Source organism: Halichoeres trimaculatus, unplaced genomic scaffold (genome assembly GCF_033239565.1).
Source record: "Halichoeres trimaculatus isolate MK-OKI-2021-1 unplaced genomic scaffold, fHalTri1.1 fHalTri1_scaffold_10, whole genome shotgun sequence".
Lineage (NCBI taxonomy): Eukaryota > Metazoa > Chordata > Actinopteri > Labriformes > Labridae > Halichoeres > Halichoeres trimaculatus.
The window spans coordinates 33,485,355-33,626,530 of record NW_027437187.1 but is presented as its reverse complement, the minus strand read 5'-3'; the positions used below and the strand labels follow the sequence as shown (position 1 = coordinate 33,626,530).

The 141,176-nt window shown below is 38.0% G+C and overlaps 13 protein-coding genes across 14 annotated transcripts; all 13 read right to left on the bottom strand.

Annotated features, from left to right (window-relative positions):
• Positions 1-1,653: 1,653 nt before the first annotated feature.
• LOC141796727 (troponin I, fast skeletal muscle-like) lies at positions 1,654-6,426 on the bottom strand. The gene is made up of 7 exons (XM_074677982.1): positions 6,195-6,426; positions 5,074-5,106; positions 4,863-4,899; positions 4,350-4,478; positions 2,362-2,451; positions 2,104-2,277; positions 1,654-2,005 (listed from the first exon to the last, which is right to left on the bottom strand). Exons 2-7 carry the CDS (start codon positions 5,079-5,081, stop codon positions 1,928-1,930), a joined length of 516 nt encoding a protein of 171 aa, XP_074534083.1. The 5' UTR covers positions 5,082-5,106; positions 6,195-6,426; the 3' UTR covers positions 1,654-1,927.
• Positions 6,427-8,616: 2,190 nt separating this feature from the next.
• LOC141796728 (troponin I, fast skeletal muscle-like) lies at positions 8,617-14,866 on the bottom strand. The gene is made up of 6 exons (XM_074677983.1): positions 14,807-14,866; positions 10,925-10,961; positions 10,712-10,840; positions 10,521-10,610; positions 10,157-10,330; positions 8,617-8,694 (listed from the first exon to the last, which is right to left on the bottom strand). The coding sequence occupies exons 1-6, from the start codon at positions 14,812-14,814 to the stop codon at positions 8,617-8,619; spliced, it is 516 nt and encodes a 171-aa protein (XP_074534084.1). The 5' UTR covers positions 14,815-14,866.
• A 3,473-nt stretch (positions 14,867-18,339) lies between these two features.
• LOC141796483 (troponin I, fast skeletal muscle-like) lies at positions 18,340-19,357 on the bottom strand. Its single transcript, XM_074677639.1, has 6 exons — positions 19,350-19,357; positions 19,226-19,265; positions 18,935-19,063; positions 18,753-18,842; positions 18,500-18,673; positions 18,340-18,417 (listed from the first exon to the last, which is right to left on the bottom strand). The coding sequence occupies exons 1-6, from the start codon at positions 19,355-19,357 to the stop codon at positions 18,340-18,342; spliced, it is 519 nt and encodes a 172-aa protein (XP_074533740.1).
• Positions 19,358-25,630: 6,273 nt separating this feature from the next.
• Positions 25,631-33,147, bottom strand: LOC141796430 (troponin I, fast skeletal muscle-like). The gene is made up of 7 exons (XM_074677539.1): positions 33,068-33,147; positions 31,323-31,355; positions 29,253-29,289; positions 28,585-28,713; positions 26,263-26,352; positions 26,002-26,175; positions 25,631-25,912 (listed from the first exon to the last, which is right to left on the bottom strand). The coding sequence occupies exons 2-7, from the start codon at positions 31,328-31,330 to the stop codon at positions 25,835-25,837; spliced, it is 516 nt and encodes a 171-aa protein (XP_074533640.1). The 5' UTR covers positions 31,331-31,355; positions 33,068-33,147; the 3' UTR covers positions 25,631-25,834.
• A 14,267-nt stretch (positions 33,148-47,414) lies between these two features.
• On the bottom strand, positions 47,415-56,467 carry LOC141796748 (troponin I, fast skeletal muscle-like). The gene is made up of 7 exons (XM_074678006.1): positions 56,388-56,467; positions 51,233-51,269; positions 50,848-50,884; positions 50,642-50,770; positions 50,467-50,556; positions 48,168-48,344; positions 47,415-48,086 (listed from the first exon to the last, which is right to left on the bottom strand). The coding sequence occupies exons 2-7, from the start codon at positions 51,238-51,240 to the stop codon at positions 48,006-48,008; spliced, it is 522 nt and encodes a 173-aa protein (XP_074534107.1). The 5' UTR covers positions 51,241-51,269; positions 56,388-56,467; the 3' UTR covers positions 47,415-48,005.
• A 3,309-nt stretch (positions 56,468-59,776) lies between these two features.
• LOC141796747 (troponin I, fast skeletal muscle-like) lies at positions 59,777-66,701 on the bottom strand. The gene is made up of 7 exons (XM_074678005.1): positions 66,632-66,701; positions 62,368-62,400; positions 60,936-60,972; positions 60,713-60,841; positions 60,524-60,613; positions 60,087-60,263; positions 59,777-60,004 (listed from the first exon to the last, which is right to left on the bottom strand). Exons 2-7 carry the CDS (start codon positions 62,373-62,375, stop codon positions 59,909-59,911), a joined length of 537 nt encoding a protein of 178 aa, XP_074534106.1. The 5' UTR covers positions 62,376-62,400; positions 66,632-66,701; the 3' UTR covers positions 59,777-59,908.
• Positions 66,702-77,938: 11,237 nt separating this feature from the next.
• Positions 77,939-82,145, bottom strand: LOC141797105 (uncharacterized). Its single transcript, XM_074678529.1, has 4 exons — positions 81,226-82,145; positions 81,058-81,138; positions 80,765-80,949; positions 77,939-79,505 (listed from the first exon to the last, which is right to left on the bottom strand). The coding sequence occupies exons 1-4, from the start codon at positions 81,311-81,313 to the stop codon at positions 78,624-78,626; spliced, it is 1,236 nt and encodes a 411-aa protein (XP_074534630.1). The 5' UTR covers positions 81,314-82,145; the 3' UTR covers positions 77,939-78,623.
• Positions 82,146-88,083: 5,938 nt separating this feature from the next.
• Positions 88,084-94,555, bottom strand: syt8 (synaptotagmin VIII). The gene is made up of 9 exons (XM_074677925.1): positions 94,487-94,555; positions 91,480-91,658; positions 91,158-91,330; positions 89,960-90,055; positions 89,384-89,551; positions 89,136-89,303; positions 88,802-88,919; positions 88,548-88,681; positions 88,084-88,382 (listed from the first exon to the last, which is right to left on the bottom strand). Exons 1-9 carry the CDS (start codon positions 94,504-94,506, stop codon positions 88,146-88,148), a joined length of 1,293 nt encoding a protein of 430 aa, XP_074534026.1. The 5' UTR covers positions 94,507-94,555; the 3' UTR covers positions 88,084-88,145.
• A 3,369-nt stretch (positions 94,556-97,924) lies between these two features.
• On the bottom strand, positions 97,925-111,112 carry dld (deltaD). Its single transcript, XM_074677807.1, has 14 exons — positions 110,988-111,112; positions 109,258-109,333; positions 108,422-108,501; positions 106,898-106,966; positions 106,573-106,642; positions 105,428-105,528; positions 105,194-105,337; positions 104,964-105,065; positions 104,657-104,847; positions 104,396-104,566; positions 104,001-104,190; positions 103,754-103,891; positions 103,431-103,520; positions 97,925-100,763 (listed from the first exon to the last, which is right to left on the bottom strand). Exons 1-14 carry the CDS (start codon positions 111,024-111,026, stop codon positions 100,698-100,700), a joined length of 1,527 nt encoding a protein of 508 aa, XP_074533908.1. The 5' UTR covers positions 111,027-111,112; the 3' UTR covers positions 97,925-100,697.
• A 1,581-nt stretch (positions 111,113-112,693) lies between these two features.
• On the bottom strand, positions 112,694-117,039 carry LOC141796591 (nuclear factor 7, brain-like). The gene is made up of 2 exons (XM_074677806.1): positions 116,941-117,039; positions 112,694-114,684 (listed from the first exon to the last, which is right to left on the bottom strand). The coding sequence occupies exon 2, from the start codon at positions 114,673-114,675 to the stop codon at positions 113,098-113,100; it is 1,578 nt and encodes a 525-aa protein (XP_074533907.1). The 5' UTR covers positions 114,676-114,684; positions 116,941-117,039; the 3' UTR covers positions 112,694-113,097.
• Positions 117,040-118,435: 1,396 nt separating this feature from the next.
• On the bottom strand, positions 118,436-120,082 carry LOC141796568 (E3 ubiquitin-protein ligase TRIM21-like). 2 transcript variants are annotated; one of them, XM_074677770.1, is made up of 2 exons: positions 119,411-120,082; positions 118,436-119,287 (listed from the first exon to the last, which is right to left on the bottom strand). In XM_074677770.1, exons 1-2 carry the CDS (start codon positions 120,080-120,082, stop codon positions 118,436-118,438), a joined length of 1,524 nt encoding a protein of 507 aa, XP_074533871.1. The 2 variants fall into 2 exon arrangements, with proteins under 2 accessions (XP_074533871.1, XP_074533870.1); XM_074677769.1 differs by having other exon boundaries at positions 118,436-120,082.
• Positions 120,083-127,983: 7,901 nt separating this feature from the next.
• Positions 127,984-140,367, bottom strand: LOC141796887 (E3 ubiquitin-protein ligase TRIM21-like). Its single transcript, XM_074678192.1, has 2 exons — positions 140,315-140,367; positions 127,984-129,639 (listed from the first exon to the last, which is right to left on the bottom strand). The coding sequence occupies exon 2, from the start codon at positions 129,628-129,630 to the stop codon at positions 127,984-127,986; it is 1,647 nt and encodes a 548-aa protein (XP_074534293.1). The 5' UTR covers positions 129,631-129,639; positions 140,315-140,367.
• On the bottom strand, positions 136,365-140,379 carry LOC141796888 (E3 ubiquitin-protein ligase TRIM21-like). Its single transcript, XM_074678193.1, has 2 exons — positions 140,315-140,379; positions 136,365-138,017 (listed from the first exon to the last, which is right to left on the bottom strand). The coding sequence occupies exon 2, from the start codon at positions 138,006-138,008 to the stop codon at positions 136,365-136,367; it is 1,644 nt and encodes a 547-aa protein (XP_074534294.1). The 5' UTR covers positions 138,009-138,017; positions 140,315-140,379.
• Positions 140,380-141,176: the final 797 nt, after the last annotated feature.

Here is a 141,176-nt window from a genome sequence, read left to right as displayed (position 1 = left end):
TAATAAAATAAATTCCTTGAAGCAATAAAAAGTCAATAATAAAAAAAAATCCCTGAAGCAATAAAAAGTCAATGACAAAAAAAAAAAAAAAACTTGGAGCAACAAAAAGTAAACAACAACAAAAAATTCCTGAAGCAATTTAAACTAAACAAAAACAAAATAATAATAATAATAATAAAATTATGAAAAAGAAGAAAAAGAAAGACAAAAAAGTCTCAGTCTATATTTTAATTGAACTGATTAAAAAAAAAGCTTAATAGATGGATGCTGGTTGGAAGTCAAGTAGCTTAAAAGTACGTTACTGCTACTTACACGTTATCCTTATGTTTCTATAGAGGTGTTTTGAAGTCCAAAGATGGAGATCTCCAAATCTTAAATCTTGACTCAATGATATTTCTGCTCATGTAGAAATTGTCAGGAGGCTTGAGACCCACCTGAGCTCCACCTCTTTGCCTCAGGCCAACAATACACCCACCTGTCAGAAACTGTGGTTGAACCCATGATAAGACGGTTTTCTGCTTAACTCGTTATCCTCAACATGATAAACAAAAAAATCACTGATTGTTGAGACTATACCCAGGCTGTAAAATATTAACCTCTGCCCTAGAAATGGGCATCTAAACCAGCATTGTAAAATGGAGATTGACTCACTTTTTGAGACTGCCTCAAGTGGCCATTGGTGGAACTGCAAACACTAAAAGAAGAAGCGCTCGGGGCATACTGTGACCTACTTTGTTAAAAATAAATCTTTCAGGTGCCGTGCTAACCCAGCTGCCACTCCTTGTTTTTCCACTCCAGTCCAGTAAGGGGCAGTAATGACAATTAGTTCCTGAAGAAGCTCAACATTTTTTTCTTTCTTTCTTTCTTTCTTTCTTTCTTTCTTTCTTTCTTTCTTTCTTTCTTTATTTATTTACTTGTTTGTTTGTTTATTTATTTTTTAATTTGCAGTGATGCATACCATTCAGATAGATGCTTCATTTTAGTATTTTTTTTATGTGAAACACAGAGAGTCTGGTAGTGTTTATCAAACTAGATTTTGCTGATTTAGCTTAACACTGATGGTATATTTATTTTGTCAGCTTATGACCTTATTTCACCAAAACACATTTAGACTGTGTACAAATCTAGTCAGACCAATGGAGTTTACCTGCTAAAAATTTAGATAAGACTCTTATTTCAAGCTAACTCTGCTAAAAAAAAAAAAAAAATAAAAAAAATTAAACAATATATAAAAACAGAAACGTTAAATATATATATATATAACTTGTCATCCTTATAAGTACTGAAAAAATTATATGTTTTAAGAAAAATTAATTAATTAATTTATATGTAAATAAACAAATACATAAATAACCTATTTGTCCCAGTAATCAAAAAAAAAAATAAATAAATAAATAAATAAAAAGTTAAAAAAAGATCAAGAGTATTTACTGGAAGTTCAATATTTAATTCGTGCTGCATCTATCTTTCCTGAGTCATTTATATACATAAGATACATTATAAGCAGCAAAATAAAGGTGTTTCAGTTTTGTATTATCAAAAAAAAGAGTCAAAGGTTATTTGTCGAAATATGTTAACAGTGCAGCCTTGTTCCAGAAATAAAGACACAAAAACAAACCCAGACATTTTCTTCCATATTGGACTTTATTGTTCTTCAGCATGACTCCGTCTTGTGTGTGAATGTTTGGCTACATGTGTGGAGTTTAAGACTTGGTGGTGTTTGTCAGTGTGTGAACCTGCAGAAACTCTCCACACGCCTCCCTCTCCCTTAACAAAAACAAAAAAAAAGGAATAAAATAAAATCCTCAAACAGAGCGACTCCTCCTTCACAGTCACGCTAACCTGCTGTTGCAACGTCCGGATCAAATCAACACATATGAGACACGTGGAGTTCGTACAAAGAGAGCAAAAAACAGCAGCAACCCATTTACGCAGACTCGAACATCTTCTTCCTGTCAGCTTTGTCCTCAATGTTCTTACGCCAGTCGCCAACTGCTTCTGTGGGCTGCACACGAAAAACAAAAACAGTGTTTGAACGCCGTGAAGCTCCGCTACAGCCACAAATCTCCCAAAGAAAAGTCATCTAAGAAACGCTGTACTCACCTCCTCTTTGACCTCCTTCTTCACCTGCTTCAGGTTGGCCCTCAGGTCCATGTTGACTGTGTGTTTGGAGCCCAGCAGAGCCTTCAGCATGGTGTCAGCAGACATACGTACTTTCTTCAGAGCGGGTTTCTTCACGCCAGCCAGGTCGACCACCTTGATCTTCAGGTCCTCAATCTGTGAGAAGAAATTACTTTTAGATTCTTCGTCTTCTTGAAGCTCTTTATCGTTCTTATTCCTGCAGGAGCAGAGAGCGTTTACCTCTTTGTCAGCCTTCTGAACCTTGGCCTCGATGTCGTACCTGTCCTCATCAATCTTGTCAATGAGAGCGTGGAGCTTCTTGCAAGTTTCCTGAAGATACACAAAAAAAAAAAAACAGAACTCCCCCAGTTAATACACGAGCGTGGATCTCTTTAAAACAAAACTTCCAGACTGTTTTTCAAACTTTTGTATTTTGATATGCTAACAATGCTAATCCCTTTGTCTATGAGCAGCCAACACTAAATCCCTCTCCCCATAAGCTTATTTATTTATTTGTGCATTTATATTTAACTTATAACAAAGTAGAAGTCTGGGAATGCTGATAAAATGGCAAACATAAATTTTAGCTTAAGCGTCAAGGCTAGTTTGTTTTAGCTTCCTCTAAGTTAGCACAACACACTTTAGTTTGATGAGGACAATTCTAGTTGAAACAAAGTAAACCAAGCATGCGCTAGCCTGAATAGCAGCTAGAATTCAGATGTCAACATGTATTGTATTGTATAGCATTGCTAGCATCCAATCATCAAATATTTTCTGAGGGAAAAGTTGGGTTGACTTTTTTCTCCTTCTTTTGTTTAGTTTTAGTTTAATAACATTGATATTTTTGTTGGTTTGTATTTGTTTTGGAGTAGATTTGTATTTACAACTCAAATTCAGAATCATAGCTAGCTAGTAAATCATAGCTAAAACAAGCTAATCAGTTTGCTTTCTGTTCCAGCTCTCCATAAAACCATTTTATATCTTATATGGTATGTTTATACAAGCTAATGATTCAAGCTAATGATCCAGAAAACCACATTCTTTTTTATTTAGCTCTAGGAAAACAAAAACTGGTGAACTAGCTTGAGAAACACAGCTTGAACTAGCTTGAAATACACCTATTGTATTATAAAACATTTGCTTACATCCAATTATCAAATATTTTCTGAGAGGACCAAGTTGGGTATACTTTTTTCTTCTTTTGTTCACTTTTTGTTTAATAACACTGATATTTTTGGTGGTTTATTTTTGTTTTGTGGTAGATTTGTATTTACAAATCAAATTCATAATCAAAGATAGCTAGTAAATCATAGCTAAAAACAAGCTAATCAGTTTTCCTTCTGCTCCAGCTCTCCATAAAACCATTTTATATCTTACATGGTATGTTTACACAAGCTAATGATCCAGAAAACCAAGTTTATTGTGATTTAGCTCTAGAAATACAAAGACTGCTGAACTAGCTTGAAATACTCTAGTTGTATTGTAAAACATTTGCTTACATCCAATTATCAAATATTTTCTGAGAGGACCAAGTTGGGTAGACTTTTTATATTCTTCTTTTGTTCACTTTTAGTTTAATAACACTGATATTTTTGGTACTTTATCTTTGTTTTGTGGTAGATTTGTATTTACAAATCAAATTCATAATCATAGCTAGTTAGCAAAACAAGCTAGCCACTTTTCTTTCTGTTCCAGCTCTCCATAAAACTATTTCATATCTTAAATAGTATGTTAATTAACAGTAATGGGCTAATGATCCTGAAAATCAAATTCATTGTGATTTAGCTCTAGGAATACAAACACTGCCGAGCTAGCTTAAGAAACACAAGCTAGCTAGAACAGTAGATAGAAATCTAGCTCTCATAAGCTTTTTAACTTTTGTTTGGGGACAAATCTTTGCCATTTTATATATTTTTGAAAGCATGCAGTTGATTTTATCTTATCTATGGGTAAAAGTGTGATTTAGAGCTGATAAAGTGTTAAGAATTGTGTTTATATCCAAGTATTTGAAAGCTAATAGCCTAACTTAGCTTTAGCTCAACAACAAAACTGTACAGAAAACTTACTTGTGTACTAATATACCAGGCTAACACGTTCCCATTGCTGCGCTTCTTTGAGCTAAGCTAGGCTAATCATATTCTGTACTATACTATCATTTTGTTTTTACTTTCCTGACTAAGCTAAGTGTCTCATATCTTTCTTTCAAGATTCCTGTGATCCTGTCTCACCATGAGGGCAGCCTGGTCTCCGCTCATGTCAGGGTCGGGACAGTTTTCAGACATGTAGGCCTCCTTGGCAGCAACAAGGTCTTTTTTCTCCTGCTCCAGCCAGTTCTGGGCGATCTGAAGGATCAGACTCTGCAGGACAAACGACAGGAAAAGGACACATGAGAAACCTTTGGTACTTTCTTTTATTACAGTTTGGCACGCTTTGGTTATTAAAGTGTGGGACATGTGAAACCTGATGAGGAATGCAGTTTATGAATTGAGCTGCAGCTGAAAATAGGGCTCAGTAAAATGACGAACTTTGAGTCATTGACAGTTGAGTCAACAGCTGTTAGGGGGAATTCCTTTGTGGAGATGAAATGAGAGGCTGTTGGGCGTCCCTTTGGACTCATATTGAAGGATATTAAATCTTACTTTAGCAGCTTTTTTATGCTATTACTCATATTTTCTTGAAAATATGTAGTTCTGTTTTTCCTGAGTGGTCGGAAATGTCAATGTAACGAGTGATTTGTTTACCTTCAGGTGATGCCTGCGGCTGGAAGTCAGCTTTTTCCTATTTGGAGAAAGGTTTGTCAGATTCAAACCCTCTAAAAACACTGTTTTAATTTCTTTTTTTTTTAATGTGTTATATCTAAAGTAAAACAGCAATTTTTTTATACTGTTATGAAAAAATATAAACTGTAAAATGGAAACATCTTCAATCTGGCATTCAGCAGTTCAGACTTACTCAGACATCTTGGCGTTTTTTGCGGTTCACAACCTGCGAAAAAAAGTCACACACAAAGACCACACTGAGCTGAGGAAACATTCAATTTATTTTTGACCCCTGCTGAACACCGTACTTGTTCAGATCAGGATGTCAGTGTGAGGTTCTCTGAGATCAGCATGTTCTGACGAAGATGGACGGATGGGAATATTTGCGCCGTAACGTGATCCGAGGCCACAGCTGAAGAGCAGCGACGTCGACTGAACTAAACTGGGACGCTCGGGATCGGGTGTCACGTTTAGACACTTTACAACCAGGTCGGGTTAAGGGTTAATTCAAAATATTCTTCAGGGGTGGATCGTCAAATAAAGTTCAAGGCTGATATCTTTTACTTTGAAATGTCGAAGAGATGTCCTCATAATTAGTTAATAGGATTCCAGTTTCATATTACTTTCTGTTATTTTACCAAGAGTTTTCAAAACTGTAAGCCATGCAATTTTAAATCTTCAAGAAGATAATCCACCAAACACTAATTGAACATCTTCACCAATTCATGAAAATCTGCACCAAAAAATAGCGCTCCATTCCTCTTCAGCTCATTTGTTTAAAGCACTTTAGATGAAAATTGTGGCTCTTCATAACTAAAACAAATGACTTTTTCTGAACCACAGCTTTTTGGTCGCTTCATTCATTAAAAAGCATCATTTTCTTGCAGCCAAACGATGATAATCTAAACCAGAATCACTGTTAGCATCACGTTCCACTTTACAGGAAACCTAACGACAGGACAGTCTGCTTCAGCGTTCAGCCGAGCAGTTTAAAGCCCAGAAAGTCTTAAATTCTCAAACAGTCCCAGGACCTCGAAACCTGCCACAGTAACTCCCATAAATCTCCGATCTGTCAGGAGAAGGTCAAATGTCAGAAACAAACATGTAGAAAGCGAGCTCTGGATGTCAGGATGGGTCAAAGGTGGAGAAACAAGCGGCTGTGATCCCCCTTTAAAAGAGGATTTTTAGAAACAGTCTGATTGGCATGTGGCTGCACAGATTTCTGTTCCTCCCTCTGATTAACAAAAGATGCTGCTCTCAGAGAAGCTGCAGTACAAAAATAAAAAAGAGATGAAATGAAATTAAAATTCTCACCTGTTGAGGAGGAAGACCAAGACAAGACACACTTGGTGGAAGAAAAGGAGACACTGCCAAAGCCACACAGTGAAAAATGAAATACGGTATATATGGTGGGTTTCGATGTCTCAGCAAAATACTCTGATCCTCTTTATGGAAATGGATTCCCGGGCAGACCAATGGGTCTGCGAGCTCCTGAAATATACCCAACCCAGCCCTGCTCTCAAACCGCCCTCCCTGTGAGCAGCTTCAGCCTCTCCTGAAGATCCACATTCAGTGTTTGAGTTAAATATAAAGACCATGAACAGGAAGAGTAAACACCAAAGAGTTCTTAAAGCAGGAACAGTAAATATTTCAACACTTAGATTCTCTGGTGTTTTAACTGGCTTTGATGTTGTTCTAAGTCGTTCTTAATGCCTTTGGTGTTGTTCTAAGTAGTTTTACATTTTTTCTTTCAAGCTTTGATCTTGTTCCAAATGATTGTAAATGTCTTTGATGTTGGTTTTAAAATTTCTTAAAACAATTTGTTGTTGTTGTAAATAGTTCTTGGTGGATTTGAAGTTGGCCTTGGTGTTGTACTTTGTAGTTCTAATTAGCCTCCATGTTGATTGAAGGAGGTCTTAATTTGTTCCAAGTAATTTGAGATAACTTTGATGTTTCTAATTGATTTAATGTTGTTCTAGAGAGATCTAAGATTGTTAGAAGTAGCTTTGAAGTTTTTCTAAGGTGTTCTCAGGGGCCCTCATAGAGCCCTATATGTAACGACAAAAAATGTAATTAAAAAAAAAATTTTTTTTAAAAAGGCTAAAGACCATCATTTCGACCACAAAATGCAAAAACTGACCAAAAATGAAAACAAAAGTGCTGAGCCCAAAATATAATGACTGACCTAAAATGTAATAATAATAATAATAATAATAATAATAATAATAATAATAATAACAATAATAATAATAATAATAATAATAACAATTATTATTATTATTATTATTATTATTATTATTATTATTATTATAAAATTAATAATAATGATAATAAAATAATAAAAAGAATAATAAAAAGAATGAAAATAATAAAAATAAACATCATCATCATCATCATCATCATCATCACCATAATAATAATAATAATAATAATAATAATAATAATAATAATAATAATAATCATAACAATAATGATAATAATAATAATGATAAAAAGAATGAAAAAAAAATAATTATACATTTTATCTATAGAGCACTTTTCAAAAACTCATACTAATGATGCTGAGTCCAAATTTTATTTTTTTTTCCCCAAAATGTAGTTACTTGGTACATTTTGGATCAGCTGTTACATTTCAGGTTTTATTTCCTTTTTTTTTTTTTACATTTCAGCTTGTTTTTTTGTATATATATATATATATATATATATATATTTGGTTCTTGTAACGAACTGGGCTCCAACAACCTAGTGGTTGAAGACTCACCTCTTCATATTTGCCTTTACTCCAAACATTAATAGACTTGTCAAACACTGAAAATGGACTTTTGCTTTTTAAACTGAGGACTTAGTTTTAGGAGGAGTAAATTAATCCGGATCTTTAATTGAAATATTCTGATTTTTTTTTTTTTTTGCAATGCATGAAATTGACTCAATTTTACAATAAGCGTATGGCTGCATAGGGCTTCCGTATGTGAAGGAGAAAAAAGGTTTATCAGTGAACTTTATTGGGCTTCTGAGGTTATTTTTTTATTGTTTCCTTGAAACAGGGAAAAGAAGCAGTTTTAACTGTTTTATTTATCATGCCAAGCTAGGCTAAGCAGATATCAATTTACTGAAGTAGCTCTGTTGAACTATTCCTTTAAGATACTCGAAGGAAGAAAGGGAAGAAAAATCAAAGGTCTTTAAAAATATCTGCTGATTCTTTTGTTTTTATCTAAATCATTTGAAACTGATCAATGTGTTTCTTAAATTTTTACACTTATCTTCTGAAAAATGTTGCCCTTACATTAGAAACTTGACTATACCTTCTACTTGCCCTCGCTTTAGGCATAATTGATGTAATTTAGGGCAGACAGAGTTAATTCGAATGAAGTTTTCAGAAGTGTTTTCTGTGGAAAGACTAAATGAGGAATGACAAATAGTGAATATAAATATACCAAACAAATTTTCCTTATTCCAAAACATTTATTTCTAAAGACTCATGAAAAGCTTTACATTGTGAAATGATGTTTTTTTCTCTTTAAGACGTTTTATCTGCGTACATGATGACCTGACCTTTGTTTCAGTTCAGTCTCCCTCGGTGGAGACGGAATCTCAAAAACCAACCAAAATAACAAGAATGTGTCTAAACTCTCGTCCCTGTGTGTCCTGCTGGAACTCAGAGACACTTTCAGTCACTCAGACCTCAGGCGGAGACGTCTCCCCCCCCAACTGTCCTCCTCCATGCTGCAGGAAACTCTTAGGAAGTCTCGAACATCTTCTTCCTGTCAGCCTTATCCTCGATGTTCTTACGCCAGTCGCCGACAGCCTCTGTGGACTGTGAGGAGAGGAAGAAGAGAAGTGAGAATATGTTTCGTAACTTTCATTTTCTGAAGCATAAAAAAATAAATAAATAAAGATAAACTTAAAGAAACAATAAAGAGTACAACTTCTTTAGTATTATGCAACCCTGACCTGAAAGAAGTTCAAAAAAATCTCTTTGAGCCAAATTTTTTTTTGATGATTTTTTTTTTTTTTCAAATTCAACTGAGTGTCAATTAATTATTTAACTTACTTCACTTTAATTCTTTCCTGATCTTAATGTTAACCTCTGAACCAGACAAAATTAACGGAAAAAAAAGAAGGTTATTATAGGCATTTTTTTATTTGTTTAGTTCTGTTTTTATTTTCTTATTAGCAAAAATTACATTATGAAGGGGATGCAAGGTGCAAAGTTCATATCAGATTTTTTTCTTTTTTATATATTATATGTTTTTATGCTTATTTTTAAAGCATGTTTCTTTTGTTGCTGTTGACATTTTTGTTTTTCATCCTGTCCAGCATTTTTATTTTCTCTTAGGATGAATACTGCTTAATAAAAAATAAAAAAAACTTGCATTCTTTTACTTTGTTGCTGCTAACATAAAAACGGCCACTAGGGGTCCCCACTCTTTTAATCATTTATAATGAATATGTGATGCCATGATGCTCATAGGTCATAAAGGCTCATTATGTATAAACTAAAAGTAGTAAAAGTCAATCAATCTTAATTTATTTAGCCCCAAATCACAAAAAATGTTATCTGAAGCATGTCCATAACTTCTAATGATGTATTATAAACAGAGACCCAACTTTAAGACAATCCCACAAAGTGAGAGGACACTCTTATGCTGTGTCCCAAAGCCTGTATGTCTTAACTTACACTTCCTATTTTGAGTGCAAAGGTGAGTTTACACTAACGGGATGGAAAAACGCCCTCAGAAATTTGAGGGTGAAACACTTCTCACACTCAGTGGTCGCCATATGGGCTGCCTAGAGGAAGCTGCGTTGATCTGTTTGGATCAAACGATGGTTGATGTTTTTAATCAATGACAAGCAGAAGAACAACTGTGAACGTCAAGATTCTGTGTCCAAATCCAACCAGATAAAAGCACATGAATTTGATCAGCTTGGGAATCTAAATCTCAGGGAGCATTGAAGGAACATTGTGGAAAACAGGATTTTACTTGCTAAAGAAGCTGAGCACTTCACTGCAGGACTGTAGATATATATATATATATATTAAAAAAAAACAGTAAGAGGCAAAAACCCACCCCAAAAAAATAATAAAAAAGATAAAATAAACAAAGATAAAAAAAATAAATAAATAAATCAAATATAATAATAATAATAATAATAATAATAATAATAATAATAATAATAATAAAATTAATAATAATAACAATAAATAAATAAATAAATAAATGAAAATAAGCTAATAAAAAACCTACAAAAATCCCAACAGTTTCCCTTGTCCTCACCTCCTCTTTGACCTCCTTCTTGACCTGCTTCAGGTTGGCCCTCAGGTCCATGGTCACCTTGTGTTTTCCTCCCAGCAGAGCCTGAAGCATGGCGTCAGCGGACATACGCACTTTCTTCAGGGCAGGTTTCTTCACGCCAGCCAGCTCGACCACCTTCATTTTCAAGTCCTCGATCTGAAGACAGCGAAACATCAGAACGACTTTGTAGAGGTCAAATATAAAAATATAACCTGAGTTTTTAAGAGTTCTTGCTGTTACAGAGCTTTTTTCACTGAGTATCATGTGTCAGTTTTTAGTTGAGTCAGTTTTTAATTGAGAAATAGACCAGAAAACGGAGGTCACCTTAGGTCATTTAGTGTCTCACCTCTTTGTCTGCCTTCTGCACTTTGGCCTCAGCGTCATACCTCGTATCGTCAACCTTGTCGATAGCAGCATGGAGCTTCTTGCAGATTTCCTGTTGAGACATGAATAGACAAATACTGTCACTAAGTCCAGCATTTAGTGGTGAAAGGTAAAGGTCAAAAAGGTAGAAGAAAATCCACGGTCGTCCCTCACCATGAGGGCGGCCTGGTCTCCGCTGGTGTCAGGAGCTGGGCAGTTCTCTGCCATGTAGGCCTCCTTAGCTTCCTCGATTTCCTTCTTCTCCTGCTCGATCCAGTTTGCAGCGATCTGAAGCATCAAACTCTGCAGAGAAGCCAAAGATAACCAACGTGAAGATAAACTGTCCTGGTATCTCTTAAAATAAGAGCATGATGGTTTTTTTCTTACCTTCAGATGATGCCTGCGGCTGGAGGTCATTTTCTTTCTGGAAGAAAAAGATCAGAAGAAGAAGAAGGGGAAGAGACAAATTAAGAATATTTCAGAGAAATTTAGAGCGCTAAAGCTAGCAGCCTGTTAGCCTAGCCTAGCATAAAAAAGAAACAAAGACAAGACAACTAGCCTGAATTTATCAAACTATAACAAATCTTTAACCTTTTCCCAGTAAGAAGTTTTTAAGGCAAGTAACCAGTTATGTTGTCTGTTAATAATACAGTAAGGAACTAATTAGCCTAGCTTAGCATTCAGACTTTCAACAGAGGAGAAGAGCTATCCAGGCTAGTTGTTGGGAATAAAACTGTCAAATATGTTTACAAGCTTCTTATTAACGTATTTATCAATGTTTTGTTTACAGCCAGCAGGTAGTTAGCTTAGCTTAGCTTAGCTTAAATGTAAGGACAACAGCAGAGGAGCTAGCTAGTAAAAATGTTTACAAGTCTGATTCTTATTACTATTAATAGTAGTTAGCTCGACATAGAGAAATAAAACTTTCAAAAAATTTTAGCTTGCTTTTTAACTGGTGAATTAGATTTTTGAATGAAGCTGGTAGTTAGCCTAGCTTAGCATTGAGACTGGTGTCAGTGGAGAATATCCACCTTTGCAAATGCTATTTGTCAATAAAACTATCAAAACATGTTTAAAAGCTAACTTATTAAAAATTTGTTGTATTTTTCACAGCAACCATGTAGTTAGCCTAGCTTAGCATATAGCATGTGAACTGAAGAGATCAGCAAACCTATAATTATTACAAGCAAGGAAATCCAGTATCAAAGGCTCATTGTTCAACTGGTTTATCTTATTGAAGACACATCTTACATTAGCTAGCCTAGCTTAGCATTGAGACTGGTTTGAGTGGGGAATAGCAACCTTTGCAAATGCTACTGGACAATGAAACTATCAAAACATATTTGGTTATTGGCAAGCTTGGTTATCAACATTTTGTTAGATTTTTCTCAGCAAACACGTAGTTAGCCTAGCTTAGCATAAAAACATGGAAAATGAAGAGATAAGCTAATCTATAATTGGGTTAGCTTATCTCTAGTTAGCTTAGCATAGGGAAATAACATTGGGATATAAAACTGTCAAAACTATTAACAAGCTTGCTTTTTGACTGGTTAATTAGATTTTTTAAATGAAGCAGGTAATTAGCATAGCTTAGCATTGGGACTGGTTTCAGTGGGGAATAGCCACTTTGCAATTGCTTTTTGACAATAAAACACTTAAAAACATATTTACAAGCTTGTTCATTAACATTTTGTTGTATATTTTTTACGGCAACCATGTTGTTAACCTAGCTTAGCATATAGCATGGGAACTGTAGAGATCAGCAAACCTATGTTTATGACAAGCTAGGAAATCCAGCATCACAATAAGCTCAACTGGTTTATCTTAATGAAGACTCATCTTGCATTAGCTAGCCTAGCTTAGCATAAAGGTGGTGAAAAGGTGAAACAATGTAAAGTTAGTTGGGATAATTGGGATGTGACTTGCTCTGTGGGCACAGCTGACAACCCTGACAGGGAAAGAAACACATCCCTGCTCTCAGAAACCTTGATTTAAGATTTAAGGCGGTAAAACAGTTTGAAACCATGTGTTGCATCCTGCTCGATCAGGTTTCTTCACAGACATTCCAGCAACACTACAGCAGCTGTCACATGAGGCTAAAGGCTGACCTTCACACTGAACTGCAGCCTCCACATGTGTTCAGATCAGTTTTAGACGCATTTCAGACGCAATGGGAGCGCCATTAGTCCACCGGAGTTAGGTTTATTTATTTGTTTTAGGATTTACAGTTGGACTACCCAAGACTCTCTGAAGATTATCAGCTGTTTTAAAGTTTTGTCTCTCGGTGATGTCTTAAAATACTCCAGAACTGGCCTCTGACATGTCCTACAACTTAAATCCACCAAAAATAGAGCAAGAGGACATTTAGCAGATACTAAACAAAAAATAGCAACACAAGAATTATAATGGATAAGATAAGATAAGATAAGATAAGATAAGATAAGATAAGATAAGATAAGATAAGATAAGATAAGATAAGACAAGATAAGATAAGATAATACTTTATTGATCCCCAAGGGGGGAAATTATTTTGGTGCAGCATACAACAAGAGAGAAGTAAGAGCAGTAATTAGTAGTTAATTAGTAGTAGTTAGTGGAAATAACAGCTGCAAAATAAGTTGAAACAGAATTAATAGAAGGAAAGAAAGTTATAAAAGAAGATAAGGATAAAGTGATAGAAGAAAAAAAAGATGGAAGCATGAGTAGAAGAAGGAAAAGAAGAAAGAAAAGTAACAGAAATGCACATAAGATGGTTTGTCCTGCCTCACCTACCATAGTTTCTCTTTTCTGTGTCTCTAGATGGTTTTATCAGCAGTATTGTCAGAAAGACGCTAAATTAACGCAGCTGATATTTCAGATATTTCACTCAGTATTATAAAATGTGGAGATTGATTATTAGCATCAGGCAATAAGAGACATGCTAATGGATTTCTGGGTAATCGGCTTCACTACATGCTACAAATGTGTAAACAGGAAAGGGAAACCAATAATCTGATCACTGATATCGAATGTAGGTTAGAACAAAAAATCTTGCAAATGATTATTTCGTTGGGTAGCTACTTTGAAGATGTTGCTAATTTTGTAGATAAACAAAATAAGTGCATAAAATTGCTAGTAGCAATTTGAACTAAGTGTGTAAAATGTCAAACCTATTAATTAGTATTTTCCGATGCGTATTTTTGAATGATATGAATTTTGTAAAGTCTTTTTAGTATTTTTGATGTACTTCAAGTTTTTATTTATTTGGATGAGGAATTCCATAAATTAACTCTTTTAAACGATAGACAATGCAATTTGGCATTTGTTCGTGTCTTTGGTTTTTGAAGAATGAATGCACCCCTTAATGTAATGTAAGAATAAATAGAAAAATTGATAGAAATAAAATAAAAAATGAGGAAAAACAGGAGGAAGAAGCAGCGGCAAAACATGACCAGGGGAGCGATGGAAGGTGTGAAAACAGAAAAATTAGTTGAATAAAGAGAAACTTATGTAGTTGAAGTAAAAGATGAAATACGAGACAGCAGGAGAAGTAAGAGGTGTAGAAAGTTGCAAAACACCTTGCACTCACAAAATGTGTATTCTAATTTATTGTATACTGCCACCACTTTTTAAAAAAAAAATAATTTAATTTTATTTTATTTTATTTTATTTATTTATTTTAAAATTTTATTTTAATATTATTTTTTTTGTAGAAGATATCTTGATCTCAGTGGGTTAAATAAAATACAATAAATTATTTAAAGCTCCTGTTGGAGATTTATGGCACCCCCTGTGGACAAAGCTGTACACCTCGTTTCTTGATGATTTTTTCCTCAGCACACCAAGGCAAGATGTTTGACCTAATATTTCTCATTCCGCTTCCTCTAAGCAATCAAATATTGAATTTGTGCTGTCAGCCATCAGCTTTGACACCTACCCCCTCATGTTGGTTACAGATTTTAAAGATGACTATTTAAAAACTTTTATTTCTGCTGCTGAATGTTTTGTTTGCTGCCATAGGTCGAGAAAAAGCATCCCTGTGTTTTTCATCTGTTTCACATGAAGTTAAAATCTTCCAGCAGGAGCTTTAAAAGTGTAGAAAGAGAAGGAGGAGCATTCATAGAGATAGGATGAGAAATATTAGGTGAAGAGATAAGTCAAGAAAAAAGAAATATGACACAGGAAAAGGATTTCAGAAAAGGGAGAGCTCAAGGTGAATATGTTAAAGAGGAGAAAGGAAGATAAGGGGGGAATTTTAAAGGAAGGATGTAGAAAAGAAGAAGTACTCACTCAGACATGTTGGCGGTTGTTGCTCTTCACGCCCTGTTCAGAGACAGCAAACAGTCATCAGTTAAACACGAGCAGACAGCTCACAGAAAGCTCTCTGACTGTCCACAGCTGATCTCTACGGGTCCGGTTCCCTCCCCGGTTATCAATCAGTGACCTCTGACCTCCCGGCAGGAAACACGATACGCTCCACTATCATGGAAAACCGGCTGCCAGCGATCACAAACCGGCTAATTTTGGACAGGCGGGGTCAGGAGCAGGGGAACAGTTGCCCCTCTGAAGACGTTCTGCCTGGAATTCAGCTTCTTCCAGCGAGCCGAAGGGCCCAGCACGAAATGCCACCGGCAGAGGCTCCAAATGTGGCGCGAAGCACGCGGTGAGAGCCGTTAACACCAATGCCAACATCCTGGAAGCATGCAAACGGCGGGCCGGCAGCGAGGCGAGGCCAGAAACAGCTTCACACCTCAATTTATGAGATTAAAACAATTAAAACGTATAAATAACATCAACGCAGAGGCTGGAAAGCCTGAATGCAGATCATCTTAAAGGCCTTACAACACAATCTGTTTACCTTTGTGCTTTTTTTTTCTTGTTTAATTCAGCCCAAAGTTGTCATCCATAACTCAAAAACACAAAACTGCAATCCAGCTAATCATCTCTAATCACAACAAGCGTCAAGTTACAACCCAAATAAAACAGGATACGTTCAATCGATACCAAAATATTAATCTTGAAGAAGCAAATTTAACCGTTTCTGAAGAAAAAATGGATCCTTTTCATGCTCCTCTGCAGATTTCTCTTGAAAATATTCAATTTGTCCCAAATATTTGGAAATTAAATGTTAAATTTGTTCATTTCTTTCAAAATCCTAAAGGACAGTCATCAAATAGTTGCAGGAATTTCAATTGTATCGATAATTTTTGTGTAAGTAATTGTTTTATCTTTTTAAATTTTGAAATCCAGACTTCCATTTTTTCAATTTTAAAAAACTTAGCTTTAAATTTCTCCAAACCATGCAAAACTTCCAGAAAACGCAATAAAACCAGCAACCTGTAAGATTTTCATCTAACAAACCAAACGTGACAAACTCCACCGTGCAAAAATGAAACCACAAACTAACGACTTGGCTTCAGCTCGACTTTAATATTAAGTTTCACGTCCCACGATTACTTCCACGTCCTACAGCGTCCTTCAGAAAGTCCAATAATCTCCTCCTGCCTCAGAGGTCAGAGGTCACACCTGTAGCTGCTCCTCCACAAACCACACGAAAACACCTGTGCAGAAAAAAACACACAATCCGAGTCCCACCTGTGGACCGGACCTCAAAGAGACTCTCTGTTTCCTACCGGAGAGAACGGAGCTACAGGGACCAGGACAACGAGGACGACGGACACGGAGAAGAAGAAGGGGGGGAGGCTCTGCCAAGTCCTAAACAGTAAAGATTAAACAGGGTATATAGGGTGTGAAGTGCTGGCTCAGCAGAAAAGTCAGCCCTCTTTATGGTAACACACACTTTAGACCAATGGGCCGGCAGGCTCCAGAAATACCGCAGCAAGTCTCCAAGGAACCTCGTAAATTTGTGCCGCAGGAAGTGGCCTCAGTGGACAGGAGGCGCTATCAGGTTCCCCTCCCAGACAGAGAATGAAGGGAAGGATGGAGCGATTGTTACACAACATGAAGGAGGAGCTGGTTAATGCTCCCAGATTCAGCACCTCAAACCCACAAACCCACAGCTTAGCAGAGGGAGCATCAGAGCAGCGTGAAAAGCTCAGTCGTAAAACATCATCACAACAAGTCAGAAATAATATCATCACACAGGAAACCAGTTAGAAATCTACAAAGAAGATTTTGTCTTCTGAAGCAAAGTGTGTAAATCCAGCAATAAAAAAAGAAAAATACTTTACTTTACTTTTCAATATCTCCCCCAAATGAAAAATTCTTATGTAAAGACGTCTTTAGTCTAAGGCAATGGTCCCCAATCCCCGGGCTGTGGACCAGTACCAGTTCTTGATGCCTAACTCTCAATCTAGCAAAATGGAAAAAAAAAAAAAAACATCTTAGGAAAGTTTCTTTAGGCAGTTTACAAGAGCCAGTGAAGAGACAGAAGAAGAAGCATTCAGTGAAAATATTGTCTGACATTAAACCGGTCCGTGGCGCAAAAAAGGTTGGGGACTACTGGTCTAAGGGATGTTGTGCATGTTGTGTCCTGTTGAACAGGACCTGTATGAAGCAGAGAAAGAAATCAAAGTGGAACTATTTAAAAGCGCAAAAGCAGTTGCATTAACCAGGAATCCCTGGACGTGATCGCAGAATATCTGCGCATCACACCAAGACATTTTGTTCATGCTCTGCAGCTTATTTCTAAAGGAGTTGCAGTTATCATTTCAAATAAGAGGGGATAGAAGACAGGAAAACAAGAAAATAAGGAAAAATAATATTTCTGAAATTGTGAAACTTATAATTTTTAAGTATTCGTATTCTATGAACGGTGCAGATGATTTCAAAGCAAGTGAAACTCTCTCAGAATAAGATGGTTTGACAGGAAGTCATGCAATAAAAACCAAGATAAGAATAAAATAAACAATACTCACCATCTGTTGAGCTTCAGGTCGCTGCAGCTTCTTTTGGTGGTGAATTTGAATTGTTTTCTTGTTTGTTTGTTTGTTTGTTTTAGAGAGAAACTTTGGGCTCTGAAATACAGCTTCCCCTCAGAGTCAACAAAGATGATAGTTTGCTAAAAGGTGACCCTGACAGAGAGCGTGAGAGGCTCTCTGCTGACATCCTGTGGTTCTTTCTGAGCATAACAGTCTAAATTATAGCCGTGAAACCTGTTTTCTTTAAAGGTGGACTATATTATTTTATATTTTTAGCTTTGATGATTGATTGGTAGAGAAAAATTGCTTCGGTAACAGGCTTCAATATCTGTGACCAGTTCCAACATCTAGATAATATAACAGAGAATTAGGGCTGCTAAAAGAAAAACAGTTTTTAAGTATTGTCATAAAAAATCTCAAGAAATTAAATCATAACTTTTCACCAAAAAAGCAAAAAATGGGGAGAAAGAGTAATCAATTGTATGAAAAAATGAGAAAGGTGGATAATTTAATTATTCTTGCTAAAATGTAGCTTTAAAAAAAGAAAATTCCTTTTTTGGCCACTTCAGGACTTCACAGCTATAGTAAAATACTCAATAATTGCCCACTTACTATATTATCTTGTAAATTTGCGACCGTATTCTTCTAATACTTAGACTTTTCTCATAAAATTAGGCAGAATTTTTGTAATTCAACCATTTTTTTGTAGTACATTTAAAATGCCACGCTCATAAATTGCTCCAATAAAACTCTGTATCTTTAATGAAAAAAAAAAAACAACTAAAACTAGGTCTAAACTTCCAAACATCGGTCGGCAAATAACGGCAGTGTGACAGCGGTGCCTTATTCCAAAAAAACAAATTTAATGGCACGAGTATTCTTCCATGAAAAAGGTCAGATGTAACAGAGGAAAGGGAAGCAGAAGCCCAGATTTGAAAGTCTTTAAGAAGTCTCGAACATCTTCTTCCTGTCGGCTTTGTCCTCAATGTTCTTACGCCAGTCGCCAACGCCATCAGCAGCCTGAGAATGAGACAGATCCAACACGGTGAAGCAGCTCGTGTGTCTGTAACAGGTTAAAAGTGTGAGGATGTGTGCGACTCACCTCCTCCTTGGTCTCCTTCTTGACCTGCTTCAAGTTGGCCCTCAGGTCCATGGTCACCTTGTGCTTTCCTCCCAGCAGAGCCTGGAGCATGGCGTCAGCGGACATACGCACTTTCTTCAGGGCAGGTTTCTTCACGCCGGCCAGCTCGACCACCTTCAGTTTCAATTCCTCGATCTGAAAGTTCACAGAGATAGTTCAAGAAACTGCTGCAGGATGCATCAACCAAAAATAAACATGTCCTCTTCAGAATTACCTCTTTGTCTGTCTTGGCCACCTTGGCCTCGGCGTCGTACCTGTCCTCATCGATCTTGTCCAGAGACTGGTACAGCTTCTTGCAGATTTCCTAACAGAGACACAAACATTTTCTGAGGATGTTTCTCCTCTTTAAAAGAATGAAAGTCACATTTTTTCCCTGTTTAACAACGTTTTATTTACGATCAGAGCAGCCTGGTCTCCGTTCAGGTCGGGGTTGGGGCAGTTCTCGGCCATGTAAGCTTCTTTGGCGGCGGCGATTTCAGTGGCTTCCTGCTCCAGCCAGTTAGCAGCAATCTGCAGCATCAAACTCTGCAGGTCGAGAAACAGAAAACATGCTCAAGTATTACACAAACTCTTCCACAATACGCTCACATTTTAACATTTCATGTTACAGATTTAACCCCTCAGATATGATACATTTGTGTCCACGTTTGGGATGAATTTAGTTTATTTTCTCATGTTGTTTGTTACCTTGAGATGATGCCTGCGGCTCGATGTCATCTTCTTTCCCCTGAAATGAAAGAAAACTGAGTTAATGCTCATTCTGGTTGTACAAGTTGCTGTTACTATAAAATCATGATGAGATCATACTCACTCAGACATCTTGGCTTCCTTTTTGTTTCTCTCTCTGCTGTAAAAATAAAAAACAGAAAAAAAAACTTAAAACTGAATTTCAAACGCTTAAAACACACCCATTTCTTTTGGTGTACTGCAGTAATTTTTTTTTCTTTTTTTTGTCACAAATATGTTTTTTTCATTAAAGAGATCTCCGACATCATGTATATGCTGCCTAACACTGAACAGAAATACACATTAAGGGTCTTGAACAAATCAAAAAAAAAAACTCCAATACTGCACAAAACATCAATCACTTTGCAAAAATGAGTAACTTTTCGAAAATTATTTATGTATTTATTGATGTATTTATTTGTTTATTCATTTATTTTTCTGTATTTATTTTTTTTATGTATCTATTCTTTTTTATTTTTTCAGAAGTCACATTAAATTAAATTTTTTAAATCAAATTTTGAAATTTCATTGTCTTATTTCTGTCATTAGAGGGCTTCTTTCTCATAAAATTAATAAATAAATAAATAAATCAAAAATAAATAAATAAATAAAGAATTAAATAAATAAATAAATAAATTAATTAATAAATTAATAAAAAAGCCTTGTTACAGTTTGTCCAATTAATTTTGTTTGACTTTATTTATGTTTATTTATTTATTTATTTATTTATTCTATTTTTTAAGAAGTCACATTAAACACACTTAAAATTCAAATCTTGAAATTTCATTATCTTATTTCTTCCATTAGTGGCCTAATTTCTCAAAAATAATTAAATAAATAAATAAATTATAAATGAATAAATAAAAAAACTTGTAACATATCATCCAATTAATCTTGTTCGAATTAATTTATGTTAATTTAACGACTAAATTATTTATTTATTTATTTTGTGATTTTACCTTTTTTCTAAAAGTTCAAATAGCTTTTTTTTTTTTTTGTAAAAAACAATCAATTTCAGAGCGAAATAGTGTATCACATTTATAATACAGTTTCAGAGAAATAGCATGCTAAATGTCAAATCTTGTTTTCAAGGACGGATCTGGGTGTTTTACTTCATCTCTGCTTTGTGAAGCTACATGATACTTATTTTTATTTTCATTGTTAAATCACAAAATATAATTTGAAATAGAATTATATAACACATTCTGACTGTATATCAAATAGAAAAATCCCAAGCATAAAAGTTTTAATGGTTTATATAATAAAGCATTTTCAAAGATGTCAGAGTTGGAGTATCATGCTGTTTCAAAATGTAAAAATAGACGTTAAATTAAATTGTTGGATGTTTAATACTCTATTTAAGTCTTAAAGTGAGATGAACTGAATTGCGTGTAGGAATTATCTCAGTTTGAGACTTCAGGCTGATCTGACTGGTTGGTTCAAAATAGACATGCTCATTGGTGGAAGAGCAGACACACAGTTTAGGACCAAAGGAATGGAATGATAGGAGGATTCTAGAATGTTGGGTTGAGTGTGTTGGGTTCTAGAATGTCTGGATTGTTAAAGAGACAGTAGCTGAATTAAGCGTTTACAAAGACAGCAGCCTCGAAAAATATGAGTTTTTTGAGCTTCTTCTACAGAGCTACCTCTGGGACAGTGTAGAGCCTGAGAGTTGAGCAGAACACCCCCCTTTTAAAAACTCTCTGTCAGTCCCAGAGCTCCTCCACCTGAAGTCTGGGGCCTTTCTTGGGGCCCATCTTTTGCATGGGGGTCTTATGTCATTTCTCTGTTTCAGAAATAGAAACCTCAGGATTTGGTCACCATGTTGTTGACCCAAGACCTGAAGCAATCAGGTCAATGCTAATCCCGGCTCAAGGGTCAAAGGTCAACGTTGACATTTATGATGATTTCTTTATGAGCAGCAGTAGACACTGAGTTAGAGCTTACCTAACAGCAGAGATGAGTCAAAAACGATGAGACAAATTGTGATTGATTACAGCTTTAAAAACCAAGCTTCATCTATAATGTGACTTTCTCTTCTTTTTCTTTAAAAAATTATTTAAAAGTTTTGTTAATTACTTTTTTCACTGTTATCTTATTTGTAAAAAGTCAGTTTGAGAGATGTTTTTTTTTTTTGTAGGATCAGTGATTTCTGACGTCATCACCTGTCACCTGTAATCCGACACTGAGGCTATTTTGCACCTTAAAGTAATCTGACACAGCGGGGGTTAATGAGACAGAAAAGGTGGAGCAGAGAAGAAGCATCCACACCAAACTCTGACTTCTCTACAAATGCAAAAGTTAGAAAACAAAGCATCTTTAACTAAAAGAGAAGATACTCCACAGGGCTCTTTTTGAGGTTTTAGATATTAGAGAGTCGAAATGGGGGAGAAATTTTGAGAAGTTCAATTTCAGAGTAAATCTTTAGTTTAAAACAGTAAAGACCGAATGAAAATATATTTCAACTTTTTAAATAACCGTTTTCATCTTGGCATAGCCACTTCTGGGAAACTTAAGACTTATAGAGTAACATCAAATTTGAATTTTGGTCCTTTGATTTTGAAAACCAACAGGAAATACTTTGATTCACCTCCCCAAACCAATCTGCAGTATCATGCTTAAGGCCTCTTGGTTCTGAGCATCACTTCACTTCCCTTCACAGCCATAATCTAATCTACCAAGTAAAAGAGTTTCTCACCTTCAAAGTGACGATGAGGAGGGCGGCAGAGACTGACACAAGGACAGGGAGACAGTGAGGGAGTCAAAGACTGAAAAAAAGTCCTCTCCGGGGGTATATATGTGCTTGGACCAGGTTTGGAGGTTCCTCTTTATGGCCACGAGGAACTCAGAGACCAACCAGGCCAATGAGCTCCTGAAATACCTTCATCCTTTGACCGCTCAGCTCGTAAATTGCCCTTTTCTGACGCCTGGTCAGTGTGAAGTGGTCAGCAGTCCTCAGAGGGACAGGACGTGAAGGGATCTGGAGAAGAGCAGAGATAAACAAAGACTGTTGAGACTTTATCACCTCCTGGATCATAGATCATAAACTTAAACACTGCTATGGATTATTTAATCCATAACTATTTATTTTTCCCCTCTGGTGGAGAAATGTCTCCTGCTTTACCCCTTAAAAATCCCTATTCTCAGATTGGGCTGGTTCATGTTTTGTCTGTTTTCTCTTATTTTCTTATCAAACAAAGCAAATAAACCCACTTTAACTAATCAAACATGACTTAAACAAAGGCTAACACTGAAAAAGTAAGAACAATATGGCAGACAAAAGACAGTTAAACAAAGACATCAAGCTGAACTAGGATTCAAAGATTTTGTAAAGCTATGATATTAAACTTTAAAAGTTGGGAGTGTTACCGGATTACATTACCAGTGAGGATCAACTGACACAAGAAAGACTCTTTAGCTCATTTAGAGGTACGTAGACCTGGACCCTTTCTGAAAACTCCAGAAGAAGCTCCTCTGTGAGGAAAAAAAAAGCTTATAAAAACTGAAAGAGCTGTCAAAAATTTCACCTAAGGAATCAGGAATACTTTATTAATCCCAGGGGGGGAATTTGGTTTTACCATTGCTCTTTACATGAAACAAAAGTTGGAATAAGAAGAACAGAACTATTTACATAAGGATGTAGACAGGCAAGATGGACTATTCTGAATGGATATTGCACTAAGTGAAGGTATTATACAGAATATTGCTCTTAATGAGGTGTGTTAAACAGATATTGCACTTAAATAAACAGTATTTAAAATGGCATTGCACTTAGGTATGCTGAGATTAAACCCATATTGCATTTAGTGGGTTGTACTGACAGATATTGCATAAAATGACATGACGACAGGTATTGCAGATTAAGTACCAAGAAGGGTAAGGAAGGGTTTGAAGGGTGAGCCTAAAATGCCCTGAATGCCTGAAAATGTAAAAAAAAATTCATTTATCTTATGGAAAGTAAAAAGGAACTACAATAGAGCCCTGAGGGACGCCAAAACCGAGTGCTGCTGGAAAGTAATGGCCCAACTCAGAATACAGAACTGAAGGATTATTCAGTAAATCAAAAGTTCATGTAACTAATAATAAAATGACAGCATTATATCTCAAATATGAAGACACCAGGCAAAAAGTAACATACCTTGAAGTGTTGCTGCTGTGTGAAATGAGTCACTGCAGTCCTGGATTAAGACGATCACTAAAAATACAACAGGAGCAGAAACTTGGTTAAATAACTTTGAACAGCTGCTGATTCAAACAACATAAATCAGAAAATAAAAAGGGAAGTCACTCACCCTTTGACTGACACAACAGTTTCCATCTCTGATTCATTAAAACAATTTTACAGCAGAGGATGAACCAGGTACAAAACCTTTCCAGTATGAATTTCTGAGCCAGTTTGACGTCATTTTACCTGCTCAGCCAGTCAGATATTATTTAAGTTGAAGCTGCTAAAGCATTTTATTTATTTTTTTATGATTATTTATTTATTTTAAATAATAATAATAATAATAATAATAATTGAAATTTTAAAAAAGCAGCTAAATCATTAAATAGCATAAAAACATATGAAAAAGTAATTTTTAGATTTTTCCTAGAAGGAAAAGTTTCATTAAAAGAAAGTTTAGTACCAAAACTCAAGATAAAGCGAACGTGTTCCCACATTTTTGTCAAAGAACTTGATACATTTCATCAAATTCTACTCAGAATTCTAATCATCAAAAAAATTAAGTTGGATACAACATAAGGTATTTTATTTTACTGCCCGTTAAATATAATAATCTGAATCTATGAATTTATCAAAGTACTTCAGATAGATTTAAAGTTGAGATGAAGCTGGCATAAAGTGACACAAATGTGTCCCCATACTTTACTTAAAGCTTCTGTGAGGAACTGTCAGTTTGTATAAATACTTTAAATCTTCTTACTGATTGTTTTTCTAGGTCAGAGAGAGGCATCAGTATCAATTTCAGTCTGTTTCATAACCTGTTGAAAACTCCTCACAGGAGCTTTAAGTACAGTTCTTACAAACTGTGATGCCACTGGTTCAGATGCATGTTTTTTACATCACTAATCAAACTGTCAGAGGTCACAAACGCAGGTGTTAAACCAGTCTACAACAGCTCAGCTCTTTTAGGCCTTCTCTTCCAGCAGGGTCTGCTGAAATCGGTCTTTTCACTGGGTTCTAAGTCCTCTGCTGACACCTTGTGGTCAGACACAGTAATAACGCCAGGACACTTTCAGCTAATGTACTTGTTCTGTGGGCATCAATACACTGAGCTTAACATTAATAACAATTACAAGTACAGAATTATAGCATTATGTGTTAGCAAAAGAATTTACTTGTTGACTTAAACTGTAAAAGAAACTTTCGATTTATAACTTCTTAAATATACTGGAACACACCAAAGGTATTTAGAATGCTGACTCTAGAACGCTAATGTCCAGAATGCTGCTGGGTTCTAGAATGCTGGATTCTAGAATGCTGGGTTCGAAAATGCTTGGTTCTAGAATGTTGGCAAGGAATGATATTGATCACTGGGTGCAAGTTACAATCAGTTGGAGCATTGTTGCTTTAAGTTAAAGGGTTATGCTAAAAGGTCATGCAAAAGGGAATATCAATAATGTTTAAACACTGGTATTATTGTTCATTTTTGACACCAGGGATCAAAAACTGAACTTGTTTTCATTCATCCTGAACTGAAAACCTTTCTTGCTTTTCTGAAACTTTCAATAATCTCACTTTAAAGACAACTTTAAAAACAGTGTGATAAAGAAAGTTAGAAAGCACCAGAAAAGCTCGTAAGTAAATCTTACATTTAGATTACTAGCTCACAGGTCACAGGCGTAGGGTTATATTTTCTGTTTTAAAGAAACAGAAAACCAAACTTTTTCCTGTGATTCTATAAAGCTTGACCAGTTAAACATTCACTTTTCACATCCTCCTGGGCATCAAAACGTGGTTTCAAGATACAGATATTGTGTCTCAGCTCTCATGACATGCACAGCACCACAAAGAGCACAACACTACCCGTTAAAGCTCGAAACAACCATCAAACAGAACTCATGTGATGATAAACAACAGGTTAAATCTAACCACCAAGTTTGGTTCCAAAGTTGCACATAATTTTTGTAAGGAAAAATATCTTAATCAGGGTTAAAAAACAAGCGTTGGTTCTGTTTGAGGGAGTTTTTCTTTAACGTCTGACAAAAACAAACAGAAACAAACCACATGTTGAAGTTTAAAGATCATTCAGGTGCGTCAGTGTTTTGCTTGCAGTGTTGTGCATCACGGAGTCAAAGACAGAATACCTCATGACCATCAGGAGTAGGAAACAAAACACATTTATTTCAAAACACTATCAGCAGGAAGTTGTCAAAAGTGAACAGGAAGAAGAAACGCTATCCAGCGACACTAAGGGGAACTCCTCGTCTCTACAAATGTACAACAGCAGACTGAGCTGAAACTGACAGATTTAATGAAACAAAAGGTCTTTTTTGAATGCAAAAATCCACAAATTTCATAAAAAGTCCTAGCAGCTCAGAGCAACTATGAGAGCAAAGCTGATTTCCTTAGGAGGTCTCGAACATCTTCTTCCTGTCAGCTTTGTCCTCAATGTTCTTACGCCAGTCACCCACCGCCTCCGCCGGCTGAAAGACACAAACAGGTCACCGTCAGACCAGCACTTATCTGTTTCCGCTCTCTTTACCCATGTGACTCTGCTTCTCTGAACACTCACCTCCTCTTTGACCTCCTTCTTCACCTGCTTCAGGTTGGCCCTCAGGTCCATGTTGACTGTGTGTTTGGAGCCCAGCAGAGCTTTCAGCATGGCATCGGCGGACATACGCACTTTCTTCAGAGCGGGTTTCTTCACGCCGGCCAGGTCGACCACCTTGATCTTCAAGTCTTCAATCTGCAAAGCGATGGAGATGTTTAGAAGTGACATTGGCTTCTTTTTTTTCAGGCTAGCTGGGCGGCTAAAGAGCAGGCGGAGTCATACCTCTTTGTCGGCTTTGCCCACTTTGACCTCCATGTCGTACCTTTCCTCATCCACTTTGTCGATGAGGGCGTGAAGCTTTTTGCAGGTCTCCTAAAGGTACACAAAGATATCATGTTACAGACAACCTGATTGATCTGTACGTCAAACAGTCACCTGTAATCCTCAAGACAGAAAACATCCTTACACTGAAACTACAGAAAAAAGTAATGAATGATCATCCACAGGTATGTTTTACCTGAAACTCCACAGTTCAGATGAGTGTCTGCTTGGTCTGGGGTTAGAATTAATGTGTATGGAGAATTTTGTTGTTCATTTCAACAGAAAACGAGGCATAAAGGGTCAATTTCATCCTGGCTTTAACTAAATTATTTACTGTTTTAGAGTCGTTGCTGTTTCTGCGTTGTGTTTATCTATCGTTTCCCTTTTGAATGGTGTAGTTTTTACCTGCATTTCTGGTGTATGGGAGTGACTTACACTGCAGAGTCATGTCTTTTTTGAAGTTATCATCCATCCAGTATTTGTTTTGATTTTGAACATTGATTTCTACAGATTCTCTAAATCTTTTATGGGATTTTTTTAACCTTGCAGAGCACATGTACCAGCCTGATTCAGTTTCTGAAATCCTGCAGATCCATCTTTCCAGGCTCTGTTGCTTAACGGTTTCACTCGGCTTAATTCCTAACGGCCCAATCAGGGAAGAGAGGCGGGAAGTGCGGGAGCAGCGGTAGTAACGAGAAGACGTGACGTCAGCAGACTTTCGTGCCTAGCGTTCCTTTGATCCTTAAGTTAATTTTACAAAAACGGCAGCTGTCGTCTAACGCCATTATCACGGCTTTTTCTCCTGTTTCTGTAGGCTAGTTGTTCGTCTTTTGTTTCTCAGCGGCGGCGCACATACGCTACGTCATATCGTGGCTCGATGTGGATTGGTCTGTGGTGAGTGTGTCAATCAGAACGGGCGTCCAATCACCAGCTACTGATTTTTCTGAAGGTCCCGCCTCTGAAAACAAAATTCGAAGAGCTGCTGCTCAGATGGGCTAGTGGAAACGAGTCTATCACAGCCAGGTAAGGCCAATTTACAACCCCACTCTTGGTGAATATCACATCTGAAGCCTTCAGTTGTATCATGTAAAACATTATAGGCCTATTAATTAAGGTTTATCATTTTGAATGTGACCTCAATTGTGCATATGAACAAACTGGGTACTAAAGAGCTTGGTGAAATTAAATAACAAATAGCTAACTATCAACTGCTTATTGGGAAATTCAATTATTCACTTAACATTTCAAAGGTAATTATCAGAGGAAACAATGAACCTAACTTCTGTGTTCAAGAACTAAGCAGCTATTTCTCACCTGCTTCTCTGGAAATAGCAGAAACGTTTGGTTACTTCTAAAAACATAAATTATGAGCTGATCGTCAACTTCTTACCCAGCAATTTGGAGTAAATAAATTTAAAAAAAAAAACAGTTTATTTTTATTTAATTAAGTTCTAACTTTAAAGAAGTTATGTGCTAATTTTAAAGAAATAAGAAAAAACTTTGTCCAATTATTACCGAAGTGTGATGACCTCAAAAGTAAAGTGTTACCTTTCATTGTCCCAGTGTTTCAAACTTCTTACAAATTTAAAAAAAGAATGTACTTGTCTTGAATCAACATTTTCAACATTTAATATAATAGCAGTAATATATGTAATGTAATGTCTGGTCTTTGCATTCTTTAAAACTTTAAACAATTTTCAAACACTAAAATAGCTCTTTTAACTGACATGTTTCACAAAAATCTGGCTTTTTTTGGAATTAGTGCTGTACGCAGGCTTTGGCAAATTTGGCCAGGATCTCTGCTGTGAAAGGCTGTGAACCATTTCAAGCACATTTCACAGTTTTTCAGTCAAATAAAGGTTGATATAAAGGCTCAAAACTGTAAAACAAGATCTCCCTGAGGCATTTGTTCAAGTTTTCCCCCCTCTATATAATACTGGTGTTAGCATTTTAGCTAACATCACTGTTTTGTAGAGGCACAATTACAAAACAATTGTTGTTAGCAAGAACATGGGCTCTTTCAGGCACAAATTGTTGACTGTGAGATAAAAGTGAACATCGTCAGCGTAACAAGTGATGCAGCTATCCAAGTTAACTATAACATAAGTAAACTCTATATTATGACCTGGGAAGCTGCTCTGGTGAAGCATGTGCTCTGATTTCTGGAGTATTTGACTAAATAACAACATTTTAGTTCATGTAAACAGCAGAAAAACATGCTTACATGTCACACATATTGAACCTCCAGTACTAATAATTGTGATTAACTGTTGAATTTCTCACCATGAGAGTGTTGTGGTCTCCGCTCAAGCTGGGCTGAGGGCAGTGCTCAGACATGTAGGCCGCCTTGGTGGCTACAATGTCCTTTTTCTCCTGCGCGATCATGGTAGCCGCGATCTGAAGCATCAAACTCTGCAGGAGGGATTCAGTGAGCGGTCAGTGAAAGAGAAAATCCACCTTAAAGCTCTCATAGGAAACACTTTCCAAAGCAAAAATCCAAACACTGCTGAGAATTTTGCTGAAAGTGTCATTTTGTCATGTAAAGAGTCAAATTCAACACCTGAAAATATCTTTAATTTTTGTTCGCGTGCCATAAAAAGGGGATCAGCTCAATCTATTCTTAGGGGCTTGACTTCTCTGAGAAATTTGGTAAATTTCACTGAGTCCACTGTGTGTCTGACAGATTTCCCCAGCAGGGGGCGCCACAGAGCTTGTAAACAGTCTAGAGTTATCTTGAGAAAGTATTTATATGTAGAAATTGGCACATTTTTGTAGTTTTAAATGATTCTATCATCTTCTGTTTTTATTAACATTTAACAGAGTGTCAAAACTTTCTCAGATATGTGGTATAACTTCCTCCAATCAGCAGCTTTGATTCTTTGGTAAAAAACAGTCTTATTCACCTTTTCAAGCCTGGATATATATATTTATATAAAAAGATCCTTTCTTACCTTCAGATGATGCCTGCGGCTCGAAGTCATCTTTTTACTGGAAGGAGCAGAAATAATGTGGTGTTAGTAATTTTCTTTCACTTGTTGGTTTGGTTCAATAACTCTGAAACAAGGATGGATGTCATGCACTGAGGTCTGGAAACTAAAGCAGATGTAGAAGTGTCTAAACTTTGTTTTTTATTTGGAAGACCTGAAGGGGGCGACTTCGCTTGTCTTTAACAAGAAGTGTATGCAAGACTAAATATTTATCAAAGATTTATAAATATGTGCTTAAATTTCAAAATATTTAGTCAAGATTTCTAAATTTTGAGCAAAGATTTAAGATTTAAGATTTGCTTAGAGTTCTACATCTTGAGGTATGATTTGTAAATATTTAGCTAACATGCAAATGTTAGCCGCCAGAAGTACCAAAATAAGAGCTGGAGGAAGTGGTCCAGCCCAATGGGATTTTGAGAAAGTCAAACACAGTTGGCTAAATCAGCCATTAGAAATAAACATAACAAGTTCTGTGATGGTACTGTTGAAGATTTAAGGATTTAAAGGATTTAAACCAGGCCAGCATCGAAGAAGTAGAGTTTGACATTCTCAGAATTGCGTCCTCTAATTTCTATTTTGGCACTACCCGACGGGCAGGAGTGTGAATTAGCAAATTAGCTAAATATTTAGAAATCGTAGCAAAATATTTAGAAAACATAAAGTCAAGATTAAGAAATCTTGACTTAATATTTAGCAATCTTAGCAAATATCTTGAAATCTTTGCAAAGATTAAGAAATCTTGACTAAATATTTAGAAACTTTTGCTAGAGATTTATAAATCTTTGAGAAATATTTAGTCTTAGCTAAATATTTAGAATGAAAAGTAAATGTTTAGAAATGTAGCTAAATATTCAGAATCAGGACATTTATTTATAACATTTATATTATATATATTTATATTTAGCTATGTTTCTCAACATTTTGTTTTCATTCTGAATATTTGGCTAAGACGAAATATTTATCAAAGATTTATAAATCTTTTGTAGAGATTTCTTATATTTAAGAAGGTTTCTAAATATTAAGTCAAGATTTTTAAATATTTAGCCAATATGCTTATTCACTCTACTGCTGCCGAGTAGTACTAAAATAAAAGTTAGTGGAAGCGATTTTGAGAATGTCAAGCTCTACTTCTTTCAATGTCGGCCGGATTAAAATCCTGTAAATCCTTGAATCTTCAACAGCGAGATCACAGCATTTGGTTCGTTAATTTTTTCTAACGGCTGATTTAGCCGACTGTCTTTGACTTTCTCAAAATCCCACTTGGCTGGATCGCTTCCTCCAGCTTATATTTTGGTACTTCCGGCGTGTGGAGTGTGAATTTGCATGTTATCTAAATATTTACAAATATTTGCTTAAGATTTAGAAATCTTGACTAAATATTAAGAAATCTTTGAAAAAAAAGATTTTAAAATCTTTGAGAAATATTAAGTCTTAGCTAGATATTTAGAATTAAACTAAATGTTTAGGAACTTAGTTAAATATTTTAAATCAGGACATTCATTTATAACATTTAGATAAAACGTCCAACATTTATATATAATATCTTACAAATATATTTCAAAAATATTTCTCTAAATCTGCAGAAAAAGTGGTTTTAGAGCTAAATGTGGAAAAATGTTATTTGTAGTGTGTGCAACTTTGCAATCAGTGCCCCATACACAGGGTGTGTGTCCCGTGAAGTATTTTCCATATCAAACACACCTGCAGTGACCAATCGCTAGGAGACGCCTGTTGAATAGGATTTAAGCCTGAGATGCACACCCTTAGTATGGGCGGGGCACACTTTTCAGAAACCTTCACCAGGACATGATGCAGGTGTTTTTTTCTCCCTTGCACTTATATAATCTGTGTATGACCATCCACCTCTGATCAGACATGCACCCAGCAAACATACTTCATGCCAGAGCTGGGGCACCCCAGATAAACAGTCTAGACACGCCCCTGCTTCCCTGAAATACATCTTCATTTAAAAACAAAACAGAAAAACAACTAAAACTCCCATGCTGGATAAGAGAAAAGGGATTGGACACTCACTCAGACATGATGGCGGTTCGTTTCCTTCACAGCCTGTATGAAGAGAAAAAAAAGAGACTGAGCAAAGAGCGAGAGAATAAACGCTGCCATCATCTGCTCTGAGCTTAAATATCAGAATCCTCTCTATGAAATGTGAGCTATTAAAACAGTTGATGAGCAGCTGAGTGCTGACAGCGCTAAGTTTGGACTTTGGGGGTCAGATGTTGCTTGTGACGCCTGCGATAAGCTCCTTTACAGGTGTTCAAGTCTGAACCTCCTCTGGGAGTTAACACTTCAATTCCTTACGTGGGGAGGAAACCCTCCAGCAGAATGTGCTGCTGCAGCGCGTTCGATGCCAGCACAGCCGGCTGTCAATACACAAACACACACAAACACACACAAACACACACACTACAGAACAAACCCCTGGGGGCAGGACTCAGATTTCAAGTTATTTTACACTATAAATAATCAAGGCTTCGGTTTTCCATCTCATTAAGTCAGAATTTGAAGGCGAAAAGGGAAAGTTCAAAGATCACACAACACAAGCTCAAGACTTGTTCCAAGAAACATTTCTCCATCTTTAAAACCAGAGCGCCAAAACCTACAAAACAATCCAAACAAGCGTTGAGAAACTGGCAACACACTGTAAAAACACGCTTTGTTAAAATAAGTACAATGAAAGCTTTTTTTTTTTTCCATTCTAACATTTCCAGACCAGAAAAGGTCACATGTGGAAGCAAAATGTCAAAATTTTCCAAATAAGGTGTTTTTTAAATGAAACTGCACTGTAAAAAGAATAACCGTCAAAACAAGTGATCTGCTTCCTTTTGTTTTGAGTGTTTCTCAAGCCAACTTTAAAAATACGTCAACTACATTTAATTATTTATTAAGATTTGATGCAAATATCAAAAGAAAACAATCTTCACAACAACAACAAGAAGTGAAAAATTATTTCTTAACTTCAAAAAGTATCAATAAATTGATCAAATAATGGATTTTTGGTCATTTATCAATAAAACGAGACTTTTTTGGCTTATGTTTTTACCAATTCACATCAGTTTATTTATCATTTAGTTATTATTATCATATTTTTAAATGTCCTTAAAAGTCAAATTTCACTGTAAAAAGTGCATTCCTAAAACTTCAGAACATGTAAAAAGCTTCAAAAGCCAGATACAATCACATGTTAAAAATAAATAAATAAATTTGAAAAAAAAAAAAAAAAAAATCCACCTTTGACTTCCTGACATCCTAACACCACTGAATAAAATATTAAATTTCTAAAAAAAAAAAAAAAAAAATGAACAGAAGAAGAGCACAAACATCACAATCCTTTGGCAAATTTATGTAACGCTCTCAATCTGAAAATCTCAATCTCAAGCTCTCAAACAAAACCAAAAAAGAGAAAATTCAGAAAGCTTCTGATTAAAATGTTGCAGTATAAAAAAACTCAAATTTTCTTTCAGAAATCATTTAAAAAGAAAATTCAACAAAATCAAGCAGAAGTCAGCAGCATCTTTCATCCAAAGCTCCGTCATCGCTCTTCAAACTCAGCGCAGCGTTCAGCCCTCTCCTTCATCCTGGATCACATTCCTATTCACTTATCATCAAACCCCAGAGGTCAGGACTTTTATCGCATTAGCAGGTCTCCCCAAAATCTAATAAACTCCACTCAGCTGCTCTGGATCAAGAACCAGCTCTGCTCAGGCATGCAGGGAGGACGAAGAGGAGGAGGAGAGGAGGAAGGGGAAAAACGGGCTCACCTACAGAGAAGACAGAGACGAGGAGGACACAGAGGCCAGGGGCGGTGTGGAGAAGTCCTCCTCAGGGTGTTTATATATGAGAGGGCTCAGTCATGGATATGGAGCTCCTGTTTATGGAAATGCAGGATCCTCAGACCAATCCCCCCCCGCCGGCGCCTGAAATATCATCATCCCCTGCCAGCGTCCTCCCTGTAAATCAGACCGGCTGAGGAGGAGCCTGATATCATTTTAGGAGTCCACTCTGTGCCACCGAGGCGCTATAAAAAGGTGGAAAAGGACTATAAAACCATCAGAGTCCAAACGGTTCGCCAGATGAAGAGAGAAGTGGGGCAGTAGAGTCAGGTTTTGTTTCAGGTGGACCAGATCAAAAACTACACTGGAGTCAAAAGTTGTTTTTCTCGGAAAACCATAAAAAACGCTCGAACAGGGATCAGGAATGATGACTTCAGGATGGATTATCTCGCCACGCTTGGACTAAATGTTCGACAGAATCTCAAAAATCCTTCCCATTTCTACCAGCTTTAGCTTTTTATAGTTTTTACCAAGTTTTTGTTGAAATTTCAGGGCACAAAAAATCAGTTTGTCTGGACGACACTTAACTCAGCAGGCAAAATATAAATGGCAGCTCCAGTCTGACATCTGATTACAAATTAAAGTTTTTTATTCGTATTTTTGCTCCATTTCAGAATCAGAATTGCTTTTATCTGCCAAGTATCTCAAGAATACAAGGAATTAGACTGTTCAATTATTATAAACACACACTTAATATTACAAAAATAGAAAAAATAGAGTGCAAAGTAATAAGAAAAAATAAAGATAATAATAACAAGCTTTGTTCAGAAAAAAATATATATATACACATATGTTGAAATTAGATTAAAAAAAATTAAAGAATTAAATAAGTAGACTGAAAAGGATGTCAAAGAAAAAAAACTACATAAAGTGGGGAAACTTGCACTGAATGGTTAAATCACAGAAGAGATCTCTGATCCTTCTTCTCGAGCTTTTGGAGATCTCTTATCACTCGTCAGATGTAGTTTCCCTCTCGAATGACTCATCCTTTTTATTTGGCAACAATCCCCATCGGGGCATCTTCCCACCGTCGCCTCCATTTACAGGTTTCAGCTCGGGTAGTTTCTCACAGAGGAAATAACCACAGCTGCCCGACACCCCGTGAATATACGACGAGGCCAAAGGTCGGCAGGCATGCTAACTAAGAGCGAAGAGCCGAGATATTAACACATAGAGTTAAAGTGTCAGAGCGTCATGAAATGTTCACCCTCCTGCTTTTTCTCATGTTATGTCCCTCACTAAATGTTATGTAATGGACAAAAACCACTACAGCTTTATGTTGCAGAAATTATTTAAGTTAAAAACTTTGGGGGCGGGGCCTGCAAGCTGAACATTTCTGATTGGTAGAGCAGCCACAGTGTTTTTATTCCCCCTCCTTCTGTACACAATAAGACGACCCCCACCTGTGATGGACTTGGTTTAGTACCTCCTAACCAGTGGTCTTCCTTAAGCCTGATAGAGTGAATGTGTCTCTGTCAGCTCCCGGTGTTCCAGTTTAAAGAGTGACCCTGTAAACTGGAGACCTTCAGCTGAACGTGTCAGTGGATATCCAGTTTACAACAGCTGATCAAACCATTGACCATATATAGAGGGATTATTTGTTTAATTTAATTTTTAATCTAATTTAATTTATTTATAAAGGGACCATGTACAATATTCAACATAAATGTCACCATTTGATGCATTGTACCAGAGTTATCTTAAAGCTAGTTTACATCTGCAGTCCCTTGGCAGGTCACAATTAAAACATCACAACAAAAACATGGGTGCAGAAGCACTGCGGAGGATAATGGTTTGTCAACCAACATGGGGAAGTTAACCACCAAAATACACATTTTTAAACTGAAAATCAGACAGAAGAGATCAGCATGTGGACAGATATTAGCTGGACAGACGTTTTTTAGCGGAGAAATCTGGCATGTACCCAGAGAGGAAACACACAACTGACACTTGATGCGCACGACAGCATTATCTGTGGACACTAACCAGACTGTGACAGACCCGGATGTAAACGTGTGACAATAAATTAGAAACCCTCCCAGACCAAAAAGGGCACACAGACTGCTAAGCCTGAGACCCGGTTCGTAATAAAAGAACCAGAAAACTATGCCTAGAGAACTGCACCAGATCAGGATATTAATGGTTGAGTATTTCAGGGTTAATAGACTGGTTCATCATTTCATAATATTATGTAGTTTTAATTTGGTCATAAAATCTGTTTCTGTTGATACAAATTTGTAGGTTCACTCATTATTTACTCTCTATATTGAGTCCATGTTTGGTCATAATCTTGGCCTCAAACTAACTTTTTTATTTAATAAGCAAAGTCAAATCTGTATTTTGAATATCAGCAGTTAATGTTGCTTGTTTGTGGTCAAACCTGGTGAACTAAGGTTGGATTAAAACGACACATTTAATTGCACACCTGCAGATGTCGCTGGTGTTTCAATGTAAAGTGTGATCCTGTTGACTTGTGACTCTCACTGCTCCCGCCGCTACCATCAGCTGAAAGTCACCAGTTAGCATGGTTGCTATTAGCTCCGAAACACTGGTTGTGCTGTAACGGTCAAAACTTGACAGGAGTTGCCTCTGTTGTATAGTATTGTTTCTGACAACTGACTAGAGAACAACCGTACATTTTGATGCTGATAACAGGTTGAATTTAGTGTTTAAAAAACGCTAACTCGTCTGAATGAATGGAGCTAAACACTGCTTCTGCGGTCAAGATGCACGCGCAGCTTTATGATGACGTAGACTGGTAATCCCTGAGACAAAGACAAAGAGTGGACAGTGTGGCTCAGCCATTTACCATTGTACAGTTTTGAAGCCAAAATTCCCCCGTCACAGGTGGCGCCATTGGTAGCAGTTTTGCAGCCAGAGTCTGTGCAGTAGTGGCTATGAGGGGTTCAGAGAGAATCTGAGTGGAGCTGGTGAGAAAAATAACAATGACTGGGGAGATGGATTTTTTGAGCTATACTGCAGCCAGCCACCAGGGGGAGCAGTTTTGTGGCGATTTCACTTTGTGCCGCGCAAGATGACGTCCATTTTTTTACAGTCTATAGTTCAAACACAGAAGAAGTCCTGGGGAATGCATGCTAGTTTAGTTAAGTATTTTATGATAATCTGGTTCGTTTTTAGGCTTAAACATTAGTTGTTTTCTACCTTCTACGTGTTTTAGACGGCAGAGCAGTCCGATGTTTTGCCAGTCAAAGTTGTTTTACAGCTTTTTGATTGGTGATGGCTTTGCTACTAGAGCTGGTCTCCTCTCAAATGTCATCAAATCCATCTGTGCTGCAATAAATCAGAATCAAAACCAGAATAGGCTGAATACCCTCCATGCTAACAGGCTAACTGCAGTGCTGTCTTACTGCCCTCTGCTGGTCTGGTTGTGTGCCTGCAATTACTTTTATTTATTTTTTCCTCATGCATCCCTGGCCTGATTTACTTAACCTACTAGAGTCTTTGGAAACACAGACACTGGGCCACAAGAACCATTTAGTTCCTGGAACTAGTTCACCAGGAACTAAATGGTTTCAGACCCTTCTGGTTGAAAACTCTTCGCTCCAGACGTTTCTTGATTGACGACAAAAATCCTTTTGCCATCTCTCGGCTTTCATTCTCATCTCACTTTTCCTCAAATATCCCCCACACACACACACACACACACACACACACACACACACACACACACACACACACACACACACACACACACACACACACACACACACACACACACACACACAGGAGTTAAAGAAGCATCCAGAATCCTCTGAGAAACAATTCGATTTTAAGAAACCTCCGCAGAAACTTGGCTTACACTTTCAACTATTGCTCCAAATAAATATCTGAACAAGCTCGCATTTCTGCCGTCTAAAAATATCTAGCAATCGTCGGCTGGCCTGGTTAGCGTTTCATCTTGGATTGCTTATCCGGGCTGTGGATCTGCCCTCCTTCCAGACCTTTCTGTGGCTGCGCCAGTCCCTCTCATATTAACTCAGTGTTATAAAATATGTGGGCGAGATGTCAAAGAGGCAGCCGGGAAAATTTTCCATGAGGATGATGTTACTCAGCGACTTGCTCGTGAGAGATTCTTTCTCATTCGCTTCAGATTCCTCTGCACAGTGATTCACCTGATCGAATATTTCCTGCAACATGTGGGATTACCTGTGTTTACGTCAAGATTGAGCCATCTCTTTGTGTTTGGTTAAAATAAGGTTACAAGGTTTTGAAATGTCTGTTGTGTAGTTTGTCTTGAGCTTTTCATCGAGTGCCAGGTCAAAGTGACCGTCTCAGACTAATTGGTGAAACAGCTGTGGAATAAAGGACGTTTCCACCAGTCTGTGAATTACAATGCTGCAGGGGAACTTTGCACAGCGAGTAAACAGTGTTTTCCAAAACAGAGAAGATTCATTTTGATTAAATTTTTATGGAAAAGTTTTAAAAGTCCTAGTTGCTGCTGGTGTCAGTCTTCTCAGATCATTTCTGGGTCAACGACAGGCCCTGTCTGCAAGTTGCACCTGTTGTGAAAACGTAATATCAAGTGAAAGCAACTTTGTAATCAGTCTTTATCAGATGTGCTGCTGCTGAAAATTATCAAGGGATCAGTTTCGTACAGAAAAGAGAGAAAAGAGTCACAGGCTAATATATGGCTCATATACAGTTGACGTGTTTGCTTTTTCAGGCGTAAATAAATGAATAAATAAAAACAGTGATTGGTGTAAATGGCTCTATCTTTTCTTTTGTCCTTTCACAAAAAAAAATATCAAGTAAAGGAATGAAGCAAAAAAAATAAATAAAAAAATTTGATAGCGAAGACAGTCAAAAATGTTGTGCCTCTCCAGCCACACACACCTGGGTTTGAGGTTTTTCCAGGTTCCTTTAACTGATTTATCTTCTTTGCCAAGAGTGGCCGCAACTTCATACCATGAATTATTCACCAGCATGGACTGTAAAAAGAAATGGACGTCATCTTGCTAGGCTCAAAGTGAGGTCTCCACTAAAACTGCTCCCCCTGGTGGCTGGCTGCAGTAAAGGTAAAAAAAAATCCATCTCCCCAGTCATCCCAGAGGGGCTGTGGTCAAACTTTGATCAATTAATACACCTCGTAGAAATGTTTCTCGCATCCAATTGTTGTGGTAATTTGAAGATATAATTTGGCTGTCTTTTATTCAAGTCCACTTTTTTTCTGAAAATTTTCATTAGTTATACAAGGTTAAAAATGAGGTTTTACGTCACATTTAAAGATGATTGACAGATGCTGTTCTTGTGTATTTTTTCAGGGATTGTAAAATATGTCGGGAGGTAGAGTAAGGAAGTGATTAGACTCTCGAAAGAAAAAAAATAATCATTATTTTTGTCACCCGGCCCCACTCAGATTCTCCCAGAATCCCTCACAGTCTGTACTTTGCAGACTCTAGCTGCATATATATACAGTCTATGTTTACTAGAGATCCCATTCTTTCACGTTCTTGTCCGCGCGTCTCCGTACTGGAGGTTAGAAATTTTTGCGTTTACGCGGTGTGGAAATTTTATGCGTGAAAGGGACTGTGTGTGGGGCTTAGGTGCGAAAATAACATCAATTAGCCTTTAAGATCACCAACAGCACACATGAGCGCACACACCACCGGCTGTGGCAGTCAGAGAGTTCGAAAATGACAAAGTTTGGGAGACTCACACAAACAAAAAACGAAATACAACAAATGGCTCTAACAGGGCGTAAAATAAAATCTGTAAACACAGCATAAAATAATTTGGGGGTTCATTTGCATGCTTTCAAACTGCAACCTCCAGCTGCAAGAAATGACAAAGACTGCAGTTCCTTAAGTGTCCACCAGGGGCTGGAATCAGAAGTGTCAGAAACCACATACACACCCATTCAAAAAAGTTGATTTTTACAGCAATTTTAAGCATATTCACAGCCTGGTTAGATAAAATAAATCTGAGTACCTTGTTTCCTTATCAACACAGACTCTACAGGGGGTCAGTGTTTTTATATATCTTGTTAAAATTCTCTCATGACATTCAGACTGTGCTTAGTTTGTGTTAAAACAAAGTGATAGTTTTATTTAAAAATTGTTGGTATCCAGTCCAAAGGTTTAAGTTCCAAAGAAATGCTTCAAGATTTACTTTACAGCTCTCCTTTGTCAAATTTAGAGGTTGTCAATCAGTAACAGGAGCCTCTGTCAAAGTCACACCCTTTAACACCTTCCAAATAAAACAGGTGCTGTTACCAGCCCCGGTGCTAAAGCGCTAAGTTGGTTATTGAGTTACACTTTTAATTACAATCAAAGGTGAGAAATAGTTTTTAAAGTGTTTTTATGAAGATAACAGAGCTTCATCACCTTTTTAACCACTCACTCTTTTTACATGAAGGTCCATGTGGAGGTGGGAATGTTAATCTGCAGGATTTCGAGTGGTGGCCAAAATTATGAGAATGTTTGGCATATTTAAGAGGTTAAAGCTGTGTTTGTTGAATTGGCTGTTAAGATCCCAACAAAACCAATGAAGCATTTACAAAGTCATCGCAATGCTCAATATACCAAAGAAAAGAGCCAAGCCATGGGATAACATGAGCGTTGAAGCTCCCGCATTGTCCAAAGGAGGACAAACGAAATTTTAAAGTTGAAGTAGATAAAAACAGAAGGAATCACTTCATCTGATTATTGTAGAGCGCAGAGCAAACATCTGCATGTTTCAGAATCAGGATTTTGTATCATGGATTTAAGTTATGATAAACATTAAGTAAATGTCTTTTACGCCACAGAGGTGGAAATGTGTGTGTTTAAATTCAAACACCGTTTATCCTCCTGTTCACCTCCAAGCTCACTGAGCTGATGAATTTCAGTGATGGGAGATAGAAGAAGGTGAGTTTCTGGAGGAATAAAATGACACCAGGCTCAGTTACTCCTCTCTGAGGTTTGTGAAGACCTGTGTAATCCTATGTGGATCAAACGGCCTTGTCCAAGTCTTGGGTCTTTTCATAGGATGCTGGGATGTCCTGCCTCTTAAGAATCCCCCACACCCACCCCACACCCACCGGCCCTGAATCAGACGGTCAATCCCAGCCCTCACACTTCTCTGAGTCTTTAGCGATTGAATAGACATTTGGTAGTAGTGGGAGAGAATATACAATGTATCGTGATTTTTTTTGTTTGTTTGACGATATATCAAAATTGGGATTCTTTGTCGAAAAGATGATCTTATTACTATTTTTTTTTTTCAAATTCAAATTCTTCATTCTAGTCTTAGGCTGTTTTCCAAAGTACATGTGAATGTAGTAGGACTGTTCTGTTAGGTCTCTTTTGTAGTATACTACTCTAGTGTCCAGTCTCGGAAGGCGGAGCTACAGATGATGTTAGTTTTTTGGGCAGATCTCTGCATTTTAGTTATTTTGTTAATCATTCTATAGCAGAAGCATCATATTTGATTTTTAATCTTACACCAAAAATTACATTATTAACTGAAAATAATTCTGGATTTTTAGTTTTTACCAGTGGCGATCGCTCTAAGACTGCAAGGGAAGTTCAGCTTCCCCTAAAATGTCCCCCAAAAAAGTGTTGATATGTTCTGCTGTGTTTAAATTTCATTGATAAAATCTGAGCTAGAATTCCTTCATCTTTAGTTCAGAATCAGCTCCTATCACTGGTAACTGGCTCCACCTCCTTCTCATTCATCCCTGCAGCGTTTCAGCGCTTTAACACAGTCGGACGCTGAGCATCTTCTGACTTCAGCGGGGAAGCGCAGAGTGGGTTGTTCCACTGTGGAAACTGGACGGTCATTGGATAAACGCTGGGCTTTGTCCCGCCCATCGGACGCTCAGCGTCTCTGGGGGTCTATGAGACAGTGGGCTGGCCTGGACTCTGGGCTTCTGCATGATGATTGGATGATCAGTCAGAGGCTGAATCCCTTTTTGATTGACAGTGAAATGATCCAGTCAGAGATCTTGAAGTATAACCCTCCACAGGAGCATCTTCTGAGTTTTATATTCAGTTGTTCTGGACTGATCCAGAGGCTTTATCGATCCCCAGCGAGTTTACCTTTCTTAAAAACGACGAGCGTTGTGTTTAAAGATTCTCTCTCTTTTCACCAATAAGCAGCTACAGCTACAGCTGTGGAGCTTCTTCCCCTGTCACTCACACTTACAGCCTGTCGACGACAGGGTGTCTTTTTTTTTTGTCAGTGCATTTAAACCATTAATAACAATTTGTGTCAGCTGCTTTGATGAACTCCTTCATGATGAACTTTACTACTTTCTTTTTATGCTGTCTGGTACTTTAAGACCATCAAACGACAAAGTGTCACCGTGATAACATCCACTGGTTTATATTTGAAGCTATCTGAAGATATTTTTGGAGAAGTTTAGATGTTTGAATTAGATCAGCATTTTATGTGTATGTGGTCTAATAAGTCTGATTTATTGTGATGTATATTTGTCACATTTAATCCCTGGTGACAGGCGATGAATCTAAAAGCAGACCGTCTCTGCAGGTGGCCGCATGTCGGCGTCAAACAGAACCAGATGGTGAATGACTCCAAACAAACCTCCACTACATTAAGCCCATGAATCAAACTCCATGTAAACATACACATATAGTTTTTAAATCCCTCACATAGTGAGGAAAGGCCACACGCTTCTCTCGCATTTCCAAACTCGGCCGTTCAGAACATTCCTGAGGCTCGAGTTGTACGACGGCGTCCTGGTAGAAAAGAGCGGCCCGTCACTCTGACAGAAACTGACCCCCAGCATCACCCTCCAGCGCCACATTCCCCGCATGACTCCATCTTCTCTGCTGTCTGCACGCCACGCAGATCTGTCAGCACCTTTACCACGCAGCCTTCGCTCCTATAGTCCGAGCTGCTAAATGCTCATCTCCAACACCTCCACCGGTCGGAGGTGATTACTGGTTCAGAGTTAACGCCCTTCATCACTCAAAGAGATGTTGATGAATTTATAGCTCTAGACAGGTTTGTGTTTTTTCTTTGTACACAGCAGGTCTGGAAACAAACATGTTAAAACATTCATCTTATTCTGACAATACAGGTCCAAAGACTTTTGACCACAAAAAATGTTTAAAAAGAGTTTTAAACTGAAAAATATGGTGTATGAAATATGAATCCCTGTGACAAGATATTTTCTCTGAAGTTTTTTTTTGTTTTTTTTTGTCTTAGGGCAGTTTTAATGTTTGTTTTTTGAAAAGTTTGATTTTGTCCCTGAAGTTTCTACTCCATTGTACTACATGTGCCTGAGCATTTAACATAAAACATCATGAACTTGATGTAAAAATATTTTTTGTTGTTGTTATTTTTGTAATTCCATGAATATTTCTTTCTAAGCTTTACAATTTTTTAAAGTATTTCTGTACACTTGAACTTCGTATGTTTCAAGGCTGAAAAGCTTTTTAACTGTCTGTAACATTCTAAAAAAAAAAAAAAACTTGATTAAAAAATCCAAAACAATTGTTAACACCCATACACAAATAATAGCACTTGACACAGGCTGATATGCAGTTCCACAACCATTAGATTTAGGGGAAAGTAACTTTATAACAGCTGTCTGCTGCAGTGACCACGGTTCACCAGAGGGTTAATTTATTTTATGTTGTTCAGTTTATTTATTTAATTTATTCAAAGTTTGTATATGTATGGGAACCAATGCTCATATCATAATAGTAATAATAGTAATGATAATAATAAAATAATAACAATTAAAATTATTATTAATGTGAATAATAATAACAATAATAATAATAACTATTATTATAATATTATTATTGTTATATTATATAATAATAGTAATAATAATAATAATAATTATTATTATTATTATTATTATTCTTAATGTGAGTCATAATAATATTAATAATAATAATAAAAATATTTACAAAACATTGATTTTGTACAACTATAATGTATTAATAAAAATAACAATAATAAATATTAACATCATGAGTAGTAATAATGATAATAATGAAAATAATAATAATAGTAATAATAACAATGGTATATTAATTTTGTAAAGTGCTTTTTATATTCCAAAAAAAAATGATGTAGTCTCTGTGAGGTCATCCATCTGTTCCTTTAGCCAAATAATCGAGGGTTGTATGTTGAGAAAGGCTGGTTTCACATAATTCTTCAACCAAGCCCATAATTGTGGAAATAAATGCAAAAGTCCCAGCCTGAAACAGTCTAATTTCAATCACTGAAGAGTTCATCATTTCAAGGTGTTTTACAGTGACTAAAAACATAAACAAGTTCTGAACGTATCGGAAAAAATGAATTATATAAAAAAGAATCTCTTGCACAAAATAAATATTGTATTATAATAATATAATAATTAAAAAATAATAATAGTAATGTAGGCTGTCAACAAACTCAGTTGCTTTAAAAGGGGGCATGAAACATTGGAGCCAATGAGGATCTCTTGGCTTTTGCAGGTGGCCTCTAGTGGATGTTGAAGAAACTTCTGCTTTTTGCACTTGGGCTACACTCAATAATCACCCAGATAACCCTTAATATTTATAGTCACATGCAGGGAGAGCACATGCAAGGAGAGCAATTCCATGACAACAACATAATGATACAGAAATTCAAATGCTAAAACCTGCAGTTCATCAAACGTCCACTAGAGGCTGGCTGCAGAAGTACTAAAAACCACATACTATACACAAAAAGATGATCTTTACAGCAAAAATAAGTATGCTTACTGCTTGGTAAATGAGGAGGTCACTTCTCTTTCTTATATCTTCTTTCTTATTTTTTTTGAGTGATCAAACGTGTGTTTTTTGCCCGCATTAGGTCAGGGCTGATTTGATTGCACAAAGTCTCATCAAAAGCCAAGTTGAGTCAAACTATTAAAAGTGGCCCCCGTTAATGATAATAATTTCACTTCAAGAGATCTGGGGGGTTTTCTTAGCAGTTGAAGTGGAAAATTTCACCTAAATTAGTCAAACTTTTCTTACCTGTCAGTCCGAAGATTTCTTTTTCCCGGTGTGATCCAGACTCCAACCAGGATCGCAGTCATCGCTCACCTCCTGCCTGAACAGATCGGAGAGGTTTCCATCAGACCCTGGGCTGGCACACATTTCTCAGAATACAGAGTCATCTTTCAGAGTTTGGTATAAAATGTAAACTTTTGCAGCTCGGCTCATTCCTTCAGTGTGTCTGGTGTCTTAAGTGCAGAAGCAGCTGTTATCTGAGGATATGATCCGGCTGTCAGCAGAGGTCAAATATAACCTGGCGTAACTCTGAGGAATAAGATATCAAACACAGGACATTGTTGAGGCTGTGTGTGTATGTGGGCTCAGAGTGACACGCAGCACCAAATAAAAAGAGGAAACTGTGCACATTATTTACACATTTTACCCACTTTATACCTTCAACATGTGAATTATGAAACGCAACAGAGTTCAGCTTAGAGAGGAAGATATTCTAAACAATCACTAGATGAAAGCTCGTAATGTTGTAGAGTTCAGATCAGGAGTGAGGGGGGCCATGAAACACAAGCCCAGGGTCTAAATGTTTGAGAGTCTTGTTTTATAATCCTCTGGCACAACAGCACATGATTCAAAACAGTTTGCTCAGCAGAAATAAAGTGTAACACTTATTTATACGAGATGAAGAAAGGTCAGAGAGGTTGAATGCTCCTTCTGCTTATTGACTCCAAGATAAGACTCCATATGAACGTTTAGGGAAAAGACTTATATTAAGTTTATCTGAGAACATGTTATAGCCGTACCTCTGCAGCAAACCCCCACATGGTGGCGCTCTGATACTCTGTGGGAAGGAAAAAAGAGCTAAAATTAGATCAGTGTGGTTTAGATACCTGCATTTAAAATCAGAATAAAAGAGTTTTTTACTCACCAAATTAGGCCAACTGGGAAAAGACTATACCCTCTGTTATCAACCGTTTATTCTCCACAGCTAACATTCATAAAAAACATTTCCTCCTCCTCATTATTACTATTATTATCATTATTATTATCATTATTATTATAGTTAATGTGAGTAAAATTTCAAAACTTTTGTAACAAATAAATTTGACCAGTTATATGCTCTACAATAACACCCCTAAACATCTCTGTTGCTGATGCTAACAATCGAAGAAAATGTTTGCTAACAGAAAAATTTAATTGATAATCATGACTTGAATTCATTTTGAGAAAAGCATAAAGTAAAATAGCAAAAATCATGGATGAATCAGTAGCTGCCTTTATGCTTGTATAAGAAAACACACATCTTTTATCCTTAGCAGAAAACATTAGGATAGTAGATTAGGAGGAATTAGCGTTAGCAGGAACAATGTAATGATGGCGTTAGCAGCTTTAGCAGAAGTTGTGAGGAGTGACTTGAGCTTTATTTTTCTATACCAGGAATCAGATTCAGGTTCAGAAAGGTTAAAGCACTGTTCAGGGGATCATTTTCTCATTTGTAGCATAATGCTAACATCACTGCTTCACATTATTCTGCCTATCTCCAGATGATTCAATAATCAGAACAAATTCCTAAAAAAAAAGTTAGACAACTCCAGACTAACTGTGCGTTCACACCAAAAGAGGCAAAAGCAGCAAGCATGCCAGAAGTTAACTCATTTTCAATGAGAGCCCGGCGTCCTGAGCGGCTAAAGCAGCTAAAGTGGCTAAAGCTGCACCAGATTTGTAGTTGAGCCTCAATCAACTTCATGGTAATTAGCTATGACGCATTTTAGCGGCAAACAGTGGCAACCAATCAGAGTAGAGATGTCCTTCGACCAAGCAGGCCCCAAAGAACAACGCATGTAACTTCGGTTCCTAGTTTCGTCTTGGATACTGAAAAGCTCATAAACTGTGTTTGAGGTCATCCTTTTCTTTTTAATGTCCGCCTTTTTGGCTACCACGACCAACAACAAAAAATGTTGCCTGGGATCGTGTCGCAGAGGTGAAAGGTTGTTCTGGTGAGTTAAAAAAAAAGTGCAGTGATAGCAGAAAACAGTGAAGTGAAGTGTAGTCTGTGGCAAAGATGTAGCCTAGCCTAGCATACAAGCATTTCTTGCATCATCTGAATGAGATGACAGGGCTCCAGGCTAACTTTTTTCAACAACGATCTGAGGTTTACACTGGGGGCGCAGGTTACTTTTATTATCAAACAGTCTCTGCTGGATCCTTCTGGATCCTTCCATGGATGGCTTCGTATGCTTTAAACTGAAGTGGAACAGCAGCATGAGACGAGCGGCCATAGCGGCTCAAATATTTTGCTACTTTGGCCGCTGTCTGCTTTCTCGGGCGTGCTTGCTGCTTTGGCCACTTTTGCCTCTTTTGGTGTGAATGCACAGAAAGACAGTTTAGGACCTTTGAGCATGTGTGGATTAAAAAGCAAAGAGTTATAGAAAAAAGTCAACAGGACCATGAAGAGCATGAACATGAAGCTCTTGTGTTTAATGAGACAGCAACACGACAGATAAAGTACATCACGTCTGTTTGAACAGTTTAGAAAAGATGACAGGATGTAGATTAGTACAGACAGCAGGCTGAGGAAGACTTCTGCCAAAAAGACTCATGTTTGCTCCAAGTGTGGTCAAGAAAAATGGACACTTCTGACAGTAAGCTTGCTAGGCTTTCGTTAGCATGCAAGGCTAACTCCTCAGATTTTTATTTCCCATTTTAAAATAAATCATGAGTATCCAGGCAGAGGATCTGGATGGCAGGAGAAGAAGTAGACCAATTTATTTTTATGTGAATTTAGTCAAAAGAAACTTTGTAAAAGTATAAAAGCCTTTAAAAAGAAGACAAATTTCTTTGGAGATGGTTACAAATCTGCATCTTATGTTCACAGAATACTGATTTTAATTTTTATCCTTTGATGGAGAAGAGATAAATCATTCAATTAAGAGTCAGTGGTTTAAAGTAGACAAGTACAATTCTTAATATGTCTATTTTGCACGGGCTTAATAAATAAACTTGACATTTTTGGTATAAAATCCAATAAATTATGTGACTTTTCACCTGATTTTTGACATCAACCAAACCTGAAATCTACCTGAGCTAAAGAAAAAAAAAAAAAAAAAAAAACGTAAGTGGGAGTTTGATAGTTAGAAAAGTATTTTCATTTATTCTTCTTATTAAATTAACTAAAAAAAATTAAATTAACTAAAAAAAAAAAAAAAAACACTTACAAAAGTGTTGTCTGTATTCCCGTATCTTAGTTTTAGTTTTTATAATTCAAAGAAATCTGTTGTTAAATATCAGCCAAAAGTTTGTGTCACTTTTGTCTTAATAATAATTTATATCATATTTTAGATTAAATGGAATCAAATCTTAAACTTTATATTTAAAAAAAAAAAATTCTGATTTGAGTCGCAAGATGTGTCGAGTGAAATGCTCATTTTCTCAGACGTAACGCAGGATAAACACTCTCTTTAAGCAGGAGTATATTTCAGCCTCTGTGAAACAAAAGCAAATGTTTGATTCTCCACTCGTGTACTAACTGACATCAGAACACACGTTACAAATACATTACATAACAATGAAGAAAAGGGCTAAAGCAGACGGCAGTTTAACGCAAACTGAGGAGTTCATTTCCAGGTCAAACAGTGCCTCATCTATTCAATTTCAAATTAAAGCTATTTCCCCTTCATAACATTCCTGTAAACCAACAACTAAAGCCATTTATCACTTCCTGTTTCATCTAACAAGCCAAAAACAAGCATCTTCTCAATTATATGATCCTTACGTTGTTTCTCACTCAGACCTAAGTGAATGTTGTCATTTCTAAAAGAGTTTACAGTGAATCTGCTGCATTTTGGAAACAAACTCCTCAGTTTCAAAGACATCAGACCTGAACTCTGTCCTGAAAACCAATCCTAAGCCCAGAAACCAAAGACGCATCACATTTAACTATCGAACATCTTCTTCCTATCAGACTTGTCTTCAATGTTCTTACGCCAGTCTCCCACGTCACGGAGCTGCTTGTCCTGCAAACACAGATAAGACTAGACTTAGAAAACAAGCCTGATTTTATAAAACTGATCATCCGTCAATGAGTAGTTCCTCACCTCCTCTTTGACCTCCTTCTTGACCTGCTTCAGGTTGGCCCTCAGGTCCATGTTGACCGTGTGTTTGGAGCCCAGCAGAGCTTTCAGCATGGCGTCGGCAGACATACGCACTTTCTTCAGCCTTGGTCTCTTGAACTTTCCCCTCAGATCCACAATCTTTATGTTCAGGTCTCTGACCTAAAGGAGGATTAATACAGAGGCATCAGGAGTTTGTTATGTATATTGATATTGTTGATATGTAAACAAGGGAACGTTTGTTTTGGATTTTGAAAACTGCTTTTTAAAAGAATGACTTTTAAACAAGTGGTAACATCCAGTCTAAAACCCAGGATCCCCATGCAGAAATGCTAAAAACTGCAGTTTTTTAAAATCCTGCTTGAGCATAAGAAATCCAATCAAGTGTCTTTGAGTCACACTTAGCTGACAAGTCCATAAAATGTTTTATTTCAAGATAGTAGAAGACAAAAATGATGCTTAAATTGCTTGTAAAACCTAAAATAAAACTGCCAGTATTGTAAGAGAAAAATCGATTTGTGAGTTTCTTGAAATAAGAAACAAAACAAAATGCTAGGCACCGCCTTGTTGGCTATGGCTGCCTTTTGCAGCAGCTCTCTCTTTTTGGTACGTTTCTTGTAATTTTTTCATCTCTTTTTTGTAATCTTTGTATTTGGAGTGGATCATTACTTTGTATGGTTCATTTGTTAGTCATTGACACCGAACTTTTTGTGGCTTAAGTGATATTTTTACTGCTTTTCTCCTGTGTTTGTCTGGAGATCCTACATGTAACCATGGCTGCATTGTTCACATGTGAACTCAGCTGTTAGCAGCCTGTAGCATGTCAATGATAACTAGTGCAAGGCCGGATGTTTCCCACAAGTAGAGGAGAAGGAGGTGAGGACGACAAGCTGGTTCTCAGGTGTGATCTAAGAAGTGACGACATGGACCTGTCCTTCCATCCATCGTTATTGGGAACGTAAGATCTATCTTCACTAAGATGGATGGGCTAGCTGTGCTAACCCAGCAACAGAGGGAATACCAGAAGGCAGAGTAGCATCATGCTATTCACAGACATGGCTAACAGAGCGAACGCCAGACACCAACGCCACATTGGAAGAGCTTCACCTGCTGTGAGCAGACAGGATCCAGGAGACAGAGACTGAACAGACTGCTGAAGAAGCTCAGTCCTGGACCCTGTGGAGGTGGAGGCTGGCTGAACTGGACAATGATGGACAAGCTGTCAGCATCTATTTTCTTATGGAGCTTTTTGTACTTTCTATACACTTTCTCACTTTTGTTTTCTTGATTGCTGCTGTGCCTTCAGTTTTGTTGTACTTGTTACAATGACAATAAAGTTCAATTCTATTCTAAAACCAGGTACATTTTTCTTACCTTGGTGGAAAATTGTTTCACTTTTTCTAAGCAGTTCAGGAGTCATTTTTGTCTTTTCATATCTTAAAATGAGATATTTTTCTGGGCTCACTGGTCAGCGTTGCCCATTTTAAGTCTTAAACAACAACTTTTTTTTTCTAAAAATAAAACCTAAACACTTGTTAGGTTTCTTTTTTTGCATGTAAGAGGATCACCCAGATGGCTGTTAGTATTTCCTAGTGGTTTTCAAAGTGGAGGCCGCCAAGAGGCACTAGGGGGGCCTCAGAAAATTGGAGGGAAGGGAAAAAAACAGAATCTCATTTTTTTTCCAATAACATTTTGTCCTGAACATGTAACACAGAATGTGCCGTAATCGTGGGATACTCAAGTTTCCGGTTGTACCTAAACGCACCACATGACAGCTGCAACTTCGGCTTGATGATGTTATGATCTGTGTCAGTCAGGTGGTTTGCGCCTGTTTTCAAGCTATCTAAGCTAAAAAAACTGAAGTCAACTTTGAGGCTCTTCCCCTGGCTAACTACTGGCTACATGTAAGAAAGGAGTATCCCACCTATTTTGAAGAATAGTCTGTTAGTGTCCAAAGGGGGTCCCCGGCCGGAAGCTAATGCTATTTGGGGGGGCCTTGGCATAGTAAAGTTAGGGAACCCCTGGTATATACCATCATATTATCATTTAATGCCACTTTAAGTGTTTACATCTGCATGACCTCTTAAAAATGCACCTGGAGCAATTAATTAAGTTGTTTGAACTGAGCTAGCGAGTTAAAAAAAGTTGCTGAAGAAACAAAAGAAGACCTAAACAAGAGCCCTGAGGGACCCCACTTGCCATTTTCCCTGTAGAGGATATTTAACATACTTATCATAATTTTTCCAAATAGTAAAAAAAAAGAAAGAAAAACCATAAATCTCACCTCACTCAGAACCATGTTTAGCTTGAACTCTATGCAGTATCTCTCCTCCTCGCTCAGGTCTATCTCTGCGTGAAGTTTCTTGCACAGCTCCTTGAAGAGAAAACAGAACTTCATGTGGTTAAAACGTCTAAACCAGGTGTTAAAAACACTGAGAGACAGAATCCTCAAACTGTACCTCCAGTTCGTCTTTGGAGTACGGCAGCTCAAGAGGAGGACACTTCTCTGCCAGGAACTTCTCCCGCTCTGTGGCCTTCACGTTTGACTCGGCCTCCAACAAGTTCCCAGCCACCACCAGCATACAGCTCTGTGGATCACAGCATCGTTAAACTCTGTAGCTTCAGCTGATCGGTGAAAGTCAGCTCAAAGGATCCTGGTCCTTACCTTCAGGGTGTGCTTACGCCTGGCTGACAGTCTCTTCCTGCAGAAAGGACACAAAACAGGAGTCAGACTGGATGATAAGAGCAGCATTATGCTATCAGTAGATTCATAATTATAATGATTAGACGAGTATTTCTAATTTCAGCATATGATGATTGTCCAAAATGTGGGAATCTGTTTAATTTATGAACTTATGAAATAAAGAGACATGGCTTAAAAGCAACTTATTTTTGATTTCAGGTTTGTTTACTAAAAATCAGTCACTTTCTCTCTGATCCACTGGACGTAATTACACCAAATATAGTTTTGTACATCCATAACCCATTTTTCTATACAACAAATGGAAAAAATATTCAGGGTTTGCATTGATTTCAAACTGTTTACTCACTCATTCATCTTGGCGGTCGGATCGAGATGTTACCTGACTGAAAAAAGAAAAAAAAATGTTAAGACATTTTTACCCATCATGCATCACTTCTAATGTGTTCTATCCAAAGATTGTTTAATAAATGGACATAACCTTTGTGACATCACCCATTTGTTTCTAATACAAAGTTTTGAAGCCCTTAGGTAAAGAGGTAAGCAGTGTTTCCACCTGTCAGTCAAATTTTTCCCGTCTTTATATAGACTAAACTTTAAAGCTTACTAACTTTGAAAAATTACAATGTAAATATAATTTATTCACCATAAATTATGAGCTGGTTGGGAAATTGTCTATACTGACCCAAAATGTTTGAACCAGGCTGTAAACATGTTTGTTTTGGTTGTAAAAATGAGCTTTTTGGCTTGATGTGTATGTAGTTTTTGATGTTTCTGCAGCTGTCTCTAGTGGACACTCTAAGAACTGCAGTTTTCAACACTGCCTTATATCCAGTTCCTTTTTTTTTTTTTTTTTTTTTAAGGATTTATTTCCAGATTAATTAATTTGTTATGACAGATAAAAACTAGACTTTACATCATGTTTAACAGCATAGGATTCATGGTGTTTTTTTTGTTTTGTTTTTTTAGCACAGGGTTGTTGCTTGATTCCAACCTGTTTTTAGAACAGCTTCAAATTAGTTTTTGTGTCATTCATGAAAATTAAAGTTTGGGCATTAATTCAAATTGAGTAGATGTGCATAATCTTTGTTGAAAAGCAAAAATAAACAAATTAATTAATTAATAGATAAAATAAATTAATCAATAAAATAAAAATAAATAAATGAATGAAAATAAAAAATACATAAATAACATAATAATAATAAACAATTAAATAATAATAATAATAATAATAATAATAATAATAATAATAATAATGATTAAAATAATAATAATAATGAATGAAAAAAGAATAATAAATAAACAAATAAATAAAATAAATAAACAACACCAATTTAAGAAAGCATCTTTCAGTGACAAACCTTGAACCTTTTGGCAATTCTTTTAATTTCTGAGACAATAAAACACTTTCATGTGTGTTTTCAGTTTAAGTAGAAACACATGAATTCATGCCTTTAAACTGACAGCCCTGTTTACAAAGTTCTGATACGTTTGCGGTCATCTCCAACATCTACCTTTTTTGTTTTCTTCATGTTTAAATCCTCGTCTCCTCCTTCCATCAGGGGAAAACTCACCTCTCTCACATTTCATGTTTGGCTCATGTCAATTCTATCTTAAGACATCATGTTAATTCCAGGAAACTTCATGGAGCTGAACTTTGTAACCGAGGCCGTGTTAATGCCTTAAGGATCCGGACGCTATTTTTATCCGCCTGACTGCTCAGAGGACAGTGGTCCAACAATGTGGTGAGGTTTAATATGTCTACAACTATCAGATGTGAAATCAGGTTTTACAACAGGTCAAGATCATTTGAAATGACTTTAATCACTGGTCTTTTAGCGACATCTACAGGTCATAATAAATACTTCAATTACTTTTTAATTTATGGTAAGATGCCTCTCTAAATGTGGATTAAATTCTTTGCAGCCTGAGCGTACTGACAGACTATTTGGTTACTTGGTTACACATGATAAATGTAGCGTGGTTATGTAACAAAACACATTTAAAAACAGGTTATTTGAGCAAATTGGCAGGCTTGGGGGAGATAAGTCAACAAGATGCTAAATATGGTATGCTCTCCTAACATGCGAAAGCTAAATGCAGTGTTCTCACAGGTAACATGTTATATGTTGCATGCTAGGAAAGCATTACATTTGTCTAAAGTGCTGAAACAGGCCTTGGTTTGAGCTTGTTTCTCATGTGAACTTTGAGTGAATGATAATAAAAGATAATAAAGGCAGAAAAAAATGCTAAGCACTTATTAGTGTCAGCATTTTTCAGCTCAGTCAAGTAAAAGCAGCTTCCAATTCACACAATAAAGGAGATAAATAAGGTTTCTGAGCTGCAGTATGAAAACTGAGAACAATGGACTCATTGACAAAGAGGATAAAAATCCAAACCAAGAATTTCCTCTTTAAATTTTCCAATCTTAACGAGGCCAATGTTCAAAAATGTTTACAAAAATGACCAAACTGATTCATATTACATGTTTTCACCAAAGACTGTAAAATAAATGGTGTTGTCTTGCTTGGCTCAAAGTGAGGTCACCACAAAAACTGCTCCCCCTGGTGGCTGGCTGCTGCATAGGTCAAAAAATCAATCTCCCCAGTCATTCCAGATGGACTGTGGTCAAACTTTAAAGAATTAATACACCTCGTAGAAAAGTTTCTCACATCTGATTGTTGTGTTGATTTGAAGATATTATTTGGCTGTCTTGTATTCAGGTTCTCTTTTCTCTAAAAAAGTGTTGCTTCATTAGTTATTAGAGGTTAAAAACAAGGCTTTACGTCACGTTTAACGATGATTGACAGCTGCTGTTCTTGTGTATTTTTTCAGGGGTTGTAAAATATGTCAGTTGGTAGAGTCAAGAAGAGATTAGACTCTCTAAACAAAAAAAAAAACATCTTTGTTTTTGTCACAACTGCTACCAATGGCGGCGCCTGTGACGGGGGTATTTTGACTTCAAAACCGTACAATGGTAAATGTTGAAGCCAGGCTGTCCATTCTATATACAGTCAATGATGTTGACCATGAGGCAACCTCCACTAATAAGAAATGATTCCAATGCATAAGTGCAGAGGAACTGCAGTTCTTCAAGTGTCCACTTGAGGCTGACCCCAAAGCTTAACAATCTCCAAATCACTCAATGTTAAAATCTCCAACTTCATGGAACTTACTTTGACAAGTTCATTTGCGTTTGTATACAACCAATCCATTAGATTTAAGGAGAAGTGTTGTGTATAAACTGACAAAGTTCAATGTGTAGAAAGTGTGTGCATTTGAGCTGCTAGCTGGGAGGCTACGCGCCAAACTGAAGTCCTCCTTCAGTCGATTCTGACTACGTCAACAGAAAGTTAGGTTGAGATAGCTTCTCCAGTATTGTACTACTACCTCTCTAGGCCTCATAATACACTGTCAGAGTCCAACGCATGATGTCACCATGACGACTACGCCAATATTTTAGACAGTCTTCAGTCTACATTGGATGTTCAGTTTGCAATCTTCAACCGTTTTCGTTTCAGGTTTTGCAAAATTCTCAGAAATCTGAATCGTTTACAACTGATCAAAATAACTAAGCATCCAAGTATTCTTTTTTTTCCTAAAGAAAAGAAAGTACTCCAAACAAGTTAGTGTAATTTCTACTTAAAGGGCCAGTGTTCAAATTTAGCGGTGTCAATCAACTGGGACAAAACAATGGAGAGTACTACCATTAAACGTTTCCCATAATTGGCTAGCCATTAAATGCTACAAATAAAAGAGTTAATTCAACCTTAAAGTCAAAACTAGACATTTTCAGGGATAACAAACCTGATGTGTGTTGTCTAAATGAAACTCTATTACCCAACTTACACTGCTTTTAGAGTAAGGAGGCCATAGCATAAAACATCAATTAAAACGCCTAATCGTTTCCCCAAACATTTCTAAATAAAGTCTGCTTTCTGTTGTTGTACAGGCATGATAATGTCCCTCTAAATCTGGAGGTTTTCAGTTCCCGACTTGGGGGACTTTGAGGATCCAGAGGTACTTGCAGGCCAGACAGAGCTGTTTGTCATGTTTAGGCGCAGTGACGAACAGTGGATTAAGACCCTATTCCTGGAGCCACAGCTGTTCCTAACGTCTTCATTATGGAGCCAAAAAATGACAGCAGGCTTGTCTTGAAAGAAAAGATGTCCAAACAGCTCCAGGAACAAATGGTCGTCAAACGTAAACCAATAACAAGCAGGCGAGGGGGTATCTCTAAGGCTCATGGTGTATTTTAGGACAGCAGAAACCCTGAGGACATAACAACATGTTGCTCTGGAGATGGGATCACATCAGCTGGGTTAAATTTGGACCTGATTTTTGTCTTAAGTAGGGGCATGTGTGTGTGCGTGTGTGTGTGTGAGAGAGCGTGTTATGAGCTGGGGATTGTCTCTGGACAGAGAGTGGAGGGGTTTGAAGTAATCCAACACCGCAGAACATCCCTCGGACGAGCAAGACGTGAGAGCATACGGCGAAAATAACTCGCCGGTGGGCTGACCTCAGATGCACGAAAAGATCAGGGTAAAGAGGGTAAAGTCGCCTCGAAATCAAATGAAAACTGTTTGTTTAGTCAAAGAAAACACTGATATTGAAGAGAAAAGTTTACCCTAATCAAACTTTTAAAACAATGGCCTCCAAACAACCAAAAAAAAGGCGCCAAAAAAGTCCAAATAGATAAAACGAAGCTACAAAATCTGCCAGAAACTCCTCTATCTTCCAACTCTTTTTCAGAATTGGAGACAAATCTTTGTTTTCGTGTGATCATCTGACTTCGTGTGAAGAAAACAGTCTAAATTTGGCTTGCAGGGATTAAATCCAGGTGATGACAGAGACCGGCATTGGCAGCCGTTGCAGATTAGACCAGGTTCTCGTCCGAACCCCGGGGCGCTGACAGGAGGATAAACACGGACGGATCAGTTTTCAAGTACAAGCCTTGTAGTGGTGTTGGCTTTCAGTGCGCCACATCAACAGATTGTACATCATCTGTACGACACGTGCACGCATCTGAAAAATGTACTTTGACACCTTAGAAACTGGGAGAAAACACCTCATAAATGGAGATAAAAGTTAAACTGATGCAAAACTGTGCACTCAGAGAGATATTTTATGGCTTAAAGTAAATTAAAGTGATGTAATGGAAGCAAAATGTGCTGCACTTCAGAAAATATATTTACCAGCACTCTGACATTTTAAAGAGCCAAACTTTCATTCGCCAAAAGCAGCCAGCGTCACTCTGGAGAGCCTCCAGACAACATTTAAATGTTCACTAAAGAGCATTAAAATCAACCCTTCTCCTTTATTTTAAATCATGTTACGATTTCTTTTGAGAAACAAAACCTAATCCATCAGTTTTACTCACAAAAAGAAGCATTTTCAGCTTCCTCCGTGCAAATATTGAAGAAGCTCATGACAAGAGAAAACCATGCTATTAGACCTCATCAACCAGAACAGAATTCAACAAGCAGCATAGATCGAGTTCTTACTTTTCCGGAGCAGAAATTTCAGCTGTCAGCCTCACAGAGACACAGACGCAGCCCCAGACAGACCAAGTGTTAAGAAGGTATATATTGCAATCTCTGATAGCCCTCTAAATCCTCCACTTTCTCTTTATGGAAGTGGATTACTGGTCAAACCAATGAGCTGGCAAGGTCATGAAATACAGTACAGTGTCATCTGCCCCCTTCCTGGGCTCGCCTCATTATAAATAACCCGCCCTTTAAGATTGTTATCTGTATTATCAGGTGGCATCCAGCTTCAGACAGAATGCAGGAAAGTGATTAAACCACACAGGCATTTTGTAATTAGCGTTAATACAGGCTTTTTATAGATGTGGATTAATGAGGGATGTGGCGGGGAGGAGAAAACAGATTCTTTTGTGTAACTTATTGTCATGTACTAGACCTGAAACTGCCTTTTTGTCACTTTTCAGGTGATCAATGTGAAAATATTTTATATTCTGAGGTAGTTACAGAGGTGAAATCCAAGATAAAAACATACAATAAGGTTACTCACTTCGAAATAAGAAACAAAAACCAACCCCTGGCACCTTTCCCACATATCACTCCCCACTCTCACCCTGTTTTCTGGCATAAAAAGATCCAAATAATTACTTTTTTAGAATAATCAGTTATTTATAAGTAAATTAAAAACAATATCTGGGAAGACAAAGGCAAAAAAAAAGAAAAAATCAAATATTTTTTTCCGTGTTTGGACTGTATCTCTTCACTGGATGGTGCGGCTGATTAAAATTTGATTGACGACTTCCTGTCCCGCCCCTGAAACATTTTACCATACTTTACCATTAGTGCACACATGCAAAGCTAGCTGAAGTGGAACTAACTTTTTTGCCACAGTGTCAACAGGAAGTGGTGGAATTATCCAGAATTTTAACTATTTTTTTTTTATTTATTTTGAGGTTTTATCAACAGCTTCGGTCCAAACCAAGCAGCAGCCTCCACTCTAAAATAATGAGGCCTCTGCCGAAGTGCTTAAAAATTGCAGTTCAACAATCAGCCACTAGAGGCTGGCTGCAGAAACACTGGAAAACACATATACACCAATTTTAAAAAATAAAAAATAAAAAGAAAGTTGATTTTAACTGTAAAATGTTAACAGCTTTGTTAATAATTCAAAAACAACAACCAACGCAACAAAAACCCTGGCCGTCACATTATTGGCTTTCATTAGGTAGTCTTTTGGAAAGCCCTTGAAGGTTATGATGTACTACATTTAAGTTTTAATGAATCCCTAAAATACCATTACTATTTTCTTACGGAGAAAAACCAAAAAAACTAATAATAATAATAACTGCAAAAGTATGTTTTTTCTTTAGTCATGCAGAACTAAGCAACAACTTCCAGTCAACTTAAATGAAGCCTCGTGCCAATAACTGTTGTTCCTCAAGTGTCCACCGGGGGTTAGCTGTAGATACACCATGAACTCAATACGTGACAAATAAAATCGAAAAAATCAACATGAGTTTTAGAGCAAAAACAGAAATTTTTACAGCCTAGTACAAAAGCATCTTTGGTCTGAATGGCTCATTTATCAATCAGCACACGTGAAACCGCTGGATTTAGAAAAAAAAAAAAGAAAATGTTTTTTTTTTTAACTTCGGAGTTTGCCCATATAAGGTAATGACTGACTTGAGTGACAGGTGGGCACCACCTTAAGGCCCACCTCTTTGCCACCTCTTCAACATTTCTGATACGACGATAGGCTTCGAAACTGCATCAGAAACAAATGGGTGATGTCATAGAGACCATGTCCCTAAATTATACAGCCTATGCTTAATCTGTATTATTTCCAGATGCCATGTTTTTACATCTAGCTAGCTAGAGAACTAACCAAAAACACTTTCAACTTGAACATCTCTTTTTTTCATTCACTGCTAGCATTTACAGGTTTCTGTTACTGAGCTAACAACACTGATTCAACCTGCGAGTTCATAACACAACAGAACTGATGGCAGAGATTTCTAGATTTAGTTTGGTTATGAAGTAGCTAATCATTCCCATTGTGGGGTATACCCAGAGACAATATACTTTTCAAAAAATTACTTTTTTATCGGGCACCAAAACAACAAGATTAAACCATTTAGTGTGAAACAGAAGAAGGCAAAGTCTCTCTACAGTAGCAACTAATGCTACTCAGTTAATAACTGATGATGTTTTTAGCTGCTAATCACATTCTGTGGAAATAAAGAGATAAATTGGCTGTAGATTTAATTATTAACTCTTTATTAACCAAACCATTGACCTTTGCTAACCTTAGAGGAGGTGTTGTAGGTGTGGTCCAGTCTGTCTTCAAACAGCCCTTGAAAAGAGAATGGAGCAGGTCTTCATCACAGAGGCTGTAACCCTAAAAAATTATTAAAAATTAAGAGTGTTTTGGGATTTTGTACAAGGCATTTGATGTCTGAGAAAGTCTGAGAAAGTAAAAATCATGTTAAAGTTTCATTTTTGACCAAAACAATGTGTTAAAATGTCAAGTACTTACCTCAGATATGTTTCCTTAAATGATCTGTGGGGTAAAAGTTTCTTCACCCGACTCCAAGGAAGCTAAATATACTAAACAGACTTTGTCAAATGAAGCGAACGCTTCCACTGGAAATCATTAAGAGTTGTATTTCTCCTCCACTCACAATAAAACAACATCCAGCTCTCCATCAACCTCCATCAATGATGTGTTAAAAGACAACACCTCCTGCTCAGAGTAGAAGTGGTCAGTCTGTTTGAAACCAACAGAGGCTTTACACATCATAAAACAGCAATAACTCAGAAACCAGAGGAGCTCTGTAGCTCAGCGAGGGATCATGTTCACTGCTTTTTAAAATTCCCTCCGGCTAAAGAGGCGCCCGGATGTTATTTTCTGTCCAAATGTTGCAAATTTTTAAAACAGGGGTTGACAGAAGTCATTTTAGAGGCTGGAACGACTTTTTAATTCTAATATTTTCATCATTTCACAGATATTTTTGATAATGTAGTTTCAGGTTTAAGCCACAAGAGGGTGCTGTATCCATGTATATCACATTTCTTTGGTTGAACGTTGCATCATGAGCATAAATAACACTGTTTAGGAATAACAACACAGCTGTGTTGAATACTTGACTCTGATTGGTCAGTTCTCCATAGCAACAGTCTGTTATTTCTCGATAGCCAGCTGTTGCTATGTAAACATCACAACCACAGATTCACAAGGCTGTAATCTAATCCATGTGCAGAAAGACACTTGTTTGATTCTCTAGCCAAGAAGATAAACTTTGTTTACCTCTGTTGTGAACTAATAATGATGTTAACAACTTTTTAAAGAATGTTTTCACTGAGTGAATCAATCCGAACAAACCCCACACGTTGTTCTCTGAGCAGCTGTTTATTTGTTCAAGGATCCCACAGTTTGCAGTTATTTCAAACGTAATACTTTTTTGGTGTGATAGGATTTCCGATATTACCGGCCAATGTAAACAGAGTTAATATACTGCAGTTGAAGTGAGTAAGACATTGATTTAAGCCTCAGCCTCAAACATCTTCTTCCTCCCGTCCATGCCAGATTTGTCTTCAATGTTCTTACGCCAGTCGCCGACGTCACGCAGCTCCTTATCCTGAAACAGGACGACATGTTCGTCAACCCTTAGTCTTATTGGGTTTTATAAATAAGCCTAACAGTAAGAGCTGGTTCCTCACCTCCTCTTTGACCTCCTTCTTGACCTGCTTCAGGTTGGCCCTCAGGTCCAGGTTGACCGTGTGTTTGGAGCCCAGCAGAGCCTTCAGCATGGCATCGGCGGACATACGTACTTTCCTCAAGACGGGCTTCTTGAACTTACCCATCAGGTCCTGAACTTTGATCTTCAGGTCGTCAATCTGGAAATGTGCGGTGGCGTTAAAACAGAGACCTGAGGCTGGATTCAATGTGAGAAATTCAGACTGACGTCACCTCTCAATGACAAGCTGGTGTCAACTAGCATAACAGGGCATTATCGCCACCTACTGTCAAGGCATGTGAGTAGATGGCAGCATAGAAAAAGCACATGTTTTTTCCTGAACTTTTTTTGCCATCAGTTGAGAGTCACTGATTTAACATACTCATCAATCTTTGCAGACGATACATTTCTTTCGTTTACCTCTTTGTTGGTTTTAGAGACTTTCATCTCCAGGTTGTATCGCTCCTCATCGATCACGTCAATCTTGTGGTGGATCTCTCTGGCCATCTCCTGAAAAACAAAAATATATTAAAGAGATCTGACTCCACCTTTCACAACCATACATATGAATACAGGTGGGTTATTTATTAAACACTTTACAGTCCGTACCTGCAGCTCCTGCATATTCCTGGGCATAGAAATGGGAGGACAGTTCTCAGACATGTACCTGCCCCTCTCCCGCTCTATTTCCCTCTCTTCTTCCTCCAGTATACCTTTGGCGATGGAGAGCATCAAACTCTGACAAGAATAAATCAGACATTAACGTCAAAGAGGCAGTTTTTTTATATATATCAGCAGGAATCTCTCATTTTAAAACACTTAAATATTTTACCTTCAGCTGATGCTTCCGACTGGAGGAAATCTTTCTCCTGAGGAGGTAGAGAAAATGACATCTCAGAACTGAAACTTTCACCTAAACAAGATGATTGTAAAATAGTCTTATATGTAACAGGACAAAGGGAACACCTCTTAATATTTTTGTTTTACTGTTTTAATTCTAAAATATGGATATTTCTAAGGTTATTTTTCATCGTAACATACACTCACTACCCACTTTATTAGGCACACCTTGCGAGTACCCGGTTGGACCCCCTTTTGCCTTAAGAACTGCCTTAATCCTTGGTGGCATAGATTCCACAAGGGCCTTGAAACATTCCTCAGAGAGTTTGCTGCAATTTTGTCGGCTGAACATCCATGATGAGAATCTCCCGTTCCACCACATCCCAAAGGTGCTCTATTGGATTGAGATCTGGGGACTGTGGAGGACATTTGAGAACAGGGAACTCATCGTCATGTTGAAGAAAGCAGTCTGAGATGATTCCAGCTTTATGACATGGAGCGTTATCCTGCTGGAAGTAGCCATCAGAAGATGGGTACACTGTGCTCATAAAGGGATGGACATGGTCAGCAACAATACTCAGGTAGGCTGTGGACTTTAAACCATGCTCAGTTGGTACTAAGGGGCCCAAAGTGAGCCAAGAAAATATCCCCCACACCATTACACCAGCAGCAGCAGCCTGAACCGTTGATACAAGGCAGGATGGATCCATGCTTTCATGTTGTTGAGGCCAAATTCTGACCCTACCATCTGAATGTGGAGCAGAAATCCAGACTCATCAGACCAGGCAACGTTTCTCCAATCTTCTATTGTCCAGTTTTGGTGTTGCTGTGTGAATTGTAGCCTCAGTTTCCTGTTCTTAGCTGACAGGAGGGTCACCCGGTGTGGTCTTCTGCTGCTGTAGCCCATCTGCCTCAAGGTTGGACGTGTTGTGTGTTCAGAGATGCTCTTCTGCAGACCTCGGTTGTAACCAGTGGTTATTTGAGTTACTGTTGCCTTTCTATCAGCTCCAACCAGTCTGTCCATTCTCCTCTGACCTCTGGCATCAACAAAGCATTTTGTCCCACAGAACTGCCGCTCACTGGATATTTTCTCTTTGTGGGACCATTCTCTGTAAACCCTAGAGATGGTTGTGGGTTAAAATCCCAGTAGATCAGCAGTTTCTGAAATACTCAGACCAACAACCATGCCACGTTCAAAGTCCCTTTAATCACCTTTCTTCCCCATTCTGATGCTCAGTTTGAACTGCAGCAGATCGACCATGTCTACATGCCTAAATGCATTGAGTTGCTGCCATGTGATTGACTGATACGAGCAGTTGGATAGGTGTGCCTAATAAAGTGACCTGTGAGTTTATTTTTTTAAGTAAGGCTTAACAGATTTTTTATGCAAAACAAATCAATGGGCTCATCTTAAAGTCACTCACTCTGACATCTTGGCGTTTGTTGAGCTTCAAAGTCTGCAGGACAAACAAACAAAACATGGTATTACATTTCTAACATGTGGACTTAACCTAAATGGAGAAAACACCTCAGAAACAAACAACAGGAAAACATTAAGCAAACAAAAATGTTAAACATGACACAAGGTGAGTTTTGGGTCATGTTGATGACCATGCAGAATAATAAATCCACTCAGACGAAACCTAACACTGACAGCGAGCATCAACTGTTGAACTTCTCGTCTAAATTTGGTCCAGGATCTTGGGGCCATTTGTCCCCCCTTGGGCTCCCTGTCATGAAAGCTCTGTCTTCTGGAAGATTATCAGGAAACACTTGATACCTCCTCTGGTGGTGAATAACATGTCTGAAGTCACAGAGACTTAACTCGTCCTCTCTGAAAATAGATGATCCAGATCAACAATCACTGCGTCCAGACTGAAAACAGAGACCTCACGGCTCTTCCAGACATCCTCCAAAACCTCTTAAGGATGTGAGGAAGATAGAAAACAGTTCAGGATGTCTAAGTTGGTCAACCATTTAAAAAAAAAACACATGAGCTTTAGTATGGTAACAATCGAAACCAACTAACTCTAAACACTATCTTACAAAAATGATCAGAATCTGACTTTTTGGAAATTTGGAAGCAACTTTGAGAAATCATAAAAAGATCTCTGTAAATTATAAAACTGTGAAATTTGTGAGTAAGTTTGTCATTCTTAATAGTTACACTTATTTAAAGAAAGAAGAATGCTAAAAAAAAAAAAATTATTTATGGCATAAATGTTTCCAAAAATCATTTATTGAGATCTATTCTGTGAGCAAGTTAAAGCACAGTATCATCTGCATAACAATTGAGTCTAAACTTTTACATTGTTCTAAAACCTTACGTTTTAACTTAAAGCTCCCATGTTGAGTTTTTATTTGATAATGAATCATACTGATATTTATTCAACAAAATGCAACAAAATTTGATTAACAGTTGATTTGATGCTGTTAAAAGCTGTGAAGGGTCAGTGTTTAGCCAGACCAGATTTCTAATCATGATACTCTCATTTTTTTATGGACAAAGAATGGTCTAGAAATCTTGTAGCACATGATGAATTTACCAAAAAATGAAATGAATAAAATGAATATCAAGTTTTAAATCATAGCAATAGCCGACACAAAACATTCACATATATTCTGAATTTGATTTGAGTTTCAGTGTTGTTTTAGTCTTGTTGTTAGCGAGACAATTTAAAGTATCAAGATGAAGAATCATAACTTCATTTGGTTGAAAGACAATGTGGACAAACTCAGTAAATTTTAGGACAAGAAAAAAGAAGTTGCCGACAGTGGCTTTGAGCCGTCATTCAACTTCACAGTTGACTCTGACAGAAATAAAAAGAGCAAAACCAGGGAATAAAGATCTTGACAACAATGGAGCTACAAATAAACTTGCCTTGCCTTAAACGGAAAAATCAATGCTCCTCAGATCAAATTAAAATGAAATTATGGTTGATTTATACTAGCGCCATGAACTCCTGTGATAATATGAAATAAATTCAATTTGTGTCCAGTTCTTTGATAGATTTATCTTTTCTTCTTTTGTATCAGAGGTGTCAAAAGTATTCACATCCATTTCTCAAGTAGAAGTATAGATTGTAGGGTTTAAAAAGACTTTTGTAGAAGTTGAAGTATCAACTCTAGTTTTTAACTTAGGTAAAAGTGTAAAAAGTACTGGTTTCAAAACTACTTTAAGTATAAAAGTAATGTAACAAACAATGAACAAATGCCATTAAGAGCTAGATTGCTTCAAACTAATCAAGGCTAGCCAAGATGTTTGATTAGTTTATTCTTACACTATCACAACACCCACAGTGTTTCCCCCATGTAAGTAAACTTAATTTAATTTTCCACTTAGTTCCAGACCAAAGCATAAGTAGTTTAGGGTTACTGTAAATAATTTTCTGAATAATTATTATGTTTTTCCCTTTAGAGCCACCGTACTTAGTAGGTGCTGTTTCCTGTTTTCTGCCAGCAGAGGGCAGCACTGAGTCTTCTTCATGTTAAATGACTGTCATGATGCACAGTGTGTTCACCGGGCTATGGCTCTATAAATGTTTGAGTAAGAACTTCACTGTGCCTCATTATTCCAGCTCATACTCAGGCAGTGTTATGTTTACACCTCTTATCCAACCACAATCCACTTCATTCTATTTAAATGGCGCAATTTATCTGGATGGGTTTTTATATTTTGTGTGTTTATGTTGACCTTTTTTTTTTTCTTTTTTTTTTAACGATAGGCTGCTTTTGAAATGTAGGGAGTAAAAAGTAAAGTTAGGTAATAAAGTATTTTTTACTTAGTTACTTGACACCTCTGTGTATCTCTGTATATGAAGCTTACTTAAAAAAAACTTCACTTAAAATTCAATTTTTCAAGATTACCCAAAACAACCACTTTAGTTGTTGAATGTAATTCAATGACACAGCAGGGGTGGGCTGCAGAAACTAAAATCCATCAAAGTGCTTATTCTGGATGCTTCTGCTTTAAGAAACTAAAAGAAAAAAAAAGAAGTTTAAGTTGCCTGTAAAAAGTAACCAAATTTGCCAATGGGGTAAGAAAAAGTAACTTGTTAAGTTTCTTAAAATTAGCAACCCTTTAACCCTCTAATTTTCACTTTTTAAATGCAAGGAATATGAAGTCCATTTATTTTGTAATGCTCCATGTAAAAAAATAAAAATAAAAAAAAATTAAAAAAATAAATGAATCATTTAAAAAAAAAAAAAAGGTTTTGTGTATTTTTTGTATTGTTGTCACTATAAGGTCAGAAACAATAAAAAATGAATTAATTAATTAATTTAAAAAACTTTAAAAACATTTTTTTGTATTTTTTTTCTACTGTTGTCGCTCTTAGATCAGAAACAATCAAAAAAAATAATGAATAAATTAAAATAAAATAAAAACTTTAAAAAGGTTTTGTGTATTATTTCTGTTGTTGTCGCTCCAAGATCAGAAACAATAAAAAATAATTAATTAATTAAAAATTTAAAAACCTTAAAAACATTTTTTTTGGTATTTTTTTCTACTGTTGTCACTCTAAGATCAGAAACAATCCAAAAAAGTAATGAATTAATAAAAAATTCAATTTTTTTTTAAACTTAAAAAAAAAAAGTTTTTTGTATTCTTTCAATTGTTGTCACTCTTAGTTTAGAAACAAAAAAAAAAAGAAGAAAAAAGAAAAAAAATTCCAGCTGTAGGGACAACACAATCAGGTTTCACTCAGATAGAGTGACTCACAAAATGCTCTACGAAATGGTTGAGTGACAAATTAATTAATACAAAAATATAGTAATGCAACAAACTGAACAAGTACATTTTTCTTACCCTATTGGCAGAATCATTCTTGTCCTTTAATATCTGTAAACATAACATTTTTCTGGACCTGTTTGGTTAATTTGGCCCAAATTAAGCCTGATGAGACATGTTTTACTAATAACACAAATAGTTGCTTTGATTTCACACAATAAAAAAAATCAATTAGTTAATTTAAAAAAAAAAATAGTTTTGTAAAGTGAAACAAAATAAATAAATAAAAAAACTGGTTGAAGAGTTGAGTATTTATTTGTGACAAAGTAGCATGTCCCTTAATTTTAGCTCCCAGGGGGTTTTGTTTTGGTCCCGTGGGATTCAGTTGGGTATGTTTGACCTTTAGCTTTTACTTAATGGTTTATTCAAGCAGGGACCACACGCAACACAGCAGCTGTAGTTAGCAACGAATCCAACAATGAAAATACTGAAATAGGACAACATTCAAACAACTCAAACAATGCCAAACTTCCCAAGTTTCTTAATTCTAACCTAACAGTCAAATTTCCAGAAAACTGTAAGGTTTGAAAAATGTTGTCAAGCAAACCTGTCAGACCGTACTCAGGAAATATTCCTACAAAAGATGACACAACACAGACTGAGTCTTTCTGACTCCAGGGTCTATTTACACCAGCACATCTCATCACAGAGCAGCACAAACCTGCAGTAACTCATCACTTCATCCCAAAACTGGACTATTTTATCTTCCTAAAGCTCGTCTCATCTTCACGACTCTCAACATCCAAGCTCCGATAAACCAGTTTGTTTCATCAATGTGTGAACAACAGCATGTTAAAATGAGACATTTTTAAAGATGAAAGACAAACAAAAAGCTTCAACAAATACATTTTCATTCGTGCAGATCAGCAGCAGCGACAGACAGAAAAAAGATTTCTTACCCTTTAATCGAAGACTGAAACCAGACGGAGCGACACTTTCAGGAAGCTGCTCAGTTTTGGCATAATTAGTTGGTTTATATTGCATTCCCCAAAGGAAGAGGAAACTCCATCCTCCTCTTTATGGAAGTTGGTTTTCTTACACACCAATGGGCTCAGCAGCGCCTGAAACTGAACACCTGACCCCCCCTTCACCCCAACAATCTCCTCCCTGCCTTTTCATTATAAATAAACCTCCTTCTGGGCTGATTTTGCAGATTGTATTATTCCTCCTCAAAGAGATGATCCTCCTTGTACGCCTGGGGATGAATTTAAAAGAAATAAAGCGTTCAGAGAAGAAGTGACAGAGCGAGATGTGAGATGTGGTTTCTGTTAAATATTATTGTGTGCGAACACAAAGCCGGGCTCTGAGGAGGAGGAGGAACAGGGGAGCAGCAGTGATGAAAGTCAAGGGGGCAGCAGGTGGAAAAGCCAGAGTGGAGTTTCAGTACGGACATTTAAGACACACTCAGAGGATGATATTAAGCAGCTGTGAGGAGAAGCTGGACAGAGACAGGGCAACTTTCCCAACAAAGAGCTGACAGGAGCCAAACTATGATGATACAACAGTCAGCACCAGCAAGAACCAGCTCATGTTGAGTTTTTTTTAAAGTCTGAAATCCAAAGAGTGAAAGAAACTTACTGAGTAGAGAGGAAGATGTGACAAAACAAGGATGTTTTACAAGACTTTCATGGGGCAAATTGATTAAAAGAAAAAATAATTGCTTAATTTATAAATGGATTAAAAAATAACTTTAAATATAGTCACTCAAATATTACATGCAGCTTCCAGTACTGGCACTTTTTACTCTCTCAGTGCAAAAGAATTATAAAAATGAGAATTGTTTTGTGAATCTGTGTGATTATTTTGAAAATTATGTTAAATCTTATCAAACATAGTTTCAATATAACAATAACAATAAAAATACATCTATATATTTTTTTTAATCATGCAGAAGCAAGCAGCCTATGCAGAGGTGTTATAACCTGCAGTTCTTCGAGTGTCCACTTGAGGCTGCCGTGTAGAAAAAAAACAGAAACCACATACGCAACAATTTAAAAAAGACACATTTTTATAGTGTTCAAAAAAAAGAAAAAAACCCTTTTCAAAAAATGATTTTGGTCTGAATATCTCATTTCTGTATAGGAACACTCTGTACATGGGGAGAATACTTTTATGACACATGTTGTTAAGTTAATGAGTTTTGATTGTATAAGGGCGTGGCTGACTTGACTGACAGATGGGCCCCCAGTAGCTGTCTGCTTTATTTCTACTTTTCAAGAAAATTATTTTGTAAACTTTGAGCAAATTTTTGCTACAAGGTTTTTTTTAAAGGGTTTGTTTTTCTATTGTTGAGAGGTAAGGTGATAGACATGTACGGAAGCAAATAAGAGATATAATTATTTAAATTTTAACAGCCACTGAATGTTAATTACCAAAACAAACAAAAAAACAACAACAACAACAACACCACGGAATTAATGACATTGAATTATTTTGCTATGGAAACCATGAATCTAAATTTATTTGTCCTAAATTCACCTATTGAAAATTCAGATCCCCCAAAAATCACTGATTAAAAATTCTAATCCAAAAATTCAAGTTTTATATCTCAACAACAAAAAGATTCAGGTTGATTAAATTTAGTTCTAAATTCCACTCATCAAAATTCAGATCTGAAAATTCAGGATATAAAATTCAGATGGCAACATCTGGGCTACCCAGGACAGGAAAGGCAATATATCGCATTAACCCGAATACAAGATTTTTTTTTTTTTTTTTTTTCCGGAATTCAGGAAGAATAAATTCAGATACATGGTTTTCATTGCAAAATAATTCAATGCCAGAAACTCAGTTGTGTTTTCATTTCAGTATTGAACATTCAGTGGCTGTTAAATTTCAAATACTTGTGTCTCTTTTTTGCTTCCATAGACATCATACCAGAACTGATTTCATGGCACAAAACTAAATTTTGAAGGAGTACTGGGAAAAAATAGCTGATTTTATTGTTGCATGAGATCCTAGTTTATTGATATGCATTTTCAATGACAAGGCACACTTTAACAACCATTTTTAAATTATCCTGCGGACCCCCAAGCTATGGTTTGTGGACCCCTGGGGTCCTGGAACCCCACTTTGAGAATCACTGCTTTAGATATTGAATTTCAATTTCATTTCAATTTGAGAGAGTTCATGTTTGCTTAGTAAAGCATGTTGTGAGTTGTTTGTCAGCTGATTGTTTGATGTTTGGTCATCCTGCCACTTAACTCAGGACTACCAAAGTATAACATTAACACCAACATGTGACTCATGAAGTTTGAGTTTGAAGCATGCCAAGGTAAAAAAAAAAAAAAATGACACTGATCTAGTTACAAGGTTTTCCGAAGGTTTTTTTTTTCTTTTTATCTCAGGAAAAAGCCAAGATGTTGAGAAAACGCAATAAATCAAAGTTATTCAATTAGTCCATATTTTTACGAGCTCTACAGGACTGAAAAATAATATTTGTGCTTTTATTATTTTATTTGCAAAAACATCCCGTTCTAAATGAAAAAGAAAATAGTTGGGTAAGTATTCTCAGAGATTCACTAAAGAACAAGAAGTCCTTAATCACAATATTTTAGGGCTTCTTAAAAGTATCCTGGTCAAAATCTCAGAGTCTTCTCCAGATATAACAAACAAAAATGTGAGCGTCATTTGTCAGGCTTTGCAGGAAAAAACTCAGAGCATTTTAAGAGATGATAAGCTGGCATCTCAAGCTTGAATAAGGAGACAGAAAGCATTGAAAGCATCTGCTCCTGTGTTACTCTGTGAGATGGCTAAGTCTAACAGACCATCAGGGGGTCAGATGTGGACGCTGGTGATGGACAAACTGCAGCATGTGAAACCAGGGAAAGACCAGGGAAAGACCAGGGAGTCCTGAAGCACAGATATCTGTTACTATTCGTCGAGGGGATCTGTTGAATACACGTCTGAATCCTTCAGCTGCTTCTATAAGAGATGTGGTGAGAGGGCGTGACCAGAATAGCAAGAACGAACGTCGCCTGATGATGAAGCTGAAGGGAAATTACAGCGATGACAGAGCTAATGCAGAACTCCTCAGAGCTATGAAACAGCTGGGTTCACAGACACAGAGGCCTCTTTTAGAAAGCTGGGCGTGATATCGAAGCACCATCTCAAGCTTTTGTCCATCCTCTCCATTTAGGCTGGCCACACACCAAGCCTACTTCTGCTCTGTACATTTACTTATTTTTACTAACCAATCGTTGATCAGCAGCAACTCTGTGTTTGTGCTGCTGCCTGTTTTGGCCAGGACTCTCTTGTAAAAGAGATTTTTAATCTCAACGAGACTTTTCCTGGTTAAGTAAAGGTAAATAAATAATTTCTTTTATTGGCCAGTCTCAGATATGGCTTTTTCTTCCCACTCTGCCTCGAAGGCCAGCATCCCTGAGTCGCCTCTTCCCTGTAGATGTTGACACATGAAGCTGCCAGTTGAGGACCTGTGAAGCATCTATTTCACAAACTAGAGACTCTAATGTACTTATCTTCTTACTCAGATGTGCAGCGGGGCCTCCAACTTCTCTTTTGGCTCTGGTCAGAGCCTTTTTTTGCTGTTCTCTGTAGGTAGTACGCACCACTGTAGGAAATCTTCAGTTTCTTGGCAATTTCTCGCATGGAATAGTCCTCATTTCTAAGAACAAGAATAGACTGTTGAATTTGACCTGAAAGTTCTCTTTTTCTGGCCTTTAATCAACCCCACAAATGTTATGCTCCAGCTGTGCTAACATGATTGCACAAGTGTTTTCTAATCATTAGCCTCCTGACCCAATGAGCCGACACATTGTATATGACAACACTGGAGTGATAGCTGCAGGAAATGAGCCTCTATACACCTATGTAGATATTTTACCAAAACCCAGTCATTTGCAGCTAAAATACTCATTTACCACATTAAAAATGTATAGAGTGTATTTCTGATTAAAGTCTAATCTGTTAAAAGTTATCTATGTTGAGAAAAAGAAAAACAGTGTTTTTCTTTCAAAACAAGGACATTTCTAAGTGACCCCAAACTTTTGAACAGTAATGTACATATAAAAAAATACAAACTGGATAGTTTTTCAAAAAAAAGAGCTGTACACATTATCAGTAAGATAGATTATTATGCTCACACTGAACCTTTAGTTCTGAATTCACATAGTGTGACATTTTCCGACTTGTTTTATTACAAATGAATGCTCATAATGTTAACCTCATATTCACTTCCAGGTGCTGTGCAAATGTTATTTTTAATTTGAGAGACTTAATGTGATTTCAGAGGTGTTTGCAAGTTTCTGTTCAAAAAGCTAAGAAGGGTACAAAAAGGAGGAAGTGTTTCTGTTGTTGGGATTTAACTGTAGAATGATGAAAATGCAACCTTAAAGGTCCCATATTATGCAAAAATCACTTTATTAAGACTTTCAGTTAAATTTGTGGGTCTTTGTCTTTCCTCCCAGCCCACAAAATGTGATATTTAATGACAAAACCTGTACTTAGTAGTGCTTGTGAATGTAAAATCCTGACCTAAAATGAGCTGTTTGGAATTTCCGGGGTTTGCCGACGTCACTGATTCCCTTTTTTGAGTTATCAGAAGCAAGTCTAGTCTACTTGAAGGGCCATCACTGCTCTGTTTTTGGCTGTAAACAGCCACATAGTTCCATGCACAAGCTTCCCATCTCAGAAGAAGACAGACTAAGAGTCTAGAGTTCATTTATCAAGGAAATGTTCCAGCTACACTCAGTAAAACTGTGCATGTGTGTGCTAGTCACTTCACGGCTGACTGCTTTTCCAACTTTGGACAGTCCAACAGAGGGCTAGCCAATAGACTGGTCCTGAATCCAGGCGCATTACCAACCATCCACCAACAAACCTGGGACCCTGGAAATGTGAGTATTTTAAATGCTGTGTGCTGTGGAGCAGATGGTAGAGCTTTTCCTCAGTGTCCCCCTGTCTCTGTGTTAGCTTCAGGATGCTAACTTTAGCTGCAGTTAGCCTGTTGTTTTAGCCTGTAATGTTACGATAAACATGCTTTGCTGTTTTCTAAACATTGTGCACTCGGAGCTCGTGGCGCCGCTCTCAGTGACGCTGAAGAGCGGGGCGGTATCAGCGGTGGCTCATTTACATATGAAGGCCACGCCCCCTAAATCAGAGCGTTCTGAACAGAGGGGCTATGAGAGCCTGGAAACAATGCTGCTGTGCTTGATTTATTGGCTTTTTGGACCAAAACATGTTACTACCATTTCATGAAGACATCAATGATTCAAATTAAACTGCAGAAAAGGAGCAGGATATGGGACCTTTAAAAATTTGTAATTCACATTATATTTTTGGAAAAAAAAATTGTAAAGTTATCTTTCAAAATTATGATTTGATAATGTGACGATGCTGCTAATGTTGATCTTCTCTATTATACGTTTCATGTTTTTTTCAAAAATTTTGGATTGTGTAAAATGGCTTTCTTGTGAAAAATAATGTATTACGTATAAAGAATGAATAAATCTTACTACTACTGCTGCTACTGATACTACTACCATTCATATCCAACAACAAACAGCTCTTCACCACTTCCTTTTTTCAGTCTTTTAATGGTACAAATCATGTCCGACTTAAGAAACATGACATGAAAAACACATCGCTTCACATTTCAGAGTATCATATGCATTGAGAACATTCTGGGCCACTGAGAAATCACCTGAGAGAACAAGTAAGAAAATTATTCAGTTTGATATGAGCACAACAAAGGGTTGACTAAATATGCTGATACTTTCTTCAGTGTAATATATGGGAATCAAAACATAGGTACTGAAATATATCCTCTAAGTTTCACCAGCTCTCATATCAGTAAAACACAAGTACTGTACAAGAACAACCAGCAGATATTTTACAGCAAGTTTAACTTTACACAAATGTAGTTCTCCTATTTGTTTGCCCAAAATAAAACATCCAAAAATAGTCACTGTTTTACAACATACTGAGTGAAGTTTAAGTCATACAAAGTGTGCAAATGTCACCGTACGGTCACAGAACGACTCCAAATGAAGGCACCATACTTTTAGCTTCACTCCTATTGAACCACTCACGTGACAACTGAACCGTGCTGCTGGGGGGCGCTAACGTCAAAGTGGTTACAACTGTCGGTACGAATGATTCTCGCTAAAGCTGCCGCTGACCAGTGGGAAAGAAAAATGCAAAAAAGAGCAGCCTGTTTCTGCAAAAAGAGTGTGTCAGAGCAGGAAATGACAATGATTTCGCTCGGTTACAAGTTCAGCAAATTAAAACTGCAGTCAGGAACCTTCAGTTTGTGTTGACTTTGGCGCCTCCTGTGGACAAGTATGAACATTACAGCTAATAAATGAATTAAACTGCCTTAAGAAGAATGTTTCTATGGACGTATTTGAGTTTATTTTTTATACCTCCGTCATAATTGTTGAGGAATCTTGAACTATTTTGTTGCTGAAATATGACACACAAAAATACGTGATCTGTGTTGTTTGATTAAGATTTTAGTTTAAACAAGACACATGTTTCTGTTGAATAGGAAACAAATTTCTGACACTTTAACTGCAACTTTCACCAACTTAAAACCACACTTTCATCTGTTTAAAGCACCTGTAAGAGGTTTTTAGCTGGTTGCAGCAGGGTAAAAAATGTTGATTTTGATCAATTTGATGCTCGCTACTGCTTAAAGTTGAGGGTAGGAGTAAGACCAGTTAATGAAAGTTGCTTAATGTTTAGTCAACAAGTCCTGCGATTGGGCCAATGGCAAGAATCATATTTCTTTTATTTAAATTTCTGGAATCTCAGCACTATTTGTCCTTATAAATGTTTCTGCGTAATATAAAAACAACAAATTAGCTTTGATTAGCTTTTAGCATAGAGCCTTTTTTTAACATTTCAACAGATAAAGTTCAAAAAGGATGAAATATTTGAGGGTTGACAGACATCTGGATAATTCTTTTACAAAAATTCCTTGTAAAAGTCCAGGACAAATTGATGAAAGCTATAAAATAGCAATCTTTTCCCACAGGGGGCGCCAAACTCGCCACAAACCAAAAGTCCTTTGAGGCAGCTGTGACAGTAAATCTTAAAATATCAGAATTTAACTGTATGGATGAACTGTGCACCATTCTTAAAATTTTCTGACCTTTAAGGCTTATGCAGGCTTATAATTTTATCAATTGACTCCCCCTGAATCATGTTGTGTATTTATTTTTTCTATTTTGTACTTTGTTTTGAGAAAAATAAGATTTTTATGACTGGCAGCAATTGTTGCCGATAGTCACACAGCTTGTCACTAGGTCACCTAACAATTATATAGAAATAATGGTAATTATAATACTAATAAAGTTATAAAATAATAATATTGTCATAATAAATAAAAGCAATTCTGCAGGCAGTGTTTTCCTTTAGTTTGACTAGCTATGTGCCCACCGGCAACTTTTGTTGCCACTCACAGAAATAAGCCCATAAACAAAAAAATACATATCCCAGGTACATTTTTTGGTGGAGAGTTACTCTAGAGACTTGAATGGTTAAATTATAATAAATATGTATGAGGGGAAAATCATCAGAAATTTATGAAAATTGGCTCTTTCCAGGACGACTTGCATCCGCCATGTCTTCCACCTGAAGGAGCAGGAAGCAGATGATGTCATGTGACAGGAAATACTTGGATACTATTTTTTATAAACCAAAATCTGTGTCTAAGTTGTGTACTAGCATATAAGTGGAAAAGTTACATTAGTAACACTGAGATTTTTTATTGCAAGTAGAAAATGAAAGTGATCCACTTCGGCAACAATTGTTGCCGGTGGGGCAGAATGGGGTGGACTAGATCAAGGGTCTGCAACCTGCGGCTCTGGAGCCTCATGTGGCTCTTTGACTCCTTTGCAGTGGCTCCATGAAGCTTAAAAATATATATATAATCCAAATAAAGCATTTTGGTTTTTCTCACAGAGGGTATTGATGATTAAAGACATTAACACAAAATAAAATCATGGGTTGACATTTTGTTTCACTAAGTATGCGTCACCTCTTGCAGTAAGGCTTTCAATTTGTTTTAGAGATTTTTTAAATTTATTGTTTGTTTTTTTTTTCAAATTTAGAAAAAAGTCATTTTTTTAACATTTTGATTACTTTTTAAATTTTTTGCAAATTTCAAATTTTTTGAAAATTTTGAAATCACAATTTTCTATTTTCTGCAATTCATTAAAATTTGGTAAGTTTTTTGAAAAATTTGTTAACTTTTGCACAAATTTTTAAATTTTGTTTTTGAAAAATTTAGCAAATTTTTAAAATTTCAATGTTTAATATTTTAATTTTATATACAACTTATTGAAATTTTACAAATTTTGCAAATCTATAAAATATATGACATTGCAAATTTTCATTTTTTAAAAATATTTGCTTAATTACTAAAAATAAAAAAACTAAGAAATCACATGTACAATATTATTAACACAAAAAAATCCTTGTGTAGATAATTATTTACTAGACGTTTTACAATTTATACCATTTTTTGTCTTTATTGTGAAGATAAAGTAGATTTTCCGGCTCCCAAATGACTTTAATCAAGGTGAGCTGAGGCAAAATGGCTCTTATGAAAGCAAAGGCTGCAGACCCATGAACTAGATGATTAGTCAGTGTTTAAGTTTACATTTTAGCAACTAGATGATTTTAGGGATAGCCCTCGTTTACACGCCTTGAAGTTCTACACGACAGATTTGGTTGATTTAATCGATCAGAAAGTGTAATCTGATCAGGGCCAAACTGCTATGCTCATGCGTAGTTAGGGAAGTAAACCCTTTAAGACTGTGATGCAAAAGGAAAGAAAACCTGGTAACTGCAGCACGCATAACTGAGTGTGTGTGATGCCATCTGCTATATTTAAAAAAAAAATACACAATTCAAACTGCATAAAAATAAAAAACAACACTTTGCATTTTGAACAACCCTGTGAGTAGTGCAAAATCACCTCCTTGCAGTGTAAACCCTGAATGGCAGCTCAGTGGCACTGACACACTAATACTGATAATCCACAGATGCACGTCACCCAGCTTCACTGCATACACCAAAGTTCAAGTTCACAAAGCCACAGTCCCAGCAGCACCACCAGGAAGGTAAAACTGAACAAACTGTGGCTGAAAATGGGATTACAGTCTTCCTCACAGAGGATAAGTTGGGCTGTTCATCCTCCATCAAGTATGACCTCAAAAAAACACACAAAAAGAAGAAGAAAAAAAGCCTGAAGAGAAGCAGATTCACATGTTGGTGTGCAAAGTTCCCTCTTGTGAAAGTAGATCCAGACACAGCGTACGTTTTCCAGTCCTCCGGGTAATAAGCAGCAGAGGTGTAGCTTCGTATTCATCGGGGTAACCCAAGACTTCATACCCAAAAACTACAACATCCAACGACCAATTCACCAGCAAATAGAGATTTTTAGGAAGAAACACAAAGCTCCAAACAAAAGGTGGTGAGTTACTCCTTCTCCAGATCTGCAGATGGAGTCAAAGCCTGGGAGGACAGACTGCAGCTCAAACCTGGGGCTGGTATGGTTTCTGAAATGCATCTTTATCAGCAGGTATGAATTATTTCTCCTGACAAACCCATGGTAATGCAAGATAAAGTAAATATAGTGCACAGGAGCCACTCTCCACCCACACACCTGATTAAAAACAGCCTATTTTTAGAGTTTAGTGCTCTGCTATGAAGGGAACGTGGTGTGGAGGGGATTTAAAAGCTTTCTCAGAAACAGAATCATCAGAGCTGTTAGGATAACCCGGAAGCTACAAATTAAGGTTTTTATTTTGTACATGTTTGTCGTTAGCTAAAACTCCCAGGATGATCATGTATAGTGACCTGGTGGTCATGTAAAACAGAATCCTATCAGTATAAACAGATTATTTCACACATCCACCCACTCACATTATCTCTAACTTGTTATTCACTCTCACAGAAATCAGCTGACACAAGATTCAGCTTCTGCTGAGGCCTGTTTGTTTCAGCCTAAAGCCTGAATCTCTGAGGTGACTTCCTGTCTTAATGTTTATGGGATGAACTGACTGTGCAGATTAACCTAAATGCATCATTTCACTTTTTTAAAACTTGTTTTGGATTGGTAAAGATGGCGCTACCGTTTCACGGCATTAGGAGCAACTTTTGAGGATAAGGGGTAAAGAAGCGAAGGTTTAGGCTGATGTGAATTGAGTGACAGGGTTTGAGGTCTTAAATAGATCTTAGATGAGGGCTAAAAGTCTGATACAGAAGAGGATTATGGCCACTAGAACTACAAAATAAAGTCAGTATTCTGAGAAAAAGTCAAATTTCTAAATTTAACATTAGAATTCTGACAGAAAAAAGTCTGAATTCTGACTGTAATCTCAGATTCTCATGAAAAAAAGTCAAATTTCAAAATTTAAGCTCAGAATTCTGACAGAAAAGAGACAGATTTCTGATTGTGATCTCAGAATTCCCAGAAAACTGCAGATTTCTGACTTTAATCTAAAAGTTCTGACAAAAAAACCCCTCAAATTTCTAAATTTAATCACAGAATTCTGACAAAAAAACCTCAGATTTCTGACTGTAATCTCAGAATTCTGACAAAAAAAACTAAAATTTCTAAATTTAATCTCAGAATTCTGGCCAAAAAACTCAGATTCCTGACAGTAATCTCAGAAGTCCCAAAACAAAAGTCACATATCCGACTGTAATCTCAGAGTTCCCAGAACAAAGGCAGATTTCTGACTGTAATCCCAGAATTCTGACAAAAAAAACCCTCAGATTTCTGACTTTAATCTCAGGATTTTGACAAAAAAACTCATATTTCTGACTGTAATTCCAGAAGTCCCAGAAAAAAAAAGTCATTTTTTTACTGTAATCCCAGAATTCTCTTTTCAAATAAAGGCAGATTTCTGACTGTTATCACAGAATTCTGGAAAATAAAAATTCATAATTTGGAGTTTTATCACAGAACTCAGTGATTTAATCTAGAATTTGTAGGGAAAAAAGTAACTTTTCTGACTTTAATCACATAATTCTCACAAAAAAAGTCAGATTTCTGACTTTATCCACAGAATTCTGGAAAATAAAAAGGCATAACTCTGAATCTAATCACAGAACTTTGAGATTAAAGTAAGAGTTTTGAGAAAAAGTCAACATTCTGACTTTATTCTCAAAATTCTGAGAAGAAATAAGATTTCTAATTTTTTTCTTTCAGAATTCTGAGGAAAAAAAGTCAAAGCTCTAACTTAAATTTCAGATTTCTGACATTGACCTTTGTTTTAAAATTTCACTTTTTGCTTGGAAAAAATAGCAGCAAAACATTATTATTTTTTTGTATGTTTTTCAGTGGCCCTCATCCTCTTCTGTAGTTTGAGGCTTTAAAAATGCTGAAACAAAAAAAACTAAGTGTTTGATAATGACCAGTGGCCTTTAAAAGCCTCTGTGACGTTTCAACCTCACAGCTGATGAGGATTCATTTCAGCCCCAGGTCCAAACAGGCCCAGGCGGATCCAGTGAGTAATCCCCCACCCTGTGATGGGCTGACATCAATAATCTCCTGAGTTCTCCAGTTAAGAAATTCCCCTGATTAAATAAAAACACCACTGAAACAGCATGGCACAGAACTGAAGCAGGATATATCAACTATACAGCCAACACCACTACACTTTGATACCGAGAAGCTGTTTACATCACACTGAGATCTATTGCGCCTCCTGTTGGGTGAAGGAGGGAGGGAGGGGCCGTTACAGCCGCGTCACATTTACAGGTTTGAAGAGGAAAAACATCAAATGTGGAACTTTCACAACCACTGAACTAAGGTGGGAGGATAATATCTAAATGAGGAGTCCAACAGCTGCCTTTGGTCGTCTTTAGGAGTAGATCCAGTACAACAGAAGCAGCTAAGCCTGATGGGAAGTTGAGTCAGGTCCACGCCACTTTGCGAGAGATGGCCTGTTTGAAGCACTCAGGGTCGACGTTGCCTCCGGGCCGCAGCGCCCTCTCCAGGCTCACCAGCACGTTCTGGTGACACTCCCTGATGTTGACGGGGTATTTGGCTCTCAGCAGCTCGTAGGCGGCGATGAGCCTCATGTTCTGTTTCACCATCAGGTACTGGATGATGCACGTTGGCGCCAGAGAGAAGCCGTCTCGACAGTGCACCAGGACGCGCTTCCTCTTGCCCGTGGAGGCGTCGATGCACTCGTTGATGTCCTCAAAGCAGCGCTGCTTCAGAGCCGGCCCCTCACCCAGAGCGTTTGGCACGTCTTCGATGTCCACTTTGAGGCGAGACCAGCTGTGGCGGGCGCCACGAGAGCAGGTGCAGGGAATGAGGCTGAGGCTGGGGCCTGGATCTCCTGGCACGCTGCTCATGTCGATGATGCTGTCGATGTTGTTGCGGCACAGCGTCCGTCCGTTATACGCAGCGTTCAGGTTACCGACATAGATGTAGTCTGTCACTTTGGAGATAACAGGCTCAGAGTACTGGAAGTGTTCAGGCCCGCTGGGTTTGGGCTCCGGTGTATCAGGCCCTCTGGCTCCAGCAGGCCCTGTCGCAGCTCTACGGCTGTAGTTCCGCAACTTCTTGGAGCCAGAGCGTGAAGGAGGGTTGGAGTCTGACTCGGAGCTGCTGTTCCAGGGCGGGGAGAAAAGAGAGAAGCGGCTGGAGGATTTGCTCTTGTTGAGGATCTCGACTGGGCTGGAGAGGCCGGAGCTGGAGGCTGTGGTGGAGGCTGAGGCACAGAAGAGAGAGGCTCGTTCCAGAGAGCCGGTGCTGCTGGCAGCTCCCGCGCTGTGGGCCTGCTCCATCTGAAACACACAGTTGACGTGTGACTAGGCCTGTCACGATAATCAATAAATCAATTAACCGAACGATAAATAAAAATGTCCTCGGTAAGTTTGCCGGCCTCGATAAACTGCCACGTGCATGCATGTTTGTTTTCCTCCTCTCTTTCGACCAAAGAGGCTGAATGAGAAGATGGTTCACTACGTCTATCTTTCCTAACATCGGGGTGCATAGGTTCTATAGCGGATTTAGCGGATTTATAGCGGAGTGAGCATCTGTCCAAAATGCGATCTTTGGGGTGAAGACGGAGCTGCTCGTGCGTACACACAGAGAGAGCTGAAGCGAGCGCCCTGAGGGGTAAGGAGGAAACACACGCTAATATGAGTGATGGCACGAAAGATACGGTTCTTAAGCCGCCTGCCACAGTCCCAGTGTGGGAATATTTTGTTTTTTATCAGAATGAACAAAGTGTGAGCTCATGAACACCAACGAGCTGATGTGTCACATTTGTCTGAAAATAGTGGCGACGAAGAAGAAGAAGGGGAGGTGCAGCGGAGCCTTGTTCTTTGACAATCCGCTCTTACTGAGGCTTTTGGTCGGCAAAGTAAATAGAAATAAAAGCGCCAAATGGTGGCGCTCAAAGACAGATACATTACCAAAGAAATGCAGCCCTTCAATATGGTTAAAAGCCAGAAATGTTAAAAATGTTTGATAGACAGTACGGACTGACTGGGAAAAAGTACATGTTACAAACACTTCAGTAACTGTATAAACTCCCTTTTATTTAGGCTATAGTTTTTAACATTGATGTTTTCTTTGGAGTTTCGTTTTTTCTTTGGAGACAGGGTCTATGTTTTATTGTTTTTGATGGATATTATTTTCATTGACATGTATTTTTTTTCTAAAAGAGTCCATTTCATTTTCACTGTATTTTTTTCTCTCTTTCTTGTTTGTTAAATTTATTATATTTTTTGTTTAGTTTATTTTATTTAAAAGATCCTGACCTTTTAATTATAATTAAATACTCATAAGAAATTAAAGTTTCTTGCTTTTGATATGGTGTACTCACTTTATTAATCAATGAAAAAATGGGAAAAAAAATCAAAATAATATTGACAATAATATCGTTTATCGGCAATAATATTTTGGAAAATTATCGTCTAGTAAAATTTGTTATCGTGACAGGCCTACGTGTGACTAAACCACATCTTCACATCCTTACAGGAAAACTTAAAGAGAAAAACTTTACTGTGACAGCTGAGGACTTTGTATCTGAACATACCTGAGCTTTGAGGTTGTTCTTCCACTCCTGCGTCTCCAGCGCCCTGAAGCGCCCGCTGCTGTCGGAGGAGATCGACATGCAGAGGGGCCGGTGAGTCCGAGGAGGGAGCTGGGGGGTAAGGGCCACAGGGACGGGCCTTGCATCGGTGTGCTCGCTTCTATTCATCATCAGATTTGGACAGGAGCCTGGATGACACAGGAAGACACAGTACCATGACTAAATGTAGCTTTTTTCCAACCTGAAGACAAGTTTCACTTGTAGGATGATATGATATCTACTAAGACTTGACCTACCAGCACATTCTGAGCGGGTGATGGACTGAATCTGTAGTGTGTTATGGGTTTTCAACAGGCTATGAAGAGTTTTCACTATACCTGTAGAAGAGAGGTGACCCTGCGTTAGACTCAAAGCCAGAAGTGTGTTCATGAGGTGGGAGGTGACATGAAAATGAATAATCTTACCGTTTCTTCCATTGTGCTTGCAGGACACCTTTTTATCCAGCAGTCTGTGAGCACTCGGGTCTTTGTTCAACTCTTCCTCGGCCTCCATGATCCGCCTCCTGCTGACAGAGGCACAGAAACCGGCTCAGGCGGTCCGTCATCTTTGGCAAAGTGAGCAACACTTCTTTAGCTCCATCGGGCAGACATCACTTCAGCAGCGCGGGGCTAACGGTTCGCGCCCAGCGAAAGCGAACTGGTTGAGAATTCGCCCTCACTCATTGTGTATTGCAAGCGGCGTTCGTACGACGCGAACGAAGCTGGCGGCTCAACACTTTTTTAACAACTTTTCTCCTTTATTGAGACATTCTTGTGCGTTTAACGGAAACACTGGCACACTTTAAAGCAGAAATACCTTGAGAGATTTCGTCATGGCTGAGAAGATTCATTAATTTGTTGCAACGGTCGGTCTGTAAAGCTTCGCGTGCAGTAGCTCCCTACCGCGTCACTGCAGCTAGCGGCTAAGTTAGCCGCATCAGCACACTAACCCGCTAACTGTGAGTGAGTCATGCTGTTAAGGCTGCCACATTCGACTCAAGAGCTCAAGTGAAGCCTCAGACAACTTAATAATCCACACTAACTACCAGATGAATCATGACAGCAGAAAAGTTGTTATCGATAAAATATCTAGGACGTAAGCGAGCTAACCGCTGCTAGTTAGCATCTCTACCCGCTGCCCACTGCTTCTCTGCGGCTCCTGCAGCTCGTCACGTTTTAACATCAGCTACCGCCGCATCCTGTGCTTCTCAGTGGGCTAACACCAGTGTGAAACACCCGAGTATATCCATGAATATAGAGTTAAAGTGACAAGATAGCTGGGTAGTTGCAGCTATCTGGCCACATCTTCACTAGTGTAGCAGCATCATCACAACCATGTTGAACCGAATGCGGTATGAGCGGCGAGGAGTTATTTTGCCCTGAACTCTGCCTTTCAGGTACTGCAAACACACTTGGGGTGATGTACACCAGACACACAGTCACTAACGTGCGTTTTTCGAATCAATTTATTTTTATTAAAGGCTTAGATGTTTGAATAAGGCCAAACTGTGCGGTATTTTGTTACACATTAAACGTAAATCTACCTGTAAGACTAAACTCGGAGCCAAAGAGAACTCCATTACATGCGTTGGAAGATGAAGTCAACGCGAATAAATGCAGTTCCTTGTATGGCCACTTGAGGCTTGCTCCGAAAGCAAGTCAGCCTCTATTTACAACCATATAGAAATCAATAACTTATTAATAACAATAAAAATATAAATGGGACCCAATTTATATTTGACTTAGATTCTCCTCTCATGAATTAAATGTGGAACACTTCATACTCAAAATCAACTCAGATGCAAGGTTTGGTGACTCAACAATATTTCTATTGGGGATTAATTTAATTTGAAGAAAGAAAAAAAAAACTTAGTATTTCATCAAACACCAGCGCTGTTGTTTCCAAAGTACACAGCCAGTATTGTGAAAATATAAACAAAATAGAAACACAATTTTATATAAAACAATAAAAATGGAAAATTCTTGATCTGTTTTCATTACAAGACCTTGGGGAATGACTAAGTCAGGATAACAACTGTATCACTGGAGGTAGATTGATCAATAATTCAGAGGTTTTTGGTTTATTTTTATTTTTTTTAAGTGTCCTATTAGTTTATAACCACTAATAGAGGATTTTTTAGCTGTCAAATTATTAAAACTAAGACACAACATCCAAAATAAAGGGATCTAAACATTATGCACTTTAAAGAAAATCAGACCAGATCAAACATTTTTCAGCTACTTCAACAGAGAGGATAGTGTCATAATAATGGAGAGAGAAATGTGTTTACAATGAATACTAATGAGGCCCCACTGTGCAATAGAATTACAAGCTCTGACCAAATTTACAACCAGGAAAGCAAATTGAATTTATTTCAGATCAAATGTTACATAAAAATAGATTTCTTATTATTTTTTAGTTGCCACAAATCATCTGCAATTCAGTGAGTACCGTCCAATTAAGAAAGAGGTGGCAATTGTGTTACATAATCATGCAAAAACAGCACAAATTTCAAATCTACAACTTTCAGAATTTCAGCACATAGATGTCAAATAGGTCTCCAGTTTTATTGCTCTTACCTGTGTCTGTGTGATCAGCTGTTTGTGGTTGTCAGGCTGTTTCTCAGCGTGTGTGCGTCTGTAGACTGAAGAAGCAGCAGCAGCAGCAGCTGTGTCTGGAAACACTCATATGGTCGCTGATCAGGCGCCTGTGTTTTTCTTCTTCTTGTGTTTAATTGGATGGCTGCGCCTCTCTCCAGGTTTCCTGGTAACCCACCGACCTGCTGATGTCACTGCTCTTCATAATGAAGCGTGAGTGTGAAGGCTGCCAGCCTTTGTCAATAAGCAGGCAGGGTAGTTCATGGCGGATAAGACGCACAAAGACACCTCGGCCTTGGTGAGATGTGAGGTGATCACAACACACAGCTTCTCTGTTACTGTCACACACCTAATGCGTCATTAATACACTGTTTCATTCACACCTTACTTCTTAAATCAGTGGATCGTACATATTTCTATAGAGGCTCAAGTAATAGTAATAGAGGACAAGGAGGTTCAAAACCTGCTCAAATTTTGCCTCTTTGCTCACTGAAGGTTGGGTTTCCAATATTTTCAATACGACAGCCACTGATGATGGGCTTCAAAACTCAGCTTTAAAAAAAAAAAGGAAAATAATCAAGAAATTTCTTGGTTTTAATGCCATAAGGCTATGAAGCTTGTTAGACCGTAAAAATCTGTGATTTGGGCGCACTTTTGTTTAAAGGGGACATATCATGCTGATCCCTGATTTAATACTTACATATAATATAATAAATTTGAAAACAAGACCTTTCACCCCCTGAATTTTCAAAAAATTAGATATTGTATTTTTTCTGAAATCCTAGAAGGAGATTTGGTGCCTCTGAAAATAGGTCATTGCCATTTGGCCGAGAGATTTCGACCTTCATGACGACACAAGGATCCTTTCTTTTTATTGGAGTAATCTGATAAAGCAGCTCCTCCTCTGTGATGTCAGTTAGTCACACAACCGCCACCGAGAGATACACCCACCAAGAGCCGACTGACTGAGTGCTGGATGCAGGGACTCTGCTCTGCTGAGCAGCTCGGCTTTACATGGTGAATTAGCAGTTAAAGCAATGAAGTTTTTGCAGACGTCGTAATACTTGTGAGACTGTGATATTTGCATGCTTGTTCTGACATGCACTGTGAACTTGGACCACAATAATGCTGCGGTAATAACATAGTGAAGAACTGACGGTAGAGGCGATCTTGAGACTACACTTTCAGCATGATGGATAAAACAGACAGAAAAGTGAGGGAGCAGGATGGAGCCCTGTTATAGAAATAGTTTATTGGTGAAGTCTGCCTATTTTTCCATAAACTATACATGTTACAGTACCGCTTTGACTCACCACACTGAAGCGTCCTGAGATGATCTGTGTTGAGGTGGATTTTCTTCCTCCTGAGCTGCAGAACCGTCCGGGTCTGACTCGGGGTCCAATACAAAAGGACGTATCCTACACTCTGCCTTTTTATTAGTGCTATCAATGCCTTACAGTGAAGTTTTGACAAACAGCAAACTCGCTCGGTCTGCCCCATTCAATGTGGTGATTTTGTAATTACTGCCATGCTGCAAAAAAGGCCCCCTGGCTCTACCCCCTCTGCCCCTCTGATAGAACTGACCAATCAGAGCACAAAGGGCTGTGACGTTGCGAGGTTACTGGAGGTCATTCTGGAAACAGAGCATTTACAGGCATCCTAGTCTGGCATAGTGAAAAGGAGAAACAAGCAAGATATGTCCCCTTTAAGCCGCAGGGTTCAAAGTGTATGAAAAATGTAGCGGCTCACAGTCCGCAAACCACGGCTTCAGTTTGCGTCAAAATGTTTATTTTGATGCCACTACTTTTGTTAAAAATGGTTGTATCAAATTTGGGGTTTTGAGGTTTGACCATAGACAATGACCTATAGCGAGGTACAGTCCTGTGTCCAAAACAGGGTAGCCATGCACATCAGCTCTTTCGCTTTCTGCACGCAGTAAATATTTACTTTGTCACGTCACTGACTCGGTGCTACTGGCCTTAAAGCTGTATCTTCAGAATGGCTGTGGCAGAAAACTGTCTTTTCACATCAGGAGAAATAAAGCTTGCACATTAATTAACTACTACTTGGACTAAATTATGTGTAACAGTGCTTTACCACGGTAATTACGGTATAGCAAAATTCATGTCGTGGCAACGTATTATACCAGTGACGGTGATGAAACCAGTATACCCCTAGTTGAAAGATACAATCCGTCATCTTTGCTTGTTTACATCTGGGTAGTTAAGCTTTTTATTATTATAGTACTGGCCTTTAACCAGACCTATGTTGTGTTTTCAGCTCAGACATGACATGTGAGCAGCATGTTAGGCCCACATTAATATAAATATTGATGATTTGTTGAACCAGCTGGTAATTCTAGAGCTAACACAGAAGGACAATCCAGTAGGGGGAGCTCTAAAGACTTTGGTTTAACACCACTGATGCTTTTACTGTCAATGTCAGGAGAGAAATTAGACCTTAAGAAGCACAAGAGCTGAATGTATGCAGAGCTGGGTGAGCGTGAGGGTTATTTACATCTTCAAGTGTCTCCTTGAGCTCACTGACTCATCTCTGTCGGATCTGTTGGTCCTCCTGTGACCCCCTGTCTTCTTTAAAGCTCCCTCAAACACCTGCTGGAGGTAACAGGAGCATCACAGACTAAGGGAAAGTTTCCTTGTCGTTAAACAAATTCTTACTTAACAAATCCCAGAATAAATAGAAATTTAAAAAATGTATAATGTCTGGGTACGGTTAGTGTAAACACAGTAATCTTCTGCTTTAAATGAAAGGAGATCACATCTCAGCATCAGGTGTCCACAGAGTGGGGATGAAAGCGTGGTTTGAGTGCAGAGCTCAGGGAGGTTTTAATGAACTCTGATCTCAGGAGGTCTGAAGCAGCAGGAAGACACACGCCTGCTGCTGAGCTCAGCTTGATTGATCTGCCTTCACGGTTAGTTAGGTAAGATTCATGAGCCACTCTTACTCCTTAGGAGACTTGTTAAAGCATAAAGAACCAAAGAGGAAATTTCATCACTGAAAAACTCCAGATTAAACACATTTCTCTGTGCATAGAATATCTGACACTCTTATCTTACAGATTAAAGAAAAAGAGATGAAGGAAAGGTTTGTTCAGATCAATTGCAAAACATTTTTTTGTCACAGTTTCATTTAAAGTCAATGACAAGACACAAATTTAAAGGTAGTGAGTAGGGATGGGAACCCATTTAGGTACTTTTATATGCGCCAACCAAATTCTGTTAAAAGTACTGGGTACTGATTCACGTAACGTCAAAAGGTACCATGTTTAGGTACCTAAACGCATCCTTGTGAGGAATTGGAAGAGTAGGTAATTTGCCATGCTGGAAAATGAATACAATATTGCAAGGTATATATTGAGAAATAAATATGTTAAATTGAAAAATATGTATTTTATTATAAAACAAATTGATATTTTTTTACCACATACAAACAAAAAGTACTGAAAATTGGTACCGTTGAGTACCGATACCAGTTGCCTTATAACCTGATCCCAATTTACTAGATCAATACCCTGACAAATTACAGCGCATTGCAAGATACAATCTGCCATCTGTGCTTGTTTACATCTGGGTAGTTGAGCTTTATATCAGTATCGTACTGGCGTTTAACCAGAGCTATGTTGTGTTTGCAGCTCAGATAATGTTGTAACTGAAAGCACACTTCAGAATGCTGTCCAGTGCCATAAGGCTCACATGTTCGTATAATTCAAATATCTCGTCTGTGGTTTCTTAACGATTCCACGGTACCAAATCGTTTCAAATAGGAAAGGTACCCATCCCCAGTAGTGAAGAACAATTATTCAGACAGTAATTGGTAGGGATGATGAGCCCTGAATCGAACCATGGTCCCACAGTCACTGACCCCGAATCTGGCTTTAAAATCACTCATGTGTGGCCAGCCCTTGTGACTTTTTTTTTGTTTTAAAAAACTCGAGACCTTTTGATTCTAAGTAAATCAAAAGGTCTTAAGTTTATTTTCAAAGTTCAGAGCTGGAAAGTTTGAGAGTGAAGCCTCGTTTATTTTTCCATTAATTTATGAAAAATTTCATGATGAGGGAATGTGTCCACTAGAGGGTGCTCTGGGAAACTTGTCTCACACTTCTTCTTCTTTCAGACTTCTTCTTCTTTCTGTCACACTAAATTTTCAGTTCCTGTACCGTCACGTTGTATGTTAGTTCTTTTTACCAACTTCCACTAAAATAGTCCCACCATTTTTCAAGTGTTCCCACTTGTTTTTTACAGATCTCTCTTCAAAAGCTGGCTAAACTGCTCTACACTGCCCCCACACAGTTTTTGGTGGAACTGCAACATTTGTTTCATATCTGTAAGCTTTTAGAAAACATTAAGGCACACAAGGCTCTGTCATCAGTCGTTAAACTCTCAGATGAAGGGCATAAATAAGTCTTTATTTGTTACAGTGAAACTGAGACTCCAGTTTTCATCAGAAAAAGCTCCTCTTTAACGCATCCAAAATAACCTAAACATTTCTCTGCTTCTGGTCTGAACACGTCTAAAGAGTTTGTACAGTTCATATAAGTAAAAGATAGTGTATACATTTAAAACAAAGAGTGATCTATAATTTAAAGTTAATACTAAAATATAATCCTTAATCTTAAATGTGAAATATAAAACAATCAGACGTAATATTTTCCTGAGACATTGTGTATAAAAACAAAACTACATGAAAATGCAGTTTGTGTGTTAAGTGTGTGTTCGTGTGTGTGTCCGTCAGAAGGGCAGTTTGCTGGAGAGTGGGATCTTCTTTTTCAGCGTCAGGGTGGAGTTGACCTGTTGGGCCGACAGCAGGTTGTGCCACTGAGCGACCGGCCGCCGCGGGTTGGACAACATGTCGGCCCAGTGCCTCAGCTGGTTCCCCGTGGCGTCACAGCCCAGGAAGATCTTCCCCATGGTGTCGTTTCGGGTCACGGCGTCGTGGTCCCACACAGAGATCACGAGGTTCACCCTCTGAGAACGACAGGAGAAAAGTCTTAAGCTTTGTTGACATCTTTGAAAGTTTGCTAAACCTCAAGTACTGTAAGTTTTTGTGTTTTCTTGTATTACTCAGGTGACAAACCAGTTTTCTGTAAAATGTAGTTCAAATTATGGTGTTTCACATCTGTCTGAGCTCACCTGAATTTGTTCGAACGTCACTTCAAAGGTGAAGGACTCGTTGTAATACGGACTCAGCGTCTTCTTCTTAACTGTTGTCTTCTTCTTCTTCCACTTCCTCTTGTCCAGAGTCAGCTGCACCTTCACGTAAGGATCTACAGACACCAGCAGGAGGGAGGAGAAATGGGCCTCATTTTGAATGACTTTGGTGATTCTCCAACCTTTGCTCTAGCACCCCCAGCAGCTTAAAGTGTGTACTTTTTTTATCGTCTGACCTGAACTGCCTCCGATGTCCATGCACTTCAGGTTTTTGGCCTCCAGGATCACCATGGTCAGTTTGCCAGAGGTGGGGACGTAACGCAGAGAGAAGCAGATCTCGCCAAGGTTTCCATCCTGTTTGGGGATTTTAACAACAAAGACGATCACATAACTAAAAATTAACACCCTTTAAATTAAAAAACCTAAAAATTCAGTCACGTTTGGATGATAACTTTGATAACTTTAGCAATGTTGGCGTTGAAAGCTTTTTACAATACTGCTCTGGTTAAGACTTAGTATCTCAATAACTGTCAGTTTATTAGACACAAAATTTGGTACAGCCATTCAAACCTCAAACTTGGAAGGCTCTTCGAGGTCCTGCCACTCCTCCATGACGTGGTTCCAGTCGACGTTGCAGAGCTGCACGCGTATTTCACCGATGATGTTGTGTTTGGAGAATCTGTTGAAATCAAACACCTGCATCACCACCGTCGACTTCAGGAGGGTTGATTTGGTTATCTGTGAAAAGAGCAAGTCAAACCTATCATACATTCAGACGTCTCATGACTTTATTGTTCTTCACTAAATCCTCATCCTACCTGGAAGTTGAAGCTCTCATTGAAGACAGGATTCAGCGTGTTCCTGAACACTTTGGTCTCACAGGTTTTTGCTTTGTCAGGGCTGATGTAGACTTTGACGTATGGGTCTGAGCTTCCTCCGAGATCCATGGCCTTCAGGCTGTCAGCTTGTTTGATCCCCACGATGAGCTGAAGGAAGCAACAAAAAAATGATGATTTTTGTTTTATTGCATCCATTTCTCTCTTCTTCTTTTTTCTTCTATAAAATCCAACCCCCTCTAGACACAAACAAGTTGGCCAGACAATTTTGTCATTTTTGTAATAGAAACCCAAAGCTTGCATCTTTTGCATCATAACCTGGTATATTTGTAAGTAAATTAGAAATTTCTAAATGTAAAGTAAACATTACACATAGTTTGCATAAATTACACCAAATTTTGGGTTAAAAAACCTAAAGAACAAGGAAACAGTATTTTACTGACAAAACTTCTATTACTTTTAGGAAGTTAGAATTTTAGCGATGGAAATAGTTTGCCATCATCAAAACAAGCAAAACTACAGCTGTATCTAAAGATAAACCATTGAAAGTGAAATTACCTCTGTCTGAGCAGCGTTATAGTCCAAAGAATAGAGCAGTTTTCCTCTGTACTGTCTGGCTGAGCCGTAGTCCACATCGTTCACATCCGGCTGAACCTAAAGGCAACAAATTTAACATAAAGACAATTAACTACAACAGTCCAAAAGAATTTACACCTTACGAGAAAATGTAAAGACAACCCCACCACCTTTTCTTTGCTTTGGACTGCAAAACATGACCACTAGAGGGCAGTGATATTTTTGATATTTCACAGTAAACCTTCAAATTTTTAACATTCTTACATTTATATTGGCTTTAACTGACTCGCCTTACCCCTTCACTCTTTTTTTCTTTTTTTTTTAAAGAGAAACCAGTTGTAAAGGGAAATTGTTTGAATAATCCTGTTGGTTTAAACAAACAAGTATTAATGAGTAAAAATGCTGTGGGTTACATTACTTTAATGTTTTTTGGTTCTGGATTTGTGAAGTATTTCAAATAAATCCAAGAAGTCACATATACATATGGCCTGTTTTATCCAAGGGGCAACATCTGGTCAGTAAAAATGAAGCCTGTGTAGAAGTGCTAAAAGTTGCTGTTCATCAAGAATCTGCTTGAGGCTGGCTGCAGAAAGACTAGAAGTCACGTACACACCAAGCTATAAAAACAGACTTTTACGGCATCAAAAAAAGAATATTTACAGCCTGGTTCACAGAACAGCTTGGGTCTAAAATGCTGTACGGTGAGTGAACTTTTTTTTTTTTAACTCTGTGGCATAGAAGTTATTAGGATCGTTTAATTGTCCAACCAGAGGCACAGCTCTGGTCAAGGGACTGGCGGGTGCCCTGTAGCTGCTCAAAGAAAAACTCATGACGCCAGCGTCATAGCGAATGTGGCTGCGTCCGCGGATTGGCTTCATTTCACAGTTCCAGGAACAGACGGGTGACGTCGCAGAGGCAACGTCCATGTTTTATACAGTCTATGATTTTATCTGGTAATGTAAAACCTATTTTTGTTGGCTAGTTGGGGGCAGCACAAAGGAGTGGGAACAATGATAAGTTGTGGGGCTAAATACATGATTCAATTTTCCTCCTTACTTTTACCTCCGTTTTGGTCTCCACCACCCTCAGAAGGACCCTGCTCCCTCTTTTGTTTATCTTTTATCTGTTTTATTACGATGTTGGTATAATTCTTCATATTTATACCAGAGGTGTGACTTACCAGAGATGATGTTGTTTTTCCAATCACTCCGTTCAAATTGACCCTCTCCTCTTTCTTCTTCTTCTGTTTCTTCTTGTTGGGTGTGCAGCAGCACTTTTTGCAGATGCACACGCAGCAAAGCACAATCACTAGAAGACCAACTACGAAGATGATGGAGATGGCCCATCGAGGCACTGCAGACACACAAACAGTGTAATGCTTATATGACTTTCACTAACACATCCCTCCAGGGGTTTGTGAGGATATGTGAAGGTTACTTCCTCTTTAATAAAGAGTTCATGGTGGAGGAGAAAGAGAAACAGGAAGCTGCACGTGGACTTACAGGGGATGCTATCCAACAGGCCTTCCAGGAAACCAGCTACGGGATGGACGGTGGAGTTGGTGGGTGACTGGGTGGTGGAGATGTTGATGGACAGAGCCGGTGATGGCGATGGCTGATGTTTCCGATGAGCGAATTTTGGTAGCTGGAGAGGCATGATGAGGAGGATGAAGATGGGAGCTCTGGAGGCGAAAGGAGAGGTAATGCAGAAGTATTTTTACAACCAGATTCCAAAATAATTTTGACCAGCGGTCTGCAACCTTTCCCATCAAAAGACCTTTTTTCCCCTCTTTCACCAAAGAAATGTGGACTGGATCTGCAAATCATTACACAGCTTATTAAGTTTAATAAGTTTTATAAGTTTTATTCTTTGTCTATTTTTACTTGTTTTAACAAAAAAAAAAAACAAACAAACAGAAGTGTAGTGTGTTGGCCTACTTTGAAATGAATTTAACATTGCAATATGTAGGCCTATTTGAGTCCTTTCCATATTTGTGTATAATAAAAACTAGTACACTTTAATATATATTAAAAAAAAAAAACATAGAACAAAAAAACAAACGACTTTAATTCGCTTCACTGTTTCAAAATCGATCATTTGCGTTCCTCTTTAATTTGGTATTTTTCAGAAAATGTTTTGTGCTTATTCTGAAAATATCTTTTAAAGTTTACATTTTCAACACATATGTGAATATTTTAGTTGACAAATTATTAAAACTTTTTTTTTTTTAATTTGATGACAAAAAGGTATCACCTTGAACTCCAAGATAACCTACCCAGCCATCAAAAGCCCTGTTTCCCCCAAGCGGTTCAGTTCAGTTTGTCTTGGCAAGGCACGCATTTTACAGCTTTTCCACTGACCTATCCCGAGACAGATCCCCAACTGACCGAGACAAGCTGTCCCACTTTTTGGGACCCTTTCGTATGGGTGCCAGACTAAACCGATCCAAGCCCAGAAGGTGGAGCTACAACAAAGCAGACCGTTGATTGGCAGCATTTCTCCTGGCGGCACACAGTCTTCTCTGAAACAAAGTTTGATTGCACTTTGTATCAAAGAGCTACATGCCAATCACAGAGGATGAAATGCTGCATGTCTTCATCTATGCTCTTTGTTTACTATGTTGTGTTTTTCTTCTTCGTTGGATTTATTAGCGGGGTAAACTGTGTCGCGCTGCTATGGCGTCACGCTATTATTTAAAAGATATGGCTTTCGGCATCCGGCTTAGACACTGCCTAATATGAGGGGGCACAGTTTGCTGTGAAAACTCAAACGGGATCAGGCTCAACTTTACCAAACCAAACTGGACTGCTTGGTGGAAACGCAGCTTAAGTGTCTTAAGACGTCTTAATAACAAAATCAAGACGTCTTAAGACAAAAATCTTAAAAAGCCACTTGTGTCTTAAGACATGACATGGGATGCACCCAGACAGGTTTTTGTGTCTTGAAGAGACACAAAAGACATCTTAAGACCATGTCTGTAGACATGTCGTAAAGACATGTCTTGACTTAACCAAGACGTCTCAAGACATCTTAGCATGTGCCTTAAGACGCATCTTAAGATGTCTTGAGACACTTTGATGGCTGGGTATGAACTGTGCAAAAAAAAAAAAAAACATAAATAAATAAATAAATGACACTTAGGTTAAGAAATAAATTTTATCTATCTGAGTGATTTTCTTTGTCAAGGCCGGAGGGAGCCACTACAAGGAGGCTAAAGAGCCGCAGGTTGCAGACCCCTGACCTACACCTTATTTTATACCTACAACATTTTTAAAGGTTATAACATTTTTAACAACTATAACTAGAGGAAAGCAGCAATTGAGACTCCACTCAGTAAATCAAAAAAAAAAAAATCAAAAAAATCCTTTTTCTAATTGGTGTGTATGTGGTTTGGGGTATCTTCTGCTGCCAGCCTCTTGTGGACACTCAAGGAACTGCAGTTTAAGCTCTTCTACAAAGGCTTCAGATGTTAAAACTTGAGGTTGCCACTTGCTTGGATTGGTTTCCCTCCTGGGTCCACTTTTGTTAGTGCTGCCCCCTGCAGACCTGGAACAACTCACTACAACCGAACTATCACAGTTTGCTCCCTGACAAAGTCCCTCACATTGCTTTAACACATCAACTGAAAGAGCAGCAGAGAAACTAAAATAAATGGCTGTAAACATCACTCAGTGAAACTCTGGTTTCCTTGTTTCCTAACAACAGCGACGACTAAAATCAAACATCCTAATCAAACTCTGGCGACATGAGCGAGTGGAAACTCCGCCATGAACAAACAGCATCTGATTCACACTCTGTTAACGACTCTGCTCTCATACAGTAACTGTGTTAACCTGTTCGAGTGACTGTGTAAGTCAACAGTGCAGGGAGAAACACACACAAACATGATAAGATAATTAAGGAAAAATAAAAAAATTTCTTTCAGTCAGAGGGACAGAACATATGTCGCAAAAATCCTGAACCCCAAAATTTTAACATGAAAATAACGTCCCTGCCTCCTCAAACACACCCAGTGGAGGACAAACAGTTCTGACCAGCCTTGATTCATTTTCTTAAGAGAACTTTAGTGTTGCCACACTTAATTGGTACAACATGCCCAAACCACATGTCACAGAACCAACCAATCAGAGGCTGGAATGCTAACAGATGTGTACGCTGTTTCTGAATATCCTCATCTCTTTTAGGAAAGTGTGACCTGACTGTATGTTTAAGGTGTTTTTCAACAGCAGGAAGTAGGGACCTTTCCTCCTAACTGCATAGAACTGGGGTCTAAATTTAGTTCTGGGTAATGATTTTATCGTAGAACTTAATTTTGGTTTTTGCTTTTGGAAAAGGCTTCGACCAGCAACTGCTTTGTTATCAGAGCTTGTCTCTTTTCAAGTGTCGAAAAATCCATCTGCAGTGAAAAAAGCACCATGAAAACCAACACAGGCTGAAAATTAGAGATGCAAAGGGTTTGGTCCACTCTGCACAGGACAATACACCGTCATGGACTGGACTGTGGGTTACCTGTACTGCATATCCTCCATGCTGACAGGCTAACTGCTGCTGGCTGAATGGCCTATGTTGTTGTATTACTGCCCTCTACTGGTCTAGTGCTACAGTGCAATTACTTTTATTATTTTTCTCCACTCACACCCGGCTTGATTACATAATCTACATGGATCTCTGGCCTGTGGTGGAGCCACATACCAACAGTTGACCTAAGAACTATGTAGTTCCTGGGTATGTCTTATATCAGCTAAATCAAAAAGTTCCTGAACCTTCTGATCAGAAAAGCCACTCAATGTTGCATTCAGGTGCTGTTCTGATAGTACAAGTGTCCAACTTTTGAAAGCAACTTTATATGCTAATAAATACCAAAACGTTGCTTTAGCTAACACAACTGATTTTTCTGAGTCTAGGTCACTTTACGTGGACAGCAACTAGCAGTGATATGATTTCGCAAACTTAGTTTGAAGATTAAGTTGATGTTAAGTTATGATTAAGTTGAGGCGCTGCCCTGTCATGGACACCAAACTTTTTGTGTCTTCAGTGATATTTTTACTATTTTTTTTCCTGTGTTTATCTGGAGATTCTTCTTGTAACCATGGCTGCATTGTTTGCATGTGAAATCAGCTGTTAGCAGCCTGTAGCATGTCAGTGCTAACTGGTGCAAGGCCTGATGTTTCCCACAAGGTGTGAGCTAAAAAGTGACGACATGGACCTGTCCTTCCATCCATCGTTATTGGGAACGTAAGATCTATCTCCAATAAGATGGACGAGCTAGCCGTGCTAACCCAGCAACAGAGGGGATACCAGAAGGCAGAGTAGCATCATGCTATTCACAGACATGGCTAACAGAGCTAACACCAGACACCAATGCCACATTGGAAGAGCTTCACCTGCTGTGAGCAGACAGGATCCAGGAGACAGAGACTGAACAGACTGCTGAAGAAGCTCAGTCCTGGACCCTGTGGAGGTGGAGGCTGGCTGAACTGGACAATGATGGACAAGCTGTCATCATCTATTTTCTTATGGAGCTTTTTTGCACTTTCTATACACTTTCTAACTTTGGTTTTCTTGATTGCTGCTGCGACTTCAATTTCGTTGTTCTTTTCACAATGACAATAAAGTTCTATTCTATTCTATTCTATTCTATGACTTACACAGATTTTAATAAACAAAACACTGTTTGCCTGCAATGTTGATGTTAAATACAACATCAAATTAATCAAGTCAAGAACCAAATTCTTGTCTTGAACATATGCTCCAAAAAATCTCTACTACCTAGTGCAAGACACAAACTAGTCCCTCCATCTCCTACATTTAAGTAAAAAGTGAAGTATTTTACTCACTAATGATGATTTTTAAAGACCCATCTCCTCTCTCTGGCCATAGGACTGTCTGAGGCTGCAGCACTTTAACAGAAAAAGTGAGCAACTCTAGAGGAAGGAGGTGAGGTCCAGCCTCAGTTTTCCTTAAAACAACCCTAAAAGTGTTTGATCAAAGAGAGGAAATGTCTCCTCCCTCCATTTTTATTTCACAGTAATGAGCAGGAAAAACATGTCAACAGTTCATTAGAGCAGCACGAGTGAAAACTGAGCTTTGTGTTCAGGAGCTGAAAGTCAGAAATCTTCTTCATAGATCCAAAAAAGTGAAGAAAGTGAAGCAGGATGAATCTGCCTCTCCTGGCTAGCAGCCATAACTGATAAATTTGCCTCTATAGGTGAGTAATGATGGATTTTAAGAATCCAACCTGACCATAAACACTGAGAAATATCATGTAGAGATAACTGAATTTGGTGCTGATTGCCTCCGTTTGTAACGTGGATTAGAAACAGGCAAATATATCAAATTGAGACAATTTCAAGATGACTTTTTAAGTCCTCACAGGCCTTTTATACAGGAGAGTCTAGATAAAGCTAACTGGCAGATAATTTAGCTCAGAGTTTTTAATGTTTTTACTCATCTGGAAAACAAGTTAGCTCCTCTGAAAGTTCACAAACAGCCTGAAGCTGTTGACACGTTTCTCACATGACAAGAAAGAAGGAAACAAAATAAAAGGACATGTTTATTTTGTTTCTGTCCTAAAGTCTGATATCACAACAGAGAATCTAATGATCTTCATTTGGTATGAGGGGGGAAGAGAAGACGGGATTAAATGCTGGAAATAGGGAAAGTCTCAAAGAAGGAGGAATTAAATCAAGAGAAGAAGAGGAGGAACAATAAAGACGCTTTTATACAGCAGCAGAAGGGAAAGAGATGGAAGAAAAATAAGATTTCAAGCCTGATGAACGTGTGACTTTGACGTCTGGGACGGTGAAAGTGTCAGTTGTGTATTTTGGGATTAAAGTACAAACAAAAGAAGCGTTCACATGCTGAAGCATTTCAATCCACCAGAAGAAAAGAGTTATAAAAAACAGTGAAACAACAATAAAACTGTTTCCTTTTTGCTCTGAATCATGTTTAAAGCCACAGGAGAAAGAAACATTTCATATTTTGATCTGTGATAACTTTATAAAGGTGTAAAAAGAGGAACAGTACCTGAGGGTGACAGGGAGACTTGGTGTCCAAACTTTATTTAAATCTCATTTCTTCAGTTTGATCACTCGGCTCTTCGATTCATCTGTTTCTCTGTCAAACTTCTGTCGTCCATCTCAAACTCTCAAACTCCGACAGTGAGTCCACTCCAACCTGCAGGAGCCACCACACCTGCTGAGCACACACACTAACACACACATACACACACACTCAGCTTCCCTTGTGCTCAGTGTTCAAACAGAGGTGGAGTCGCTGCTGCTAATATACCTGTTATTCAAATACGTGACTCTGAAGAAAACAAGACTCTGACACAAGAGCCATTTTAAAAAAAACTTTATCGACACAGGAGTTTCTTAAAAATTCCAGGTTAATTTTGTGCTTCACTTAGTATGAAACAGAAGTTGTAGAACTCAAAAGAGGAACACAGAAGACATTAAAGATGCCAAAAATAAAAAGTTAAAACTCTTCTTGTATTTTGAGTCTTGTGTCTCACTTTCTTTCTACTTCTTTTGGTTTTACTTGTCTTTTGTTTGATGTCACTTGAATTTAGACAATTTTGAAAGTCCCCAAACTGCAGTTCCACGTGTGGCCACTTGAGGTCAGCTCCCAAAAGTGAGTCAATCTCAATAGGGCTCCTTTACTGGAACACTTTTATAACTTGATGCAAAAAAATTAATATAATAATAGAAATATTTCACCTCTTAATCTCATATACCTGTTACCTACCTCAAATATCATGAATAGTGACTGGGTTGATTGGTGGATTTGAATCCTTGCACAGTGTCACAACCATAGACTGTAAAAAAAAAAAAAAAAGGACGTCATCTTGCTCGGCTCGAAGTGATCTCGTCACAAAAACTGCTCCCCCTGGTGGCTGGCTGCAGTATAGGTCAAAAAGTCCATCTCTTCAGCCATTCCAGATGGGCTGTTGTCAAACTTTAAAACATTAATACGCCTCGTAGAAATGTTTCTAATGTCCGATTGTTGCAGTAATTTGAAGATATCATTTGGCTGTCTTGTTTTCAAGTCCTCTTTTTTCAAAGAAGTTTCATTTTCATTTGTAATGAGAGGTTAAAAACAAGATTTTACATCACGTTTATCGATAATTGACAGCTGCCGTTCTCATGTATTTTTTTATTTTTGAGGATTGTACAATAGAATAAATCGGGGGTATTTTGGCTTCAAAACCATACAATGGTAAATGGTGGAGCCAGCCTGTCCACTCTATATACAGTCTATGGTCACAACTTTAAGCATTTTGTTGTTTTGACTATACCACTCATGGTTGATGTGACTTCTCAGAGATCTCCCTCTTACACGTTTCCCCCCAGCTGTGCTGTCGTAGCCCGGATTGCAGGACAGGACGTTTCCGCTCTCAGGACCAGCATGAGACAGACGCTGATCAGGTTGTCCCTTTGTTTTCTAAATTAAGCCCCGTTCCCACCAAGCAGTCTGGCTTAGATCAGTGTTCACACGGCAACGGTGTCGGCAGGGTTTTAGAAAATTCCCACCCTGGAGGCCGTTTTCTAAAGTTTGCATTTTAGGTCATCTGAATCACCAATTCCATGTAAACGCGAGGCTGAAACCAACAAAACGTTTGTGTTTCACCCTGAAACCGTTGTCGTGTAAGCGGCCTCTAAGTCTCTGACCTGAACCTCTGGGCTGTATTTTCAGTGTGTGATCATTCGAAGATAATTTTATTTAAAAATATGACAACAGTCACAAGCTATTGTTCTGCGTTAGCATGGCTTAACATATCTTAGCTCACAGTACTGGATTTAATCAGCTTATGGAGTTTTTCGAACAAGTTGATTTATTTGTAACAGCCTGTGCACAATGTGTTCAAGCAACTTTGCCCATTGTGTAACCATAACTCTTTTTTTTAGGGATGTAAATGAGGAAATCTTACTGAAAAAGTCACTTTTTTAGCTACTAATGTCAGTTAACCATCCCATTTTCCAGTTAATAAATCGGCTGCAGGCAGAAACTCTCCAGCTTTGGCAGCTCAGAGTTTGCCAACCCTTAAGGCCTCTGAGGCTCCACCCACCTGTTCAAATATGGTCACTATTGTCCAAATCACCCAACCTCAGGTTCTTACCTGACAGCCAAAAAACTAGTACATGCTTTAAAATGAAAAACTGTCTCAGTGACTTTTTGCTTTGTATCTTTTATTTCCAAGTGAGGTCACCCTAATTTATGTCTCTATAAAAAGTCTTCTTCACTTTGGTAAAGTGTTGGAAAACAAAAGTTTACACAGCGTTGCTTTTTCTCTAAATGATACTGCATTTATTGGTTTAAATGATGAGATAAGCAAAAGCAACCAGTCAACCACAGTGAATTAATCAGAGCGGGGAAGTGTTTCCCAGCAGCTATCAACAGTTTTATGATTTTTATTATTAGCCTCCAGAAAATTCAATCAGCACAGCAGCTCTGAGGAAGCAACCCCTCAGCAGGTGTCAGCCCCTCGTTATTTGTGTGTAGACGGTCGGACTTTGGATGTTGTTCGAGTCGCTGGCAGTGACTGCAGCTAACGCTAGGGGACATCTCACCACTGTTTTGCAAACTCTTTGTTACATTTCTTTAAATAAAAGACGCTCATGAGCACAGAGACAGAAAGGGAAGTCAGTGATACATCTTTTCCTGACGATACTGTTCTGTGTATTTTTTAAATCCACACTAGAGTTCAATTATTTTGTAGCTAGTAGCTAGCAGCTAAACGGGTGTGCCCCATGTATAGAAGTTGCAAACCTCAATGAGCGCAGTCAGGATTCCAATTTGACTTTTAGCATCTCTAAATCATGTAATTTCAAACTCTTTCTTCACTGTTTCTGACTCAATCTACTTTACAAAAGGCAGCGGAAGCCCCAAAAAGAAATATCTGTGTCATCCTAGGTTACATGCCAACACGCCAAAGAAAGTCGCAACTCAGGCAACAACTTTTTCACTTTGAAAGAAGCAGATAGACTAAAATAAACGTCAATATTCTCTAATCAAGTTATTTCTGTAAGACAAAGTCGCTAAGACACAGCTGCCGCAAAATCCATGAGTAAAAGGTTTATTCTTCATGGAAAAATCTCGACGAAGTTCCTTGTATTTCGTGCTAACTTTTCATCCATTAAAAACTGGCATCTTTGAATTCTGGACAGTAAAGCCACTGTTTTTTTCTGGAGTGATGACTGAAGCACAAAGACTGAAGATATTTGCAGAAAAAGCTTAGTAACACATGAACTTGAGTTTTCTTTTTTTATTTCACCTTTAAAAACCACTAAACTGAGGATAACTGCCTCTACAGTTCCCCGCTCTGATTACACATCATACTTGTTGTGTTTTATCCTTTTACACTGTAAAAAACAGAAAAACAAAAACACCACCCCTCTTTCTTTACAGCCAGAATAATATTTATATCTCTTTGTACTGGATCTGTAGAATAACCGGTCTCCTGGGATCTTTTAAACTGTGTTTGTAAAACAAAAGGACTGATCTGCAGCCAGCTCAGTGTTTCTTAAGCGCTCAGAGCCCCGTTTTCATTTTATTGAGAACATTTAAATAACATTAGAACTAAATGTGGTACAGTTGGGATGTACACAGAGGATCATCCCGGTGGAAGTGAGTGAATGTTTGGACGCAGACACACACACACACAGCTTCCTGGTTTTCCTCTGTTATGTACACTGAAGGTGCGACAGCGGCCAGTGGATCAGAAGTTGATGGCTTTGCCGAAGGAGGCGGCGAGGTTTGCTTCTCTGAAGGCCTCGGACACCGTCTGCAGGGGAGGAGGCGGTAGAAGAGGGAACATTAGAGATTTGCTAATGCTCACGTCACCTTACGTCATTAAACTTCCTGTTTTGTTTGGATTATTTTTCTATCACTGTATTCACGATAAAGTGTTAAGAGAAGAGATGAAATAGAGAAAAAGAAGCAGCAGAAAATTAACTTAAGTTTTTGTTCTCCTTTCAATGTAGAATTTCTATCTGGAAAACAATTTCTGATTATTTTTTTCTGCAGGATTTGCAAGAATACTGTTTTTTTTTCTCTCCACAGAAGTCTGATACAAGGCGCTAGATTTGTCGCTAGTCGCTTTTCTCTAATTTTCTCTCTGGGGAGGTTCAGAAGGTCACTAAAAATAGCAACAAAATCACTAAGTTGGCAACACTGGCCACTAAAGAAATTCAATAAATAATTTTTCAAGAAATAAACTCAAAGTTTTTGAGTTTCTAAAGTCAAATTTTCAACTTTAGAAACTCAAAAATTTGCTAGTACATTAAGTGGAAATTTAACAACTTGATAAACTAGTAAATTTGCGAGTTAATGAAGTCACAAATTTAGTATGAGATGATGTTAGATGTTAGTTAACACACAGGGGATGCCACACTTGAGAGATGCAGATGTAATAAGCTGAAAAAGCTTTCCTGAAAAAAAAAAAAAAACTAAAAAAAAAAAAGTAAAACTGAAGGTTTTTTTGAGACAGATATGGGCGGGATCAGATGTTTTTATGTGTCTTGCTAGAATCTTTTTGTTTCTCTCTGATCTACTAAGAAGTCTGAGTGGACTGTAAACTGTAATCGATTGCTCTGGTCTCCGCTGCAGAAGTGCGAGATCTCCTGTTTACTTCTTTTTTCATTCCTTCTATCAAATGCTCCTGAGGAGGAAAGTTCAACGACTCGCTCTTTTGTTGGTGTCCTGTTGAACCAAAAGTTGCTAACACACCAAGCCAAAAAAAGCAGTTTTCAAAGCAGAAATTCACCTATTTACAGTCTGGTTCAAAAATGCCTCCTGTCTGAATCGCTAATTTCACAAACGACACCCACTGTACAGGGGGTGAATTTTTCTCTAGCTCGGCCGTTCGGAGGATATTAAGATCACAAGCTCCCCCAATAAGAGGCACAGCTGAGGGTCACGTGACCAACAGGCGTCCTATAACTGTAGGCGAAGCCCTTACAACTACCAATATGGCCACTCTAGCCGATCTGCTTCATTTTCTGTTTCAGAAACAGACGGGTGACGTTAGCGAGACTACGTCCATGTTTTACACAGTCAACAATCTACACATTCGAAGCCACATATAAATCTTTGGGCAATTGAAATTCACTATTTTATATACTAAGTTTTTGAGTTCAATAAGTCGTAAACTTGTGACTTTACAAACTCAAAAATTTCCTAGTTTAATTTTTCAAAAATTTCTTTAACTGGCCCTAATACGCAGCCGTATTCTGAAATATAAGTAAGAATTTAAATTTCTATTTCTGGATTCATGGAAAAGTCAGAATACAAACTTTTTCTCAATTTCTGACTTTGAACTGGAAATTCAGAGTTTTCTGAAAAGTCTTAAATTATCATCCTCATTAAAACAATTAAAAGAGGAAAACAACATAATTTGTTGTTTTTTTTTTCAAATATCAGACCTTAATCTGGGTTTTTTTTCTGAGTAGTTGAGTTGTTTTACTGAGTAGATACCGGGGTTTATTCCTAACCTTTTCCCCCTGTGGCTGTAATCTTGAGGAATTTGACTGTTTTTTTTTTTTGTTTGTTTTTTTCTATGAAGTGTGTTCTTTTCAGAAGTTTTGAACATGTTTTTATAATTCTATTTGTGGTTCCTTGAACTCGCTCTGTCTTTGGTCAAAGAGCTTTAAGTGATTTTGCTCCTTCATCTTGGTCTGAGCTACAAGTCCATCTGAAACTGGACCATCATGTTAGCTTGGACTATTTTCAAACCAGAATCAAGGATCATTTGATGAGCCTGTGCACTTGATTTCCCGTTGAACGCTGCTAATTTATGAACTTGTTGTATTGTCGATTTATTTCTGTCTATTGTCTCTGTTTTGTCATCTGTGTGAAACTTTCTTATGCTGCTGATCTTGCACCTCAATGTGATTATTCCTGGTAAATAAAATAAAGGTTAAATCAATAATCCTACGACAAATGTCACAACACATACATAAAATCTTAACTCTGGTTTTATCCCCAATTTTGTTTCTTCTGACTTTTTTTCACAGTATACAGCCTATATTCCTAAATTCTGACTTCAATCAAGATTGATTATTGCAGTTTTTGAGGTCTGAACTCTATGCAACAGATGTTTTCTGAGGCAAAAAGTCGGGACGCTGAATTCTGACTTTAATCTCAGAATTTAGAATGATAGGTTTGCTTTGGTTGTCATCTGAATATTCTGAATAGACACGAAACAATATAAGTTCAGTGTATCAAATGGGGTATTCTCAATGTAGATACTCAAAATGGGATTTTAACTGAACAACTTTTAATCTTACAGTTTTGAGGATGCCTTTTGACGTGTTAACTGCAGTTTCATCACTGCTTTATATATTAATCCGGGGTTTTTCTGTAGGATTGTATCAGTAAAAACAGCAAAAAAATGGCCTGTTTTCTGCTCTTGATGTGATATTCTGAGATGTTTGTTTATGTGTGGACTCACAGGATGAGCATGGCAGACTCTGGCGACGTCCTCGCAGGAAGCACCGTACTCCATGGCCAAAGCAGCTTCATTAATCATCTCTCCTGCCCCCTGCAGGTGGAACAAACAAACAGCAGCTTTTACTTCACAGAGCTGAAGCTCGACACAAAGTTTCCCACGGTCGAAATAACATGACCAAAGTACAGAAAGGTCAGTCATGTCTCTGTTAAATACTTGATCATGATTGGTCAATCATGAGCTTTGGACATCTGTTATTTCTCTAGAGCTGAAATTCCTTTTGAGACAAACCAAATCATAATGAAAACTCCATCGTGAGCTCTTACCGTTCCGAGAATGTGAGCTCCCATCATCCTGTCCGTCTCCTTGTGGCTGAGGATCTTCACCAAGCCGTCAGTGTCGGCGTTGGTCTTGGCTCGGCTGTTGGCTGCGAAGGGGAACTTGCCGACTTTGTACGGGACCCCCTGAGGAGGAGAGGAGGAGAGGAGTGGAGATGGGCACTCAGAAAAGAAAACACAGGAGACAAATCCTAAAATGTTGAATGTTTAACTGAACTCAATGACTCCTCCTCACCTCCTCTTTGAGCTGCTCCTCTGTCTTGCCCACCCAGGCCACCTCTGGGTGTGTGTAGATGACGGAGGGGACGCAGTTGTAGTCGATGTGCACGGCGCCGCCGGCCATGCCCTCCACGCAGATGATGCCCTCGTCCTCGGCTTTGTGGGCCAACATCGGGCCGGCAACCACATCACCAATGGCATAAATGCTGCAGGAGGAGACAGGAAACGCGGGATTAAAAGGAGCTCATGATTCAGGTCTGTCAACTTTTACAAACCTCCAAAGCAGACTGTCTTTTTGAGACAAACCAGACATGTAGCTCCACTTAAAGCCTTCATGATCTGGATCGGACTAATTTCTAAGAAACCCCAGACTCTGCCTTCTTAAATCAGGCCACCCCTGCTCAGCTGTACCTGGGAACTTTGGTCTGGAAGCGGTTGTTGATGGGGATGCGTCCTCTGTTGTCCAGCTCGATGCCCACAGATTCCAGACCCAGGTTCTGGGTGAAAGGTCGTCTGCCGATGCAGACCAGCAGCACGTCACAGGTCAGCGTCTCGTTCTTCCCTCCAGCAGCCGCCTCTACCCTGAAACACCCACACAGGACAGGTTTTCACTTCACAGGACTCTCACAGACAGCGTGACATGATGGGAGGATCCAGGAGGTTTTTACTCACGCTACGTCGATCTTGCCGTCGGGCCTCTTGGTGGCGCCCATAACTTTGGTGCCGAGCTTGAACTTGAGGCCCTGCTTCTGGAGGATGCGCTGGAAGTTCTTTGAGATCTCCATGTCGATGCCCATGCCGCCCACGTGGCCCAGGAACTCCACAGCTGTGACTTTAGAGCCCAGACGCTGCCACACTGACCCCTGCAGGATGGTAGGACAGAAGCTTCAGACAACTATAACTCTCTGTACACACTTTCTCGAATCTCTTTTCTTTTTATCTTCATTTTCTTTTGATCTGAGCTTTAAGCAACGCCTACCAGCTCCACTCCGATGACTCCAGCTCCGATCACGATCATCTGCTCTGGAACTTTCTTCAGGGACAGAGCTCCGGTCGACGACACCACGCTGTCCTCATCAATCTGACAGAGAAAAAAAATCAGAGCTTAAAAATGATAGAAACAGAGATGAATTTTTGAACGCCAAATCCCTGGAGCTGAGGATCCTTTAGGACCCCAAAAATGCACAAGTAGAAGTAAAGGTGGTGTACCTGGATACCAGGGAAAGGTGTGACCTCAGAGCCAGTGGCGATGAGGATGTTTTTGGTGTTGATAACCTGCTCGCTCCCGTCTGCTATTGTAGCCGTCACCTGGTTCTTCCCAGTCACTCTCCCAAAACCGCTCACATGAGTCACCTGAGGGAACAAAGCCACACTGTGAGCTCTGCTACCTTTGCTTCAGTGAGTGAATTAAATATTAACTGAAGAAAAAGAAAGAGGACTGACTTTGTTTTGTTTGAATAAATGTGCGATTCCTCCGGTCAGCGCTTTCACAGCTCCACTCTTCTGAGCCATCATCTTCTCCAGGTTCAACGAGATGCCTGAAACTGAGATTGATGACAGATATCAGCTTTATCCAGAGGAGGGCGCTGTTTGTCAAGATGACAGCTGTGTTAAAGGTCCTATATTATGCAAAAATCACTTTTTGAAGTCTTCTAATGAAATACGTGAGTCTTTGTCTTTCCTCCCAGCCCACAAAAAGTGATATTTAATGACAAAACCTGTACTTAGTAGAGCTTGTGAATGTAAAATCCTGAACTAAAACAAGCTGTTTGGATTTTGGGGATTTGCCAACATCACCGATTCCCTTTTGTGACCAATCAGGAACAAGTCTGACTTGATTGGTCCACTGGAGTAGATACCCCCGAACCCCCTCCCCGCCCACTCCCCTCCATCACTGCTCTGTTTTTGGCTGTAAACAGCCAAATAGTTCCATGCACAAGCTTCCCATCTCAGAAGAAGACAGACTAAGTGTCTAGAGTTCATTTATCAAGGAAATGTTCCAGCTACACTCAGCAAAACTGTACATGTGTGTGCTAGTCACTTCATGGCCGACTGCTTTTCCAACTTTGGACAGTCCAACAGAGGGCTAGCCAATAGACTGGTCCTGAATCCAGGCGCATCCACCAACAAAACTGGGACCCTGGAAATGTGAGTATTTTAAATGCTGTGTGCTGTGGAGCAGATGTAAGAGCTTTTCCTCAGTGTCCCCCCTGTCTCTGTGTTAGCTTCAGGATGCTAACTTTAGCTGCTGTTAGCCTGTTGTTTTAATGTTTTGCAATGTTACGGTAAATGAGCTTCGCTGTTTTCTAAGCATTGTGCACTCGGAGCTCATGGCGCTACTCTCAGTGACGTGGAAGAGCGGGGCGGTATCAGCGGTGGCTCATTTACATATGAAGGCCACGCCCACTAAATCAGAGCGTTCTGAACAGAGGGGCTATGAGAGCCTGGAAACAATGCTGCTGTGCTTGATTTATTGGCTTTTTGGACCAAAACATGTTACTACCATTTCATGAAGACATCAAAGATCCATATTTAACTGCAGAAAAGGAGCAGAATATGAGACCTTTAATATCAGTGACATGACTTACTTTCGATGCCTCTGTTTTCAAAGTCTTTGCCGTGAGCCAAGTGGTACAAGTAGGAGTTGTTCAGCAGGGCCTGAAACACAAAACATAAACTAAATAAAAACATCTTTTTCAAATTTTATGGGTCTCTTTTTGTTTTGTGTAGCCTGTTTTTTTATCAACCAACCTTAGTCAAAAATCCCCCCCATTTTTCACCCAATAAATATGTGCTGATGGAAATTAAAGCTAAAAAAAAGATAATTTGATCCAATTGGTGTGAATTTTCTTCCAAACATTCACATTATTTTTTTTTTGACATGCTCATGACCATGTAAGAGAAACATTTTACCTTTGAGGGGATGCAGCCGACGTTCAGACAGGTACCGCCCAGCGTGGCATTTTTCTCAACACACACTGTCTGCACAAAGACAACATTAAAAGTTAACTTTAAAGAGCAAATACAGTGCTGTTTGCAAGAAGCTCTGAGGCTAAATTTCTCACACTTTGAAAAAAAAATAATCAAAAGCATAATGAGCCATAACTCAAAAAGTGTATAAGCAGGGTGAGGATTGCTTTTTCTATCTCTGCCTGATTAAAATCAATATTTACAATAGTTTTTTCTCACGTCCAGTGAGGTCTTGTACACATGTCCCTCATTGAAGCAAGGTAAAACCATGGACTGAAGAAAACAAAGATCAGGGCGGTTAATGGAAGTTTTTTGGTGTGCATATTTATCTGTATTACTAATAAATGACATTGACAGATGTAAAAGCAATTCCCTGACAACATGCTATCATCTCTGATAATCTCTACCTCCATATAGTGTTTGCAGTGACGTCACTATTTGGGTAGTTACCTGGATGTGCGGCTGCATTGGAGGCACACAAACGTAAATATTGAATGGACTGAGATAGAAGTGTATAGAGTACAGTAAAACTCTTTGTGAAGGACTTAGCCAGCAAGAAAAAAAAAGATATTTTGAAAAATTACACTTAATAAGCAGGAGAGGCCCATACGAGGAGTTAGCATCTTATCATCATCTAAAATCACACAATTTTGCAACTCTGCACTGCAACTCTGATCTTAAAAATGTTATAAAATCAATTTTAAATTTTCTTTTCTCTCTTAATCTAATTGTTTTGCTGTGTCTTAATATTTTTAATCTGCTTTTTAATTGTTTTTTTTTTATTTGTTCTATCTGTAAAGCACTTTGAATTACCTTGCTGAAATGTGCTATATAAGTAAAGTTGCCTTGCCCTACCCAAAGGTATGAAAACAAACTATACTCCTACTGAAAACTACTATAATTTTCACAGAAGAGGAGGTCCATAGAATAAATTATTTTCTTTTGGGAGAGGCTCACTTTAAAAAGCGTCTAAAAGACAATGAGTTTTACTTGTGTACTGTTTATTGTTGTAAATTACCTCTGAATCAAAGTTATACTCTATTCTAATATATTTACTTTTACTGAAGTGTGATTTTAAGATGCTATGGGCAGAGAACATGACCTACCTGACAGGAAATAGTGTGAACAGACTCAAATGTTGAGATAAATGAAAGATTACTGCCTTGGAAATCCTGATAGAGTTTAGCTAACCACAATACTCTCTGTTCTTCGGACCACTATTTACACTCCTCACTCTAAACTGGGATAATTGTAGTACTGAAAAGCATATGAAATGTTTTCTCTCAGTCTGACTGATTAGTGTAGCAAAAAACACTGCAGTAATTTACCATTCTGTGCAACAACAATCCTACACACCTGCGGGCTCAATGCCATTCTGTTGTGAGAGTACCTCCAACATGGTCGAGTTTGAGTTGATTACGTCACGTGAAAACACTGTTTTTTTCTGAGCTGATGAACACCGCTTACCTTGAAGCCGAGCTGTGCAGCTTTGATGGCGGCGACGTAGCCACCAGGACCAGAGCCCACCACTGTGACATCTGCATCGACTGCAGGGAGACACCAAAAAAAAACAACCATAAACATACTTTTCTTTAATAAGGTGAGATTTTAACCCTTGGTAGTAGAAATCATTACAAAGGAGACTGCACAAAGCAGTCACACCAAGCTAATTACAGACATCTATCATCCTCTATCGGCACGTTGTTTTATTGTTCAAACAAAGCAAACTATAATAACAGAAATATATTAAGCTTAATTATTATGATTTGTTCCAGGAAGTCAGAAATTCTAAATGCTGATTGGCGTCTGCAACAATATCAAGCAGGTTTGAATCTCAAGTTCAAATATTTAACCAAACCAAACATGGAGAAGCAGCATTTAGCTTCCATGCTCCGTATATCTATATAAATAAAGCTGCCTTGCCTTGACAGTTAGTGCAGATATCTGTTTATTGAATGTTTATAAAACATGTCTTCATACAGCATTTCAGTGTGGGATCAGTAAATAGAGATAGATGAGGAAGCAACAATCTAGAGGTCTCGGTGTTGGAGAGCCAGTGTGACATGTACCAAGCGCAGGGTGATAAAAAAGCCTGGAGAAAGGACTGTGATTAAGTTTTTGCTGTTACTTTTTCTGCAAGCTGGACAATTTTACATCAAAAAATTTCATTAATCTTTAAAGTTCAAATGTCCTCCACCGCTCGGACAGACATGAAAAGGTATCAAGTTATTACATCACTCTATCAGGTTAAAGTTCACAGGAGAATTAATGAAGCTGAATGATAAGCTTTACAGATATCTTACTTGCTGCTTTGTCAGCGTAAGTTCTGACGGACACAGCTGCAGCTCCATGCAGCTTGCAGGGCAGGTGATGGCTCCGCTGTTAGAGGAAAACAAACACGTAAAGAGAGGGAAATCAAAACATAGAAAACTAGGAAATAAACACAAGATGATCAGCTGACACATCACTTTTAAGAAAGGCAGGGGGAAAATATGTTTATGTGCTTATCAATCATGCTAATATGCTAACTAATCCTGTTGATATCCGTGTAAAAGAACAGAATCTATGAAAAGTTGTTTTTATAACACTTGAATGTTATTAAAGCAAAAACAGTTCATAAAACTTAATATTACTTCATGAAATATGCAAAAATTTTGCAAAATGCTAAACTTTTTCAAGAAACATTCAAACTTTCCTTTATAAAACAATATCTAATGATTCCAAAAAGAGTTTTTTTGTTTGTGTTTTTCAGACAGAAACTATACTTCATGAAACAAAACTATTAGATTAAAAGTAAAAAAAATATATTTTACAAAATGCAAAATATTTTTCTTCACACAAAAGTATTTCGTGCATTAAATTAAATATTTCAATGTGAATTCTTGAAACCTTATTTTTCCATCTTGTGAAACAGTTCTGTTTTTAATTTAGTGAAATGTTTTGGATTTTTGTGAGTTGTTCAAACCTTTAGTGAAAAGTTTTCGCCATTCAGTAAAAGTTTACACGGTTGATCTTCCGGATATAATTTAATTAATTGCTCAGCCATATTTCATAGTATTAAGAGACACCAAAGTTTATGACCGACAGCTGCAGCAAAGAGAGCAGGAGCAGCAGGGATCAAGTAAGGTTACATAAGGGAAACTGAGGAGAGTGAGACCAGCTGATAAAAACAAAGCAGTGAAAGTTGCTTCAACTACTCCTGTCTTTACTGCAAGAAATGCATCAGATTCAGATCCCTTGCAGTGTAACAACAACTAAAAACATTACTATTACTACTAACTATCCTGTGTCATGACCAAACTGCTTAGATGCTGGTTTGCTGTGATGTAAACATGATCAATATTAACCCTACATGGCTCCCAGAGAGGGTGATGCAAAAAATACTCATAAATAACCAAAACACTTGGTCATAACACTGTTCCTAATAACTCAAATGGGTTGGTATGGCTGGGACATCAGCTGCATCAAGAGTTAGGTAACCACTGCTAAGCTAATTGCCTTAGCTTGTCAACATGACATGTAAGTAGAAGAGAAAACTTTAGCTTCATAAAGCTAATAAACCAACCGTTTATTAATGGAAAGCATTTCTTTAACACAAATGTCACAAAAACTATCGTAACAAGATCAGAACTGATAAAGAAGTAGCTGACATCACGTTACTTCTTTACATAATATAATATCCTGGACGTCACTGAAAACATCCAGGAACAAACGTTTATTTATCTCCACCTTTGGATCTTTCCGTCACTTTTGATCACGCCGAACTATGCCGAATAACTTTTAAGCGTTAAGGAATTCGCTTCATGATAACTTGGCAGTATGTGATTCATCAATAATGACAACAATTCCTAACTCAAGGATTTAACTGTGGAGTCTGGTGTAGCTCCCAGCCAGGCAGTTAGCATTAGCTGACCCGCTAGCCGGGCCGGGCCGCTGGTGTGGAGAATTTAAACTATCCACAGGAGCAACAGCTACCGAGACCGCTACAGAACCCATCCGGACAACATGTTCTTTAAGAAAAGTCCATCCTTACCGTGGCAAGGGAGCGGTATAACTGAGTCCAGCTCTGCATTTTGTCTGTGTGCCCTCACAGGTTCAGTCACCTACAACAGACAGGCCAGCCAAGGACTACTGTCATTGCGCAGGCGCAGTATCAGTCCAGAAAAACAAGCCTGTTCGTCGCCGATGGATGACGTTTGTGATTGTGAAAGCCTTGACATGTAAATACGAATAAGCTATATTGAAGTAAATTGGGGCAGTTTCGTAATTATTGGCACAAAATATAGGTCAAAATTCAGCAAATAACACATTTCAGAATTAATTAAGCTGACTACTTTGTTTTTATGACGAAATAATATCGTGTTTTATTATTTTTGAAAATTGCAGGTTAACTTTTTAATGTCAGAATACCAACGTCTGCCTTTGATGTAGCTATGAAGCTAAGCTCAAAAGGATATAACTATCGCTACTATTCCCATTATAGCAGTTTCTATAGTGAATTGTACAAAGTATTTTGTGTTTGTCTGTTTTTCAAGATAGCATTTGACTAGTCTTTTAAACTAATTTATTCTTATCTTTCCCCTTGTGCAGCCAGACTCAACAGATACAGGTATAGACCCACCTTAACCCATACCACAACAGATGAACAAGCCTCACTACTGAAGTAAGAGGTGAGCAAGATTGTATTTAATAATGTGGCCAATTGAATGGGTCTTTTGTTTTTTAAAATGTTAATATTGTATATATTTTTTATTCAATATATTTTAATTTAATTTCTGCACATTTTCTGGAAGTTTATGGATATGGACCAAGCTTTCAATACTACTTGAAAATATTCTTTAGGTTAATGTATGTTGATTTATTAAATAATAAATCGAAAATTTTACTGTACCATTAAGAAAGTTTACCAATCAAACATGCTGTGGTCAAAGAAAGTTGTGAACCAAGCAAAATGTTGGTTAACTAATTTAGTTTAGAAGTCTCCATGAACAGACTGACAGTGTTTGATGAACAATGATTAGAAAAACTGAATGAACACAGAGGGTTTTTGTTATTTTGCATGTTACAAAGCTTTTAGTCATCACCAAAGGAGTTTTGCAAAAAAGTTTCAAGGAATTTACAGCGAATGCTTTATTATAAAGAAGTCTTGGGTTGTGTCACAACAGGAAAAAATATACATTTGTTTAAAATGTTAGCCAAAAAATAAACAGCACACTGGATCCACAGATTAATGCTTTGGATTTAGATGATGCAAAATCTGTCTGCAGAAAACCAGAGACTTCCCAGGTGGGAGTAAGGAAACAATTAGATAGCTTTTAAACAGTTTTGCAATACAATTAATAAAAAAAAAAGTTGGAAATAGAAAAATAACTGTAAAGCAAAGAATGAAATCAGGTCATCAGATACTTGATGTGCATTATCATTTGAAAATTACTTTTAACATTCTGCTCTCTCTATTTTATGACTCTTTTTTCATGTTTCAAGACTTGTAAAACACACAGTAATGCCTTTTTGTGTTAACGGACTGAAAGGAAAACAAAAAAATCTCTACAAATTAAGAATAAATAAACTACAATATTATGTATTCACTTAGCGATATATAGACCTCAATGCAGAAAGGAAAGGGAAGATGAAAATGAAACTTCACACAAAACCAAAAAAATAACTCAAAGTATCCACTAGAGGGCGGCAGAGTTTCAGTTTTTTCAGAGAAAATAACACAAAGTTCAGGTAAGTCTCTGACAAAAGATACAAATTCCAGTGATAATGCTCCACCATAATCAGTTTAAATGCTGATTATGCTCTATCAAAAAGAACAGCTCTGCAAAAATCCATGTTGGGATACCTCAAAGGTGAGCAAACTCAGGCTAATGTTTAAATTTTAATATAATTTCAATCAGAGGTACCGATGGGGATTGCACAGAGTTAAAGTTTAGCGATAGCTGGAAAGGTTTGGGGCTCTTTAGGGGACAGTACAAGTCTGAGGACCCAGATGTTGACTGCCTTTCTGGAAATGGACATCATGATGTTTACCATCTTAAAATATATTAAAGCACTGGGAAAAATTCCCAATACAACCTGGAGCTTCTTGGAAAATTATTCTTTATCAACATTTCTATGCAAAGTCTCCAGCTCACCATCACTCATTGTATAACACAACTCCAATCAAATGTGTGGATTTTGCTGCCATCGTTTGGACAGGGGCTGAAGAAAGGGTACAGTTCCTCAGTGAAGGAGCACTCAGTGAAGGAGAAGATCAAAGATGCTTCATCAATGTCATAAAAGGAGACAAGACCCTCCTCATAATCCACAAACACCCCTACCCTCTCAGGATCAGACTTGAGTGACAGATGAACTGAAGGACTAGCAGGAGCAAAGTACTCACCCTGACCGTTCAGACATAAAGTCCAGTTACCTTTTGTGGGGCCAAGTATGATGTATTCCTTTGTGACCGTCATCTTTCTAACCACTCCCAAGGTCCATGAGGGCCACTTTTTAACCGAGACTTTAAAGTAAAACCTACCTGAAGAAAAACTCTTTGTTGCCAAGACACATCTACAATCATTGCCCTGATATCTTCCTGTGGGTTGGGGGTGAACTAAGTCAGGATCAAGTATCACAAATGTAGCATACTGCTGGACTCTCCTCAGCTCAGCTTCGAACAGCTCCTCCATCTGTTCCCTGAGCGTCTCCTCCAGCTGCTTCACAGCTCTGACCACAGTCCCCTCATATGAAGGTGGATGAACTCTGACTCCAGTCCAGTTCTTGGTGGGTAGAGCAGCGTTCACAGATGTGATGTTTTGGAGGAGTTGGAGGTGGTCTTCAGAGCGTGAGATCTGCTCCACCTCAGAGCTTCTCTTCTCCAGCTCAGAGATTTCCTGTTGCAGCTCTTTGATGAAGCCTTCAGCCTGTTTCTGCGTCTCTCTCTGCTTCTCTTTGACCGTGTGGATGAGCTTGGCCTGGCTTCTCTCAACACGTTCTTTCAGAGCCCTGAAGACCTGAACACCTTCTGCCATCTCTCTGTCTGCGTTCTTATTACTGAGCTCCACTGACTGTTTGATCTCTTCAATCTTCAGTCGTCTCTTCTGGATCATCTGCTGAATGTCAGCCTCTGTCTTCCCCAGCTCGGCCTTCTTTCCTTCATATTCTTCTTTCAGAGGAACAACATCATGAGTCCTGTGGTCTGTCACACTGCACAGCATGCAGACACACATCTGGTCGTTCTTACAGAACAGCTCCAGCAGTTTGTCGTGCTTCTCACACGTCCAGCTCTCCAGGTTCTCCACAGGGTCGATCAACTGATGTTTCTTCAGTCTTGACATTTTCAGGTGAGGCTCCAGGTGAGTGTGACAGTAAGAAACCAGACACACCAGGCAGGACTTCAGGGCCTTCAGTTTGGTTCCAGTGCAGACGTCACAGGAAACTTCTCCTGGTTTGGAAACTTGTTGCTCTGAGCTGCTGCTGCTTGCTTCCTGTTTAGCTGACTGTCTGAACTGAGCGGCCATCTCAGAGATAAAAGTGTTGACCTTTAGTCCAGGTCTTCTGTTGAAAACTTCTTTGCAGTTTGGACACTGGCACAGGGTGCTGGTATTCCAGTGTTCAGTGATGCAGGATTTACAGAAGTTGTGTCCACATGGTATGGCGACAGGATCAGTGAACACATCCAGACAGATGGAGCAGAGGAACTGATCCTCAGTCAGCAGACAGCTGGCAGCAGACATTTCTACAACCTGAGGGTCAAAGTCAAAGATTGATAAGTAGTAAATAATACAGTTACTCAGTTAGTTTGTTTGTTTAAATCAGCTCTCTGGAGTGGGGATATAACAAAATATTTCAGATTTATTATCTATAACTTTTAAAAGCATGAAGAAAAAACTGGAAATGAACAGCATCAGTATAGCAAGGGAGTTTAAAATTGGACATTTCTCACAATCATGATTTAATTTTCTACTATTAAAACTTTGTCCATATAACAACATGCCATGATGACGCCGCTCAGTGGATGTGATTGTGAGCTAGCAGACTAGACTTGTTGAGATTTGTAGTGATGCACTGTAAGGAAGAACATGTATGGTGTGTTCAGTTTCTTATGAAGTGTTAAATTAGAACACAATATGATCATTTTGTCATTATTTATTTTTCCTCATTCTAATTATTCTCTGCCTGCCAACATAAATAGCCTCACGCGCCAGCTGTGCCCCCGTGCCCTAGGTTGCCAACCCCTGATCTAAAACATTAGCATTATGACTTTATTCTCTTAAAACTACGACTTTAATCTCCACACATTATGACTTAATATTGGTAACACAACAGCTTTTTTTCCTAAAACATTACAGCTTTTTTCTCAAATCTTTATTTCGTTCCAAATCCTCGTTGCTAATTATTTTATGGAGCATATTAGCTGATGATTTAGAACTGTAAACTTAGACTAACACATGGTACTTGCAGTTTAACTGGGCACTTTAATAAGTGAGTTTTTAAGTCATTTATTTTCTTAATAGCTTGTGATGAGTTAGAAATTTACTTTTCAGTGAAACTACCACAACACTGAGCGTATGAGATAATAAAAAAAACACCCTGTCGTGTGTATTTTGGCCTTTCTTGTAACCAGGGCTTGACATTAACATTTTTGCTCACCAGCCACTGTGGCTAGTGGTTTTCCAGAGTAACTAGCCACTCAGCATTTTCACTAGCCACAATTTTGTTGTTGGATAATTATGTTTAATATGATGAAAGCAGACAAAAACATGCTTAAGTTTACTTGAACTAGATTTACAACCTTTTTAAACGTAAATGACCTCTGTTTACACTTAAATCTAGACTACATAAATGTTTAACCCCATTATCAGGTATTCAGTTCTAAAACGGTCTTGCTCCTTTAATATGAAAATATGCAGATAATTAAGACAAAGTCATTACAGGAGAAGTTTATTATTGCATTGAATTAAATTTGTTATGCTTGAAGGTTAGTTGAAAAGATAAAAACTAAACTGAAAAACTAGCAAGAAAAAATGTCTGCTTAGATATTTATTTACAACAGTTTTTTTTCAGTAATAAATTAAGTACCATACTTTCTGGACTATGTCACTTCGTAGTATAATTATACTTTTTTTAAAGTCGTATCAATCATAAGACAAAAAATGCGTCATGAAGACGAAAACAGCAGATAGGCTGTAAGTCACACTGGACTATAAGTTTCATTTATTTAGAATGATTTGGTTTGTTTACAGTATTGCCAGAGTGAACTTTTTACATATAACTTTGATACATTTTTGTACATTATGAGGTTTAAATATTGTTCCTACAGCTCCTCCTATCTGTGAACAGTTTCTCTTCTCTACGTCCTCTCCTCTCCTCTCCTCCTCCCCTCCTCTCCTCTCCTCCTCTGCTCTGGGTGTGTGTTGGTGAGATCAGTGCAGTGTGAGTTTAAATGAGCTCCATCCGATAAATGTCCTCACTTGAAAAAAGTTACAGGAGTTTTGGCGCTAGTTTGTGACTCAAACCCCGGGATTTGTTTACAATAGAGAGCCAAAAAGACGTGTGTGAAGTTTTAAATCACGTCATCAGGTGATAAACACCTGGAGCTGTCAGGCTGTCCAAGACAGAGGCTCGAGACGAGCGCGTCCAATGAGCAAACACTGTGTGCAGGCAGTGCTCATGGGAGTTGTAGTGCCGTAGTCTCATACTGCAATGGGTTTAGTATTTCACATGCCGTTTCAGAAAACTATAATTAAATAATTCAACTCGCCAAAGTGGCGGGTAGGGGGTGACAGTGTGACCTGCTACAGCTGGAATCCACCCACATTTGGCGGGTGTTAATGTCAAGCCCTGGGTGTAACACAGCCATGTTAACAGGAAACGACACACTGTGTATGAATTTTGTTGAATCTTTTCAAGCTGCTTCTGTTCACTTCACCCACATTTGGTTAAAAGTAGTTGATGAAAAGTTAGTAAGTGTATGTTAGTTTGTTAGTTAGTGTACTCACCTGAGAGCTTCAGTTGAATTTGTCTTCGTAGTGAAGTCGCGCTGCTGTGATTCAGAATAACTTTCACTTTCGTTTCAGGAAGTTAAACTTTCCCCTCCTTCAGTGTCTCTCCTCCTCTGTGTGTAGCTCTGATGGGAGGAGTTTAAAGTCTGGTCTGAGTAAACAGCCATGACTTTTAAATGTTTATGTTTCATTTTCCCCTTACAATAACAGTGAGACAGTAACTGGAAGAAGCAGCAACAGAGGACATGCACTCATACGTTGTATCAACTGCTTTCTTATTTAAGTTAATGACCAGGTTTTTTAAACATCTTTACTTAGTGTGAAAGAGCTTCTACTGATTAAATTACAGGAGAAAACAAAATCTTAATCAGTGGGTAACATTCAGGCTTAGATGGGATTTTGAAAAACATCTTCAGAGTTAATTTCTTTTTCTTTGACCTGTATTTAGTAAGATAAGTTTGAACAGCACACATTTTAAATGAAATAAATCTTGGTATTATTGGAATGTAAAACTCTAAACCATGCTGACACTGATTCTCAGCCAATCTGCAGTTTCTAAAATATCCACAAGAGGGCGACCTCAACATTCATGTATTATCTACATGTTTTACCTCTTTATGACTACAACACACCCTGCACAATAATTTAGATTACATTATATCCTATGGATTATTTGACACCAAAATTCATTAGATAACACTCAAGTCCTTTTTCTTTGAGCTTATAAAACCCAACCATCAACTTCCAACACAGTTTTATGTTTTGAAACTGAATTTTGATTCCAAGATTTTTTTTTACATGTCCCAATCATCTGCAAGTGTTATGAAATAATAATCAATAGTAATCAATTTATCCTTTATATTTTATATTTGATTGTTGTGTTTTCCAAGAGGCTGATTTTGCAATATTTGAAGTATGAAAAGTTTTAATATTGTGTGGCAAAAAGAAAAGAGTCACAGAACAATAGGATTACAATCTTGTTTTTTGAATGCAAGAATAAGATTTACTTTATTGGTCTCTGAAAACAGAGCTTCCTGATTCTTTAGTTGATCACCTCACAAGAATGACATGGAGAGGAACTATTTCTCAATACAGCTTTTATTCAGGTCACATGAAAAGTTTACAGCGTTGATTTCTCTCAAAGGAGCCTCATAATCCAGGAACATTAGACTTTTTAAACAGTAAATGGTTACGCCCCTACAGAGGATGGACAAAACTAAACAACGGTATATGATTAGCCATATGAGAGTCCATGTTTTCAGCTGATTTCAAAATCTTCAAGTTAAGTAAAGAAGTGATGAGAACTGATCGATGCAGGGATATCTCTTTTGTACAGATGTTACAAATCATGAGACACATTTAAAGAAAAATAAAACATGAATAAGAACTTGGTTATCGGAATCTGTAAAAACTTTTTCAACATTATCAATAATCCACAATGATCTGGTTGAAAGTTATGCAAAGTCCTTGTGTAGAAAATCAAGCAATGGTTCTACTCGGTGTGACGAACAGAAGAGATGATCAGGGGAGCTGAGTTTGTACCACTTTTGTTGTTACAGGGGCTAAAGTAAGGGTAGAGTTTCTCAGTGAAGGAGCAGCCAGTGAAGGAGTAGATCAGAGCTGCAGCATCAACGTCGTAAAAAGAGACCAGACCCTTCTCATAATCCACAAACACCCCCACCTTCTCAGGACCAGACTGCAGACAGAGACGGACTGGTTGGTCAGCACACGCTTGGTAATCATTTTCATTCCTTAAACAAATCGTCCAGTAACCATCCTGAGGAGACAGTGTGATTTGATCCTTCCTGTTGATGGACTCTTTGGCCACTCCGAAACCCCACTCAGTCTTCCCTTTGACCTGAACCTCGTAGTAAAATCTGCCTGAAGAGAAACTCTGCTTTGCCAGGACATCACAATAAATACTAAATCTCTCTGGATTGTCTGGGAGATCCTTCTTTAAATCACTGTGATAAACTTGTTTTCCATCATCAGACAGGATGAGACGGGGATTTGCTGTATCAGGATCAAGAGTCACATCTACCTCATACTGCTGGAGTCTCCTCAGCTCCACCTGTGAGATCAGATTCTTCATCTGTTCCCTGAGCGTCTCCTCCAGCTGCTTCACAGCTCTCACCACAGTCCCCTCATATGAAGGTGGATGAACTCTGACTCCAGTCCAGTCCTTGGTAGGTGGAGCAGCGTTCAGAGAGGTGAAGTTTTGGAGAAGGTGGAGGTGGTCTTCAGAGCGTGAGAGCTGCTCCACCTCAGAGCTTCTCTTCTCCAGCTCAGAGATTTCCTGTTGCAGCTCTTTGATGAAGCCTTCAGCCTGTTTCTGTGTCTCACTCTGCTTCTCTTTGAGCGTGTGGATGAGCTGGGCCTGGCTTCTCTCAACACGTTCTTTCAGAGCGCTGAAGACCTGAACACCTTCTGCCATCTCTCTGTCTGCGTTCTTATCACTGAGCTCCACTGACTGTTTGATCTCTTCAATCTTCAGTCGTCTCTTCTGGATCATCTGCTGAATGTCAGCCTCTGTCTTCCCCAGCTCGGCCTTCTTTCCTTCATATTCTTCTTTCAGAGGAACAACATCATGAGTCCTGTGGTCTGTCACACTGCACAGCATGCAGACACACATCTGGTCGTTCTTACAGAACAGCTCCAGCAGTTTGTCGTGTTTCTCGCACATCCTGCTCTCCAGGTTCTCCACAGGGTCGATCAGATGATGTCTCTTCAGTCCTGACATTTTCAGGTGAGGCTCCAGGTGAGTGTGACAGTAGGAGGCCAGACACACCAGGCAGGACTTCAGGGCCTTCAGTTTGGTTCCAGTGCAGACGTCACAGGAAACTTCTCCTGGTTTGGAAACTTGTTGCTCTGAGCTGCTGCTGCTGGCTTCCTGTTGAGCTGACTGTCTGTACCTTGTGGCCATCTCAGAGATGAAAGTGTTCACTAATAGATCAGGTTTAATATTGAAAACCTTATTGCAGTTTGGACACTGGCACAGGGTACTGGTTTCCCAGTGTGTGGTGATGCATTTTCTACAGAAGTTGTGTCCACATGGTGTACTGACAGGATCAGTGAACACATCCAGACAGATGGAGCAGAGGAACTGATCCTCAGTCAGCAGACAGCTGGCAGCAGACATTTCTACAACCTGAGGATCATTTGATAAAAAATGACAAGTTACTTGTTGCACATTACCGTCATTCCTTACCTGAATTCACCGAAACAGGATGACTGAAAAACAAATCAAGTGTTCCTTTTCTGCGACTCTCTGACCTGACTCAAAGGATGTGTCTGTGCATTGAATGGAGAGAACAACACCTCATGCTTATGTAGCCTGTGAGTTCAAGTCAGACCTTAGAAATCTGTTAAAATGTCATTTTCTTTCTATAAATACAGATTAAAAGCACTAAAAGTCATAAAATTCATTTTAAAAATGATTAAAAAAAAAGAGCAGTTTAAAAGTTCAAATATTGAAATTCATGGTTCATGTGTTTTTTGTCTAAGATAAAACAGTTTTAAGAGCCAGTTCAGTTGAAAAAAAAGTCTGTTTTAGAATAGACTCATTGTTTATGTTGTGGGCACAGCACCCCCTGGTGGCGTAATCTAAAAGCAAGATGGGGAGTGCATCTGTTAAATTTCACTCGATCTCAGGAGCGTGATGAGAAAGCATGTACTGGATTTTCCGACCAGAGACTTTTCTAGAAGACATCGAGATTAGCGATGGGTACCGAGTTAGATATTTTTATAGGTACCGACCGAATTCTGTCTAACGTACCGGGTACCGATTTTGTAAAATCAAAAGATACCATGTTTAGGTACCTAAATGCATCCTTGTGACTCTGGGGTAGTAAAAGAGAAGGCGATTTTCCATGCTGGACATGAACACAACATTGCAAGATTACGTATTGACGAATAAATATGTTGAGTTGAAAAAAAAAAGAAAAGAAATTAAACAAATTGATATTTTTTACCACAACAAAACAAAAAGTACCAAAAATTGGTACCGTTGAGTACCGGTACCGATTGCCAGGTACCAGGCATCGGTACCGTATCGTTTCAAATGTGAAAGGTACCCATCCCTTATCGAGATTACAAAAAAAGTGACAAACGGTTGATGTCAGAAAGAAGACTGTTGATTAAGAAAAGACGTTAGAGAAAGTGGAAATCTACGTCCCACGATGGAGTTCTTTGTTGAGAGTGATGCACACAACTTGATTTTCCCGGTAAGTGAGCTAACTTAGCAAGCTGGTAGCATTAGCGATGTGTAGCTTCATTGTCTGTTTTAGCTTGAGCGTGTTTAAACAAAAACCAGTCAGGAAGAGCTAAAATAAAGATTTATTTAGAGAACAGGCAATAAATAACCGGCTAGGCATTTTATTTTACCAAGTGAAAAGAGGGTAGCAATGCTAACACTTTGATAAGCTAATTCCATGATGTTGAGTAAAGAACCACAGCACTTAGACTCCTCAGACCTGGACTGAATTATCATTGGAGCCTAAGCATTCATAAAAACACAGTCTCTGATTTGAGAAACCTTTGTTCTATTTATGAAAATTACAAAAAGGGACATTCAACTGATTTTTGGCTCATTCAGACCACATTAGACCAGGTCCAGGTCCAAGTCCAGAATACAGCACTTAGACTCCTCAGACCTGGACTGAATTATCATCAGAGCCTAAGCATTCATAAAAACAAAGTCCCTGGTTTGTGAAACCTTTATTCTAGTTGTAAAAATGCATAAAGGCACATTCCACTGATTTTTGGCTCATCCAGACCACAAAAGACCAGGTCCAGAACCACAGCACTTAGTCTCCTCAAACCTGGACTGAAATATTCACTGGAGTTTAGGCATTCACAAAAACACAGTCCTTGATTTGTGAAACCTTTATTCTAGTTGTAAAAATGCATAAAGGCACATTCCACTGATTTTTGGCTCATCCAGACCACAATAGACCAGGTCCAGGTCCAGAATCACAGCACTTAGACTCCTCAAACCTGGACTGATTTATTCATCAGAGCCTCAGCATGCATAAAATCAAGCTCCAATGAATAAATCAGTCCTGGTTTGAGGAGTCTAAGTGCTGTGGTTCTGGACCTGGACCTGGTCTATTGTGGTCTGGATAAGCCAAAAATCTGTGGAATGTGACTTTTTTTTTTTTTTTCACACATAGAAGAAAGGTTTCACAAATCAAAGACTGTGTTTTTATGAATGCTTAGGCTCCAGTGAATTTCAGTCCATGTTTGAGGAGTCTAATTTCTGTGGTTCTGGACCTGGTCTAATGTGGTCTGGGCCTGATGAATAATTAAGTCCAGGTTTGAAGTCTTTTTATTATGTGGTTTTATATTAGGACCTGTACTTATGTGGTGTTGATCAGAAAAAGACACAGAAATACACAGGAAAACGACTGAATAGCACCATCTCCAGGCGATTTGACATTTGTAAGGTGGACCGGAAAATTCTTATCGGATGCCAGCTTATTGGATGCCAACATCAGCCTCGTGGCCAACTCTAGTCATTCTGAAGTTTCCTCTCAAGCCTCACGCACTCAGCGTATGAGAAACACATTTGAACCCTTTCACTCTCTGACACGCCACGCCTGATATTTCTCCTGCTGTAAAATGTCCTGTTTAGCGCCCACCGAGTCACACCGCTGTAGGTGAACGTGTAGCAAGACGCTGTTAGCATCACAGAGCTAAAAGGGAGCCAGACATATCGGCCAATCATAAAATAGCTCTCCTGTATCCGGGTAAGATACGGTCGACCTGACTGCAGAGGATTCATGCTGCACACACAACAGGACTGCATCATCACACGACTGCAGTGAGTTATCTCATAGTTTCATTTTGTAGCCACTGATTCATGAAATTTCACATAGTTAAAAAGTGAAACAGCGAGAGCTGAGTGTCATTCCTCCTCCACATCGACTATTACACAGTGAAACAAAGTCTGATCACACTGACATACTAACTGTGGTTATCAGGCATCACAGTAAAAAAAAAAAAAAACTATCAATGTTAAGTTCGTTAAGTTGATAGTTCTAATTTGGAACAATAGAAATGTTTGGGTTTAATTAAAATCAAATCTTCACATTTTGGTTTGATTGAAAATGGTCAAATGTTGGAGGTCATTAAAGTTTATGTAATCAGTCATTTTTAATTATAGTGTTGCATCATGACTTGATATAATAATCAAACATTACAGTATAACAGTAAGACCCAAAAGGTAATTGTGGGGGCAAAAAAGCACCTTACCTGAATTTAACCAGTTTTAATTTCAAATCATAATTAGATCATACAGATGGCTATAATCCTCTACAAACTATCATTCCCAAAGGTCAGCACATCGTTCCACATTTCAGTAATAAAACTATCAAAATTGTTTTGTATTTCTTTCTTGCCTCAGGTGAAATGTTGCTGATTGTGTTCAGTGAGGACATGATATTGTCTTAAATTGATCGAAGGCCCCTGAATCGTATCGTATCGTTTCGTTTCGTTTCGTATCGTATCGTATCGTATCGTATCGTATCGTATCGTATCGTATCGTATCATGACAGACTTTGTGATATCGCCAAATATCATATGGTTGTCCAAAGAATCGATATCGTATCGTATCGTCATGAAACTGGTGATTTACACCCCTACAATTTAAGTGACTTTCTGCACGTTTTGTGCAGGCTGGTTTTTTGTTTTGGTGAGGAAACTTTCAAGGTTCGAGCTCGGCCTGGCTTCTCTTCATCTTCATTCATCCCATTGGTCCACATCTGCATCCCTGTTTCTGGGCTATCATCATTTCTTTCCATCTCATCCCTTGCACCGCCTCTCATCAGCAGCAGTTCTTTGCGTGAACAATCAGCAGAGAAATGGTTGGGTAACTCAGAACACTATAGACTGAGTCAAAACCAAAGGAATAAGGAACATTTGATTTTGTCAGTTGTTTTATTTTGTTTTTGCTGAATTAAGACTGTCAAGCAATTTATTTTTCTGTTTATCCTGGAAAAGGCTGAGAACTTTTGTTATGTTAAACTAAATGTATATTGTGTTAAATGTTAAAGGTTGTTGATGTGGAAAAATGTACAAACTTCATAAAGAAAAAAGATCTGACAGACCTCACCTTTTTTATGAGTGTGCAAAATAAGTATTTGCCAGAATTAAGGCAACTGAAAAACATTTTTGAGGTAACAATAATAATTTTTTGACTTCTTCGAATGAATTCTTACTTTAAAGTCTGATTTTTTTTTTTTTTTTTTTTAAAAGTCACGTCTCCAAAAACGTTTTGTTGGCCTGCCTCTGTTTCTTTTTTTTTTTTTAAATGCCTAAATCCTCTGTCATAGTGCAGGTGTGTAAACAACCTGAGATTCCAAAGAGTGTTGGCTCGCAGCTTGTCATCACCATGTAGCTGAACCTGTTTTTGTGGTTTATTCTACGCGATCATAAACTAAGTTCACTTCTTTATCCAATAAGTTTGTCCAAAGAGAAAATCAATCACTGGATTTTGGAGCATTTTGACTCTTTAAAGTCACAGAAATAAGACAGAATCAGTGTGTGTAGACGCTGTCCATCAACCAAACTGTTGTTGAGTTTCATCCAGTTTTAAGAAACAATATTGTTTACTTTTACTTCCATTTGGTTGTTCAGTGTTAAAATAATGTTGATGAAAAGTTTGTGAGAGTATGTTGGTTTGTTAACTCGAGTACTCACCAGAGTTTATCAGTAAAAGCTTCTGCTGAATTTGTCTTCAGAGAGAAGTCGTCTGAACCCCGGCTCTGCTGTGACTCAGAATGATTTTTACTTTCACTTCAGGACGTTTAAGTTCCCTCTGCTTTAGTGTTGCTCCTCCTCTCTTTCTTATTTGTGCTTATTCGGGTCAGGGATTATGTGTTGAGTGAGTTGAGATCGAGGAAAAAAACAGAAATTTGATAATAATGTTGATGTAATGTTCAGATGAATGGTTGCTTCAGACACCTGTACACATCAAAAGAGATCCCTGCATATTTTTTTGTTGCTTACCAGTTTTTTTTAAACCATCTTTACCTGTAAAACTCTAAACAGTGTAAACTGCTCTGATTCTTGACCAAACTGCAGTTTCTAAAACCTCCACAAGAGGGTGATCTAAGCATTGGTGTATTATCTGCATGTTTTACCTCCTTCTAAATACTACACAATGCAACCTGCTCAATAATTAAAAAACTTTATATCCCATGGATTATTTGACATCATAAGACATTAGATAACACTTCTGTCAGCTTTCTTTGAGCTAGTGTCTAAATCTCAACCATCAACTTTCAACAAAATTTATGGATTTTAACATGAGTTTTCATTTCATTTTTGCACGTCCCAATATCCTCCAAGCTTCATGAAAGACTGTTTGATCGTGCTGAATTAAGTCTTTTTTTCTGACAGACTGATTTTGGAATATTTAGAAAGTTTTAAGATTGTTGGATAAAAAGTCACAGAACAGTACAATACTATTTATTTTTTTCTGCATGAGAAAAAAGAGTAACTTCATTGATCCTGGAGAAATTAAAGCATAAACAGGAACCTTTGGCTTTGTAAATTTAAAATTGAATTTAAAATTAATTTAAAATGAAATTCCACTTTTCATTCAGATGCTCCATTTCACCTTCTCTTTTATTTTCTGCTCAGAGTTTTGAAAATATTTGTACATCAGGTAGAATCAATCACTATAACTAGCAAAACACAAAAACTTCAAAATAAACAAATAAATCAAAACATACATGTTTTTTTTTTTGTCTGAAGAAAATGAAGAGAACACATGTTTTTGTCTTGTACCAGATCTTTAGAGACTTGCCGTGCTGGTTTGATCAGAGAATCTCAATGTTTAAAAATGATCAGACATTCAAGATAAATAGATTTTTAGGACTCAGTGTTTTCAGCTGATTCAAAATCTTGAAGGAAAGTGAAAAAAAGTGACGAGAACTGATCAATATAGAAACAGGAAATAAGCAATTAAAGATGATGATACATACAGGTGTGTTAACAACCTGAGATTCCAAAGAGTGTTGGCTCACAGCTTGTCATCACCATGTAGCTGAACCTGTTTTTGTGGTTTATTCTACACGATCATAAACTAAGTTCACTTCTTTATCCAATAAGTTTGTCCAAAGAGAAAATCAATCACTGGATTTTGGAGCATTTTGACTCTTTAAAGTCACAGAAATAAGACAGAATCAGTGTGTGTAGACGCTGTCCATCAACCAAACTGTTATTGAGTTTTATACAGTTTTTAAGAAGCTACTTATGTTTTCTCATACTTCTATTTTGTTGTTCAATGTTAAAATAATGTTGATGAAAAGTTTGTGAGAGTATGATGGTTTGTTCGCTCGAGTACTCACCAGAGTTTATCAGTAAAAGCTTCTGCTGAATTTGTCTTCAGAGAAAAGTCGTCTGAACCCCGGCTCTGCTGTGACTCAGAATGATTTTTACTTTCACTTCAGGACGTTTAAGTTCCCTCTGCTTTAGTGTTGCTCCTCCTCTCTTTCTCATTTGTGCTTTTTCAGGTCAGGGATTATGTAAAGAGTGAGTTGAGATCAAGGGAAAAAAACAGAACTTTGATTACAATGTTGATGCAATGTTCAGATGAACGGTTGCTTCAGACACCTGTACACATCAAAAGAGATCCCTGCATCTTTTTTTTTTTTTTTTTTTTTGCTAACCAGTTTTTTTAAAAACCATCTTTACTTTATGTGAAGGAGCTCCCAATGATCAAATTAAGGGAGAAAAATAAAGTTCATCTTTATCAGTGGGTAACATGCAGGCCACTCTGGGATTTTCAAAAACCATATGAAGGCCTTGTTTTGGTTTCACAGCTTCAGATTTCTATTTTTTTGTTTTAGTCAGGGTAACTTTCAAAAGCACACATTAAAACTATAATATTATTCATAACCTGTAAAACTCTGAACATTGTAAACTGCCCTGATTCTTCACCAAACTGCAGTTTCTTAAACATCCACAAGAGGGCGACCTAAGCATTGGTGTATTATCTGCATGTTTTACCTCCTGACAAAAACTACACAATGCAACCTGCTCAACAATTTGAAAGACTTTATAAACCATGGATTATTTGACATCACAAGATACAAGATAACACTTCAGTCAGCTTTCTTTGAGCTAATATCTAATCTCAACTGTCAACTTTCAACAAAGTTTTATGGATTTTAGGAAGAATTTTCATTTCATTTTTGCACGTCCCAATTTCCTCCAAACTTCCTGAAAGAATGTTTGATCGTGCTTAAGTCTTTTTTTTCTGAGAGGCTTATTTTGCAATATTCAAAATAAAAAAAGTTTAAGATCGTTTGGCAAAAAGTCACAGAACAGTACAACACTTTTTTTTTTTTTTTTTTTGTCTATGCATGGAGAAAAAGAGTAACTTCATTGATCTCAGAGAAATCTTAATTAAAGCACAAACAAGAACTTTTTGGCTTTGTGTATTTTAAATATAGATAAATTAGTGCTTTGGAGTCCTTATTAATGGTTTATCCTCAAACATTGTCAATAAACTCTTTAAATGTTCTTATAATGACAAAATGAAATTCCACTTTTCATTCAGATGCTCTATTTCAACTTCTCTTTTATTTTCTGCTCAGAGTTTAAAAAAATCTTTGAACAACAGGTAGAATCAATCACTCCATAACTAGCAAATCACAAGAGCTGTAAAATAAACAAATAAATCAAAATATACATGTTTTTTTGTCTGAAGAAAATGAAGAGAACACATGTTTTTGTCTTGTACCAGATCTTCAGAGACTTGTGCTGGTTTGATCAGAGAATCTCAATGTTTAAAAATGATCAGACATTCAAGATAAATGGATTTTTATGACTCAATATTTTCAGCTGATTCAAAATCTTGAAGGAAAGTGAAAAAGTGATGAGAACTGATCACTACAGAAACAGGAAATAAGACATTTAAAGATAATGATACATGAAAGAAATGAGCCATGTTCATGTTAACATCATCAATAGTTTACATTGATCACATAAAGTGATATTTGAAATCTTCATGTAGAAAATCAACTTTAGGTTCTACTCAGTGTGATTGACAGGAGAGATAATCAGAGGAGCTGAGTTTTTACCACTTTTGTTGTTACAGGGGCTAAAGTAAGGATAGAGTTTCTCAGTGAAGGAGCAGCCAGTGAAGGAGTAGATCAGAGCTGCAGCATCAACGTCATAAAAAGAGACCAGACCCTCCTCATAATCCACCAACACCCCCACCTTCTCAGGACCAGACTGCAGACAGAGACGGACTGAGGGGTCAGCATACGCTTGGTAATCATTTTCATTCCTTAACCATATGGTCCAGTAACCATTCTGAGGAGAGGCTGTGATTTGACCCTTCCTGTTGATCGACTCTTTGGCCACTCCTAAATCCCACTCAGTCTTCCCTTTGACCTGAACCTCGTAGTAAAATCTGCCCGAAGAGAAACTCTGCTTTGCCAGGACACAACAACAATAATCAAATCTCTCTGGATTGTCTGGGAGATTCTTTTTCACATCACCACAATGAACTTGTTTCCCATCATCAGACAGGATGAGACGGGGATTTGCTGTATCAGGATCAAGAGTCACATCTACCTCATACTGCTGGAGTCTCCTCAGCTCCACCTTTGAGATCAGATTCTTCATCTGTTCTCTGAGCGTCTCCTCCAGCTGCTTCACAGCTCTCACCACAGTCCCCTCATATGAAGGTGGATGAACTCTGACTCCAGTCCAGTCCTTGGTGGGTGGAGCAGCGTTCAGAGAGGTGAAGTTTTGGAGGAGGTGGAGGTGGTCTTCAGAGCATGAGAGCTGCTCCACCTCAGAGCTTCTCTTCTCCAGCTCAGAGATTTCCTGTTGCAGCTCTTTGATGAAGCCTTCAGCCTGTTTCTGCATCTCTCTCTGCTTCTCTTTGAGCGTGTGGATGAGCTCGGCCTGGCTTCTCTCAACACGTTCTTTCAGAGTGCTGAAGACCTGAACACCTTCTGCCATCTCTCTGTCTGCGTTCTTATCACTGAGCTCCACTGACTGTTTGATCTCTTCAATCTTCAGTCGTCTCTTCTGGATCATGTGCTGAATGTCAGCCTCTGTCTTCCCCAGCTCGGCCTTCTTTCCTTCATATTCTTCTTTCAGAGGAACAACATCATGAGTCCTGTGGTCTGTCACACTGCACAGCACGCAGACACACATCTGGTCGTTCTTACAGAACAGCTCCAGCATTTTGTCGTGTTTCTCACACATCCTGCTCTCCAGGTTCTCCACAGGGTCCATCAGCTGATGTCTCTTCAGTCCTGTGGTTGTCAGGTGAGGCTCCAGGTGAGTGTGACAGTAAGAAACCAGACACACCAGGCAGGACTTCAGGGCCTTCAGTTTGGTTCCAGTGCAGACGTCACAGGGAACTTCTCCTGGTTTGGAAACTTGTTGCTCTGAGCTGCTGCTGCTGGCTTCCTGTTGAGCTGACTGTCTGTACCTTGTGGCCATCTCAGAGATGAAAGTGTTCACTAATAGATCAGGTTTAATATTGAAAACCTTATTGCAGTTTGGACACTGGCACAGGGTACTGGTTTCCCAGTGTGTGGCGATGCATTTTCTACAGAAGTTGTGTCCACATGGTGTACTGACAGGATCAGTGAACACATCCAGACAGATGGAGCAGAGGAACTGATCCTCAGTCAGCAGACAGCTGGCAGCAGACATTTCTACAACCTGAGGATCATTTGATAAAAAATGACAAGTTACTTGTTGCACATTACCGTCATTCCTCAACTGAATTCACCGAAACAGGATGACTGAAAAACAAATCAAGTGTTCCTTTTCTGCGACTCTCTGACCTGACTCAAAGGATCTGTCTGTGCATTGAATGGAGAGAACAACACCTCATGCTAATGTAGCCTGTGAGTTCAAGTCAGACCTTAGAAATCTGTTAAAATGACATTTTCTTTCTATAAATACAGATAGAAAGCACTAAAAGTCATAAAATTCATTTTAAAAATGATAAAAAAAAGAGCAGTTTAAGAGTTCAGATATTGAAATTCATGGTTCATGTGTTTTTTGTCTAAGATAAAACAGTTTTAAGAGCCAGTTCAGTTGAAAAAAAAAGTCTGTTTTAGAATAGACTCATTGTTTATGTTGTGGGCACAGCACCCCCTGGTGGCGTAATCTAAAAGCAAGATGGAGAGTGCGTCTGTTAAATTTCACTCGATCTCAGGAGCGTGATGAGAAAGTATGTACTGGATTTTCCGACCAGAGACTTTTCTAGAAGACATCGAGATTAGGGATGGGTACCCAGTTAGATATTTTTATAGGTACCGACCGAATTCTGTATAAAGTACCGGGTACCGATTTTGAAAAATCAAAAGATACTATGTTTAGGTACCTAAATGCATCCTTGTGACTCTGGGGTAGTAAAAGAGAAGGAGATTTTCCATGCTGGACATGAACACAACATTGCAAGATTACATATTGACGAATAAATATGTTGAGTTGAAAAAAAAAAAAAAAAAAGAAATTAAACAAATTGATATTTTTTACCACAACAAAACAAAAAGTACCAAAAATTGGTACCGTTGAGTACCGGTACCGATTGCCAGGTACCAGGCATCGGTACCGTATCGTTTCAAATGTGAAAGGTACCCATCCCTTATCGAGATTACAAAAAAAGTGATAAACGGTTGATGTCAGAAAGAAGACTGTTGATTAAGAAAAGACGTTAGAGAAAGTAAGTGAGGTAAGTGAGCTAACTTAGCAAGCTGGTAGCATTAGCAATGTGTAGCTTCATCGTCGAGTTTTAGCTTGAGCGTGTTTAAACAAAAACCAGTCAGGAAGAGCTAAAATAAAGATTTATTTAGGGAAAAGGCAGTTAATAACCAGCTAGGCATTTTTTTTTTACCAAGTGAAAAGAGCGTAGCAATGCTAACACTTTGATAAGCTAATTCCATGATGTTGAGTAAAGATAACATGATTTTGTTGTTGTAAATGTGTTAAAATTGAGCTTAACTGTTAAAATAGATGTGGTAAACAAGAAAGAGATGTTGTTGTGTTTAAATATGATTGTGAATTGTTCTGAAATATTGTAAAATTAATATGAGGATTATTTTTGTAAAGAAAAAAATAACATGTAAATAATAAAAAAGGACACTTTAGTAGGGGCGTAATGATCCATCAATATAGATCGATAAATCGATTGGTTAAGCAATGATCCAATCACATCTCTGGAAAGTCGAAACATCGATCAACATCGTGATCTTTAATGTACGCCTTTATTTTGAAATCCCGACCGGACACGCATGTCCGTTTCTGGCCAACCACGAGGCTGAAGTTGGCGTCCAATAAGCTGGCATCCGATAAGAATTTTCCGGTCCACCTTAACAATGTCAATTTGCCTGAAGATGGTGCTATTCAGTCGTTTTCCTGTGTATTTTTGTGTCTTTTTCTGATCAACACTGTGTAAGGACAGGTCCTAATATAAAACCACATAATAAAAAGACTTCATGCCTGGACTGAATTAATCACTGGAGCATAAGCATTCATAAAATCACATTCTCTGATTTGTGAAACCTTTATTCTATTTGTGAAAATGCAAAAAAGGGACATTCCACTGATTTTTGGCTCATCCAGACCACAATAGACCAGGTCCAGGTCCAGAATCACAGCACTTAGACTCCTCAGACCTGGACTGATTTATTCATCAGAGCCTCAGCATGCATAAAATCAAGCTCCAATGAATAAATCAGTCCTGGTTTGAGGAGTCTAAGTGCTGTGGTTCTGGACCTGGATGGTTCTGGACCTAGATGGCTATAATCTTCTACAAACTATCATACTCAAAGGTCAGCACATCGTTCCACATTTCAGTAATAAAACTATCAAAATTGTTTTGTATTTCTTTCTTGCCTCAAGTGAAATGTTGCAAATTGTGTTCAGTGAGGACATAATATCGTCTTAAATTGATCGAAGGCCCCTGAATCGTATCGTATCATATCGTTTTGTGTCGTATCGTTTCGTGACAGACTTTGTGATATCGGCAAATATCATATCGTTGTCCAAAGAATCAATATCGTATCGTCATGAAACTGATGATTTACACCCCTACAATTTAAGTGACTTTCGGCATGTTTTGTGCAGGCTGTTTTTTTGTTTTGGTGAGGAAACTTTCAAGGTTCAAGTTCCTGCTGTTCTCTGCCCTGGTCTTCATCTTCATTCATCCCATTGGTTCACATCTGCATCCCCGTTTCTGGACTATCATCATTTCTTCCCATCTCATCCCTTGCACCGCCTGTCATCAGCAGCAGATCTTTGCGTGAACAATCAGCAGAGAAATGGTTGGGTAACTCAGAACACTATAGACTGAGTCAAAACCAAAGGAATAAGGAACATTTGATTTTGTCAGTTGTTTTATTTTGTTTTTGCTGAAGGAAAACTGTCAAACAATTTATTTTATGTTTATCCTGGAAAAGGCTGAAAATTTTGGTTATGTTAAACTAAATTTATATTGTGTTAAATGTTAAAGGTTGTTGATGGGGAAAAATGTACAAACTTCATAAAGAAAAAAGATCTGACAGACCTCACCTTTTTTATGAGTGTGCAAAATAAGTATTTGCCAGAATTAAGGCAACTGAAAAACATTTTTGAGGTAACAATAATAATTTTTTGACTTCTTCGAATGAATTTTTACTTTAAAGTCTGACTTATTTATTTATTTTTTTAAAAAGTCACGTCTCCAAAAACGTTTTGTTGGCCTGCCTCCATTACTTCTTTTTTTAAATGCCTAAATCCTCTGTCATAGTGAAGGTGTGTTAACAACCTGAGATTCCAAAGAGTGTTGGCACACAGCTTGTCATCACCATGTAGCTGAACCTGTTTTTGTGGTTTATTCTACGCGATCATAAACTAAGTTCACTTCTGTATCCAATAAGTTTGTCCAAAAAGAAACTCAATCACTGGATTTTGGAGCATTTTGACTCTTTAAAGTCACAGAAATAAGACAGAATCAGTGTTTGAAGACGCTGTCGATCGACCAAACTGTTGTTGAGTTTCATCCAGTTTTAAGAAACAATATTGTTTACTCATACTTCCATTTGGTTGTTCAGTGTTAAAATAATGTTAATGAAAAGTTTGTGAGAGTATGATGGTTTGTTAGCTCGTGTACTCACCAGAGTTTATCAGTAAAAGCTTCTGCTGAATTTGTCTTCAGAGAGAAGTCGTCTGAACCCCGGCTCTGCTGTGGCTCAGAATGATTTTTACTTTCACTTCAGGACGTTAAAGTTCCCTCTGCTTTAGTGTTGCTCCTCCTCTCTTTCTTATTTGTGCTGGGTCAGGGATTATGTGTTGAGTGAGTTGAGATCGAGGAAAAAAACAGAAATTTGATAATAATGTTGATGTAATGTTCAGATGAATGGTTGCTTCAGACACCTGTACACATCAAAAGAGATCCCTGCATCTTGTTTTGTTGCTTACCAGTTTTTTTTAAACCATCTTTACCTGTAAAACTCTAAACAGTGTAAACTGCTCTGATTCTTGACCAAACTGCAGTTTCTAAAACCTCCACAAGAGGGTGATCTAAGCATTGGTGTATTATCTGCATGTTTTACCTCCTTCTAAATACTACACAATGCAACCTGCTCAATAATTAAAAAACTTTATATCCCATGGATTATTTGACATCATAAGACATTAGATAACACTTCTGTCAGCTTTCTTTGAGCTAGTGTCTAAATCTCAACCATCAACTTTCAACAAAATTTATGGATTTTAACAAGAGTTTTCATTTCATTTTTGCACGTCCCAATTTCCTCCAAGCTTATGAAAGAATGTTTGATCGTGCTGAATTAAGTCTTTTTTTCTGACAGACTGATTTTGGAATATTTAGAAAGTTTTAAGATTGTTGGATAAAAAGTCACAGAACAGTACAATATTATTTATCTTTTTTCTGCATGAGAAAAAAGAGTAACTTCATTGATCCTGGAGAAATTAAAGCATAAACAGGAACCTTTGGCTTTGTAAATTTAAAATTGAATTTAAAATTAATTTAAAATGAAATTCCACTTTTCATTCAGATGCTCCATTTCACCTTCTCTTTTATTTTCTGCTCAGAGTTTTGAAAATATTTGTACATCAGGTAGAATCAATCACTATAACTAGCAAAACACAAAAACTTCAAAATAAACAAATAAATCAAAACATACATGTTTTTTTTTTTGTCTGAAGAAAATGAAGAGAACACATGTTTTTGTCTTGTACCAGATCTTCAGAGACTTGCCGTGCTGGTTTGATCAGAGAATCTCAATGTTTAAAAATGATCAGACATTCAAGATAAATGGATTTTTAGGACTCAGTGTTTTCAGCTGATTCAAAATCTTGAAGGAAAGTGAAAAAAAGTGACGAGAACTGATCAATATAGAAACAGGAAATAAGACATTTAAAGATGATGATACATACAGGTGTGTTAACAACCTGAGATTCCAAAGAGTGTTGGCACACAGCTTGTCATCACCATGTAGCTGAACCTGTTTTTGTGGTTTATTCTACGCGATCATAAACTAAGTTCACTTCTTTATCCAATAAGTTTGCCAAAGAGAAAATCAATCACTGGATTTTGGAGCATTTTGACTCTTTAAAGTCACAGAAATAAGATAGAATGAGTGTGTGAAGACGCTGTCGATCAACCAAACTGTTATTGAGTTTTATACAGTTTTTAAGAAGCTACTTTTGTTTACTCATACTTCCATTTGGTTGTTCAATGTAACAAATTATGCTGGTGAAAAGTTTGTGAGAGTATGTTGGTTTGTTAGCTCGTGTACTCACCAGAGTTTATCAGTAAAAGCTTCTGCTGAATTTGTTGTCAGAGAGAAGTCGTCTGAACCCCGGCTCTGCTGTGACTCAAAATGATTTTTACTTTCACTTCAGGACGTTTAAGTTCCCTCTGCTTTAGTGTTGCTCCTCCTCTCTTTCTTATTTGTGTTTATTCAGGTCAGGGATTATGTAAAGGATAAGTTGACATCAATTGGGAAAAAAACAGATAAGTGATAAAAGTGTGGATATAACTTCTGGATGAATGGCTACTTTGGACTTCTGTACACAACAAACGAGATCACTGCATCTTTTTTTTTTTTGTTGCTTACCAGTTGTTTTTAACCATCTTTATTTTTGTGACACAGCTCAAAATGATCAAATTCCTGGAGAAAAATAAAATTCATCTTTATCAGTGGGTAACATGCAGGGTACTCTGGGATTTTCAAAAACCATATGAAGGCCTTGTTTTGGTTTCACAACTTCAGGTTTCTATTTTTTTTTTTTTTTTAGCCAGGGTAACTTTCAAAAGCACACATTAAAAATTTTATATTATTAATAACCTGTAAAATTCTAAACAGTGTAAACTGCTCTGATTCTTCACCAAACTGCAGTTTCTAAAACCTCCACAAGAGGGCGACCTCACCATTCATGTAATATCTGCATGTTTTACCTCCTTAGAAATACACAATTATTTGAAAGACCTTATATCCCATGGATTATTTGTTTACCTCTAAAACTCAACTATCAACTTTCAAAAAAGTTTTATTGATTTTAAAAATAATTTTTCACTTTTACTCATCCCAATTTCTTCCAAGCTTCCTGAAAGAATGTTTGATCGTGCTTAATTAAGTCTTTTTTTTTTTTTTTTTTTGACGGGCTGATTTTGCAATATTTAGAATTTAAAAAGTTTAAAGATTGTTGGGCAAAAAGTCACAGAACAGTACAACACTAATTATTTTTTGTCTATGCATGAAGAAAAAGAGTAATTTCATTGATCTCAGAGAAGTCTTGATTAAAGCACAAACATGAACCTTTTGGCCTTGCATATTTGAAATATAGATAAATCAGTGCTTTGGACTCCAACTTTATGGTTTATCCTCAAACAGCATCAATAAACTCTTTAAATGTTCTTCCTATAATAACAAAATGAAATTCCACTTTTCACTCAGATGCTCCATTTCACCTTCTCTTGTATTTTCTGCTCAGAGTTTTGAAAAATCTTTGTCCATCAGGTAGAATCAATCACTTCGTAACTGTTAAAACACAAAAACTGCAAAATAAACAAATAAATCAAAACATATATGTTTTTTTTTGTCTAAAGAAATGAAGAGAACACATGTTTTTGTCTTGTACCAGATCTTCAGAGACTTGTGCTGGTTTGATCAGAGAATCTCAATGTTTAAAAATGATCAGACATTCAAGATAAATGGATATTTATGACTCAATGTTTTCAGCTGATTTAAAATCTTGAAGAAAAGTGAAAAAGTGATGAGAACTGATCAATACAGAAACAGGAAATAAGACATTTAAAGATAATGATACATGAAAGAAATGAGCCATGTTTATCCAAACATCATCAATAGTTTACATTGATCACATAAAGTGATATTTGAAATCTTCATGTAGAAAATCAACTTTAGGTTCTACTCAGTGTGATTGACAGGAGAGATGATCAGAGGAGCTGAGTTTTTACCACCATCATTTGGAGATGGACTAAAGTAAGGGTAGAGTTTCTCAGTGAAGGAGCAGCCAGTGAAGGAGTAGATCAGAGCTGCATCATCAACGTCATTAAAAGAGACCAGACCCTCCTCATAATCCACAAACACCCCCACCTTCTCAAGACCAGACTGCAGACAGAGAATGACTGTGGGGCTAGCACATGCTTGATAGTCATTTTTATTCCTCAAAACTATCGTCCAGAGACCGTTCTGAGGAGACAGTGTGATTTTTCCCTTCCTGTTGATGGACTCTTTGGCCACTCCTAAATCCCAGTCAGTCTTCCCTTTAACCTGAACCTTGTAGTAAAATCTGCCTGAAGAGAAACTCTGCTTTGCTAAGACATCACTATAAACACTAAATCTCTCTGGATTGTCTGGGAGATTCTTCTTTACATCACTGTCATAAACTTGTTTTCCATCATCAGACAGGGTGAGATAGGGATTTGCTGTAACAGGATCAAGAGTCACATCCACCTCATACTGCTGGACTCTCTTCAGATCAGCTTCAAACAGCTTCTTCATCTGTTCCCTGAGCGTCTCCTCCAGCTGCTTCACAGCTCTCACCACAGTCCCCTCATATGAAGGTGGATGAACTCTGACTCCAGTCCAGTCCTTGGTGGGTGGAGCAGTGTTCAGAGAGGTGAAGTTTTGGAGGAGGTGGAGGTGGTCTTCAGAGCGTGAGAGCTGCTCCACCTCAGAGCTTCTCTTCTCCAGCTCAGAGATTTCCTGTTGCAGCTCTTTGATAAAGCCTTCAGCCTGTTTCTGCGTCTCTCTCTGCTTCTCTTTGAGCGTGTGGATGAGCTGGGCCTGGCTTCTCTCAACACGTTCTTTCAGAGCGCTGAAGACCTGAACACCTTCTGCCATCTCTCTGTCTGCGTTCTTATCACTGAGCTCCACTGACTGTTTGATCTCTTCAATCTTCAGTCGTCTCTTCTGGATCATCTGCTGAATGTCAGCCTCTGTCTTCCCCAGCTCAGCCTTCTTTCCTTCATATTCTTCTTTCAGAGGAACAACATCATGAGTCCTGTGGTCTGTCACACTGCACAGCATGCAGACACACATCTGGTCGTTCTTACAGAACAGCTCCAGCAGTTTGTCGTGTTTCTCACAAATCCTGCTCTCCAGGTTCTTCACAGGGTCGATCAGCTGATGTCTCTTCAGTCCAGAAGTTGTCAGGTGAGGCTCCAGGTGAGTGTGACAGTAGGAGGCCAGACACACCAGGCAGGACTTCAGGGCCTTCAGTTTGGTTCCAGTGCAGACGTCACAGGGAACTTCTCCTGGTTTGGAAACTTGTTGCTCTGAGCTGCTGCTGCTGGCTTCCTGTTGAGCTGACTGTCTGAACTGAGCGGCCATCTCAGAGATGAAAGTGTTGACCTTCAGTCCAGGTCTTCTGTTGAAAACTTCTTTGCAGTTTGGACACTGACTCATGGTACTGGTTTCCAGGTGTTCAGTGATGCAGGATTTACAGAAGTTGTGTCCACATGGTATGGTGACAGGATCAGTGAACACATCCAGACAGATGGAGCAGAGGAACTGATCCTCAGTCAGCAGACAGCTGGCAGCAGACATTTCTACAACCTGAGGGTCAAAGTCAAAGATTGACAAGAAATAAATAATACAGTTAGTTGGTTTGTTTGTTTGAATCTGCTCTCCAGGGTTGAAATATAACAAAATATTTCAGATTTATTATCTATAACTTTTAAAAGCAAGGAGAAAAAAAAACAGAAAATTAACAGCACCAGTATAGCAAGACAGTCAAAAATTGGACATTTCTCACAATCATGATTTAATTTTTCTACTATTATAACTTTGTCCATAAAACAACCTGCCATGATAACACCACTCAGTGGATGTGATTGTGAGCTAGCAGACTAAACTCCTTTGAGATTTGCAGTGACGCACTTCCGAATCACTTTTTCACCTTTGTAATGTCATGATTAAAATTCATTTTTTGACTGTTTGTTGAAATTTTTATGGAGGAAGTGTGAATTAGAATACAATATATTAATTTTGTTATTATTCATTTTGCATCACTGTAATTATTCTCTGCGTGCCAACATAAAAAGCCTCACGTGCCAGCTGTGCCCCTGTGCCCTAGGTTGTCTACCCCTGATCTAAAACTGTGTTCTTAAGCATTACGACTTTATTCTCATAAAACTACGACGGTAATCTCCACACATTATGACTTAATACTGGTAACACAACAGTTTTTTTCTTAAGACATTATGGCTTTTTTTTTCCTCAAATCTTTAATTAATTCAAAATCCTTATTGCTAATTATTTTATGGAGCCTTAATTCTTTTAGTGTTCTTTTTAAAGACAAAAAAGGTATTTTTTACCTTGACTGAGAATCACTTTACTGACTCGAGAATCATGATTCTTCGCCCCAAATGACTCATTTACTGACTCAGTACAAAGCTCAGGGTAGCCCAGCCCCTCACTCACATCACGGGAGAATGGCTGGAACGTAGAATCGCTCAACTCACAGTGTATACGGGTCATTCAGTCACCCACAGTACATACAGATCACTAACTCACTCACAGTATTAGAGGTCGAACGATATGGGTTTTTTGGGGGCCGTTGCCGATGCCGATGCTTTCCAAATTTGGGCAGCCGATTTTTCCAATTTGATATTCAGGCCGATTGTTAAATAAATATATATTTATCACATTTTTGTGAAACGCAGCAATTTCTGAGCAACTAAAAGAAATCTATTACAACAAGTCGTGTCCAGTCCTCTGAACATTTATTCAGCTTTCAAAACAATGAAATATTTTGTCTGAGTAAACACACAATGTAACAAGCAGTAGTAAACATTCACTCTCTTCTTAAAATGTCAAAAAAGAAATTTAAACTTATTAATATAATTTGAACAAAAGTATGTAATGTATCCAAGTGGTTCCACAAGTTTGAGGTGCTCATCTTTTTTGTGCCTGATCAAAAATTGCGTCGTTTTATACAACGGATCAAAAATCGGCTTTTAAAAGAAAATACGGCCGATGGCCGATAGAGACAAATGTCAGAACATCGGCCCGATATATCGGCCGGCCGATATATCGGTCTACCTCTACACAGTATGACTCAAAGCACATACGAGTCACTCGCCAGCTCGAACGACTCGACTCTTAGCACATACGGGTCGCACTAACTGACTCACAGAATGACTCGAAGCACATACAGATTTGTTGTACATAGTTATTTTTTCTAATGTTGCACCGTTTGAACTTTGTAATTTTTCTCAGTTAAATTTATCTAATTTAATGTTATTTTATTTGTGAGTAAGAAAGAAAAATCTTTAATATATGTTGATCTTTCACTCTTTTTTTCACATTGGAGTGTATTAATTGTCCTTGTCAGTCATTTCGCTGGTATGAATATCCCTGAAATATAGATTTCTATGCACTTTCTGGGTAACTGACTCGAGTGACTCAAAAACCCAACTCACTTTGGTGAGTGACTCATTTAAACTCGATTCAGTAAAAAGAATCGAGTTGCCCATCACTACTGCACAGTCACGCGCGTGAGCTCATCAGCTTGTCGAAATAGTCTAGCGTCCAGACTCGCGTGTTCACGCGGCAGGCGTGACGCACGTTTAAATTCGTGAGTTCGCGTCCGGTGTGGCCACGGCATGAGAAATTTACTTTTCTGTGAAACTACCACAACACTGGACAAAGGGCCTATGACATAATGACAGCCCCGTCAGTGTGTGTTTTGGCCTCCTTGTAACACAACCATGTTAACAGGAAACGACACACTGTGTATGAATTTTGTTGAATCTTTTTAAGCTGCTTCTGCTCACTTTACCCACATTTGGTTAAAACTAGTTGATGAAAAGTTAGTAAGTGTATGTTAGTCTGTTAGTGAGTGTACTCACCTGAGATTATCAATCAAAGCTTCAAGTGAATTTGTCCTCGAACAGAATCAACTCCAGCTCTGCTGTGACTCTGAATAACTTTCACTTTCATTTCAGGAAGTTAAACTTTCCCCTCCTTCAGTGTTGTTCCTCCTCTGTGTGTAGCTCTGAGAGGAGGAGTTTAAAGCCTGGTCTGAGTAAACAGCCACGACTTTTGTATGTTTTTGTTTCTATTTGTTTTACAACACAAGTTTGACATTAACTATAAGGAAGTAAATAATCAGGCATCAGAGAGAAAATGCTTCTATACATCATTTATTTCCTCTGTTTTTCTGTGAAAGAGATTCATTTTCAGCTGTTCTCATTAGATTCTGACCTAACCAGTAAAATTGATAAAGATGTAAAGAAAATAACTGAAACGAGGTCATGTTGTCCTGGAAATAAGAAAATAGAGTTGTAATCTCAGAAAAAACATCAAAAAGAAAGAAAAGAAAAGGGGAAAAAAACCCAACAACATTGGAAATTGAAATTCACCACATGTATAGACATGTCTGACTTTGAAGTTTCTATCTTACCCCAGAAATAAGGATTTAATGATTTTACTACACATTTAAATTAAATCTAAATTACATTTAAGTGACTTAAAACATTAAAAAAATCAGAACTGTCGTACAGTAATAACAATAAATGTCTCTGTCATGGTATATAAAACACTTAACAGCCAGATACTGACTCTGATTTTCAGCCAAACTGCAATATTCATAACCACCACAAGAGGGCGACCTTATCATTCATATATTATAATTGTACATCATTAGATACACTTTGAGCTTGAACTTCTACAAAGTGTACAGGCTTTAACAGAGACTTTTGATGACGTTTT

What these genes read in the sequence shown, in the direction of transcription:
- LOC141796591 (XM_074677806.1), bottom strand. Translation starts at nt 114,675, where the DNA reads ATGTCTGCTGCCAGCTGTCTGCTGACTGAGGATCAGTTCCTCTGCTCC.
- LOC141796568 (XM_074677769.1), bottom strand. Translation starts at nt 120,082, where the DNA reads ATGTCTGCTGCCAGCTGTCTGCTGACTGAGGATCAGTTCCTCTGCTCC.
- LOC141796888 (XM_074678193.1), bottom strand. Translation starts at nt 138,008, where the DNA reads ATGTCTGCTGCCAGCTGTCTGCTGACTGAGGATCAGTTCCTCTGCTCC.
- LOC141796747 (XM_074678005.1), bottom strand. An exon ending in GTCGGAAGCATCAGCTGAAG is followed by an intron (nt 60,842 to 60,935) that starts GTAAAATATTTA and finishes TATTCTTGTCAG; the next exon opens with AGTTTGATGCTCTCCATCGC. An exon ending in AGAAGGAGGTCAAAGAGGAG is followed by an intron (nt 60,005 to 60,086) that starts GTGAGGAACCAG and finishes GTCCTGTTTCAG; the next exon opens with GATAAGGAGCTGCGTGACGT.
- LOC141796430 (XM_074677539.1), bottom strand. An exon ending in GCCGCAGGCATCATCTGAAG is followed by an intron (nt 28,714 to 29,252) that starts GTAAGAAAGGAT and finishes TCCCTCCTGCAG; the next exon opens with AGTTTGATGCTTCAGATCGC. An exon ending in TGGGCAAAGCCGACAAAGAG is followed by an intron (nt 26,176 to 26,262) that starts GTATGACTCCGC and finishes ATCGCTTTGCAG; the next exon opens with ATTGAAGACTTGAAGATCAA.
- LOC141796728 (XM_074677983.1), bottom strand. An exon ending in GAGACCAGGCCGCCCTCATG is followed by an intron (nt 10,611 to 10,711) that starts GTGAGGGACGAC and finishes ATGTCTCAACAG; the next exon opens with GAAATCTGCAAGAAGCTCCA. An exon ending in TGCAGAAGGCAGACAAAGAG is followed by an intron (nt 10,331 to 10,520) that starts GTGAGACACTAA and finishes CGCTGTCTTCAG; the next exon opens with ATCGAGGACTTGAAAATGAA.
- syt8 (XM_074677925.1), bottom strand. Translation starts at nt 94,506, where the DNA reads ATGGAGGATATGCAGTACAG. An exon ending in CCTGTTGGATAGCATCCCCT is followed by an intron (nt 91,331 to 91,479) that starts GTAAGTCCACGT and finishes GTGTGTCTGCAG; the next exon opens with TGCCTCGATGGGCCATCTCC. An exon ending in GAAAAACAACATCATCTCTG is followed by an intron (nt 90,056 to 91,157) that starts GTAAGTCACACC and finishes TGTTGCCTTTAG; the next exon opens with GTTCAGCCGGATGTGAACGA.
- LOC141796727 (XM_074677982.1), bottom strand. An exon ending in GAGACCAGGCTGCCCTCATG is followed by an intron (nt 2,452 to 4,349) that starts GTGAGACAGGAT and finishes GTGTATCTTCAG; the next exon opens with GAAACTTGCAAGAAGCTCCA. An exon ending in TTCAGAAGGCTGACAAAGAG is followed by an intron (nt 2,278 to 2,361) that starts GTAAACGCTCTC and finishes TTCTTCTCACAG; the next exon opens with ATTGAGGACCTGAAGATCAA.
- LOC141796887 (XM_074678192.1), bottom strand. Translation starts at nt 129,630, where the DNA reads ATGTCTGCTGCCAGCTGTCTGCTGACTGAGGATCAGTTCCTCTGCTCC.
- LOC141797105 (XM_074678529.1), bottom strand. Translation starts at nt 81,313, where the DNA reads ATGGAGGCCGAGGAAGAGTTGAACAAAGACCCGAGTGCTCACAGACTG. An exon ending in CAAGCACAATGGAAGAAACG is followed by an intron (nt 81,139 to 81,225) that starts GTAAGATTATTC and finishes TCTCTTCTACAG; the next exon opens with GTATAGTGAAAACTCTTCAT. An exon ending in CACCCGCTCAGAATGTGCTG is followed by an intron (nt 80,950 to 81,057) that starts GTAGGTCAAGTC and finishes TGTGTCATCCAG; the next exon opens with GCTCCTGTCCAAATCTGATG.
- LOC141796748 (XM_074678006.1), bottom strand. An exon ending in GGCGTAAGCACACCCTGAAG is followed by an intron (nt 50,771 to 50,847) that starts GTAAGGACCAGG and finishes TGTGATCCACAG; the next exon opens with AGCTGTATGCTGGTGGTGGC. An exon ending in AGAAGGAGGTCAAAGAGGAG is followed by an intron (nt 48,087 to 48,167) that starts GTGAGGAACTAC and finishes CTGTGTTTGCAG; the next exon opens with GACAAGCAGCTCCGTGACGT.
- LOC141796483 (XM_074677639.1), bottom strand. An exon ending in GAGACCAGGCTGCTCTGATC is followed by an intron (nt 18,843 to 18,934) that starts GTAAATAAAACG and finishes TGTCTCTGTTAG; the next exon opens with GAAATCTGCAAGAAGCTGTA. An exon ending in TGGCCAAGACAGACAAAGAG is followed by an intron (nt 18,674 to 18,752) that starts GTAATTCTGAAG and finishes GTGAACTTTCAG; the next exon opens with ATCGAGGAATTGAAACTGAA.
- dld (XM_074677807.1), bottom strand. Translation starts at nt 111,026, where the DNA reads ATGCAGAGCTGGACTCAGTTATACCGCTCCCTTGCCACG. An exon ending in TTACGCTGACAAAGCAGCAA is followed by an intron (nt 108,502 to 109,257) that starts GTAAGATATCTG and finishes GTCTCCCTGCAG; the next exon opens with TCGATGCAGATGTCACAGTG. An exon ending in GAGTCATCGGAGTGGAGCTG is followed by an intron (nt 104,848 to 104,963) that starts GTAGGCGTTGCT and finishes ACCATCCTGCAG; the next exon opens with GGGTCAGTGTGGCAGCGTCT.